This window comes from Telopea speciosissima, chromosome 3 (assembly GCF_018873765.1).
Source record: "Telopea speciosissima isolate NSW1024214 ecotype Mountain lineage chromosome 3, Tspe_v1, whole genome shotgun sequence".
NCBI lineage: Eukaryota > Viridiplantae > Streptophyta > Magnoliopsida > Proteales > Proteaceae > Telopea > Telopea speciosissima.
The window spans coordinates 12968455-13107959 of record NC_057918.1 but is presented as its reverse complement, the minus strand read 5'-3'; the positions used below and the strand labels follow the sequence as shown (position 1 = coordinate 13107959).

General features: G+C 38.2%; 13 protein-coding genes, 2 long non-coding RNA genes and 2 other non-coding genes across 26 annotated transcripts; 14 read left to right on the top strand and 3 right to left on the bottom strand.

Annotated features, from left to right (window-relative positions):
* Positions 1-1453: 1453 nt before the first annotated feature.
* LOC122656266 (chorismate mutase 1, chloroplastic) lies at positions 1454-7080 on the top strand. Its single transcript, XM_043850747.1, has 6 exons — positions 1454-1654; positions 4594-4816; positions 4919-5005; positions 5538-5681; positions 6560-6652; positions 6778-7080. Exons 1-6 carry the CDS (start codon positions 1482-1484, stop codon positions 7018-7020), a joined length of 963 nt encoding a protein of 320 aa, XP_043706682.1. The 5' UTR covers positions 1454-1481; the 3' UTR covers positions 7021-7080.
* A 6627-nt stretch (positions 7081-13707) lies between these two features.
* Positions 13708-20969, top strand: LOC122656267 (uncharacterized protein At5g01610). Its single transcript, XM_043850748.1, has 3 exons — positions 13708-13890; positions 17545-17599; positions 20406-20969. Exons 1-3 carry the CDS (start codon positions 13789-13791, stop codon positions 20783-20785), a joined length of 537 nt encoding a protein of 178 aa, XP_043706683.1. The 5' UTR covers positions 13708-13788; the 3' UTR covers positions 20786-20969.
* LOC122656268 lies at positions 19253-20162 on the top strand. Its single transcript, XR_006332072.1, has 2 exons — positions 19253-19390; positions 19611-20162. It is a non-coding gene; the product is annotated as an uncharacterized LOC122656268 (long non-coding RNA).
* An 896-nt stretch (positions 20970-21865) lies between the features above and the next one.
* On the top strand, positions 21866-39466 carry LOC122654274 (lamin-like protein). Its single transcript, XM_043848284.1, has 4 exons — positions 21866-22060; positions 22194-22555; positions 31496-31502; positions 39456-39466. The coding sequence occupies exons 1-2, from the start codon at positions 21871-21873 to the stop codon at positions 22553-22555; spliced, it is 552 nt and encodes a 183-aa protein (XP_043704219.1). The 5' UTR covers positions 21866-21870; the 3' UTR covers positions 31496-31502; positions 39456-39466.
* On the top strand, positions 23431-23503 carry TRNAA-UGC. The gene has a single exon. It is a non-coding gene; the product is annotated as a tRNA-Ala (tRNA).
* Positions 25751-27865, top strand: LOC122654860 (lamin-like protein). Its single transcript, XM_043849127.1, has 2 exons — positions 25751-25943; positions 27534-27865. The coding sequence occupies exons 1-2, from the start codon at positions 25751-25753 to the stop codon at positions 27863-27865; spliced, it is 525 nt and encodes a 174-aa protein (XP_043705062.1).
* Positions 29971-38188, top strand: LOC122654273 (cell division topological specificity factor homolog, chloroplastic). Of its 2 annotated transcripts, none has more exons than XM_043848283.1 (2): positions 29971-30187; positions 37410-38188. In XM_043848283.1, the coding sequence occupies exons 1-2, from the start codon at positions 30094-30096 to the stop codon at positions 37997-37999; spliced, it is 684 nt and encodes a 227-aa protein (XP_043704218.1). In that variant the 5' UTR covers positions 29971-30093; the 3' UTR covers positions 38000-38188. The 2 variants fall into 2 exon arrangements, with proteins under 2 accessions (XP_043704218.1, XP_043704216.1); XM_043848281.1 differs by having other exon boundaries at positions 29972-30180; positions 37403-38188.
* A 189-nt stretch (positions 39467-39655) lies between the features above and the next one.
* LOC122654272 (mitotic checkpoint protein BUB3.3) lies at positions 39656-49088 on the top strand. Of its 2 annotated transcripts, none has more exons than XM_043848279.1 (9): positions 39656-39788; positions 39872-40002; positions 40545-40627; positions 41720-41971; positions 42576-42648; positions 46047-46127; positions 46228-46309; positions 46806-46906; positions 48939-49088. In XM_043848279.1, exons 1-9 carry the CDS (start codon positions 39675-39677, stop codon positions 49036-49038), a joined length of 1017 nt encoding a protein of 338 aa, XP_043704214.1. In that variant the 5' UTR covers positions 39656-39674; the 3' UTR covers positions 49039-49088. The 2 variants fall into 2 exon arrangements, with proteins under 2 accessions (XP_043704214.1, XP_043704215.1); XM_043848280.1 differs by having other exon boundaries at positions 39662-39788; positions 46815-46906.
* A 1780-nt stretch (positions 49089-50868) lies between these two features.
* On the bottom strand, positions 50869-55449 carry LOC122654276 (eukaryotic translation initiation factor 5A-2-like). The gene is made up of 5 exons (XM_043848286.1): positions 55214-55449; positions 52295-52417; positions 52127-52183; positions 51975-52049; positions 50869-51212 (listed from the first exon to the last, which is right to left on the bottom strand). The coding sequence occupies exons 1-5, from the start codon at positions 55334-55336 to the stop codon at positions 51111-51113; spliced, it is 480 nt and encodes a 159-aa protein (XP_043704221.1). The 5' UTR covers positions 55337-55449; the 3' UTR covers positions 50869-51110.
* Positions 55450-58881: 3432 nt separating this feature from the next.
* On the bottom strand, positions 58882-76450 carry LOC122654270 (isopentenyl phosphate kinase). Of its 2 annotated transcripts, XM_043848277.1 has the most exons (12): positions 76266-76444; positions 75877-76107; positions 75515-75612; positions 69210-69252; positions 66684-66745; positions 66487-66543; positions 61444-61479; positions 61271-61348; positions 60328-60394; positions 60077-60139; positions 59181-59284; positions 58882-59104 (listed from the first exon to the last, which is right to left on the bottom strand). In XM_043848277.1, the coding sequence occupies exons 1-12, from the start codon at positions 76363-76365 to the stop codon at positions 59009-59011; spliced, it is 1035 nt and encodes a 344-aa protein (XP_043704212.1). In that variant the 5' UTR covers positions 76366-76444; the 3' UTR covers positions 58882-59008. The 2 variants fall into 2 exon arrangements, with proteins under 2 accessions (XP_043704212.1, XP_043704213.1); XM_043848278.1 differs by lacking the exons at positions 58882-59104; positions 59181-59284; positions 60077-60139; positions 60328-60394 and adding an exon at positions 60993-61186 and having other exon boundaries at positions 61234-61348; positions 76266-76450.
* Positions 76451-79501: 3051 nt separating this feature from the next.
* On the top strand, positions 79502-84454 carry LOC122654269. The gene is made up of 7 exons (XM_043848276.1): positions 79502-79849; positions 79967-80061; positions 81154-81271; positions 81403-81521; positions 82662-82848; positions 82991-83134; positions 83964-84454. The coding sequence occupies exons 1-7, from the start codon at positions 79595-79597 to the stop codon at positions 84252-84254; spliced, it is 1209 nt and encodes a 402-aa protein (XP_043704211.1). The 5' UTR covers positions 79502-79594; the 3' UTR covers positions 84255-84454.
* Positions 84455-88176: 3722 nt separating this feature from the next.
* Positions 88177-92560, top strand: LOC122654275. Of its 3 annotated transcripts, none has more exons than XR_006331888.1 (4): positions 88177-88435; positions 88693-88815; positions 91160-91573; positions 92151-92271. XR_006331888.1 is itself a non-coding variant. In XM_043848285.1 (3 exons), exons 1-3 carry the CDS (start codon positions 88201-88203, stop codon positions 92303-92305), a joined length of 513 nt encoding a protein of 170 aa, XP_043704220.1. In that variant the 5' UTR covers positions 88177-88200; the 3' UTR covers positions 92306-92560. The 3 variants fall into 3 exon arrangements, 1 of the variants encoding a protein (XP_043704220.1); XR_006331889.1 differs by lacking the exon at positions 92151-92271 and having other exon boundaries at positions 91160-91365; positions 91456-91471; XM_043848285.1 differs by lacking the exon at positions 91160-91573 and having other exon boundaries at positions 92151-92560.
* Positions 92561-100877: 8317 nt separating this feature from the next.
* LOC122654268 (probable WRKY transcription factor 3) lies at positions 100878-108077 on the top strand. The gene is made up of 4 exons (XM_043848275.1): positions 100878-101379; positions 102556-103271; positions 103363-103521; positions 107732-108077. Exons 1-4 carry the CDS (start codon positions 100960-100962, stop codon positions 108009-108011), a joined length of 1575 nt encoding a protein of 524 aa, XP_043704210.1. The 5' UTR covers positions 100878-100959; the 3' UTR covers positions 108012-108077.
* LOC122654277 lies at positions 103536-107668 on the top strand. Its single transcript, XR_006331890.1, has 3 exons — positions 103536-103714; positions 103842-103854; positions 106056-107668. It is a non-coding gene; the product is annotated as an uncharacterized LOC122654277 (long non-coding RNA).
* A 3613-nt stretch (positions 108078-111690) lies between the features above and the next one.
* On the top strand, positions 111691-111763 carry TRNAK-CUU. Its single transcript has one exon. It is a non-coding gene; the product is annotated as a tRNA-Lys (tRNA).
* A 4589-nt stretch (positions 111764-116352) lies between these two features.
* LOC122655586 (protein IMPAIRED IN BABA-INDUCED STERILITY 1-like) lies at positions 116353-124831 on the top strand. 2 transcript variants are annotated; one of them, XM_043849809.1, is made up of 9 exons: positions 116353-117111; positions 118852-119136; positions 119540-119857; positions 120831-121058; positions 121344-121441; positions 122453-122558; positions 122646-123296; positions 123527-123659; positions 124341-124831. In XM_043849809.1, the coding sequence occupies exons 1-9, from the start codon at positions 116752-116754 to the stop codon at positions 124358-124360; spliced, it is 2199 nt and encodes a 732-aa protein (XP_043705744.1). In that variant the 5' UTR covers positions 116353-116751; the 3' UTR covers positions 124361-124831. The 2 variants fall into 2 exon arrangements, with proteins under 2 accessions (XP_043705744.1, XP_043705745.1); XM_043849810.1 differs by having other exon boundaries at positions 116355-117111; positions 123536-123659.
* Positions 124832-129191: 4360 nt separating this feature from the next.
* Positions 129192-136187, bottom strand: LOC122655587. Of its 4 annotated transcripts, none has more exons than XM_043849812.1 (12): positions 136013-136187; positions 135412-135577; positions 134210-134401; positions 133475-133823; positions 132999-133082; positions 131790-132287; positions 131410-131545; positions 131107-131269; positions 130752-130880; positions 130250-130444; positions 129871-129993; positions 129192-129412 (listed from the first exon to the last, which is right to left on the bottom strand). In XM_043849812.1, exons 4-12 carry the CDS (start codon positions 133755-133757, stop codon positions 129299-129301), a joined length of 1725 nt encoding a protein of 574 aa, XP_043705747.1. In that variant the 5' UTR covers positions 133758-133823; positions 134210-134401; positions 135412-135577; positions 136013-136187; the 3' UTR covers positions 129192-129298. The 4 variants fall into 4 exon arrangements, with proteins under 4 accessions (XP_043705747.1, XP_043705749.1, XP_043705746.1 ...); XM_043849814.1 differs by lacking the exon at positions 134210-134401 and having other exon boundaries at positions 133475-133548; positions 133639-133823; positions 136013-136186; XM_043849811.1 differs by lacking the exon at positions 134210-134401.
* Positions 136188-139505: the final 3318 nt, after the last annotated feature.

The window sequence follows — 139505 nt, the reverse complement described above, 5'->3', positions numbered from 1 at the left end:
TTTGGTGGTTTCGCGTATTAATACGTTTTCAACGATGTTTTCATGACCCAATTACCCAAAACATGGCTAGGGTTGCTTTCCATTATTTATACATTAGATTATAAATTTTAAAATTTGTATAGGGGAGGTACACGTCATTTTTCCAGTAGATGACCGGTTACCACTAAAATTCCCTTCTTCATCTTCTATTCGTTCGAATAACGAAGCAATACTCCAAAATGTATACAAAGCTGCTACTTCGGATTCTGGACCAACCATCAGATTCAGGTCAGGGTTCGAGTTGAAAAAACCAAGCTATAACACCCTGGGTGTTCCCTGCTCTCTGGAGACGATCCTAATCCCTTAGAGAAACTTTTTGGCTGATGTTTTATTCTTTGTTTGTCTATTCTTTATTATATTTTTTTCATTCGCATGGCCCCCTACACCTCCTCCCGGACATAGAAGCATGCAAAATTATTATCCCCCCATGAAATAAAAAAAACCATCCATGTTGATGCTCCTGCCTGTGTTCTAATTCCCAATCACACCCCCCACCCAAAAAAAAAAAAAAACACACAACACCGGTGCAGGGCAATGATTTCTTGCCCCAAAAAAAATTAGGAGATGTTGGTCTTTTGCCAACTAAGCTACTCCTTGGACCCACCACAATGGACCCACCACAATTGTATCACTAGCACTTAGGGGTGTAAATGAATAGCCGAAATCCATTTTCGTATCCGTTTAGCACTATCTGAATCTGTCCGAAAGCTAAACAAATGCAGATACAGATAGGCTATACCTATCCGAAAAGCTATATTTACATATAAACGGATAAAATATCCGTATTCGTGTCTGTATCCATTTAGCACTATCCGAATCCGTCCAAAAGCTAATCGGATGCGGATACGGATGTAGCACTATCCGAGCCAAATCCGATCCGTTTACATCCCTACTAGTACTCCACTCTTCGTTATCCGCAGTCCATTGTACGGTTTGGCGTCCATTACTCCGCAACCTCTATATTTTGGTAACTATACAAAAGGACAAACCACACATCAATCCCAAAAGATTAACCAACATTTTGCGAACCACACATCAATCCCAAAAGATTAACCCACATTTTGCGATAACGCCGAATGGTGGATATACACAACGAACATTCGATGTGAGATTAAATCGGCACACGAAACACTCGATGTGAGACTAAATCCACGCAAGAAAATTATCCTCTTAGCGCAAACAGCGGAATGGACTTCTGGCAAGATTGTAGCCGTTCGATCAGTACAACATCTGTGAGGGGCATTGATCGTAATTTTAGAATTTTAGGTGTATGAGGTTGTTATATATAGGATTAACCAATCTCATTTTATTTTGTCTAAACCTCACAAGGCTATTTGCCCCTTCTTTTTTGGAAGTTCGTATTGGTTTTTTTTCCCTCTCCATTTGTCCTCCTCTGTTTTTGGTCTCTGCAACCGGTCTGCTTTCTCTCTCTCAGATCAATAATGGAGTTAAAGCTCTTAAAGTCAGTAACTCCTTCCGTTTCTACGCCCGTTTCTTCTCCCAACACCCTTTTCGTCACCCGGGTTTGGTCGAATTCCAACTTCAGATTTGCCCGATCAAGGTCACCGAGAAAACTTATTCTCTCTGTCCAAGCTTCTGCATCTTCTAATACCAGGTATGCAAAGAAGGAAAAAAGCAATGTTCCTTTTTATTTTGTTAATCCTATTTGATTATTTTGTTTTAGTTTCGTCATTGTTGTTTACCAAATGCTTTCTCTATTTGTCCGCCATTCTTTTTAGTGTTTCATTCTGTTCGTTGAAATGATAAGCTTGTGATGTTGATTTTGTAATAATTTTCGAATTCTCTTTTTTGTAAAGATTTGATACTAGTTGAGTTGGTTGAAATTTTGAAATTGAAAGCCCCCTATAGTGTTGCTGTAAATTATTTGCCTTCTTTGTATTCTGGGTTGCTGCTTTTGGGGGATCGCTATGCTAACTTGTTTCCTTTAAATTTCTTTTTTGTTTTTTCGAATAAAATTAACTGCAAAACAAAGAGTCGATGTTAGCTGCTAAACGCTGAAATAAAATTCAAACACAAAAGTGAATGTTGGTGGGTTGGGCTACCCACCCAATGCTGGGACCCACCAACAAATCTTCACCTCCTGTCATGTGGGTGAATTTTGAACCTCCATAATTCAAATTATGATTTAGTCTGCTCCACAACAGCCCCCTAAAGGAGCTCTTAAATGTTGCAAACATTAGCACAAGGAACATGAGACATGTGCTCCTCAATCATGGCAACAATCCATTAAACAGACCTAAAGCCTATGATAGCCTCCTGATACATGAAATGCTCTTGAACTTCATTGTGAATTCTTAATCTTGTCTTTGCCCATGGACGTAGGCCAAAAAGGCCGAATCACGCAAATCTGTCTTGTTTGTGTGTGTGTGTGTGTGTGTCTCTGTTCGTGTCTTTTACCATCGCTTTATCTTGATCACTTGACTCCACATATCAATCCTAGTGGAATGTATTAAACCTTATTAGTATTTTGTTAGAGTTTTGAAGATGTCAATGAAATACGAAATCAAGAAATTGATGGTATAATTAGTTTCAGTTTATGGCACATTACGATGCAATATGTTCTTACATGATTGATATGTGGAGTTAAGAGATCAAGAGAAAGTGATGGTCCAATATGTCCCCCCTCCCCCAGATGTCAATCTTAGAGATTTACTTTTGCAGTCAAAAAGCACATTTAAGAGCATGGTAATAAAAAATATTTAGAGAGAAGTCAACTAAACAAATGATGCATAATTTTGGGAAAAGAGAACATTGTTTGGAAAGTTTAAAACAGTAGATCCCATCTCTTAGGATTTCCCTTGAGGGGCAGCAGGACAATATACTTATTGCATTACAGATTTTTCCTCTTCTTCCTTTCAATCGAAAACCCAGATAAACAGTTACTAAATCAGAAGATGAAAACTCAAAGTAATATAATAGCTCTAGCAAACTGTCAAATAAACAGATTTCACTCAAAATGATACACAATGGAGAACTTTAATCAAGTGGACACAGACCATAGAAATGGTTCCATAACTAGAAACTCATCCTAATTCATTATAGAGTATAGTGAATCAGTAAGAGAGTTTCATGAAATTTCAAATGGTGGTCTGATGTCTTCATGAAGTACCAACATGTTTAAAAATATATCCTATAGGAATATGTTTCCATAGTTACTTTGTGCTGCTTATTCAAGATTTTATTTCTGCTGACTTGCCATTTTCGAGGCCCAATTTGTGTGCAAAAAGAAAAAGGAGGGCATACTCAAAAAGGATAAATCAATAAAGGAGATATAATTTCACCCTAGAAAGGCTCTTTTTCATATTTCAATAGTCAAAACAGAAATCAGTAAGTGAAGTCAGTAACATGCAAGGAAATTGAAGACATGAATTGACAAGATTCATGGTTAAAAGGCCTAAATTAAAGAACAGTTCTCCATCATGCCTAGCCCAAAAAATATTCTTTGTAATGGTGTTTTAATTGATGATTTTATTCCTTCCAGTAAACACAACAAATCTGAAGTGGATACTCACCAAGTTAAGATACCTTCAACAGAAATCAGAAACCCCATTGATAGTTTCTATACACACAGACAAAGTTACTGGATGACTATGGATTTTCTGCCAAAAAGCTTAGCTATGGCTATCTGATCAAGTTGGTTGCCCCACGTCAAAAGAGATAAACAGAATTATGGGCTAAGTTGTAGAACTTTACTCCCCACACCGCAGAGTCACCGTTCTGCTGTCAACAGCCTCAAACTTCAAACAAGGAGTCATAAATTTAAACAAGAATTAATGTTGGTGGCTAACAAAAGTTCAAGTAAAACGGCTTCACTTTTCTTATTTGTGAATTGCTTTTGACAGCTATTAAATGTAAACAGAGAGTCATTGTCAGCAGTCAAATGGTGCCACAAAATTCAAACACAACAATGAACGTTGGAGGGCATCCCACCCACATAGTGGAACCCACCAGCATTCATATGTAAGTAACATATGGTCATTTACACATGGGGACATCGCTAATAACAGATTTAAAATGTAGTTGAGTAATTGATTATAATGCTTTGCAGCATGTCCACAATGTGAAACTGCTGCATATGCATTGTTTATTTTATAGGCTTCAGCATGATCATGCATACCAACAGAACTTGTTCATGAATCTCCAAGTAGAATTTAAAGTTGTACTAATACATAAATGAAAAAAACAAAAGTAAAAATATATCACCATATTGCCACATTGACCTCAATGTTGCACTAGTAGCTTACCCAAAAGGCCTAAATTAAATCATTAAAGTTTGCAATGGATGCCTGCCCACCTGTTATGTACAGGCTTAAGTACGTAGTTAATTGAAATTACACTTGCATGGATATAGAAACACTAAGAAGATACCAAGAGAAACACATTTATGGACTTCCTTATTTTGGACACCAGCTGTACATTGTTTTACGATAGTATGAATATGCATGTGCCTAAAAATCAAAAGGTTTAAATCAATATTATGCACTCAGAGAGCCTTATTTGACCCCATTTTAATATTATGGTTTCTTTGTATAGATTAGAGAATAAGAACAGAGTGGATGAGAGTGAAAGCTTTACCCTGGACGGTATAAGAAGTTCTTTGATGCGCCAAGAAGATAGCATAATATTTAGCCTGTTGGAGAGGGCTCAGTATTGTTACAACGCTAACACATATGATCAGAATGCATTCTCCAAGAAGGGGTTCCAAGGTTCATTGGTTGAGTTCATGGTCAGGGAAACTGAACAGCTTCATGCATTGGTAAACTGGACCTCGCATAAGAACAAATTTTTTTTTTTAAAAAAAACGAGATTGATGCTGGTGTCAGATTTTGGTTTCATTTGTTTTTCTCATGCAATTTAGGTTGGTAGATACCAGAGCCCAGATGAACATCCTTTCTATCCAGCAGACTTACCAAAGCCAATGTTACCACCTCTGAAATATCCACAGGTAAAAATTATGGTACTGGTGTTTGAGTTTGAACTTGGTCTCTGGCATAGCCAAAAATCTATTAGTGTCTTAGTTGATCTTTTAGGCCTCAGTTATTACACTTCTTTTTTATGTAACTTGGGATTGTTAGAAGTTCTTCTTCTAGCCAAATATTGTGATTTATCCATTGGGAGGCCAAGAGCATATTTGGATTTGATTCTAGCATGCGTATGAATGGATTCTGAATTGACTTGGACAGATGGTAACTTAGAATGGTCAGTCCGGACACTGACAGAATCAGTTGGGATACATACACAGTCTTGAGAGAACTGGTCATTGCATCTTTTGGAAACTCAAAGAAAATTGTCCTTTCAATCCTCACCAAACCTCTAGTTTATAGGCTTTGATGAAAAGATAAATGAAGCATTCTTTTCTTAACAAACTCATTGTTTTCCTTACTAATTATGACCAAATTACTATCAAACAGAAGTGATGTTTTATTGTCTTGGCTAGATGCTTCTGATATGGCGTTAGATTTTTGTTACCCAATCAGGTTTTGCAGCCGATTGCAGATTCCATCAATATAAACAAGAAGATCTGGGATATGTATTTCAATGACCTCCTTCCAAGATTGGTTAACAAAGGTGATGATGGTAATTGTGGATCCTCTGCTGTTTGTGACACCGGTTGTCTCCAGGTAAGCATTTTAGCCCCCTCCCCCTTTTTATCCATTTGGCTTATTTAAATTATTTTTAATGGTAGTGAGGGAAAATTTTCTGTGTAGAGACGCATGCTAACTATGGGTAGGAAGCAGAAACCATAATGTTAAAAATGTTTGGGGGATGGGGTTCAGATCTCCAATACTGCCATCCATCTAACAGAGTGGAACAACCAGAAAAAAAAGAAGTGAAGTTAGAAAGCCAAATGGTATGTGGTAACTATCTTGTACAGTTTGGGGGTTCAATCAGTGGCAGGAGAGTCTTTGGCTCTATTAAACATCCAAGGAATTGGAGGTAGCATTCCACCGATGTAAGTCATGGACCAGATCCTCCAGCCCTTTTTCTGTATTGGTGTTCTATATGACCAACATAAGACTCGACTTTCAAGATATTACGGAGGTTCAATGAGCACCATTCCAGAGGGTAGCAAGAAACAAGCAACTTATCGATCTCCTTCATGAAAAAAAGCCTTAATTAGAGGAAGATCAATTATTAGCCGTATTAAGGTTGAAAACCAGTGAAGACCGCCAAATGTTATTTCTTGAACTAGTGAAGCTAGAATTTTTTTTCTGGAAATATCCAGTCTATCTCATTGACTTACTAGGGGAAAGTTTCTTTCGTCAAAGTTGGTGCTTCTTCTGAAAGAAACAAGTTTTTTTCATGATCCTAATGATGTGACTTTGGCTCTTACTGGTGAAGTTGATTAAATATCGAGAACATTGTTATCTTTCCATGACGCAAATTGGTGGAACTTTTAATTAGTGGTAGCACCAATTTAACCTCCTTGATTGTGAGATTTTTATTCAAAACTATTCCCCTCATAATTGCTTATGTTTTCTTCTAAATATGGTTGTAGCTACTCTCAAAGCGAATCCATTATGGCAAATTTGTAGCGGAGGCAAAGTTTCAAGCCGCCTCTATTGTCTATGAAGATGCCATTAGAGCACAAGTATGCTTCCTTTCCTAGATGTTATGCATTTCATCTTTGTTATTATTTTAAGAATTTTCATGCGCTGCTGAGAGTGGGTTTTAACCTTGTTCTATTCATTCTGGTGATGCTGTTTGGTTTTGCAGGACAGAGACCAATTGTTGGCTTTGCTAACCTATGAGACTGTGGAAGCTGTAGTCAAGGATAGAGTTGAGATGAAAGCTAGAATATATGGGCAGGAGATAAGAGTCAATGGAAAGATAAGAGTCAATGTAGATGATCAATTGTACAAAATCGAGCCAAGTATTGTTGCAGATCTCTATGGAGACTGGATCATGCCGTTGACTAAGGAAGTTCAGGTCGAATACTTATTGAGAAGGTTGGATTGAATTAGACATTATACGTTTCCTGTTGAGATCTACATGAGGTTGGGGAAAGAAAATATTGAATTTAGTCATCTTGCAATGTTGATATTAATTTGTAACATAGTTTTAGTTGAATATAATGAAATTGAAGATATATCCCTTTGTAGTCGCTGATTTGTAAGATAGTTTTAGTTTTAGCTGTCTTCTCTAGGAGAATTTGCATCTGTGAATTATTAGGAAATCCTAAATATCTCTTAAATGGTTCGTTGTTTAATACCCTAAGGAACAAGTTGAAGTTGCGGGATCCTGGGTACAACGAGATCCCAACTACAGAAGGAAGGTTATGGGAATGAGAACACCCTAAGTAGATGTTATGAAGGAGAGCTTGTGGGGATTCTATTCTGTGTTGCTACATGGGGATTAATTTTTAAACCCCTATTCTGCAATATTAGGGTCGAGTTCTGTTGAGGTTAAGAGTTCAATTCATGAGTTTGTGACTGGAGATAGGTCTCACCCTTGGTGAAAGGAGATATATGAGAAGTTGAATGAGCTAGCGATGCAATTGAAGCTTACAGGCTTTGTACCTGAGAGGCTGAGACAAACTCTGTATTGTGCATGCATGTCATAGGGAGAAGCCCATTGCATTTGGGCTCATTAGTGCAGCCCCATAAATGACTTTGAAGGTCGTCAAAAACCTAAGAATATGCAAAAAACATGTCATTTTGCAACTTAACTACTACTAACAAAATGCGAAAAAGATCCTGTCAATCCAGGCAGCTGGGCTGCATGTGCAGCGCCAGAGGTGAGGCGGTGCACATTGACCGCCTTACCCCTGCTCGGGCAAGATGCTCGGGCAGGGGTAAGGCGGTAAATGCACGCCGCCTCACCTCTGGCGCTGCACATGCAGCCCCGCTGCCCGTATTGACAGGAGCCGAGTCCAACAAAATGGCAAGAGATCGAATTCGATTTCAAAATTTGAGGGGTGGAATATGTTCTTGTAAGGATTTTTCGTAACATCACATTGCATATTCCCTAGATGTTCGATAGAGCCCAAGACTCCCTCATTGGTTGGATCCCCCAAGCCATACAAGATAGATAATCATACGGCTTTCTAACTTCACTTTTTTTCTGGTTGTTCTACTCGATCGGGTCAATGGTAGTTCTAGATATCTGTAACCCCCAACATTTTTTATATGACTTCACTTTTTTTCCTAATGTTCATGTTTATATGGATGGAGTTTGCAATCGGATGCAAAACCTGATTAGGAAACAAAAATCTAACACCAAATTAGAAGCATCTAGCTAAGACAATAAAACATCACTTTTGTTTGATAGTAATTTGGTCACTAACAAATCAGTTTGTTAAGAAAACAATGCTGCGGTTTTCTTCTCATCAAAGCCTACAAACTAGAGGTTCGATAAAGATTCAAACTAATAGTTCTCGCCAGACTCTGTGTGTTTCCCAACTGACTGTCAATGTCCTAACTATAACCATTCTAAGCTATATCATCTGTCCAAGTCAATTCAGAATCCATTCATAGGAAAATTTCACTTTGGTGTTATTCTTGAATCAAATCCAAATGTGTTCTTGGCCTACATCAGTTTCAAAACAAAACCCAGTGGATAAATAGCAATAGTTTGCTAGAAGAAGAACTTATAACGATCCCAACTTACATAAAAAAGAAGTTGAATGACTGAAGCCTGAAAGACCAACTAAGGAAGTTCCGGTCGAATACTTACTGAAAATTTGCATCGCTAGTTAGCTTTGAGGAGAGATTTGAAGAAAGGCCTACACAATGGGTTGTAGAGTTCTACTCTGTAATTCTATTTCATGTGGATTTCAGACTTTCATTTCAACCCTCAGTGTGGAAAATGACAAGGAGAACATTCTCATATTCATTTTTATAAGACATTGTTCATTAGGACATGGGGGTGGGCACAATGGCCATCCTACCCCCCTGAGTGGCAGGGTCATGTGTCTGGACGCAGTCTGCACTGCGGCACAGAGAACATTCTCCCAATTATTAAAGATACTATTTTGTATTTTATATTCATCTCCATTTGATGGTATTTTGATAATTTTACTAAAACTTTGAATTAGAGTTTCAACAACTCTCCTTGCTTACTTACATTGGATTAAAATTTGACCATTGAGAATTGAGATGTATGAAGAATCCTCTTATCACATTGACTAACCTATGTACTGCAAGTGATAAATAGTGAAGCATTATACTTTACTAGGCATAGTGACCCTGAGAAAGATCATTCATAAAAATAGAAAAATTACAAGAATACTGAAAATTGAGCTTCAATTTACCAAATTGCCCATCCCATCCTTCCTTTAACCAAATAACTCAAAACAAAATATGAATGATGGGTCATGTATTGAAGCTGACCATAGACAAAGAAGCATTAGTATGAATGACTTTAGACTATGAGCTGGCAGTTTCACGATCTCACCATGTGAGAGTGGTGAGGTCTGAGCTGTAAGTGCAAAATCTGTGTCGGTTAGACTGTCCCAGTCTTTTACCAAAAAAAAACTCTCTCAATATGTCTGTTTTTGGATGTAGAAACTAAAGAGTCTTTCTCTTCCATATATAAATCTATTTGTTTTGGAAGGTCTAGAGACCCATATGCCTAAAAGTATTAATTGTTAAGTAAAAGTTATTTTATCATCAACAGGGTGGTCATTTCGTCATCTCTGTGTCTTGGGTTAGGACGCAGACTCCCCATCGAGAGTCAAATAGTTTATCTGTTACATAACACCAATAGAGCATCTTGGTGCATGAGGCTTTCGTTACTGCAAGGTTTGGGAGGGGGAAATCAGTAAATGTACACACTCTTATCCCCTACTTCACTAGAGAGGTTGTTTTCAAGTTTTGAACCCGCAACCAATAGGTTACAATAGAATACCATTCTTACAAGCTGGTCCCTATGATGGGGATAGCTTTATTCTTTGTTTAGGAATATATCCCTTTTTTTTCCTTCTTAGGATAAAACTTCATGTGCTCAGTCCATCCATGGAATCCGTCATGGACCACCTAAGTGTCATGTGGAAGGGTAATTTGGTAAATCCAACAATTGGATAGGAGTACAGGGTCTGGAATTTATTTTTATTTTTTTGGTGAATTCATTGCAAAATTGAATCATTTACTGTCCATATAGTGGCTTCTTCCTTGCATTTCAGCCATCGATCCTATTGATTCTTAAATTTTATTTTTTTATTTTTTATTGGATCTCCATTCTCCATAGCCTTCTATTGCCAAATGGCTAGTTCTTATCGGTTCAAACTTGATAGTTACAATCTACTTGTTCATAAAATTAAACCTAATTGAACTGCCACATGGTAAATATTAAGTCCAACCACACCACATCTCATGTTCACATCTCTGTTCGGGAGTGTGGTGTATGCCAGTACTCCAATGAATCTATCTCTCTCATGCCCATATAAAAATACACTTATGCCCCCTTATCCTTGTTTTGAGGAGGAGAGAGAGATAGACACATGGGAGTGTTGGCGTAGATCACACTCCTGGACAAAAAACTACTTCCCTTATTTTTTATATAGAAAAGATAAATTATATTTCAAGAAGAAGAACGTGTGTGACGATCTACATCGATTTTCTGACTGAGATTGGGAAGGTTTCTTTTGTGCATGTATTGATCATAGAATTTCGTAGCTAGTGGTCCCAATAGTGATGACTCCCTCATCACGTTAGGCTGTTGAGCATGCATGAAGGTGTTTGGCGCGCACAGTGCGGTATAAGAGTGGTGGTCGGACTTCGAAGGCTTCTCCAAATGAAGTTGAAGCACCTAGTTTACAATCAGATTGAATTCCTCAAAAAAGCCCGCCCTCCGAATGATGGTTTCTAGTTGCAGCTAGGATGTTTAGCCTGCATGGCTATTAGCTTCCATTCAAGAGATAGATCAGCATTGGTTGGATTAGTTGAGGAATCCAGATACGAAAGATCAGATCAGTAAGCTCACTTGCTTATGAGAGCTGGTTTGAGGCCACGATGGTTTGTAATCGACAGGTCCAAGCTCCAGCTTTCCGAAGAGTTTTTGTCTCCCTTTTAGCTTTTATTGAGTGGAAAATCCTTAGTTCTAACATGTGGGGGGGTTGGCCAGGACCAGGATCCTCTGTAGTACCGGCGGGGTGGGGGTGCACATCTGACGGCACAGCAAAGGCCTGGTGGCACACATGGCCTCTGTTGTGCCGCCGGATGTGCATCGCCGCCCCGCCGATACTGCAAAGGATTTTAATACTCCACATCAGTGCCAATGCAAATTCAATTGCTAGATTAAACCAGGGGGTCCAACGTTCCTGCCACATGGCCTCTGCTGTGCCGCCGGATGTGCATCGCCGCCCCGCCGGTACTGCAGAGGATTTTAATACTCCACATCAGTGCCAATGCAAATTCAATTGCGAGATTAAACCAGGGGGTCCAACGAAAGGAACGAAATTAATGCCCAATAATGACTTAGGTCTCCTTCGTCCAAGTCTTCATTGGGGAATTTTTTGTCATTTTGTAGGGGGTCGGGATAGTCATTCCAAGGGGTTGTGTCTAAAGTCTGAACGCAAAGATCACACAACCAGACAACATTCTTTTTCCTTTATATTCTTATCAACCCCCAATCCCGCCCTTAGGTGAAGGGGGAATTTGATCCTCAAGACTTCGCTATAACCAACCAAGGACATTACCAGCACTAGCCGGTGCCTTTGGTCATCACTTATTTTTACTGTATTAAATTCCAAACCAGTTCTACAATACTTTGAATACCCTTTTCTAAAGAGAAAAAAATATGGACCGATTGAACATTGAATAATAGTAGTCACTCAAAGAATTAAAAAAAACTAGCAAGCATACCTTATATATGATGATTATGTTTCTAAGGATCTTGATCTATCAAAATAATCAAAATGCTAAATCATCTTTTCTTATGACAAAAAATAGTTGGTTTAAAGAAAAGGGTTACTACAACAGGCATGTAAGAACCAATTTCCTAAATCTTTAGAACAAATTAATAATTATGTAAAAAATTATAGATTAAATTTATCACTCCATTTGTCACAAATGTTTCAAATTCTATTAATTAAAAAATTAAAATAAAATTACCCAAATGCATGGAAATTTTATTTAAAATAAAATGAGGTCAGGGTGTCAAATTAGAACCATAACGAATATGCTGAATCGAACTGAAATAAATAAAATTTGGTTACAATCCGAATCTAAAATATAAGAATTAAATTCGATTTAGTTTGACTCTAGTTCCAGCATAGGAATCGTCAATTTGAACCAAAATTGAACTGAATTTGGGTACTAATATATTATACATATGAACCAAGTATAGGAACCAAAACAAAACCATATAAGAATCAAAATCGAATCGCACAAGTTCGTTTTGAATATCGTTTTTCAGAATCGATTTTGTTCTTAATTTGATTCCATATCACGTTAACACTCTCTAAGGCCTGATTTGGTATAATTTCTATTTTATTTTGGATTGATTTCTTGAAGTAGTCAACAAATAGGTTTTTGGTCAAAAAATTGAAATTGTTTTGGTTGTATCAATATGAAATATTTCAAGAATAAAAAAAATCCCCTTGATAGTTCAAATTCTGAGAATAGATTCTCTATATTTCTTTGGGAAGGACGGTGGTGGTGGTGGCAGGGTAGTGGTGACGTGGAAGTAGTGGCGATGTTGAAGGGGTAGCGGTGGGGGGGGGGGTGGTGGTTGTGGAAGAAGTAGCGGTGGTTGTGGTGATTGTGGAAGTAGTGACGGTGGTTGTGGTGGTGGTGGTGGCAATGGCAATGGTGGTGGCGGTAGCAGTGGCAACGATAGTGGTGGTGGGGATGGTGATGGCAGGGTAGTGGCGGTAGCAATGGTGGGAGTGGGGAGGTGGTGATGAGACCATTAGGAGAAGGGTGGTGTTTTATTTTTAATATGAAATTACTACTTTGCCCATGAAATTAACCACGTGCTCATTCAAGAGCAAGAATGCTAAATCAAATGAAATAGAAATTCTGAAACAGCTCCTCAGCTATTTCACTGAAATAAAGTGCAAAGGTCAAACCAAACAATTTCAGAAATAGAAATCACCCCCTGAAATTGAAATAGAAATCATACCAACTCAGGCCTAAAACCGAACCGAAAAAAGATGATTTTTTTGGGGGTAAATTTGAGTACATATTATAGTATTTAAACTTCCAAGAAAAAAAGGATGAATTTGAGTACAGATTTTCAGAAGGGGTTTCAATTGTTCACACTAGCACTCTCTTGGATCGAACCAAAATCGAACTGAATACCTGAAACCAAACCGATTTGAAACCCTTTTTCCGCGTCATTCTGGGATCCGTTATTAAAATTTTAAAAAAAAATTCTGAACCGACGGTTCGATCGGGGCAGGAGAGAGAGAGGGGGGTGGGAGCTGAGAGATGCATTTCCCAAAAAATTAAAAGAAGTAAATGCCTGACAATGGGGCCCATATTCGTAACTTCTGTGGGTCCCATCGTAACAGCTGATCTTGACCGAAGAAAACTCGTATTGCATATCAATCGTTTATCTCAAAATAAATTTTGGGCGCCCCCGCTTTTTAGTTAAGGTGTCCTGTTCATCTCAAAAGCAGCGATAAGTCCACTTTATGCTCTGGAGAGAGAGTGGTGAGACTTCAGACTTCAGAGTGACACACAGAGACAAATTGCGTGTTAGAGACCTCCTCTCTCGGTAGGAACCGGTGGGAGAGAGAGAGAGAGAGTGTGTGAGGGAGTGAGGGAACGAGAGCAGACAGTAATGGAGAAAGCTCTGACGAAGGTGGGAAGCTTAAAAGCTGGGAGCTTTTGGATTTCCCGTAAAGCCAAGGAGGAGATCTCCAACATTACTGAAGACATCACTGTAAGTAATGATTCTGTTCTTCTTCATTTCCCTTTCCCACCCCTTCCTCCTCTTTCTGATACTTGCCTGTCTATACTTTGTTGCATTCCCTGTGATTCCTCTCATACCCCTGGATTTATCTCTGCTTTCTCTGACAGTTTTGGCTTTCGTTTCATGCAATACTGTTCGTCCGAAGACTACCCATTTAATGATTATCTCTTTATCTTATTTATTGATTGTCTTGATTTACCTGTGGATTGAGCTTTGATTGATTATTCTCCCTAAGAACAGAGTAAAATGGAAGGTGGAAAAGGATTGTAAGGTCTTCCTTTTGTTCCTGTTATTCACGTCTCTCTGATATCTCTGCGATTATCCCAGTATCTCACATTCTGGTGCTTCTTTGCTCATTCCTCAGTTGTTGAATTTCTGTTAACCTTCTGTCCTAGTCCAGAATCCAGATAGGCTATTGGATCTGTTGAATAAATAGCGTTAACATGAATTTTTCTGCATGCTTTGAATATCCCATTCTTACCTTATCTTTCTAATGTTTTCAAGAACATTTTCTTATACTGGTCCTAGATTTAGCCGAATCTAATTTGTGTAAATAGGTTTGTTAGGTTCTTCTAATTATTGTACAACATCTTCATCTTATTTCATCGTAATTCCTTGTCTTGGCACAACCGTTTTAATAATTTTCATTCAATTGAGTACTTGTTTCAAATCTAGACTTGTGCCTTGCAAGATTCTTCAGATTAATAATAAGCTGGAGGTCAATGTCTCACCTTCATTTGGAGAGTTTTGAGACTGTTGATAGTGTCTAGTGTATGACTATATGTTACTCATTTCATTGTTGGTATTGTTGGGTAACTAATCAGAGTTTCCTAATAGATAATTACTATGGAATAGGATGGGTGACTTGAAAAAAATTAGCTCGTAAATTGGGAAGATTTGCCACCCTAAGGAGAAGGGAGGCCTTTCATTCACATTCTTTCAGAGAGTTGTAAAGTATCATTTAAGTAAATTCATTATGGAAATCCAGGAAGGAGAAGAATCATGTGTGGGAAAAAGAGCATTACAGCCAATGAAAGCAAATCATTGTTGGGAAACCATATTGCCTTTTATATGCTGTTGCATTGGTATATCTAAGGCTGTTGTGGGCATGAACTCCTTTTTCTTCTTATTGTTTTTGCTGTTGGGTTTGTCCACCAATCTTGACTAAGATCCTTTACATGGAAGGCTTGATCCTTAAGCAATTAGGGCCATTCCTGGAAGGTTTATTAATTTTTGTCTATAAAAGAAAAGATCTTAAGGAGGGACATGGTTTACGCTTCATAATTATAGAGAATTTAGTTATGGGTGTAACAAAGCTTTATAGTTTATGGTGATGGCATTTTCTTAAATCACGAGTCAAACTACAATTTTATCCCTTTCATTTCCAATGTAGGAAGGATATTAAAACCCATTTTAACTCTCAAGGCCGAAATTATCATGTTATACTACTGCCCCAATGATATTCAAATCCCAAATTTCCCCATTGACTTTCAACAAGTAGAGTAAACAATAATAACAAGGCAGCTCTTCCTTTCATGTGACTTTCATCCAGCCAGGAGAGTGAATCCCATGAACATTTATAACAACCACCCTAATGCTCTTCATAACCTGAGTAGGGGCAGTGTCAATCTCCATCCTTGAGGAATTGTCCTCTGCTAAATTAAGGGACACCTCTTAATAGTATCACTAGGTGTTTATGGAATTATTGTAGCAGGTAGGTCTAGTAATAAGGGGGCGACCGTTCGGTGCCTATGATGCTAGGACCAATGGATCAAAAATGGGTTTGTGCCACAGGTGTGGGCTTACAGGGCTAAGGCTCGTAAACCCTTTCTTTCATTCTTCAATATGGCTTTGGTCGGTCACTTTTCCTGGCCGGGATCAAGAAGTAGAAGTCATAAAAAAGAGATCTTTCTCTTCGCACCTCTGATCTCATCAACTCCAAAGACCAAACACTTGATTTTGTTGATCCACCCTAACATATGGACTAAAATTTTAACCTCAGAACAGGAAAACTACTTGTTGGCCCACATGTTAGTTAGCATCCAACACAACAAAATTTGAGAGTTTCAATTGTTGCCAATCCCATCAGGGCTTAATCTGTGTAATGAATTAACAATGTTTTTTCATGCTTGTGTTCTTGTTTCATAATGCTCCTTGGTTACATTTCCCTCCTTTTATGTGTTTTTAAAATGTATTCTATCTACTAAAGTGATTGACATGTTCGACATTTAAACTATCTTTGTGTGTGGCGTATGGATATGATATATTTAAAGGTTCTTAGATATGATTTTGATGCTTTTTGCAGAAGTAAGTCATTTGTGTATGGTTAATTTTAGAAAATATGAAATTATCCCTTAATAAAATAAAAAAATAGAACGCCTGCTAAGAGGAATAGGAAATATATAACTGTTGTAATAAAGATATGGATGAAGATCTTAGTCATATTCCACATGTAATCAAAAAGATGCATTGTATGCTCTTGGTGGCAATTTATTCGTAACTTTGTGTACTGTTACCTCAGTAATTTGAGATTTTAAAGGTATGGGTCCACCCACCAATGACAAATTTTAGAACTTCTATTTTACTGAACTTGCAAAAGAGGGGAAAAAGCATGAAGTTTAACATAAGCAAAATAAAGTCTTTTCATATTATAAACAAAATTAGAGGCCCGGCCTTGTCGCAATAATAAGGTTGCTCTATTGCAACCTGGTGGTCATGGGTTTGAACAAGGAAACAGCCTCTCTATAAAGAATTGGGGTTAAGCTGCGTACACATGCCCCTCCCCAGACCCTGCAGTAACAGGATCCTTGTGCACTGGGTATGCCCTTTTTTAAACAAAATTCATTTAATGAACCTGCAAAAGGGGGGAAAGTTTAACATAATCAAAGTAAAGTATTTTCATAATGATATCTTTTTGGATAATGTCTTGTGCACTGGGTTGCTCTTTTATATCTTTTTGGATAACCAGAGCAGTATGGTAATTGAATCCTGATCCTGTACCCTGATACACCATGGAAATGGCATTTTTAAAGTATCTGACACAAAATTTATATTGAACGTAGAAGTATCTTACACAATTATGGCAGCCACGTCGAAGTAACTTGATAAACTTGGACAATAGCATGTTCAATTTGTGGCCGAGTGACTTCATTGGTATTATTCTGTGTTTACGTATGGGATGGCCATGTACCTTATAGCTGCATGGATTTTGTTTGGCCTAGTTGTTAGTTTAAAATCTTATGGTCCATTATCTTATTTGATTTGGGGGGGGTCCTGATTTGTTGGTTTTGTCAACCAATGAGCTAAGAGGATGGATCCCCCACCCTTTTGTTTGGTGTGGTGATAAAGCATGGAGTACATGGACCAGATACATCTTCTATTGGAACAGTGTTATGCGTTGTTGTTACTTCCACATTTTGGTTCTCTGATGCACATTCATCCTAATTTTTTTTCTTGATGCAACTAAACATCTGATTATATGTGATGGAAGTTTATTACTCACTTGGGAGTTAGGACATAATCTTAGATACATTTGGTTGAGCTGGTTTTATTTCTTACTCTTTTATTATTATTATTATTTTTAGTCCTTTCTTCCTATATTGAAATGATGCTTTATTATTGCAGTCTATCTCCAATACTGTTGAAGAGAAGGCTAAATGGATCTTCAACAAACTAAAAGGTTTGGACCAATTTCCTTCAACCCGCTTCCTTTGTTAAAGTGAATTCAAGGCAATGAAGTGCAGTTCATCATTTAGATTAATTGCTTAAAATGCTCTTGTCATGCTTCTATTCTATCTTATTTTATTGCTCCCTCTGTTCCTTATAGACTATCCACTTTGTGCATTTTCGCTGTTCCACAATCTTAGTCTTCAAAAACTTAATGCATAAACTTCGGTTGTTTTCCCATTTTACCCTTCATTACACTAATGCAAAATTGAAACTACTTTGAAAATGAGGACAAACTTGGACAATAATTTAGAGAAAGTAAGTAGTAGAACCATTCAAAATTTCATTAACATATGTGTTTTTTTTTACAATAGACAATCTTTGGGGAACAGGATTAGCATCTACTCTGGACATTTGTGAAGATTTTTTTCTTTAGGTGGCGATCTTGGGTTTTGTATGGGCTTTTGCATGGGTAGACAAACCTAATGAGTTGCAGCAGAGAAGTTTAGATTTAGGCCTTGGAAGCAAGCTGGGCTTGGATAATTTTCTCAACCTGCTTTCATTTATAGATTTTTCTTGAAAAAGTGTTGAAATTGCTTGTTGTTTAAACTAGAACTCCTTTATCAGTAGTGGTTGTATTCTTCGAGGATCCTTTCGTTTGTGTTGATTTTGAGTGATGATAATTGATGGGAATAGTATTAGAATGCATACAATCCATAGGTGGTGTACCCAATAAGGTTAAAATAAATGAAATGAAATTAAAAAAAACTTGATGGAGGTTGAACCGAAGTCTTGGTAAGATATTGGAAGAATAGTGCTGGTCGATCTCTGTCACTCATTTTTTTTTGTGTATATGCATCTGGATTTTGTTTTTTTTTTTTTTAGTGGTTTCTGTCTGAAAATAGCTAGCTTGCATTACCCTTACATGTTAATTGAGGTTTTTTTACATGTGGTGGCTCGTTGCTGAGATGGTGGGACCAAATTTGTTTGTTCTCCACTCCTAGCAGGTTTCAGCAATGAATGTCCTTGAAGGTTCCATCTGGTTGCAAGTAAAGGGAAATGAAGGAGACTGAAATTAATTTGAAATTTTAATCATGATTGTGTGACTAGATTAAAATATTACCAAATGGGGTAAATTTTCCAATTAAAATCCAAAGAATTTGGTTGAAAAGTGAAGTAAATTTTAATTACTAGACTTAGAAAGTATTTGAGTTAGTGGCAAAATCATTGTTGATAATGATTGGAAAAGTTTCCATGTTATTTTTGTTTTAATTTCATTTTCCCTTCCCTCACTTCATTTCCAGCCAGATGGAGCCCAAATGTGAAATAAGAACCTTTTTTACTGCCCTTCATTTATTTATTAATTATTGCTACCATTCACATAATAATAGTAGGGATAAAATGACATAAGGTGTTTTCTGCACTTCTTTCAAGTTCAAACTGCACAAGATTTGTAGAGGTTTAAATTCCTAGCGGTTTGGGGAGTTGGATTGGTGATTAAGCAAGTGATTCTGATGGTGCACAAGTGCAATATACAACAACAACTCCCAGCTACATGGATCCTTGCCCTCCAATGAGCTCTATTCGAGGTCATACTTGATACAAGGCCTAAGCTATGCATGTCTTTCCTCACCACTTCTCCTAAGGCCATTTTAGGTCTTGAAACTCTGAATTCTCAAACCTTAAAACTATGATACCCTAATCTTATACAATTAAACGTAAACCTGAAAACCCCAAGGGACTAGCTCGGTTGGCAAGGGCCAACACCTCACAATTAAGAGGCATGAGTTCAACTCCCCTTGGGGTGTAGTTGTCAAAGTGTCTAGGTGACCTAAAGGCGTTGGAGGGGGCCTAAATGCAAGGCGTCCAAGGCAACCAATGTGCCTGGATGCCTAGGCGACGCCTTGACAACTATGCCTTGGGGCCTTGCCTAAAAAGGGTGTACCCAGTGCACGAGGCTCCCGCCACCACGGGGTCAAGGGAGGGTCATAATGTACGCAGCCTTACCCCTGCTTTACAGATAGGCCTACCTAAAATAATTAAATAAATAAACCTAAATCTGACACCTAGGATGGGTGACCCCTAACATGAATTGGTGCCATGAACCATGAACTGCCACTGTGAAAAGATCACGAGAGTTGTCAAGACCTGAAACAGTGAGGGAGATCCATTGCCGTTGCCGATGCACCCACCTTTGCCGAATTTCTCTGGTGATATTGGCAATTGCTACGCTGCTTGGCTGGTTGTTCGGTGAAGAAGCAAGGAGGACTCATTCAGAGTGAGAGGAAGGGAGGAATATTGAAGAGGAGGGACTCGACTTGAGGTTGAAGGAGGAATGAATCAAGATACAGAATTACCCCCTCTTAATTACAGTACACTAAACTAAAGACGAGGGATAGATCTTGTGTTGTGAGATCTTGGAAAAACACATACTGTTGTGAACCCGCATTTTGCCTTCTTTTTTTAATCAAACATTACCAATCTTTCCAAGTTATCAGAATGTTTCGGTTGATGTAATAGCAGTGCTGCAGAATATCAGTGGATGGTGGAAAATGAAATTTAAATTGTTTTACTTCCCGGTGGGAGATGTTTCAGTGTTCCCTTATATGTATACATCTATTTGTCTCAATGCAATTACTTGTCGGCAGCCAAATCAAGGTGATTTGGCAAACAATTTCTTATACCATACAATGCTCTTCATGTTTACCCATTCATATATGGATGTTTTGAGGCATTTGTTTATGCACATATCTGCAAGCATTGCAAACTTGTAAAGAACCTAAATACTGGAAGCTTACCCATCCATTTCTTTTCTGTAGGCAAGCCTTCAAAGGCCCTACCAGATCTCCTTCGAGAGTACAACCTACCATCAGGCCTCTTTCCCCGGAATATTACTTGTTATGAGTTCGATGAATCAAAGGCTAAGCTGATCGTGTACCTGCCTTCTACCTGTGAGATTAGCTACAAGGACTCCTCTGTTATAAGATACGCTACTCGTGTCAAAGGGGTGCTGACAAGGGGAAAGCTCAGTAGTGTTGAAGGAATGAAGACTAAAGTCCTGGTATGGGTTAAAGTCACTAATGTGACCGTTGAGAGCTCCAAGTCAGACAAGGTTTGGTTCACGGCTGGTGTGAAGAAATCAAGACCAAAGGAAGCATATGAGATTCCTCGTGATGCCATTAAAGTGGAAGAGTTTTAAGGACAGAATATCAGATATCATGCTTGCCCATTTTTCAGTATTATGTGTGTGCATGACCTTATTCATTAGTACATTCATATGTGCACATAAGTTTCAGATATCTGTTCTTTTATGAGGAAGATCAATGGGAAAAATTGTTTTCTTTTCCCAACTCTTTCGGCCAATAATATCTTGAATGCCGCCTCATCACTGTGTTACAATATTCATATTCTACACTCCCTGATCTGCTGTTCTGTTCAGGTCTGGTTGATATTTGGTGTCAACAAACCAACATCGATGGGGCTACTGAATGTGAATGTGAATGTGAATGTGCATCCAGCACTGTAATGCTATCAAGTTACAAACTGCACTATACTGTCTACAGGCATTGAAATTTCTTTTATACTTAATAGTCAGACCCTGATAGATCTCTTGCTAGCCATTCATGTTAAGGTTGAGCTTGTGACATCTTGGAATACTTCAGGGCAGCATGTAGCAGCAGTATCCTCAATTGGATTGTGACCCTGTTGGTGATTTAATTGCACACATGTAGAGTTATCTTTGTAATTTGAAATTATTTATTTAATTTTAGGGAGACATACGCTAGTGCCTCCATGTGTCTATCTCTCTACTCCATCCTATGAAATGACATATCTGACCCTTGTTATGGGAAGAGAGAGAAGCATTGAATTTATTATATTAATTTTAGGGTTCTCTTTCCCATCACTATGAAGAGGGAAGCACTTCACTTCATTATGACTTTTTAACCCCCTACAGATGTTTTTGCTTGGTTGGACTGGATGGATAATCTTGTAAATTCACTGTAAGGAATCATTGTACCAAATTCTTACGAGTCCTCTCCTTCTCCATCGAGTAAAAGACTGGATCGGCACCAAGTGGGGGAGTCTCTTGTGGTCCGGAAAATAATCGTTTTTTGTTTTTTTCTCTCAATATTTTTTTAGCCTTTTTCAGCAAAGAGACGCTAAACCTTAAAATAATCATTTCATTTAAGCATAAAACGAGCATCAAGGATTGAATTCGAGTTTTGTATTGGGAGAGTGAGTAACTTTGAGACTTCAAAGAGAGAGAGAGAGAGAGAGAGAGCAATGGAGGTGGGGAAACAAGGCATTGCGTCGCCGAGGGTGGTGGTGACGGTAACAGTGGCATTGCTGTTTTTGATGATATCAGGTGTGTCCTCCGTCAGATACATAGTTGGAAAGGACCTTGGATGGACCACCAATGTCAACTACACCGTTTGGGCCGAAAACAAACACTTCTACGTTGGCGATTGGCTCTGTAAGATCATCTCTCACTCTGTATTCTTTACTGAGTTACCTAGTTGACTCGGATGATTTCCCAAGGTTCTGTGTCGTGTGTTCAATTGAAGTAGAAATAATTTTTGTGTGTTTGTGTGTTGTTGTTGTTACAGTTTTCGTGTATGATAGGAACATGATGAGCGTGTTGGAAGTAAACAAGACGGCCTATGATCAATGCATAGAAACTGATCCAATCCACAACTGGACCACTGGACATGGAAGGGATGTGGCTCCCCTTAATGAGACCAAGCAATACTACTTCATCAGTGGTAAAGGTTTCTGCTTCGGTGGAATGAAGCTCTCCGTGCTTGTCGAAAACCCCCCGCCGCCTCCGACAGCATCTCCGACGACGATGAACGAAAAGAGCGGATCTGCTCCTTCATCCTTTAGTAGATACAGAGCCCACCACCACATTGTTTTACCAGCTGCGTTCGCCATTGCTGCCCTTTGGGACTCATTCCTTCGTTTCTGGTAGGTTTAAGGACTAACGAGACCTGGAATGGGGATCTAGTTTATGGATCTTAGATTAGATCAGTCAATACGAGATAGATTAAAAGATTTGATTTAATTCGTTCACTCTAGAGTACCTATTATGTTTTTCTATTTGGATGTGTTTCGAAACTTGTTGCAGTAACATTTTTTAAATTGATAAATTTAAATTTTCAAATACCGTTGATTCCGGATCCCATTGTAGGCGTGTGCTTGTTTAGTTGCTACTGTCCTTAGTTGAGACCTCTACCCTCTCTGAAGTAAGGAATAGGAGAGCGGATAGGTTCACGAATTCATGATAATAAATTCAGGGAAAATGCTCTACATGGTGGCGGTGTACATGTAAACACTACTTACTTTCTGTCTCCTCTCTTACAATTTGTAACCTTGTTTGTTGATTAACTTTGATGCTCCCCTTCTCGCGCCCATTGGATGGGTGAGGGGTTTCCATTAAACGCTAATGGCGATTGGCAAGGCTCCCTCGCCCATAAATTTATGAGAAGAGATCATGGTCACATTCATCACATGCAATTATGAATACTTGGTACACATGTACATAGATGATTGATTAGAAAGGATATGATCTAGATTTGTTATGTATTTAATTTTGCGATCTAATTCAATCAAATACTTTCTCATGTATTGACATGCATCTTGTGGGTACATATATGTACCAACACTCTATCCATTAGTGCTCTCGCAACGTTGAACAGAAGCACGTGGATTAGATGGCAAAGAAAAATCAGGAAAATGGGCGGCTTAGATCTGATTTGTGGATACTGAAAATATCACAAACGCTTATAAAATCAATAGAAATCATTTTTTTAATGAATTCCTAACTATCCTCCTAAATTAACATGTGGGGATGTAGCTCAAATGGTAGAGCGCTCGCTTTGCATGCGAGAGGTACAGGGTTCGATCCCCTGCATCTCCATTTAATCTTTTTTCTTTTTGGTTTGGCTCACCCAAGGTAAAGAGAAACACAATAGAGTAGATAAACCGAAAACTAGGTATAAAGCACTCTCTATAATGTAGTGTTGCCAAGACAAAGCCTTCTCAGTATTATATTTAACAACAACCACTTCAGTTCTCAAATCCAGTCAGTGTATATAGATATAGTACCATATGGGTGTGTATTTTGATGTATACAGACGTGTCTATAGAAATACATCTAGACTCTGTACATACAGGTACGTGACTATATGTACCTTTATTTACACATACAAATATGTCTGTACGTGTGCGTCTCTTCGTGTACCTGTACATATTACATATGTATTTCTATTTATTGGTGTACCATAGCACCACTATTTTTTGATAAAATACCCCTTGGGTTGTCCTCATGTCAAATATTATATAGCCCATCTAGATTACATGATCCATTAATCTAACTCTGTTATTAATTGATCATTTAATAATAGAGGGCTGATGTGGCAAATTTGAGCATTAGATATATGGAAAAACTCATTAATCGGTTGCATAGGAAATTTCAAAGCTACATTTAATCACATGTTCCATCATGAATGGAAGAATTCTCTTATATATAATCAATCAATCATCGTCCTGATCTTGTTTGAAATTAACATGTTAATTGCGATATATATGATGTACACATCCTATATATGGGGGAGAGTTGAACATGCGACCTTTCCCTTGACTTAGGTCAGCATTCTATTACAGTGGCAACCATAACCATGTCAAGAGCCACTTAATTCCCTCATAAGGAGAAAGTTTTTCGTGGCTTAGGTTATCATGATGTGACTTTATGATTGGACTATTGTAAAGTAAGTTTTATCATTAAATTCCCATACCCTATATGTAATCGAAAATCGAAACTCTCCTTCTCTAATCTAATCCAATGATAATAAGATGTGGTAGGCTAAGAGCTTCTCCTTGGTTGGATGAAGGGAAACTCAGTCCTGTATATAATATCAGGGGGAATCGTAGGTTTTATTCATCAATTGGGGGGGGGGGGAGTTACTCTCTAATGAGCACATGCTTAATTTGATAGGCAAAACAGTAATATCATGTTCAAAATCTTCAACCACCACCATCACCTCCACTAAAATTTTGGGTATTCAATTGCATTTTTGAAAATTTATAGAAATTTCAAAAAGTATTGCGGATAATAAATTACTTTTTATTTTTTTTCTAGCCCATAAATTCTTAAAAAATTATTTCTCGAATAGAAAGATGATCCAAAGACAAAAGTGTTATCATAGGGGTTTACAAGCAAGTGAAACTGTGGCAAAAGGCAAAAGCGGATTACTGGAAAGTACAGAATGGAATGGGCCCCCATAGTCTAGCCCATATCTACAGTTCCCATTCTTAAAGAGGGCAAGAGGCAAGTAGGGGTACTATTAGGAAAATTATCACCTCCAGTTTGCTGACCGGCCCAGTTCCCTAGTTCCTCTAATAGGGGGATGGTGGACCCCACCCGGGCAGGGTGTTTGGGCATGGGTAGAGAGGTCATTTCAGCCCCCCTTTGTTAAAGGAACTAGGGAACTGGGCCGGTCAGCAAACTGGAGGTGATAAAGATCCGTACTACTATAGAAAATTAGAAATGCCAACTCACGTGGGAGTTGGGACACGGGATATTTGGGGTGTATTCCTTAATCCGGTGCATAGCCACGAGTCCAGGCACAACAGTAAAAAGCAAACCCGACTGGCGCCAGTCTGGCTATTGCTGCTAATATGTACAGTAATGCGCACAATACCAACCTCAGTTTAGGGTTTTTTTACCAAAAATATTCAATTTACGCGCTACAGCGGGAGAAAGAGTTTCTCATTCTTACCCCTTTGGATGATTTTAGTATTTTATTGTTTTGCCTAAATGTCCCTTCCGCAACCCACAAAAAAAGTGGCCAAAAGACCCAAGCCAAGAGAGTACAGTAAGGGTATTTTGGTAAAAGCGTAGGTGCTTTCATCCTATAAATTTACTAAAACACGCTTTCCTAAGTTGCTCTTGCCCTTCCACAGGTGTCAGATGTTGGTGAGCCCATACCATACATCAGTCATATATAATGGGGGCTTTGCAAATGGACGTCTTTATCGTCCGCTCCGTTCGACTCTGTGAATCGTTGGATGATTCCGCAACGTGAGCGGTTTGAATCTCAGAGTAGCGACTGTGCTGTTGGTGAGTAGTGGAGGTGAGAGAGTAATAAGAGAGTTGCAGATCGAAATGGAGGGTTGGAGTAGAAGATCAGGAGGAATTGTAGAGTTGTGGTGCATAATAACCTTCTTGGCACTGACCTTCGCTGTTTCGGTTTATGGGGATCAGAGAATCATGGTTGGAGGAGCGCAAATGTGGAATCCGAATGTTAATTACACGAAATGGTCCGCAAACCAACATTTCTACGTCGGCTACTGGCTCTGTAAGTCTGTAACACACACACACACTCTCTCTCTCTCTCTCACACACACACACATGAAGAAGAAAGGAATTACATCTTCGATCTCAATCTTTTGCTGTTAAAATCTCTTACATATATCTTTTTTTTGTCGGATTTGATCCTTGATTTTCTCAATGTATACTTCCATTTTTGCAACCTCGTTATGAGAATTGAAATATCGAATCGTATATGGTTCGCGAAATAGGCTTGATTCGGCCGATTCTCCCCCTTTCAAATCAAAATAATCGGAAGAAACACGTCCAGGCTCAAAGAATAGGTTTAGACGATCGAATTACTTGTTTTTACAGTAACGAATTTCAAGAGAGAAAGAGAGAGAGATAGGGGTGGGGTCTTGAAGTCCGGCCATTTATTAAACTTGAATTCAAGGTGTTTCACCATTTCACTGCGTATCGCTTTCCTTATCAAACACGATTTTAAACTCCGGAATTAATCACGGGATTGGTTTCCATCGATTTCGACTCAAATTTGTTGGGGGATTGAATTGGAATTGGAGGAAGAAGCAAAACATTTTCACATTGATTTTTATTAAATTTTTTTTTTTGAGGGGGGTGGGGACAAGAGAGAGGGAGGCGTGCGCCTAGGGTGCTGCCATGGGGCATCCAGCGGTTGAGCTGTGCCGCACACATCTCGTTGCACGCCTAGAAATGTGTGTGGCACAGCCCAACGGTTGGCAGCGCCCTGAGTGTCCCTTACTTGGTCGTATGAGACGCGCAAGCATAGGGGTAGGATTTCTGCCTTTTAGGGGTGTGACGGTCATTTCGGGCAATGTATTTAAAGTTTATACTGACACGGGTCAGGTGATGAGAAAGTTACAAGAGAGAGGTGAGTTTCATTAATTTACCACAATTTTACTAATTAAAAGAAGAAGAAAAAAAATGGTAAAAAATGAAGATCAACATTGTTGATTCCAAAATTCGATTTTAGGAATAGACATTAATTGAGATTGGGATTGGCTTTTTCCAATTTGAATTGATTGACTCTGACTAGATCGTTCATTTTTCAAATTATGATATCATGCTTTAATAATAGTTGTTGTTTCTTAATCTCTTCCAGAAAATAATCTGTACTTGGTCAAGGAATATTTTTCATTTTTTATTTTTTTCTTTCTTTTTCCCCTCCCTATGAATCTCGATGATCTTTCCAAAATATCATCAACTCCAGGCCCAACTCAGGAGCCCAGACCACATACATAGAAGACAAGAGACTACAAGTGAATTAAAGAATCTAAAAACATTGGAAGTGATGTTTTTTTATCCTTTCAAGTGTTGGGTGGACGTTTGGATTCTTAAGTGTGGTGCATTCAATTTAAATCCTCTACTATCGAACTATCCAGCAGAACCCTACTGCTGAGACAGAGCAAGGTGGAAAATGACCACCTTACTCCCACTTTGACAAGGAGCTCGGGCAGGGGTAAGGCGGTCATTCCTCACCTTGCTGTGTCTCGGTGCACTCCAACACTGCACTAGAGAGGATAAATTTCCTTATAAGTGTAGCTATTTGATATTTGATAATATTGATTTCTCTTTGCCTTTGTTGTTGTTGTTTCATCAGACTTCGTATATGATAAGAGGTATTACAGCGTTCTGGAGGTGAACAAGACTGGTTACGAGCGTTGCTCAACGGATCACCTAATCGGAAATTTTACGGGTGGAGCAGGGAGGGACGTGGTTCTACTCAACGAGTCTAGGCCTTATTATTTCATCACCGGTGGTGGGTATTGTTGGAACGGCATGAAACTTTCCGTTCTTGTTGAAGAAAATCCGCCGGTACCAGCTCTTGCTCCGACTAATAATGCCTCGCCGCCCTCAAGATCCCTTTGCTGGGTTCTTGTCACTATTGTGGTGGCCTGGACCAGTTCGTTCTTCATATTCTCTGATATATAGGAATTTAGGAATATTGGTGTAGGGATCGTTTTGAGCAAACCTATTCATGTGTATTGTTTGCATCAGATTGGAACCTATTTTAGAAATTCTATACATAAAATAGCCATAATGAGAGTTCATGATAGCATTTGCCCTTCTTAATTTTACAGTATTGTTTTCTGGTCTCGTTCCCCTTCGACTTCAGGTTATCAAAACCACGGGCTTTTTTTATGATATCATTGATCTATCTCTCTTTCCCCCTTTTGAAATGATAAAGGAGTCATTTCAAGAGGGAACCCAGAGCCGCACAAATGACATCCACCATGTGGGTTCCATTGGAACTGGATGCCATCTGTGCGGATCAATCCCATTCTCGTACAAGAATAGAATCAGCCCTCACATTTCAAAGTGGAGAGGAAAAAGAGAGTTATATATATATAGGTGCTAGCTTACGGTATATCGCTAATATATCTATCCATCTCCTAAGTTATTTAATGTAAGAATAAAAAAATATCATCAAAATAATTGGAAGTAAGACAACTGTTAGCATAGTTGGTTGGTGTCGTACTAGTAAAGTGTAGGGCTCTAGGAGCTCAATCAAATTTTAAACTAGAATCAATAAACTGTTTATTAAAAGATTCAAAAGGTTTTGAATCGTCAAACCGATGGTTTCAAATTGTATAAAAATCGTTAAATCGAATATATCTATTTAAAATCAAACCAAACTACTTAATAAACCGCTTATGAGCCTCTTACCTATTATGTCTTCCTTCATTCTTCATCTGGTCTCTTCGAGTTCCAGAGTTACAAAACCACGACCAAAACGGTTTAAGAATTATTAACAATTCGTTTCTAGACCTATTATCTCAAATCGATAATAAAACCGAGGTTGAAATCATTTAAAATTGTGCAATCAAAATCAAGTTACAAATATGGGTACATCGAAACCGTTTAATAAATGGTTTTTGGTTCACATACTACTATAGTTTGAATCAAATCATTTAAATTGAAATCACACCATTTAACACCCTTAGCTGTAATTACAGTCCCATGGGGTAGTTAGATAGATAGACCCAAAAAATATATTTAAGTAACTCATCATTATATTATTAAAATTTGTACAGTTTTTCGTACAGACGACTAGGCATATGAAATGACATGATTTACCCTCATTAGAGAGGGAAAAAAAGATGTATTTTACTTACAAGGGCAAAAAAGTAAAGTTACAAAATAAAAAAATCCTCTGATTGATGCCCTTGCGCACCCTCGACCGGCCAACGTTCTTCTTCCCTAAAACACTAAAACTATAAGTAAAATCAAAGAATAAAAGAAAAACAATGTTAGATCCATGATTTTAGTATATAACATAGGCATTAGTATCAATCACCCCTGATACCGATACCAATGCATATCACCGATATTAGTCCGATATGATATCAAAAGTTTACTTTTTTAAAAACCTAAACTCTAGTGTTTCACTGATATCAATACCATCGTAGTATCATATTAGTCTTTTTTAGAGGCTATTGCATCTATCTATCATTTTCCCCCTTTGAAATGATTTCTTTGCCTTTCTTGAATGATGTCTTGTCTCGCACAAGCAGTGTGCCTATCCATCTCCCTTAAAATAAATATGGGGCGATATTCTCTGCATAGGAGTGCACGAGGACACAGACTGCGCCTAGACACATGGGTCGGGACGCAATTGTTATTACGACCATTCAGAGAGTGAGGCGATCATTTCGCCCCCCCCATGCTGATAACATTTCCCCAATAAATATAGGGTTAGTATGGGGAATGAAAGAAAATTTCCTTTATCATTTTTACCGTAAACAGTCTTTGCTTCTACTAACCTTGAACCTGTGGTGGTCTCAACACTCATGGTTAGATACTTGCACAACAAACCACTGAGCCATTGAGGTTCTAAAGAGGCTGGTACCGTAAACACTCGAATGGACTAAAATCATCCCCTGCTTCAGTGTTAAATTTCTGCCCTACCCTTCACCCCTAAATGCGTACGCACTGATGCTCTGAGAATTGAGGAAAAAAAAAAAAAAAAGTCTGCGTCTGAGCAAGGAACGCATTTCTGCCCTACCCGTCACCCCTAAATGTGCTCGCTTCCTTTTCCATTGTAAGTACTAATGCGCTGAGAAGTGAGAAAAAAATTCTGATTTTGACCCAGGAACGCAACCCATCGATTAAAATCAAGCGAGAGTGAGCGAAATAGTAGCACTAGTAAAAGAAGAAGAATGGCGATTTCTGGAGATTTAAGGTTCAACATGACCTTAGCTTCTTACCCTGCTAACCCACTTCGACGTTCTGTTGCCCCTTCCAAGGTAAGTTTTTCCTCCCATTAAGTATCTGATTCCAAACCCAAAATTGAAATGCATTTCATATTATTCTCCACCAATGACTCAGAGGTTCGACAGGGGAAAACGTACTCATGGTCTGACTGTCTGAGGAAGAGAAATTACCAATTTCCTTCTGGATTTTGTTGGAACTGATCTTTGGTTTGCCCATATCAGTGCTTCTAGTTTATGGGTAGTTCTTCAATTCGAAGATGAGAAATTCCTTGACCAGACCAAATGCTTCCCTTAATTTTCTTTTTGAGATTATACTTCTGTCTATATTCTTCAATTGATCCGAATCAGTGCTATACACTTAGGAGTAGAGACTGAAGGGAAGCTGACCTGTTGAATATCAATTTCCCAGGCCGTTTTTTGATGTGGTATTAACCTATAATTTGGCCAGTAGCGTATTTTAATGTAATGGTAGCTTATTTTGGATCTCTACTCCTTGGGGAATTTTTGACTTTTGATATCGAGGTTTTCTGCTTGAACACATGTAGTTTATGAATTGTTGTTAGCCCAAAACATTTGTTCTGGATAAATGTATATCAAAATTTGATTAGCATACATATTTTACTTGTTATTTTTCTTTAAATGTTGACGGGTTGACGTTCTCCTTATTTGATTATCCATATCTCAGTTCATACTTCTTATGTGCTTGAAACTAATGCACTGAGGCCTCTTCCTCTGTAGACATGGTGTTCAAGAAAGAATACCATCAGTTCCATCTCAAGAATAGGAAAAGAAGAAGACTTGGAATTCAGGAAAGGAAAACATCTGAGGCCCCATAAGGGTTCATTTGCTACTATTTTGAATTTGTCATAATCCTTCTTAATAGGAGAATAGAATTGATACTAGATGTTGCCAGAAATTTTATTTGCTGTGTGGCATTATGTCCTATTTACCTCTGAGTAATCAACCCTCTACTTTCAGATATCATGATTCAGCATCCTTAACTAAATATGATTTCTTAATCTCATTCTTTGGCACTTCTGTCCGTTCTGGTTGCATATCTCTTATACAGCAACGTCAAAGGTACTTTGATGCAGTTACATTCGACATTAATTTCGTATGGGCGCATATGCGCGAGCTTGGAAGGCTCATAAGGTGCTGGTGACAGTTCAATGGGCTGAAATTGATCTTTGGGTAATTATATTATTAATGTAGGGCTAGGTCAACGAAGTCCTAACTCCTAACCTATAGTAGGATCATAGGCACTGACAACAGTAGGTTTTGACACCCAATTCCTTCAAAAGTAAATAGGTAACGGTATTATGTTAAGGTACTGGAGTAGGACTTTTAGTACTGATGTAAACACATGTCTGAGACAAGGATTCAGTCACTGACAGACTTGACCACAGAGGACCAACAGCATGAGAAAGCACTGCTGTCGGCAGAACAGAATATATTTTGAAACTCAGAAAAAAAAAAGATATCCAGAATTAGTAAGTAAACTACTTGGATGGGGAAACCAACACCATCGAAGGTAGCAAGCTTGGTAAGGGTCAACACTTCAGAATCTTAGCCAAAACTGATGGCTGGATGCTGTGATATCTATAGATCTCAGAATTGGAAGGTAAAGTCCAGAATAGCAACTCACAGTTATAGCCCAATCCAGCCAATTGATTCCCTCAGATCACCATCGAAGGGAGATTCTATAGTCTATATAGGATAACAGGCTGTCAAAATATTGGCTCAAGTTGATGGATGGATGTGAAGTTCCTTGTGCTTGAAGATTTCAGCAGCAGCAACAAAATTAGTAACTGGTAGAATCGCTAGAAAGAAGAAGAAGGTAAAAAGAAAGGGAAGGGATATGTCCAAAGCCTCTCACCTATGGCCTTTGTTTGTCTCACAGACCTTGGTATCTCACCATTGGCTTCTCACCAAAGCTGAATTGCTCAAAGCAAGGCTTCGTTTTTTCTTTTTCTTTTTTTCATTACTCAAATATTGGCCTTTGTCCAGCCTCTTCTCTTTATTAAATAGTAAAGCAACTAAAAATATAAACTACTCCTATCCTAAGATCTCTCTTCTAGAAACTTTACAAATTAGAAAGTAGTAATAAAGAGGAAACATATTCTCAGCTATCTATTAAAATCTAGCCTAAAATTTCTTCAAAACAGAAATAGAAACTAACTAAAATCTAACTTACAAGTACAGAATAGAAACTCCAACTTAGCAATGGTCACAAAAATAGAAACTTAGTAAATAACAAGTAAACTAAACTGGCAAATAAATCCTCCTTCTCTTTCTGTCTTCAATGGGGCCCACACCAGGTCTATGTGAACTGTAAATGCGTGAACAGTATTCTTCCTGAATTCTCTTTTGGTCCTTTTCTTCTTCATGCTTTGATCTACATCAATTATCAGTTGGGCCTTTAAATTTCTTGGGTTTCATTGTAATGGGCCTAATTGATAAGCCCATAAAGTGGGAATAAAGTTAGTACACGGTATTAGTAGTTAAGTTGAGTGTTTGAGTTAGATTAGGATACTTAATAGATAGATAAAGTTATGTTTTGAGTTTATTTATTTTAGGGTAAATTACATGTCACCCCCTGGTTTTCAAACGAAACTCAAATCACCCCCTGGTTTTTGAAAATACTCAACCGTCCCCCTCTAAAGTAATGGTGTTAACTTAAATCAAACCCAAAAGTGAAATGACAATTTTAACCTCAACCATAATAAGATAAACAATGACAATTGAGATACCCAATGTTTTTAGAAAATGCACTTTAGGTACCCTCTGCTTCTGCTGCTCTTCTTCTTCTTCCTGTTGCCACCGCCTAAGGGTGTCAATCGGCTCGATTTCAGTCATTTGGTTCGGTTTCGGTTTGGTTCCATGAAGTGAGAGTATGATCCAAAACCGAACCGAGAACCAAGTCAGTTATGGAATTCGATCCAAATCCGAACCTGCTCGGTTCGGTTCGGTTCGGTTACGGTTCCAATTCGGTTATTATGTTCAGGGTGCCTATGATGTCGTTTCTACTGGTGGGAAGTGCTTCCTTTTGAAATGGGTTACTGGTAAGTCTTCCTGCTTTTGATTCATTTATAAGACTTCTTCAGTTTTCATATGCGTTAAGCTTTCTATGGGTTCATCCGAATTGAACTAATTTTTCTGTAAAACTTCATTCTTTCATTTCAAGTAAAGTCCTCTCTCTCTTTCTCTCTGGAAAAGGTCAACATATGGAAACTATTTCAATTTTCAACTAGTGGTTGGGCACTCTTCAGAGATCTGTAAGTTTGAAAACTCCTTCTAAAATCTCAGGTTGATTGGACTTCTTTTGAATGATTCATCTCAATAGGGATGGAGATGGGTTACCGCTGGCTCGATGTTCTTCTTCTATCATGAGGTTGAAGAAAAGTGGTGACAGTGTTTTCTGTCACCATAGCTTCATTCTTTCAAGTATACCCTTCCCTTCTTGCTTTTATTTGTACTTATGTCCTTATTTTGTTAATTTGAAGTCTACCCTTAAGTTATTCGGTCATTTGGTTCGGTTTCGGTTAGAACCGACGGTTCTTACATCGAAACCATATCCGATCCGATCCGATCCAAATTAAAACCTTACTTGCTTGATCCGAAACTGAACCGAATTAATTTGGTTCGATTTGGTTCGGTTAATTCGGCTTGGTTTTGGATTCGGTATTCGGTTCCGGTTACATTTTGACACCCTTACCACCGCCACAGCCAAATGGGAAAGTAACCAAAACAGAAAAAAGAGAGAGAAAAGGGACTGAATCAACTAGAAGCTTAGGATCAGCCATCATGTCGAAACAATCAAAATAGCCAGAGTAATAGAAGCAGTCTTGATGTAAGATTCAGAGAACAGAAATAAAAAATAAGTAGAAACACTGCAGGAGTGACAACACAAAATCAGCAGTGGAAGAACATTCAATTACCTTCAGATTCAAATTACCAAAAATCTGAGGTTGGATAGGTCTGTAATTGCAGTCAAAGAACCCCTTGAGAGAGGGTAAGCAAAGCACCAAAACAGATTTCTGATCTATTGAGAGGATCAGAAGTAATTAAAGAAGAAGAAGATCTGAAATTAGACCTAAAACCAGAGCCCCCGCAGGTAATAAAAAAAAACTACCTTCACCACATGTTCCTCACCAACAATCACGTCATTTTTATTATCTAATCCACTCCACTCTTCACTAATCTTTTCATCTGAGACCCACACCCACCAACTGGGTTCTTCACAATCAAGACCAACCAGAATTTCCACTGTTTGCATATCAGTACCTGTGACTTCTTTGAAAGGAAAATTATTGCTAGCCACATCCAATGATTCTTGGTGGAGTGACTCAAGTTTGCTCAAGAACTTTTTCGAATCCAAAGCAGCTACAAGACGCTTGTACAGATCGGGAGGGCAATCTTTCAATAGAGAAGGAGATTGCGAAATCTCTTGGAGAAGGCTAATGTTCTGTTCAAGTAAGCCTCGGAGGTGTTCATTCTTGGAACAGAGAGAACTTCAACATCATCGGGGGTTTTTTTTTGTTTTTTTTTTTTGGTTTCACCGGCATCTAAGGCCAGGGTTATGGCCATCGGACTTTGACAGTCATTCGCCGTGTTTGAGCTTGGCCGCCGGCCTCTGGTTCGGTCGCCGCAAGAGGCCGTGGTGGTGGTTGTTAAAACCCTAAATGGGTTTACTCCATTCTTGGTTTAGCGATTTGGGGAAGAAGGAGAGGGAATATTCCCTCTGATTCCTTGTTTTAATTTTTTAAAAAAAAGTAAGACCTCACATATACTTTAGGGGTTTTTAGTTACATGGGTAAAATCGTAAATCAACACTGGTCAAGGGTAGTTTAGGGATTTAAATTTATTTAACTGGGTGACATCATCACTTAACAGCATAAAACTAACGTCAGGGACTAATTTGGCATTTTGGGGTCTAAACCAGTCGATTGAAAACCAGGGGGTGATCTGTAATTTACCCTTTATTTTATTGAGTATGTTAGAGTGATTAGAAGTATTAGGAATTTTAGGTGGTCTTTATATATGTTATACCACCCTCATCAATTAGAGATGATTTGAGTAAAAAATAAGAGTTTTGGTGCTATTGAGCAGTGCATATGGAATTCGTACCCCAAATCTAACCGGATTTATTCTGTTCTCCTCTCTTCTTCCTCCCAAGAGAATCGATCTCATCTCTTTTTCTTCACCTTCAATCTATCTGATTTCTTCCCCTAACAACGCAGTTGCTTCCTTTATCTAGATCTGATCACATATTTGATTTTTGGGCTTGCTTACAGCTGAGATCCATATTCTGGATTTTCTAATTGCATCAATTGGTATCTGAGCCGAACCTGAGGCTACATCATGGAGGTTGACGATTCATTCCATTTGATATTTGATGAAATCCGTACCCTAAGATAGTCTTCAAGCGGGACTTCATGATCTCCAAACAGGAGTTGATCTCAAGACAGGCTGTCGAAAGATTGTTGATAATACTGACCGCTTCTGTAATGAAATGTCAAGCATGATAGAAGTTTCAGAGGACATATCAGAGGTGATAGAAAAGATGGACTACGAAAGTGACGATCACAATGAGATAAACGGTCCGATCAAGATTGAAATTGAGGAATTGATTGATGATCCCATTGCAAATGTGAAACCCCAAGATCGAATTCCAATCGGGGAAATATCGTTTACCAATGATCATCAGGAGATTATGAGATGCGCTGTATTATCGCCCCATCAAAACCAATGGTTAACGATACTGATCAAGTAGTGCTGATTCTCTCAAATGAGGGCGAGTTTTTCTCAACAACGGAGGAATTGATGCAGTTGCATTAAACTAGTAACTGTTGCCTCTGGTGTGTTGTTCAATAGAGATAAAGGCTGGAAATCCCTTTCTGGACTCTGTTATGAACCAGTTACTTGTGAGGCGTCTTACAGACCATGTTCTAAAGAAAAGAAGGAGCAGGGAACTAGCATAACTTTCCTCGGCGCATTTATTGAACAAAGAAGACAACTATAGGATCGAATTCGCTTTCCATGAACTGGTCATCCCATACCTTCTGCCTGTCTCATGTGTGTGGAACGAGGTCTTAATCCCATATGGAGGCCTATGCGCAAGATTGGGAAGCTCATAAGGTGCTGGTGGCTGTCCAATGGGTTGAAATTGACCTTTGGGTAGTTGTATAAGTTGGGCCTTTTATTTTCTTGGGTTTCATTGTAATGGGCCTAATTTATAAGCCCATAAAGTGGGAATAAATTTAGTACACAGAATTACAGAACTAGTAGTTAAGTTGAGTGTTTGAGTCAGATTAGAATACTTAATAGCTAGATAGGAGTTTTAGAAGGTCTTTATATATGTAATACCCCCCCCCCCCAATCAATTAGAGATGATTTGAGTAAAGAATGAGTTTTTTTTTTTAAGAGTTTGGAGCTATTGAGCAGTGATTGGTATCTCAAACCTGATTTCTTTTCTTCCCCTCTCTTCTTCCTCCCAAGAAAATCGATCTCATCTCTTTTTCTTACCCTTACATCAATCTGATTTCTTCCCTTAACAACGCAGTTGCTTGTGTCCTTTATTTAAATCTGATCACACATTTGATTATTGGACCTGTTTGCATCTGAGATCCACAATTTGATTTTCAGATTGCATCATACTTGGCCATGAAAATATTGTTGCCTGTGTTTACATCTTACCATTCAATATTTGAGAACTACACAAACCATGTATCATTCAGTGTCATCGGTGAGGTATTGCTAGTCATAATAGTTATGGCGAAAGTAGTGAAGTCTAGATTCTTCAAGCATGCAAAGTGGGTACTTACTCTCAACTGTCTAGTTCCTTGACCTTTGTGGTGGTCGGAGACTAATTGGTAGTAGTTGGGTTCTGTAGGACATAAGGGTTGAGTTAGATGATCCTTTAATTCAAAGTATTCAGTTTTGTTGAAGAATAAAGGAAGGGGAGAGGTGGGGGAATGTTATCTTGGTTCCTTCTTTTTTTTTTTCGTTCTTCTGAGAAGTATATATTTGTCCTTTGATAACCTTTTCCTTCCCTCTTCTGTGAGTGGGTGTGTATGTATGTCATTTCCTTGCAACTTAGGAAGTTAGGAAGCTGAAATTGGAAACCCCTTGGAAGAGTGGAGGTTCAAATCATGAATTAACATTATGATGTCTTTCTTCTTCTTGTTGTTGGTGGTTTGGTTGACTACTATAGGGCTCATCATATGTTTGTTTATTTTTTTATGCCATCTTGCAGGTAGGATTTAGTGGTTTCCTCACTGGAGGATCTGGTATTTCTGAAGTTACTCCTAAGTGGCCACACATTGAACTTGAAGGACGTAATATCCGGTGCCACTATAACCGGCCTTCTGGGATTGGAGGAGAAACTAAGCTCCCAGCCAAAACCTTAAACCAAGAAGCTGAGGGCTTCCTTCTGAATGCCATTCACATGAGCTTCTTTGAGCGTTTAAACTTGGCATGGAAGATATTGTTTCCATCACCAGTGTCGAAAAGGAACTCTAATGCAAATATTGCCAAACAGCGGCTAAAGATGATCCTCTTCTCTGACAGATGTGCAGTTAGCGATGAAGCAAAGCACAAGATTGTGAAGAACATCGTGAGTGCCTTATCTGATTTTGTGGAGATAGATTCACAGGATAAAGTCCAGCTTAGTGTCTCAACTGATCCTGATCTTGGGACTGTGTATTCTGTCACGGTGCCTGTCCGCCGAGTGAAACCTGAATATCAAGAGGAGGATGAATATGGGAAAATAACAAATATTGAGTACAAAGATACAGGGGAAAGTTCTGGCTCTGTTGATGTTAGGTTTGATTTTTTCCTTCCAAGTGAGTAATTTCAGTAGAGTAATGCACCATTGAGGTGTGGGAGATCATAATCTCAGCTATGATGTAAACATGTTCTCTTTGTAGTAGAACTGTAGAAGTTCCCACTGCAGCTGTTTTGGTCCTTTGGATTTTGAAACCTATATAAAACCCTTGAGGTCCTGTATATATTCGAAGTTTGCTAAAAGGTTGGAGATACTTCGGTAATCTCTTTTTTTTTTGGGTAAAAACATCTCTACTTTGTTGGTTTTGGGATAAATTATTGCCTGTAGAGTGAATCACTTTTTGTTCCACTTATGGCAGTGCAGTCAACCATGTTGTTTTTCCCAAACCATATTCCATGTTTCTGCATGCAGCAGTGGTTATGTGGTGCAGGTCATGGAATGCTCCTCCTGATGGAGTCATAAATAAATAAATGTTGATTGGGACTGTTGGTGATAACATTTCAGCCACAGGGATCGTCTTCGGAATTCTTTGGTAGGGAATAGAATGTGAAACCTCCTTGGACAGTGCGTTTATAGCTTCTTCAGTCTCTTGATAATGTGGATGTTTATTTCATTATAGAGATACAAGCAATTGTGCCCATCAGTTAGCTATGTTCAACAAATATTATTGTAATGGATCGAGTTTCTTTCATAAGAGGGAGGACGGACCTCAATGCAACGGTAAGGTTGCTCCATTGTGACCTAATGGTTGTGGGTTTGAGTTGGGAAACCGCCTCTTCGTAAAGCAAGGGTAAAGCTGTGTGTGTACATTATGTATGACCTTCCTCAGACTCCGCAATATCGAGAACGTCATGCATTGGGATCTCAGACTCTACAATGTCGAGGAGCCTCATGCATTGGGATCCATTGTACCACCACTATCACCAATAGTCAGTCTGAAATCAATTAAATGTTGGAAGAACATAAAATTTTCTTTAGTGACAGACCGACTTTTCTTTCACCTATGGTGAAGGAGGAATTCCTTAACTGATGACCATCATTGCGATTGGTTGAGGCAAACAATGAAAGGTAGTTCGTTGACAAGGGTGGCCTACAGACTTTTTTGTTTTTGGGTAGAAGGGTGGTCTATTGATAAGGGATTTAAAAATGGGGATTTGATTGGTCAGATCAGCCTATTCGATTCAGACGGGTCGACCGATCCCATTACAAAATTCAAGATTTAGGGCAATTTTGGGCCAATTATGACCGATATGAGTCCAGATCCAGAATCCGGGTTTTAAAACCCTGATAGATATAAACTTTGAATGTGGACCCCAGGTGTAAGTGTACTCTCTCACGGCCTGTGGGTGTAGGAAAAGTAAAGTACAGCGCAATCAAATCCAAATATTTTCCCATTTTTTAATTTACATTATATTTTCAAATTAAAGATCCAATTTTTGAGCGGGAATTCTTACCGAGTAGAAGTAGAACAATCAACAATCTACTATTCCTCTCCCGCTTTTGGATCTGCACTTCTCCATAGCACTTAACCCTAACAAATGGAAAGTGACTTGGATGTAAATCGATAGAAATTGTTCGCACTCGGAAGCCGACCTCTGTGGTGGGGAAAGAAGAAGGGAAAACCAGGGTTCCTCTTCAGATCAGGATCAATTAACGCGCTTACTCGTTAGCCCACTCCTCTCTCGGATTCCAGCTATAATTCGAAGAGAACCCGAATAGTGGCAATGTAATGTATTTTTGAATGCGGGAAATGAGAGGCACTTGTTTGAAGATCGAAAACCCCATTCAAGATGCTGTCTCCACAATCAGATTCGCTCCTCGTTCCAACAATCTCCTCATCTCGTCATGGGACTCCGTGAGTAGTTAATCTCTTAATTCCTCCTTCAGTTGTTGTTGTTGTTTGAGATTTCCTAATTATTTGCAGTGTTTCGTCTGCAGGTTCTCCGATTATACGACGTTGATAATTCTGTATTGAGGTTCGAAGCTACCACCGAAGCCGCACTTCTTGATTGTTGCTTCCAGAATGAATCTGTAGCCTTCAGCGTGGGTACTGATGGTTGCATTAGGAGGTTTGTTATTGATTGGCCATACACGCGGTTCTTTTCTTCAGTTTCATTCATGTTCTTCTTCTTGCTGGAATTAGTCTTATTATCAGCCTGCAAATTTATTCATGTTCTTCTTCTTGCTGGAAAATTTATTAAGTCAGCCACTCTCTCTCTCCCTCTCTGATGAATTTTGTAACTGTTTCATTTCATTTCTCCTTTTGAGTTTGGTGTCAGACATGCATTTTAGGAACATCCAGGGAGCTGAACTGGTTGACATGGCGAGATGCAATTTTTCTTTTTTCTTTCAAAAAAGATATTCATATGCTAATTAATTTTATCTTAAAGAAGGAACATAACTTGTCAAAGGTGAACAGAGATCATAATCTATATATTATTTCACGCTTTCAGCTGATACTTTTACTGAGCCCTTTGTGTATCTGCAAGGCTAAATCTCAGTCGTCTAGTTTTGTTTATTACTTACATTTATTTGAATTTAATGATGATGATGTGAATTCATGGTGTTCAGGTAATACTTTTTGACTTCTTGTGGTGCAACATGTTGTTAGGTATGAACTTGACTCTGGAGTCACTGAAATAATAGGGAATCATGATGATTTATCGACATGTGTTGACTTTTCCGAGGCAACTCGTAAGTAACCTAATCACCACCTTTCTCAGGTTAGCAACATTCTGGTTTTATTTGCATGTGATAAATTTTAGTCCATATGAACTTTTTTCGCATTTCCATGACCAGGAGAATGTTATCTTTTTGGATCACTTCCTGATAAAAATATGAAGTTCTGTATGAATCATATCATTTGTCATGTGTGGATAAATACCATTTAACGGTTTCTAAGGAATTGTATATTTGTTCTGGTACAGTAGTAATCATGATCAAAGAATCCTCTTCAAACTGAAATTAGTGCCATCCCAACTGCTGTCATTCTTTAGCATTGTTAACATAACACCTATGCAGCAACCCGTTTGCCCAAAACCCTGGGTCTGTAGGGCCTCAATTCTTGATCAAAAGAGAGACAATAAATGAATGGAATGATGAAATTGGATAAATTTTATTGCATTCAACACTGAGCACTAGGTCAGTCACATAAAGGGATGGGGGGAGTATGTATGCCAGTTGCTACATGCATACTTATTTCCTTACAATCTGTTGTATGTACCACTATAAATGTATTGTATTGGTATGTGTAACTAACTTTTGAAGGTTGTGGTGAGTAAGTGTAGGATGCAGAAATATAGATATGGATATTGTTTGAATAATTAGTATACAAACTGTTTATATTCCAAAATGCAAGACTCAAATATATGTGGCTTCCATACCTTCTTTACTTAAATATTCTGTGACTTTATACTAAGCATAAAATGTATACTTTTGCAGTTAGAAATGTTAGTAGATCTCCCTGATTAGAAAGCAAATAGAACCAACTGTAAAAGTTAATGAATATAAGGTGAAGTGTTTCCTGTGGAAGAGCATGGCCCGCGCACGCGGGGGGGGGGGAGCATCAAGTGCGCTGTCATTTCCGCCTTTTCTGCGCCTAGGCGTGGGCTACTCCCCCACAGCAAACATTCTCCTAATATAAATTGTACATTGTCCAACAGTACCCATGCAAATGTGGATCTTGGTATCACTACCATATCGAGCTGATGCATATAAATTAAGCCTCTTGAAGAACTGAGGACATGGTTTCTTGCAAGAGTATACTCATGCTTCTCTTTTTTGCAGGTCAAGTAATCACTGCAGGAATTGACAAGAAAATTATGTCCTGGGATTTGCGCATAAAAAGTGGTGGTGGATACTCAATATCTGTGAGTTCAGAGGTGGACACGATGTCTCTCTGTGGGATTTATTTGTTAGTAGCCATTGGAAGATCAATTAATGTGTATGACTTGCGTAGTCTAGAAGTACCAGTTAAAGAAAATGACTCAAGTATGGACTATCAAATACGATGTGTTAGCTCATTTGCTAGTGGCGAAGGTATTATTAAGTAATGTTTTTGAACCATTGTTGTTCATTTTATTGGTTTTTGGTCAATTCTTCCTCAAGCAATTCCCTTAGGTTTCCTTTGAGCTCTCTGCTCCCCTTCATATAGTGTGCCACTGTCACTTATGAGTAGCTAGCATCAATTTAGTTGTTGCTGAATGGGTCTAGCTTTCATGATACCAGCAATCACTTGCCATTTGGAATTGTCCATTGCTATGCTGTATGCTGATTGTGGGAAACATATCTATGGAGTGCTAGTAGTTTTGTATTCTATATTAAGATAAAAAACTTCTGACATGAACACTTCAAATATAAATTTTCTATTTTAAAGGGAGATAGACCTTTCGATTGATTTTTATTTTTATTTTTTTTAAAAAAAATCTTCGTTACTTTTTCTTTTTCCTGCTATATAGTAAAAAATGCTACTTCTGAACACACTGGCATATTAGGGCTTCAGCATCACAGTGGCATCTTTTTATGTTAAGTATCTACTACATTTTCTAACTATTTGTACAAGAATATCGTCCTCCGATTTCCTGAAAATATCGTGTCTGATTCTGTTTAAATAGATTCATCATCTATTTGTGTGTGAGTGCAGGATATGCAGTTGGATCAATTGATGGACGTGCATCACTAAGGTTTCTTAGTCCATCCGAGGCAAATCAAATGGGGTTAGTTTTGGTTTTCTCCCTCTATCATAATTATATTTCCAGCTTACTTTGTTTGTTTTTAGGAGTGTTTGGTACTCCTTGCCCTTTTGTTCCATTGTATTAGGCTTATCTAAACATATAGATAGAACTGTGGACTGCTTGTCTAAAAGGTGTCCATGGAGTGAGGTTTAAAGTCTAAATATGGTTCCTTCATATATATGATGTTGGGTTAAGGCTAGGTTGTTGTGGGGCCAACGGTTAAGTTGTACTATTGCAACCTGTTGGTTGTGGGTTCAAAACTTGGAAACAGCCTCTCCTCCAAAGCAGGGGTAAGGCTGCATACATTTGAACCCTGCAGCATAGTTGTCAAGGCGCTGCCTAGGCATCCAAGTGGATTCTGTGGGGTCTAGGCGACTGTTGCCTTAGTGGTATCGAGCTAAGTTTGGGTCTTATTTGTGCTAAATATTATTGTAGAAGAATAAAGAATCAACCCTCAGTTCAAGAACAAAAACTGGATTTTTTGCAGTATGTGAAATTTTCAACTTTCTAAAGCTAGGGTTTTTCTAAAATCTCAAAACTCCATAAATCTTAATATGGTAAAATATTACTAAAACCAAAAGAGCGGTAAAATATTCAGTTGTTCTTATTTCTAAAAAAATATTTTATTCAGAGAGATTTTGACAGCATTTGCACACACCAAATAAGGTTTGAGCGGAACATAACTCCTTTAATATAAATAAGATTTAAGCAATCTTGGATTTGTTGGAAAGCCGGTTTTTTGCTCTACGCCTCTACGGCTCTACCTAATACAAAAATTCTCATGTAAAAATAAAATCATTTGACCAGTCAAACTTCTTTGAGAACAAGAATAAATCAAGAGTAGTTTAATTTCTTATAGATTAGATCATATTTTCTAAGAACAGTATATAAATCAAATGCGAGACTAGGTATACTAGGACAATGACCAATTCCAAGAACAGTATAAACCAAATGTATGTTTTGATTATTTCAAACTTCCAATAGCTTGCTTCTTTAGTTCTACTTTCTTTTAGTTCTATGTTAATTTTTTTTGACTTGATATGGCTTAATATTGATTTATGATGACTTGATGTGACGTAATGTTGATTTTTGATGACTTGATGTGGTTTAATGTTGATTTTTGATGATATATGGTATATATTGTGGCATACTAAAAAGTTTTAGAAAAGGAAAAAAAATAAAAAATAACACTTGGGCACCTTGGTCGCAACAGAGAACCAGAAAATCTTGCTTTCGCAGGGAAAAAGAACCCTTAAACCAAGAGAAAACCAAGATCAGATGAAGTAACCATCTGATCATCCTGAAACCCCAGTCAAAGGTAGGCAGTAACCCAATATCAACTAGTCACAAAAATTAAAAGTTAAGAATTCTTGCAAAAATTACAGCATGATCTGGTGTACTGATCACCCAATATCAACTAGTCACAAAAATTAAAAGTTAAGAATTCTTGCAAAAAACAGGGTTCTATGACCATAGAACGGATTAATCTTCTATCTTCAGATGTCTAGTAATCAGATCTTAGCCACAATCTTCATAGCAATATTACAAACAGCAAGTTGCTGCACCCACAGAAAATTTCCTTGGAAGACCCAAGCTCTGATACCATGTAACAATATCAAGCAAACAACTAGCAGTATACAAGAAAAGAAGAAGAAGAAAGAAGAGAAAGCAAGAAAAGCAAGTTGTGAGAGGGAGAGAGAGATGGAAGAAAAGGAAACTGATGATAGGTTTGTGTACCCTATTGAAAACACAAGTTGTATTAAATAATAAACATTAGAGAATAGAAATTACATACCTACCCTTCATTAACAACATAACATAAAACCATAAATAATCAGAAAATAAAGAAAGGAGGAAAGACACTACTATTATTACACCTATGGTATACAAACAATAATAATTTAAAGTTGTCATTGGCTATGGCTTCTCCCAGACTCCCAATGTTATTCTGATCATTTGGTGTTTGTTTGTCATCAAACCTCTAAGGTGGTTGTGCTGGTTGTGTATGTTGATGACATTATTGTTTCGGGTAATGATTGTCTTTTGGATTGAATGGGCCAAATCTTATATTCTTATTCACAGTAGCACTTCTAGATAAAAGAATTGGCAGTTCTCAGGTAATTTCTGGGTATTGGGGTGATTTGTAGTAGGAAAGGTCTTTGTTTGTTTAGAGGAAGTATGTTCTTGATCTTCTGATTGAGACTGGGATGTTAGACTGTAAACCTGTAGATATTCTTATAGATCCGTATGTAAAACTTGGAGCTTCTGATGACAAGGAGTTTGTAGACAAACACCAGTACAAACAGTTAGATGGAAAACTCATTTATCTTATTGTTACCAGGCCTAACATATCTTTTGTCGTTGGTGTGAATAGTCAGTTTATAGAAAAGAATAAGCACGCTCATTGCGAGGCAACATGTCGTATCTGAAAATATTTTAAGGGTGCTTTAGGAAAGGACTTATTTATCGTCATCATGGTCGTACTAATATCATTGGTTACTCTGAGGCAGACTGGGCTGGTGTCGTTGGTGATCAATGATCTGCTGGCTATTGTACCTTTGTTGGTGGAAATCTTGTTACATGGAGGAGTAAGAAAGGGACTATTATAGCTCAATCTAGTGCTGAGGTTGGGTATATGACCTTGGCTCATATTGCTATAGAATTGATGGTTGATTTTGTTTGAAAGGTTGGGTTTAGTTGTTAGACCTATGGATATGTATTATGATAACCAAGTTGCTATCTACAGTGCTAGTAATCTGGTCTTTTATGAACAAACTAAGCATATTGAGGTTGACTGCCACTTTAAGTGAGATTTTGTGATGAGGAACTTAATCTTGATTCCCTTTATCAGCTTTGCTGGTCTTTGGTGACTTGTTTACCAAGCCCTTGTTTCATGGTGCATTTTCTAGTGACCATTCCAAGCTGGGCATGGATGACATATATGCTCCAGCTTGAGGGGAGTTAAGAGTTAAATGTAAGTCTGCTATTTATACTGTACACTGGGGTATTTGTGACATTAGTTTCTCATATTTTGGGTTTATATGTAAGTATCAAATATATAGATGGATGGGTGTCTTTGCAATTTGTTATATTTTATTTCTTATAAATAAAGTTATAGGCCACGGTTAGAGATCTAATCACTCTAACTGTGAGCTATCTCTTCTTCTCTTATCTAGTTGGTTCTAGGGTTTTGATAATGTAACAGATAGCACCCTTTGGTTTTTATTTGGCAATGTGTGAAGTCACGTAAACTATATTGAACTTTGCATATACGAATGGCCATGATGAACTCTCAACATGTAGGGTTTGAAGACTTGCTGGTTGCAACATGCTTTATGCCATTGTTATCATATCTCATATGTGGGTATTTTTCAATACAGATGTGTTTTCCGTTGTCATCCAAAGTCAAAGGATGGAAGGCATCATCTTGTTACGGTGAATGACATCGCATTTCATCCAAAGTATGGTTTTTTTTCTCCTGGGTTTTCATGTCCTTTACTTTTAGCATATTGTGATAGATTGATTGGCTAAAGTTACATTGATATTGTATCCCTGATTCAGCCGCTATGGAGCCTTTGTTACTGGTGATAATGATGGCTATGCTATCATGTGGGATGGCAAAAGTAGGAAGAGACTATTTGAGGTATTTCCTTCTCCTGTCTTTGTAATCTCATAATCAACTTGATGTGCTAGGACTAGTAGCAACTGGCAGAGGCTACAGTAAGTTTTGGTTCTCACTAATGATGCAGCAAATTTTTGTTCCTTAACGCTGCATTGGAGTGGAAATGGATCAACATTTCATACATACATCCAAGTTTGTTCTGAGATACAACAAATTTAAAATTTTCAGATCCGAAAACAACTCCCATCAGATTAAATCAAACTGAGCCATACTTGCATATGCCTATGCATGAAGAAAAAATTAGGTCGAGTTTGAACCCCAAATTTCTAGTTAAAACAAAGCCCTAAACCATCCAATTGGGTGGTATTTGTTCTTTAGAATATCCCCTAAATTTCTTTCATCTTTATGCTAGGTTATAACATGTCCACAAGATGCACCAGCTTCTTGCCCATATCTTATTACTTAAAGATTTTGTCATATTTCAACGAGCATTCTAAACCTTTCCGTTTATCTTTAGTTTCCAAAGTACTCCAGCAGTGTGGCATCCTTAACGTATAACTGTGGGGGAGAAATTCTGGCTGTTGCTTCGAGCTATACATATCAAGAGGCGAATGAAATGTTAGTTATTTCTTTCATTATTCCTATTTCCTTTTAAGTTTGAAGCTAATTTGGTGGGGTGATTGCTATGATATAAATTTCTATATTTCTGTTTATTAAGTGGTCATGCAAACATTCATGGATAAATGAGACGAGATCCTTCCGAATGGGATAATAGAATTCTTACTATTAATATTCTCTTTCTTTCTCTTATTGAAGAAATAATTGGAAAATAAAACAGCATGTACAAAAATGAGGAATAACCCCCCATAGGTCTGGTATGATTTATTTCAACATTTAGGCTTGAACCATTTGTGCTCACTTAGGGCATTGCAAATTGTTTCCTTACACCCTTTCTGAACTGTGAAAGGGTGAAGACTAGTAGAAGTCACTCTTTTGAGGATTAAATATAAATGAAGATCAGAGAAAGGAAGATAAAAGAGCAGAATTCAAGAATATCTGATGCTGTAGATTAATAGGACTTGATACTTAGTGTTTCTGTCTTCCCCTTTGTTTCCTCCCTTTCCAAGTGGAATTTGGCATTTTCTTTTTCAAAAAAAAAATTGCGGGTGGACAGAAATTTAACCAGTGATCTCAAGATTATGAGCCTTGCAAGCTACCAAGCTATTCTATCCTGCTTTGAAGATTGGCTAATGATTGTGAGGCCCCAATTCTTGACAGAAGGGAACACCAAAGGCCTCTGTTCTTCCATCCCTTGGATAGATGGAAAGGGAAGGTATGGTTTTTGTATTTTTTTCCCCCTTTTTTTTCATGTTATGTTGTCAAAGAGGTTTTTTTTTTGGTGTTATCAAGAACAACAATGAAAATATATGGCAAGTGCTTGATTGAGGCATAGCTTGGGGGCTTTATCAAATCACCGCGGTCTAGTATATATCTAAGGTTTTAATTGATTTATAGATCCCAACAAGAGATTCTTGTCAATACAAAATGTTAAGATATGTACTGCAGGGGTATTATTGTCAAACAGCTGCGGTACTATGTTTGTTTGTCATTGACCACCATAGTGGAGTGCCCCTATCGTGGTACTTTTTTTGTAACCCAATAGTGGTATATGCTATTTATTGTCTTTTATTAGTTTCCTTTCGTGTGGTAGACATCTACTCTTAGTATGTTTCCCATTAAGAGTGCGTTAGCTGTTATTACTAGTAAAGGGGTGAACCACAATAGCAATAAACAATCCTATCGTGGTCTTGGTTAGGACTAAGGACTGGTTATTGGTTTCTCTCTTGCTACACAAAATAAATAATGGTAAATTCAAAACAATTGGCTTCACAAATGAATAACTATTCTCAATTAAACATCGGTGTATATTTAATCAATTGCTATTTATGTCATCAAGAGGAAGTTTGTACCATATTGGTTATTCCACATAAATTTGCAAGCCTGTATTGACCAGTCATTGCATTATTCACTTGAACATTAAATTCAAACAGGAAGAATCTTATGGCATTACTTTTAAGCACATAGGGGTGTCAACAGACTGGACTTCATCCAGATCCGATCTATATCATATTCGGTTAGTCTAGATATCTCTATGTTCATTCATATATGATATATATTAGGTTAGTCATGGTAGGGATATCTTTATATTCACTCACATTTGATTATGTAATTTTCAGCATCTATTTGTTTATTTCAAGATGTTATAAAAAATTTACATTTAGAAATTATATTTTTCACTTCTTTTAAAGTATTCTGGATACAAACCATCTTTATCATCTCCATGATTCCTGCTTTTAGTCATATTAGCACTTTACTACTTTGCTCATTTTCATTTCTTCACAAGTACACAGCAGTCGAATGTTTGTTTTTCTTGTGCTTATTTCTTGACCTTTTGGCCTAAAGATATGTGCAATCATCAGTTACTTTCTGTTTATAAGGACCTTTAAACCCCCAACCCAACCCCCACCCCCAGCCCCCCCCAAAAAGAAAAATAAAAGAAAAGAAAGAATAGAATGAAATGAAAAGGAGATAAAAGCTGGCAGGGACCTTGTATGGCTTTATTCTTACACGTACATCTTCCTCGTTGCAGAGAAACGCCTCCTCAAATTTTCATAAACAGAATGGATGAAAATGATGTGATGACAGTTTCTGCTGAAAGATCTAAACAAGGAATTGCTTTGTCACGATAAAGTTGTAAACGAAGGGTGCTGCTGCATTCATCCATTTTTTTGTTCCTATCTACCTCTTCATGTTGGAAGTCACTTTGGAAGACCCATGAAGATTACAGTGTTATATCCCACTGGGACCAAGCCGACCAACCTGATATGTGCACTACATTATCTCAATGCTAAGAAGAGGGTGACTCGAACACCAATATGATTGCAGAACTCATTGTTCAATACAACAAAACCACTCAAATAAATTTCCTTGCCTTGTTTATGTTCCCTTTAAACAAAATCATATATGTTGTAGACCACCAGATCATATCAGAAGGTTTGGACTGGCCAAATGGTGCGACTTGCCAAGGAAACAAGTTTACGTCTAGACTGTGGAAGAAACAGTAGGTTTAAAATGGGTTTGCACACGAGTTGGGAAAGTGATGGAGCCACAGTTTGTGGGACCCTCATGGATGCAGAATCCACAGCATTACAGCCATCCGTCTTGCTGCTCGCTAGCTTCCTCCAGATCATGGTCTCAACTGTAACTGGTTCACACACTGGGGGTGGATGCCGGGTGGGGGTGTTCAACACTTCGAACAACTATAACTACCTAGAGTTTTGCAGACATTTCTTAACACCTCTAATAGGGGCAAATAGTTAATTTTGAAGGAATTTATTATAAATCCATTTGATTCAGTATCTCAATTTCAATTTGAACATTGGTTTGATTCATTCTAAATGTTCAACTGTAGTTGAAGCACTAACCATGCATAGCAATTTCTTGACAACTTCCAATTCCAACCGCAGAACCCGTTGCTGGTAAATATGCTAGTATCTTGAAGATATTTCAAATGACCAGCGCTAGTACTTATTAGGGAAACGGTCTATTCACAGCATTGTTCTAAGACAGACTGTTAGTGTAATGTTGCCGGACTACTTTTACTGCTGAGTCGAACGTAAATTTCTCTATAGGGAGAATCAACACTTGAGATGGTTCATCCCTCAATCGTAGTCACTGATTAAGGGATTGGAACCTGTGATTCTGATCTCATTTTTTTCCACCCTAGCCTTGTCTGGCTCTCTACCTATCCTCTGCTACTCGCCTCCATTCTGTTGCAAACAACAAAAGCTAATCTCCCAGGAAGAGAACCCATTATCCAACGACCTTGTCAATTCCGATTTGTATCAATCAAATCTGATTCCTCAAATACGTGCAAAATAAAAAACTGACAACCCCAAAAAATACGACCACATTGTCTCCGAGTCTACAAGACAATGTCAGTACTTATTACCAAAATGATAAACACGGCCTTCAAAATGAGCCCACAAGGAGGAACAATCTGTATAATCCCTCCTTTCCTCTCCACCCCCCTAACCAAAAACAAAAAATGGCGGGAGAAGCATAAAGGACCGAGTATTCATTCACCTATGGTGAAGAGATTCTCTTAGGCCTGGCTCATGGTTGAACGAGACTCCTCCACCAGTTAAAATGGTATAAAGCATTTTCATTATTTAGGGATAACATAATACTAAAATAGATTTATTGGGTGAAGTGAAGCTGGGTGGTGATACACACTCCAAAAACTCTACTGCCAAACCAGCCACCTCACATTGAGCGTCCTTGGTTATTCCGGACTACCGGTACAATTACCAAAACGAGTTTTCTTTTGGAGAAAGGTAAGAAATAATAATTTAATGACAGAAGAGGGTGTAAGGAACCACCACTTTACAAGCATACAAAAGTAACCATAATAGCAAAACCCCTCACAGAGAAAACTTCACATGCATAGCACGGTCAAAAACATTAGCAACCCTAACACCACCAAAAACAAAAAAAAACCAAAAGCTGGGTCGTAGCGCAAGTTTTCTAGCATAAAGCAGTAAAAATATTGAATAGAAAGCAAGTAGAATGGAAGTAACGACAATTAAATGGATCCCCCACAGAAAACCAATGATTGCTTGAAAAGAAATCCTGGGCTTTAAACCCAAATAAAACTGTCCCAAAAACTACTATAATCTACTCAATCTGAAATGGCACGCCGAAAGAACCCTTAAAAAAATCTTCAGCTAAAATATGTAACAGTCTGAACAAATGAAGAAAGCTACTTTGGGCCAATGTCCTTGAGAGCACAGATCTGCTCTTCCCCCATGGCAGTCATGACAGTCACAACCAGGTCTTTCCCTTCTGCAAACCCATCTTTGATCTGTGTGGTAAATAAAGGACAGAACCATGAGAATCAAGGACCAATCATTTCAAGATAAAAAATCAAATGAAAAATAGTAATTCTATGGAAAAGAGTAAAAATATAACTTCCAGTCACTTCAACAAACAGTTGAGAAAGAAAACCAAACAACTGTGATACAAATACCAGGCAGTAATTGAAACCTAAAAACCCTCCAAGAAAAGCCACTAATTGAAATTTTTAGGAGCATCAAGACTGTTGCTGAGGTAAAACACAAAAACAAATGTCTAGTATATTAAGGCCCTACTGTTTTTTTTTCCTTTTCCTTTCAGACAATCACAATTTATATAAAGGATTGTATTCTTGTAACAATTGTAAGTTAACTCACGTGTGTATCAACCCTACTGGTACACAGCTAGTATGAAATTGTTATAGAAGGCAGCTAGCTTATCACAAGCAAATACAATTTCTCTAAGACAAACCAATCACAGGATAGTTTATCGTAAATAACTACAATTTGTCTAAACACGATCATGGACAGACTCATGCACATTCGCACAGATTATCCAAGTCCAAGCACAAACTTAAAACATAAAACCAGTAACCCATGATAGTCACTTTTGAAGTTGTAAAATGCATCAACACCAACAGCCCCCCACCCCCCCCCCCCCCCAAAAAAAAAAAACCACAGGAAACGAGAGAACATAAAAAAAAATAACACAATTTCATTAATTGAGGCAGTAAAAGATAAACACAAGAGCACAGATAATAACATCAAATCACCTGAGTGAGCAAACTGTCATCAGTTGGGAGCCTCAGGTCATCCTTTGTGTTACCATTTTCAGTCAACAGACTCACCTGTGACATATAAGATGGCATCAGAATAGGAATAGGATTCATAGAATGGTAAATCTTAACGTTACACGAAAACATACAAATCCATCCTCAGAAATGTCAATTAGCTGGTAGTCGGTACGGTTAACATGGGGAACCTACATACGGTAAAATTCATGAGATAATGTTCAGAAATAAATGTAAAGCCAGCAAGATGGAAGAATATTTACTTATTAAAATAAATTGCTATAAAAAACTTTATTCCTTACATCACAGTTATGAGAAGAGGGAACAATATCTTCAAGCTTTTTACCATTGAAGATATCAATTCCAACGAAGTGACACTTAGCATGACCATGCTTGCCAGTCTTGGAAGTTGAAACCTCAACGACCTGCAAAAAAGAAAATACAGCTTCAGCACCTAGCAACAAAGCTATTAAGCAATCCTTCCAATTATATCCACCTCCTTTTGATCAACTCTTTCCTTTGGGGGGGAGGGGAAAGGAGGAACAGTAAAGTCATTAGAACCTCCAGATAGACAAGACATGTGCTAAGTGTTTGGAATGGAGTCCAGCTCAGCTCCTCGTACGAGGAGTCCCTCCTAGTACGTTTTCCAGTGCACACGTGTCCTACATAAAACCGAAAATTGACCTTTAAGGTTTGTGATTTTTATTGTTTTTTAATGAAACAAATGGGACCCACGCCTTTATTCTTCTTTCTTCAACCTTCTTCATCTTATTCTTCGCATAAGGACGAAGAATCAACACCGTCCCAACCCCTCTACTTCCTCCCAATACATCTGCAAACCCCCCTCTACCACCCAACACATGCAACTCTACCCCCAAATCCCACCCTCACCAGATCACCCTCTGTTATGGCCCCTAACCCCACACCCGCCCCCGAATCCCCACTCAGGTAGCTGAACGACGTAAGTTCCTGCTGGTGGTTTGGGTTTCTCGAGCATTGGACAAGTAGCTGCTCACAGGGGTTTCTAATAAAGATGGTGGTCTCAGGTTTGGGTCAGGGTTCCTTCATCAGTGGTCAAGTTTGAGTTTCTCGGGTGAACTCTGTCTGGCATTGTTAGAAATCTGAGATTTCGCCTGTTCAGAAAAGAAAGCCGGAAAAAAAAAAAACCCAGCTCTTGAACAAACTAATCAATAAAGAAATTCAAAAAATGTAAAAACAAGTGTGCAAAGATCAGATCGAGATGGGAACAAAAATCCGAAATTGACTAAATGGAACCCTAGTTTCATATACATCTAAAAAAAACTTGTGTTTCAGAAATGAGTTACCATTGGTTCCTTCTTTTTTAAATTTAATTTTTTATTTTATAAAGACTTGTTCATCATATTGCTTTTCTAATATTTTTCCCAGAACCTCTTGAAGCAGGCTCAGTTACCTACTGGACCGATCTTACAAGGTACCAAGTTTTTTTTTTTAATTTGAGCAGCCAAGTGTTTCTTTGAGCATGTCAATTTCCAACATGATAAATCTCCTACTTTAGAGAGAGGTGGTTGGTTTCTTAGCTTGGATTCGGTTAGGAGGTGGAACAGAGGCTGGGCCGGTGAGATTGGGATTCGGAGGTAGGGGGGTTGCAGGTGTTAGGTGGAAGCAGAAGGTTGGGGCAGTGGTGTTTCTTCATACTCTTATGCGAAGAAGATGACGAAGAAGGTAGAAGAAGAAGAGTGTGGGACCCATTTGTTTTATTAAAAAAAATAAAAATCACAAACTTTAAAGATCAGTCTTCGGTTTTATGTTGGAAACGTGTCCACTGGAAAACGTACAAGTAGGGGCTTCTTGTTCCTGGTACGAGGAGCTGAGCCAGAATCTTTGGAGTAGGCACCATAACATTAGCTCCCATGGAATATTACATTAATCACAAAAAAAAAAATCTCCCAACCTTAATTCCATGAAAAGATTCTCAATAAATTCCTATCACACACTAATGGGTACAGATTGAGAGAAAAAAAGGGTCAAACTTTGAAGGCAACGAAACATAAAAATGTCTTAAGGGCAAAAAGACAATAAACAGAAAGTTTAGGAGTAACTAAAAAGATAGTTAGGAATAATGGATCATCACAAATTGAAAAAATTTTAAATAATTGCATGCCAGAGTAGATATAGTACAACATAATGCATCACATTTTGTTATGACCCAAAGGGATGCCACAGTGGCTGATGACGTGGGGGATATCACGCAAACCACAACTACCTTACGACGGAGCACCAGGCAGAAAACAAGGGCTGTAACTCTAAAGGACTACACAGCATAAGAAATTAGAATGTCAGAGTGTGATCACGAGATCTGATCGTATCAGGAATTAGTTATAACCGAATTGTAACGGAGGGATTATAAAAGGGAAAAGGGGACCATTAATAAGATCATGAAATAAGCATTCTCTCAATTCTTCTTCTTCTTCTTCTTAGGAGATTACTACCCTCGAAGTAGTAAAGCCTTACACATTTTAACAGACCTTGAAAAAAATCCTCCACTTGAACAGGACGTTGTACCATACCGTCAAAGGAATAGAAAAGGACAACATATTCTCATCGAGAGAGCAACGTAAAAAATGACGGGTAAAAAATCTTCCTATAACAAACATTACACAACAGATATGCCGGATGAACCACTGGAAAAGGCTAAACCGAAAAGTCCTGGGATCTCATGAAACGAAAACTAAACTCCATGAGAAACGAGCAAATAATGGTCAAGAGTAGAAAACGATACGATCTAAACGAACAATGATTTTGAATTAAGAACGCAACAAACAGCTCTAAATAAAAATCTTAAACGAACTTCATTAGTTCCAGTCGCAAATATTAACATAGATCAACAGATCGATGTAGCAGAGCTACGAAACTCAAACGAAGCAAAGAAACCCTAGGCAAATGAACCAGAATCATCACGTACGAAATATTAGCTAATAGACATCGATAATGAAGAACCAAAATATAAAAGCCTGCAAATAAAAATAGAAAATAAATACAATCTACAGTCAACGCGAAGACCTTGATAGTGAAGTTCACAAACATGAAACCCTAAAGGAGCAAAACAAATCATAATTTTATGAACAGAGATAGAAATAACACCAGAATATGCTCATGAATCCGAATCGAAAACCAAGAACCGTCAGATCTATAATAATTAGAAGTTAAAAAAAAAAAAAGGAGAGAGATCGATAAACAACCTTGCAAGGCCTTGCTTTGATCACAATGTATCCGTTCTTACGGATCGTTCCAGCCTGCTGAGGGTAGGTCTTGGATGCTCCTGCATCAGCCTTTGACTCGAAGTGATGCTCTTCGTCCGACATGACTGAGCTCTTAAGGTTAGAATTTAGCAAAAAGAGAAAGAAGCAGGTTGCAGGCGAAGAAGAGAGGTAAAGTTGCCAAATAAGCTTTATATAATAGATATGTACGAGACTTACTTGTTTGTCTCTCCCCTCTCTCTCTCTCTCCTCTGAACAAAATTTTGGATTACGGAAGCCTAGGGTTTCATTAAACCCTTCATACAAAACTGTTGCGTCCGTATCACTTACTACCGTTAGATCATATCGTATGTACGGATGGATTTTATGTAATTCTTCTTGCTTCGATGGATGCCCACGAGTCCACGACTAGAAACCGCATTTGGGCTCTGCTGCTAATTGGAGATTTGGTCAGAATTTTCCAGGGGTCGGGTCCCTGGATAAGATCTTGCCGACCCGCTTGGTCCGGTCAAAGTAAATTCCAACTGAATTGACCAAAGGCGGCAAAAGGGTAGGTCTGATATGTTATCCTATTTGAGAGAATGATCTCTGACAGGTTGCGTGGATACTATACCAGCATGAGGGCCCTGAGCATCCAAGGAAGTTGGACTTTGCATTTTAGCAAAGGCTGCCTACTTTTTCCCAAAATGTTGTTTTTCCTATGCCCCTACAAGGGACAGGCCACTAGGTTGGAAATGAATCTAAAAAAATCATGTCCACCACCTTGCTCGGGCTGCATGTATAGCGCTAGACACAGTGAGGCAAAGTCCCATGCCCCTACAATGCACATGCCACAGGGTTGGAAATGAACCTAAAAAGATCTTGTCTAGCACCCTGCTCGGACTGCATATGCAACGTTGGACACAGTGAGACATAAAAAGACCGCCTCACCCCTGCTCGGGCAAGGCGCTCAGGCAGGGGTAAGGCGGTCTTTTCATGCCTCACTGTGTCCAGCGCTACACGTGCAGCCCAGATAGGGTGCTGGACAGGAACCGACTCCCCCACTCCCTATGTTAGATGCTTGAGTGCACGCTCTCATTGGCCCCCATGCTGACGCAAGGGCCATATGATCAATCTACGTTCTCTTTCCTTTATTACAATACTCAAATCGGGTTGATATCTTCTTTTTCTTTTTTTGGGTAAGGAAATCAAGTTGATAAATCAGTACCATAATCGATAGTTGATGAGCTCGATAAATTTTACCATCAAAATAATTGTAATGTGGCAAATATTTAGGTTTCTAATCAAAATTTGCCCAAAAAGATTAAAGTAATTATTTTTTCGGATCAAGTTCCTTGTCCGATCAGGTAGCATATGCTAGGGCCTCCGTGTCTATCTCTCTCCTCCCACAATGGGGGGAATACATGTAGTTTCATAAAAGGGTTGAGAGAGATAGACACAGGGGGTGCTATCGTGTCTTATGTAGTCTGGTAGCGTTCTTTCTCCCCCCACCCCCTTTTTTTAAAGATAAAAAAAGTACAACATTCATTTTGACAGACATAGTATCCTTGTGTTTCTCAACTATGCCTTTATTAGCCAGCCTATGAGCTATTGAAATCCAAGATCTATCATGGTTAAGAATATTAAAGAATTAAAAGGTAAGAAGAATAGAAGATAGTTCTCGTAGCCATTAAAAGATATTGACAATTAATCCTAAATGTATACGATTACGCCTGCCAACAACTTTGCTCCTTGAAATCCTTGTTGTAATCTTCTTGTTTTTTTGCCTGAGGTGGACATCCTATAAATCTAAAATCCATAGTTGTTAACACAAATTCTTTAGCAAAACGATTACATACGCCCACCTAGCCTCACATTAATCTTGGTCAGGCTTCTATCACAAGTAAAAATTGGATTAACAGATATGGACAACTCAAGATAATCCTTAACATTCATCCTAAAAAAAAAAAAGAGATAATCCTTAACAGATAGATTGGGAGGAGAAAGAGACAATATTGAAGGTTGAGCATTACAATTGTATAGAACTATAGATTCATTTTATGAATGTAGTCTTAATGACATATGGGATAGGGATAAATGGTTAAAAACATCCTTGTTACGGGCACTCCAAATGAAATAAAAAGTAATGGAGCTGCATGTAAAGTTTTTGATTTTTTTTTTTGTTGTTTTTTTTTGCTTGCTAACAAATAGAAAAATTTGTGAAGAAAGTAAGAAGAACCCTCAACAGAAGTGTGATCCATTGTAGAGGAAATCCGGGAGATCAGATCCTTCTTTTTAGAGTGCTCATTTAATTATGTTCCTAGGAGTATTAACGTTGTTGCTGATACCCTAGTCCGGAAGGCCCTATCTTTTTTTTTTCTTGATAAGGCAGAAGGCCTTATCGTTAGAGATAGCAATAGTTTAACCTAACTCCATTCCATGGCTAGTCCATCTTTATAATATGGATTCCATGAGTTTTTCTCTTGTTCAATAAACTTCTTTTTACCAACAAAAAAAAAAGAATAAGTAGTCCCAATAGTTTTGCGATCCAAATTCTTTTAGTAAAAGGGCAAAAGAGAAATAATTTTGATTGAAACCCGGGTATCACATAGGAGAAGCACAGGATCATTTCAAATGTTTCTTATCATTTTGTAGGATATCCTAAATTTGACTAGGCAATGACCTGGGATGGGATCGGTTTTGGAATCAGCCAAGAATTAGGCAAAACCAACAAAGTTCAATTGAAACCCTAGAAATTATAATCGGAAAGAATCAAAATTTTCCTAAATTTTCGTTTTTTTTTTCCTGGAACTTTTTTATTCAATAAACTTGGGGATTTTACTACTAGAGGTAAATTTCATTGATTTTATGTTATTCGCTGACCAAAAGAAAGAAAAACAATGGTAAAGAACTAGGATCAAACATTAAAAAATCAGACGATTTCAAAAATAGGATTACAGAAATCTACTAGAATCTAAGATCAGGTGTAGCTAATTTCGATTCAAATCAGACGATTACCCCAATCCAATTCCAATTCCTCAAACCATGGAGTAGATACTATTGCCTGAGTCAATTTCATGAACCCAGGAAAAGGAAGAATTAACCAGAGCCCCAAGAACTCCATTCCATAAAGCATTTGTTGATGTTTAGTGTCAAGTGTTAACCACGACATCTCCCAACTTTTCACTTGAGATCTTAAAGATCACCCAAATAACACATTATCTTTGGCATATATAATAAAACCATGCACTGGAAAAGCTCAAATGATCAAAATCATGCTAATTATAAACTTTCTTTCGCGCAAATGTGTTGCAGTGCACTTTGAGCTGGTGACTTTAGCAATTCCAGTGACTTGGGCTTGCTCAACAATGACTCCCCCTAAGAATATTAACATGTACAGAAATATGTAATCTGTACCAACCTGCATGCATAGAAAGTACAGTCCAAACTTGGCTGATACAACTGACCTAAAAGGCAAGTAACAGCACTGAAATACCAATTGGTGTTACAGATTGAACTTCACGCAGATTATTTGGTTTATCACATCCTATAAGCAATAATAATACAATGCCAAACAGCAGACGAATCACCAATTGAAAATGTTGACAAATCGTGTGCATTTTCTGACCAACCGCATGTTTTGAAATGGTCTTTCTAAAACAAAAAATCTCTCATACAACCAAGCCTTCTACAAATCAAAAGTTTCTCATATTTGTTTTGATAAATCTATTTCAAGAATCAATGCTCATATGATATCCATGGAGCATGCATTCAAAAAATCAAGTTGGAACATTGCTTCTATCTTGAAGATCGGATGACTGTACCAAGCCAATCATCAGGAATGTTGCCTTTCAGTTCTCCTTTTAGAGCCCTTAAAGAGTGGTCCGTTGCAGCCTGTGTCCACCAGAAACCTTAATACCCAACTCTTAGAAAGTAACTCTAGGATATTCCTGAATGTTAAGAATATTACCTTAACAATATAGACATCGATTCCAAGTTTCGCAATCATTGCAGCTTCTGATATCTTGGTTAACATACCTCCAGTCGTATCATGAGCTGCTACAGTAATTTCAACTGTTGATCAAAGTAAGTTGGACGTTAATCAAAACTCTGTTTATTTGGCCGATAAACTTTGTGAATTAGTTCAATAAACTCAAGATTTGCAAGCAGAATACAGAGAATACCTACCCCTACACCCAACCAAAAGATAAATAAACAAATAAAAGGGGGAAGGGAGAAATTTCTACCCTTCTGCCCCCAAAAAGAGAAAACTCTTCATAATTCAATTAGCTTCCAAGTAAAACAAACCGCCAAACCATTTGTATAACACAGTGAACTCCATGTTAAAGTGGCTCAAAAGCCTTCTTCTAAGTATGAGCTAACATGACAAATATATTGCACTGCACTAAGGCAGCATTTATTAATCTCACCACCTTGTCCATCTAAAAATCAAATCTCAACAAGAAGGCTACAACCTTATAGAGGTCAATTCATCTAATCAAAATAAAAAGTGCAACTATGAAGATTAACTGATCACCTAAAACCATTATCCTTAACTTGCTTCATTCACTAAAACTTCAAAATCAGCAGAGGCCAATTCTAAGCTTATAAACAGTCAGCAGTATGGCTAAACCATATAAAAAATCTATCCACATGAATGGTTAGACCATGTCAATACAAATTTATTTTTTTTTTAACAAAATTGGGTACCTTTACAACCCTATCAGGTTAATATTGGTAGGCTAAGAAAGTAAGAATACAAAAAATATCCAGGCATCATAGATTATGGAAATTCTTTCACCCAAGGAAAGTTGTGGCAGATATCACTAGCTTAATCAAATTAAGTTTACACTTTCTCTCACTGACCTTTCTTATTCATGTTTGCAATTTGTGGCTTCACGATGGACCAGCTCCCATCTTCATCCACAGCTGTTATCTTTACAAAGTCAGTTATGCTGGCCCAGGTTTACAGGACATTCCGATGTTTATAAGCATAAATAAAAAAAACTCAAATCAATTTCTTAAGTATTTGCTCTAGAAGAGTAAGAAAAAAATCAGTGAAACAGAACAGAGAAGCAAATATTTACAAAACTTGGGGGCTAAAATCAAGTGCTCACCAATCTCCCTTAGGAGTACTGCATTTGAGTCTGTAGGAGGACGGTCATATACTCCCAAAACGTCTGTCTTCATTCCGAAATATGAAGGAGAAAATATGGAGAAAGTAATTTGTTCATGTAACCCACAGGAATATGGCATGGTAACTCAGTAAGTTCAATTTTAGACCTCCATTATGTAACTCAGTAGCCATACAAGAATGACATATGGAAAATTTCAGTTCCACAAGAGGGGCCATTCAAAAGCAAAAATTGGAATTTGGAAATGGTATTTTGTTCCCATTGATACACCAATTGCCTTAACCCACCCTGGTCTGGCACATATGACATTCACGTGTTGATCTCAGCCACTCATTGATGAAACCATCTAGTCCAAACTTCTAATGTGCATCACAATGAAATTATTGACAAACTAATATTGGGTTACTATCTTAAAGAAATGAAGTCCAGCTATCGGATAATTAGTACTAAAAGTTTCTGATCTCATAAATTGTTCACTAGGAAAGATAGACAAGCAACCAAGATGAAGAGAACTTTGCCAGGAAGGATAGAGGGGACCTTCAATGAATAGGAGGGAGTGTAAAAAATATAGCGTCTCCACTCTCCAATAGGTTAATATTTCAAAAATGGAATCTGTTTAACCATATGCTCAAGAAACTTGGATTCTGTGTGAAAATTCAAAATTGTCATCTTTTTGAGGGTTTGATTTGGCTGTGGTGACAAAAAATCCAGAAAATTCCTCTGTTTTATACCAACTAAATCCAATATAATAAATTATTAATTGATCTTCTAAAGTTAAATGTTAGGATATGTGGTCGTATTAGGTTTGTCAGAATCTTATGAAGGAGACCATTACATAAACTTGTAATTTATACATGCATAAATCATTTTTTTTTTTGGAGGTGAATGATGCATAAAACATTAATCCTGCTGCATAAATGGATACGAGGAAAACAACATATTCAGGTTTTAGTAGCTCAGCAAGATGACGTATGATCACATCACCACTCAATATGGTGCAGCCCTGATCAATGAAGTGAAACAACCATCAGTACTAAATACATTAAATCCTAAGAAAAGGACTAAAGAATTCACCAGCTTTTCTCAGACAAACCGGACCTGCAGATTGTCAAGCACAGCATCTCCATGCAAAACCTACACAAGGAATTGTCCATGATATTTAAACATGTCCAATGAAGTTATTTAAAGTCTGGAGAGTGGTGAATGGATGAAAACAATAAAAAGCACAATCCAACTACCAAAAATCACATTATTCAGTACTATTAAGTTCTACCAATACCCCATTTCTCTTCAGCTTCCACCTATGTACTTTTTGTTTTCTTATTTTATTGGAAAGTCAGAAATTTGAGGGTGAGAAAAAACACTTTATCATTAGTTTTGCAGATAAGTAAATCCTAAAAGTAAATTTGAAGCCATTTTTATTCTGTACCAGCCTATTGGTCAGAGCAAAGAAATCCACACCATCCCATTTATGCAAACAATCTTATTCTCCTTCCAATAGCAGTCAAGCTATGTACATACTTTGCTTAACAGTTCTAACATCCAAGAGTTGATTTGGAAGGCGCTTTCTAAGCTGAGAAAGCCTGCCACACTTTCAAACATTGTCCCTCCACTACACAACAAGATTCAATAATATTAACCACTCAACTGCTTGCCTTTTGGTTAAGGGTGTCAATCGGTTTGGTTCGAGATACAATATGTGCAAACCAAAACCGAATAATTTCCATAACCTCAAAATCAAAACCTAACCGACTCGCTTCAGTTTTATTCGGTTCCTATTTAGTTTCTTCATTCGGTTTCATTTGGTTCATACACGGTCTCGGTAATTCGGTTCAAACTCAGTTTAAGTGGAAAGAACTTGCTGAAACAAATAAAGTTGACAAGGAAATCACAACCTCATGAAGATACAATCCCACAATGTCAAATCCAGTACTTTTCAAACCCTTTTTACACAACTCAACAATCAAACCCATAGTAGATAATTTCATACAACTCAACAAAGACACATGATTGTAGAGTTTAGTATGGTTTAGGTTTGGTTTGGTCGGTTTATACAGAAAGGGCATACCCAGTGCATGAGGCTCCCACCACTGCCAGGTCTGGGGAGGGTCATAATCTACGCAGCCTTACCCCCGTTTTGTGGAGAGGCAGTTTCTCGACTCAAACCCGCGACCACTAGGTCGTAATGAAGCAACCTTACTGTTGCGCCAAGGCCCGCACTCAAAACCAAACCAAACCAAATGAAATTTTCAATTTTAAAAGCCAATAGCGAACCAAAATTTTTGTTCAGTTTTAAACAGCCATTTCAGTTTCGGTTAAGGTTCTAAATTGACTCCCTTACTTTTGGTTGTGGCTACTCATTGGAATTTTGGAAAATAGTTAGATTTCTACATTTGGGGGGTGGGGGAATGGAGGAAGACGTCAGCTCAATAGGATCTCATCTAATTGGGGTGGGTGCAATGATATTGAAGCTATTAGCAATACAGATTGATTGCAGTTTGCATATGTATCCTTTGGACTCCTGTAGGGGCCTGACACACTTGTAACTTGCTCATATAACTACAGATAACAGAAATTAAAATACTAATTATGGAAATAAAAATTAGTGTTCATGTCACAAAGGTCACCAAGATGCTGAATGCTTTTAGTATCACCAGCCCAAAACAGCACCAAATATACCACAGCTTTTGACCCAACTTATAACCATAGTGACAGATGACTTTTTAGTACTCTATGTGTTGTTAAGGTGAATTGAATTCTCATTATGTTCGTCTCCAATAGGAGAGTATATATGCAATGCAAGCCCTAGACAAAGATTACAATATGAACAGGGAAGTGATATCGCATGTGATATACATGCCTAATAGGAATCGAAGTTTACATAAAATGAAAGACTGTATAGGGAAACTGTGTGAGAGGTTTCCTTATTGGGGAAACCTCAATAACGTCCAATACACCCCCTCAACCAGATTCGGTTGACATTGCTGCAGTGGAGGACGGTTAGGCTAGGGGGGGAAAAAATGAGAAGAAGAAAAGCTGGTGGGAGTGTAGGGCTCTTGCAGAAAACCTAGGACCTGTAACCAGTAACACTAGAGAGAAGAAAAGAGAGAAGAGAAGATGGAAGTTGTAAATACTTGAATTAATTAATTGATAGGTAAGCCCCTCTATTATAAATAGAGGGGAAATTACAAAGAGACTAAACTAGGCGATGTGGGACTAAAACCCACATAGCCGACTGTACCTAATAACATAATAAATAAACTAACCCCAAAGGGACCAGAATACCCCCACGGTAGTCTGGATTATATATTCCAACACTCCCCCTCAAGCTGGATTGTACAAAGAAGTAAAGAAAGAAAATCCAGCTTGAACTAAAACGAAAAAATAACTCCATAATAATGCTAACACTCCCCCTCAAGTTGGCGCATACAAGGTATTAATGCCCAACTTGAACAAATTGGGAAAAAATGAAGTTGCAGTAGAACCCAACTTGACATATGAATGCAGCTCCCAAATAAACCTTCAAGAACTTGAAAAAATAGATCTTCAAAACTTGGACAGACATGATCAGCAAACCGGGACTGGAATGTCTTCCAAAAAAGGCAGCTTTCAACGACCTTCAATAGCTATCCAGTGATGAATCTCAGGTTGTCATAATGACATAGAATCTTGAAGGGAAATAACTAGAGCAGCAAGCAGCGAAAAACAAACTGAATCAGGTAGCGGAAAAAATACCGTATCAACCCAACTGAAAATCCTCAAATAGGCAACAACCAAATATCTTCAATACTCTTTAATACTTCAATCTCCCCCTTACGGCAAACTCAACCCAATAACAAAGGATACCCAATAACAATGGTGGAGAAAACTGATCTTCTATGTTTTGCACCAATGTTCCTGCATGTTCTACGTTCTGCAATGTCTGCAGGTGTATTGTACATAATCCCCCCCTCACGTGTGGACATAACAGAGATGATGTAAGAGATAGGGCAAAAATATAATATTCCAGAATTTTCCAAGAGGTGCTAAGGGTAATGAACAAGGAAGAAATGGCAAATTAGAGAATACCATTATCGTCCAAAGTGGTTATGGGTATATGCTAAAGGTATGGGATATGAAGGGAATTAGAATTATTGAAAGGGAACGGTGTTGGAAAAAAAAGGATGGCATGGCTGTAATTTGGTGGAAATCCACTTGTAAATAAAATCCAAGCCCAAGGGCAAATTGGTAATAAACCAGAATTTTCAAGGGTCAATTAGGTAGTCAAATAGGGGAATGGCAGAATTGCAATTAAGTTGAAGTTTATAATTGGATGGCAGAATTGTAATTATCTAGAACTCCCAAACAAAAGTAATGGGTTTGCATCGTACTAGTGGAAAGGGTAAACTAGGAAATAAAAAAAAAAAAAGGAAAAAAGGACAGGAGGGAATAAGGGAGAAAGAGAGGGGTATAAAGGGAAATAAGGGTTAAATAATCAAGAAAACAGAATAGTGATAAGGAACTATCGTCCCTTACCTCTAGTCAACAGAGCCAAGGCGGAACAGGTCTTCAAACTTCTTAATAGAACTCTCTCATCTATGAGTATGTTGTTTTGAAATTTGGAAGGCAACATCCATACCCCAAGGCCTCTCAAAAGCACAAGTAACCAGTTGGAATGACGTGGAGCAGAGGAGGAACCGAAGGGACCTGAAACCAGATCTGGTGGTAAAACAGAACCAAGTCTGAACCAGACTTCAAAAATTTTCAAAGGAGAAGTATCTGGAGCCAAGGTTCAGGGACTAAAATCGCCAGTAGATGGGCTTCCTTCAACCCAGATTTCAGAGCCAATCGACCAAGATTAATAAATCAGCAAGGCTTTCGTTGATGCTGATCTCAGAACTTAGCAAGGAAGATGAATCGAGGGTTGTAGAAGAAGCAGAATAGCAGCAGATTGAGAAGAAGCAAAGGATCCCAAGCAACCAGAAATCAATAACCATACAACCAGCGGTAACCTTCAACAGAGCCGAGAAACAACAATAAGGTTCCCAATCAAAACCAGCAGCAAATCGATACTGTCGTCAGCAAATAGAAAGCAGCAAAACCAAATTTATGGGTTCTTCAGAATCAAATCGAGAGCAACACCTTCAATCGACTCCAGCAAACGACAGCAACAATAGAATGATAGCTCTAAAAGAGAAATCAGAGATCTTCCTCACGACAAGAAAAGAGAAACCGAGCAAAAATAGGGCAAGTCCTGAACTCCAGCCCCTCGATCAACGGCAAATCGAGAAAAAAATTGATTGCACCTTCAACGATTGGTTGGTTGTGGGAGGGCAGCAATTAAATCATTGGTTTAGGTATACCTCATTAGTGCTGCCCTCTTACAAGAAAAAAGAGGCTAAAAACCAGAAGAAGGAGAAACCGAGAGTGAGTGAGAGAGAGAAAATAGGAAGAAATCGATTGAAGAAAAAAGGGGATTTTCTTTCTTTCTAACCTAGATCAGACCTGCTCTGATACCATGTAGGCAGAAATGCAGGTTAGAAAGAGAGAATAGAATAGCTTGTCTCATTGATAGGTAAGCCCCTCTATTATAAGGGGAAATTACAAAGAGACTAAACTAGGCGATGTGGGACTAAAACCCACATAGCCGACTGTACCTAATAACATAATAAATAAACTAACCCCAAAGGGACCAGAATACCCCCACGGTATTCTGGATTATATATTCCAACAGCTCTGGATACCATGTTAAGGTGAATTTAATTCTCATTATGTTCGTCTCCAATAGGAGAGTATATATACAATACAAGCCCTAGCCAAAGATTACAATATGAATAGGAAAGTGATATCACATGTGATATACATGCCTAAAAGGAATAGAAGTTTACATAAAATGAAAGACTGTAGGGGAAACCATGTGAGAGGTTTCCTTACTGGGGAAACCTCAATAACATCCAATATGTGTTAAAATTCTGTCAGTTCGCATAGATTTTTTTTAACAATCTAAAAAATAGACAAGTTATTTATCACACTATCATTTAGTTAACAGCAGATTAATATGGTCATTTCACACTAAAGAGAAGGCTTATGGAAAGAAAGACCAGTATCACATAACCATGAGCCCTACAGAATCCTTTTATAAGCAAAGCGATTCAAACTTACAGGAACAAATCCAGAGTTAATAGCCTTTGCTACCTGAGATATATCAGCAGAAGCAAGCTGTCAAAAATATAACAACACAAGCTTCAATTTTGGGGGTTTTAAGCCAAAGATCAATTCGCAGAAAAGAAAATAATCCAGGTGCAGTTGGTTGTTGCAAATAATCTCAAAAGCCACGGGGTTTCTTGGATGCTGCTAACATTTCTTTCACAAGTAGACCATCCACAAGCAAACGGTGACATTCCAATGGATGGTATTCCCTCTGTAAGAAAACAGTGAATTCCATTAGCCATGACTGATTCAAGAGATTGCCTTACTCCAAAGTAATATGGTTTGGTAGCAAATAACAGCAATGATCATTTGAGAAGCTAGTAGCAGACACTATATAACCATCAAGGGATCTAAAAGATGAACACACTCATCCTATCATATGAAAGAGTTGAAGAACCCTTCTTATGTCAGCTACCAACCCTTCACATACATGTTGCACAAATGTAGGATGGTTGGTACCCAAATATGTGGGGCCTGGGATCTTCTGGTTCAAATAAAATATTGGTCATGTCAGAAATTGTACCATGACCAGATATGTGGGTGGAGCACCCTTCAGCAACAACAACTTGAGATGGGTGACTAGTTTTATTGAAGGAAGAAAACACATACATCAGAATTACCAGTCATATGATTAGAAGCACCAAAATCAAGGATCCAACTAGAGGAAGATAAAAGAGGAAAAAGTGCAGCATTACTTGTATGAGCAAGAGTGGCAATGGATAAGTGGGCGGGTGGAAGACAAGGCATTTCAAAAGCTGATTGTAATCATCTCGAGACACAAAGCCCAATAAAGTAGCTCTAGATGAAGAAGCAAGGTTGGTGTCAGTAGATGATGCCATAACAGAATTTCCAATAGTTACTACTGAATTAGTCATTTGTTGTGCCCACTCAGGTTTACCATATTTTACCCAACATTTGTCAATAGTATGATTGGGTTTGCCATAGTGGATAAAATAACTTAAAGGGTGGTCAAACTGCTGTCCTCCACAACCATCACCACTTCCTCTACCTCCCCCTAAACCATGACCACGTCTACAACCACTTGTACCTAGTGCACGAGGCTCCCGCCACTGCGGGGTCTGGGGAGGGTCATAATGTATGCAGCCTTATCCCTGCTTTCACAGAGAGGCTGTTTCCAGATTCGAACCCGTGACCACTTGGTTACAATGGAGCAACCTTACCGTTGCACCAAGACCCGCCCTCGTCTACAACCACTTGTATTAGTAATAAATGCAGAGCTATCTCTATACGGGGAAGACGATTCAGATTTGGTGAGAGATGGAGAGACAATCCATGAATGCGCAAGAATGCCTCATTCATGGAAGGGACCTTCTCACCAGAAAGAAGCTGGTTTTTTAAATATTGTGGCTCAGAATCCAACCCAGACAGAAAAGGGGGTTAAAATCCAAACAAGGATTAAATATGGATGCTGGTTGATATAAAAAACATGCATATAATCAGCCAAAGGCAATAAAATAAACAATGAAGGAGGCAGCAACAAATCAAAAACAGCAAGTACCACACAGCGCAGGGAAGAAACAAAGGCCAAGTGGAGAAAATCTTATCTCCAAAACAGTAACTCAGATGACCATGAAAAGACTGGTCGAGGAGCCTTAGTATGCAGAAGAACATTCTCTCAAAGTTGGATCAAAATCCAATGGCCAGATTCTAATATATTGATGAGAACAATAAATAGAAACTTTTGTTTCATAAACCTAGGGTACTCCAGAAATCCCAATCAATGTAGCTGATCAAATCCCAAAATTTGATCAAAAACATCTTGCGAGTAGAGGAACAAAATCCCAAAAGGTTGCTGTAATCCAAATGTAGGATGACATATACTTGGAGAGCAAGATTTCAGATCTAAGCCTGAAAACCATGATATTGCAATGCTTAGAAAAGAGGCACCAGTTCACAAACCAGCATGCAAAACTTCATATGAATAGAAATCCCTTGTTATATTGGTCAGAATAACCAAACCCTAGCATTCTAGGGTTAAGGCAAATCGCAGGTTGCAAAAAATCCACCAAGGAGGAATAAATAGGGATCTAAATGTTATCAATCACCGTTGCTCTGCTACCATGTGAAAATATCAGATCAATAACAACCAACTAGAATAAAGGAGAAGAAGAAACAAGAAGCAAATTGAGAAGAGAAGAGAAACTGAGAGAGATAGAAGAGGAGAAAAGGGTCTGTTGATAGGACTGTCATCTGTACCTATTGACAACAGCAACATGTCATTATATATAAAATCACTCAAGGGAGAAATACAACCCATTCCCCTCACTTAACATCATAACATAAAATTATAACATAAACCCATAATAACCAAAAAGGAAGAAGGGAAAGACTATACAAAGACGAAAGAAGTTTGAAAATAAAATCCATAGTCGGCAGAGATCATCTATTTCGGACTCTCTAAACTGATAAAGACCAAACATGAAGTCATGGAACCTGATACAGACCAGGTGACTCAAATGTGAGAACGTGAACTTGTTAAAAGGTGTCAACTAAGGTCAGACCACCAATTGTTTGTCATTTAAAAGTCGATTTGCTTTGTTCCTCAAGTATGGTTTATAATACTGGCTTAGTAAACCCAAGGATACACAAATTGAAGTCTAAGGATAGATTTTTTTCTTCAAAAAAGAGAAAATGCCGAACAGCAGAATCAATACCTCTAGCTAGTGCTCTCACAATTTCAAGATTGAGAGATGTCACCTGAAACAGCAGAATAAAACAAAATGATAAATCTTGAAATTTTATGGTTTAATCCAGGGTAATAATTAACAACTTTGGAGGACATATGAGAATCCTTGAGACTGATTAATAAGGAAGAAAACTTCGTTGAGGTTCGGGTGCAACGGTTAAGTTGTGCTATTGCAACCTGTTGGTTGCAGGTTCAAAACTTGGAAACAGCCTCTCCTGCATAGCAGCAGGGGATGAGGCTGCATCCATTTGCCCCTCCCAGACCCTGCAGTACTGGGAGGCTCGTGCACTGGATTGCTCTTTTTTTTAAAAAGAAGCTAAGTTACGTCGAATAAGATGAAGTCACAAACTGTGTAAAATTTATGTATTTAAAATCAACTTAAATTTGAGAGAAGTTGCTAATCTCTACTGGTGCATATCCATAAACATCTCATAATTTTTTTTTAAAAAATTTAATAAAATAAAATAAACCTGATGTGCAAGGGGTGCAGATTGAAGATGGAAGCACTGCTGACATATGTTACAAGTCTCTAATAAAATGAAAGTATATTAAAACAAGGGAGAGGTTGGGTATGCCACCAGCTTTTGGTAAGCTAGCGGCATACACCAATCACAGGGCTGGACACAAGAGGCAAGGAAGTCTTTTCCAAAGGGGGAGGACAGAGGATGACATATGCTGGGCACCCTGGCGGCGTGCCCAGTCTTTTCCCTTGAAAAAAAATGACATCCAAGTTTCAGCTTCCAGCATGCATTTTTAAACCAAATGAAAGGCATGATATATAGATAGTTTTCAGGATGAAAGAAACACCTGCCATAACCCCCCCCCCCCCACTGAAAAAAGAAAGACTTCTTTCGCTGTCTTTCTATGGCTAGCTTCTAATTAAAGACTGTAGATATCTAATGCAATGCAAAATGGCTATCCACCAAAAGGCTTTTGGTTTGTTTGTGAGGTACGGTCTCTTAAGCTTCAGTAAGCAGAAAAAATGGAACATATAGTTGTAATCCTTATGTAAATACTAAGATTTCCATCTGGGAATAATGACTTTAAAACTTAACTATCAGAATATTTAAACATATATTTGTAATTTTTTGTGGATATACTAAGATTTCTCATATTGCTTTTGTTTGGACATTCACAACTGGTAGATCCATAAAATTATCCAGAGTAACCCATTCGCAACTAAAGTATGTTAGGCTACATGGAACAAAATAATAACAAAAGTTCAGAAGTTTGGGCGTCTGTAGAGCTATATAGGACAGCCTGTAGTCCATCTTCCATAAACACAAAAATGTAGCCATGTTGTGCCACATACTCTTTTACAAGAAGAACCTACCCAGTCCATCAGCGTAACCATTGTGCTTGCTATTTTCAGGGCCACAACACAATGAGCTGCCAAATGGCCAGATTAGTTAGATGAGTACTGATAAGGAATAGCCACGTGTAATAACTGTATTTAGTTATTTCGTTACCCATTGTGTATATATATGTGATTACACTCAATTAATAGAATGAGATACTTTTCATAACATGGTATCAGGTTACTTTTAGACTCTGACGAGTCACTTTTCCTGGGTCCCTCTTTCTCTTTTCTTTCTTGTTCTTGAATAGTTCTTCTCTGCTTCTCATTTGGGGTTTCATGGCGACCTCTCTTCCGTTCACAGCGAACTCTGCTTGTGATGCTTCGTCTCTGGTTACGCTTAATGCTTCGCCTCATCTGCCTTTGAAGTTATCCTCTTCGAATTATATTCTTTGGCGAGCGCAGTTGGTGCCATTACTGAAAGGATATGATCTTCTTGGTTTCGTCGACGGCAGCTATCCTCGTCCGGCGGGCGAATCTACTGATGGATTCTTGCTCTCAAACCTGTGGGATCGCCAAGATCAGCTCATCTTGAGCTGGATCATTTTGTCTCTCTCTGAAGCGGCTGTGCCGCATGTTGTTGGATCTACAACGTCTCGTGATGCCTGGGAGACGTTGGCTAGGGTTTATGCTCCATCATCCCGTACCAGGGTTCTTGATCTGAAAGAACGCCTGTTCCGGTTGCAGAAAGGCTCTGATTCGGTTGGAGCTTATCTTCTTAAGCTGCGCACTGTTGCTGATGCGCTCGCTGCTATTGATCATCCTGTAAGTGATGAAGATCTGGTGTTGAATACTCTCCGTGGTTTAGGATCGGACTACCGAGATTTCGCTACCTCTATTCGTTTACGTGCTGAGCCTGTTTCCTTTGTCGATCTCACTGATCTGCTGCTCAGCCATGAAAGCTTTCTCCAGTCAGTTTCTGATGAGGTGCTCTCCTCTGTTTCCACGGCAAATATGGCGACGGCAGGCCAGAGTGATGCCAAGAATGCCCTATTTCAGAGAAACAAGCGTTATGTTGCCTCCCGTTTTCCTCGTTCTCGGGGCAGTCAACGCTTCAATTCGCGAGGCAACGGTCAATCTGCTGCTCGCTCAGATCAGAATCGTTATCAAGATCAGAATCGTTATCAGGATCAGAATCGTTATCAAGACTTTGGTTCTCGAAGTTCTGATCAGACTCGTCTGCGCACCAATGGTAAATCGGACTTCTCTTCTGGTCAGTCAGCCTTTCCAAACTCTTCTACTCATTCTTGTTGCCAAATCTGTGGAACTGAAGGTCACTCTGCCTCACTCTGCCCTCAACGATATAATCATGCATTTCTTGGTACACATCTTTGCTTTTCTTCTTGTGGTTCATCTACATGGTTATTAGATTCCGGCTCTAATAATCATCCCACTGCAGATGTGAGCAATCTTGCTCTTAGTGCACCTTTCTGTGGCCCAGAACAAATTATAGTAGGAAATGGCCAAGGTTTGTCAATTGAAAGTTCTGGTTCTGTTCATCTTGCTGCTGCTTCTTGTGATTTTTTACTCTCTAATGTTCTATATGTGCCTAATATTCACCGGAACTTGATTTCCATTCAACGTTTTTGCAAAGATAATCATTCATTCTTTGAATTTTCTTCTGATTGTTTTTTGATCAAGGATCAGAGGACAGGTCAGATTCTATACCAAGGCCGGAGTAACAATGGTCTTTATGAACTCACTCTTCCGATCAACATGCCTTCTGTTTCCAACTCAGCTGTTCGTGCTTCACTTGATGGCTGGCACTCCAGACTTGGACATCCCTCTTCTAAGACTGTTAAACATGTTGTTTCTTCATTTTCTTTGCCTGTTACTACTTCATTACTATCTTCTTGTAAGGCCTGTAAGTGCTCTAAGAGCCATAGACTTTCTCTTGGTTCTTCTCCTACTATTAGTACTCGTGCCTTAGAACTGTTGCACTGTGATGTTTGGGGCCCTGCCCCTGTGACTTCCCATGATATGTTTCGGTATTATGTGTTGTCCGTTGATGATTACAGCAAGTATAGCTGGTTGTTTCCTATTGTGAGAAAATCTGATGTGCTGCCTATTTTTCAACGCTTTAAACTTCTTGTTGAAAATCACTTCTCTACCAAGATTAAATGCATACAAACTGATGGAGGAGGGGAATTCCAAAAACTGGATTCTTTTTTAGGTGCTCATGGCATCTCCCGTCGCATCTCATGCCCTCATACTCAAGCTCAAAATGGGGCCGCTGAGCGCAAGCACCGCCATGTGGTTGAGGCGGGTCTTGCTCTTTTGTTTCATGCTAATCTCCCTACGGCATACTGGTCATATGCATTTCTTACAGCCATTTATCTTATAAATAGGCTTCCCACTCCTCTTCTTCAGCTTGACAGTCCATATCATCGCCTATTTGGTATTCAGCCAGATTATCATTTTTTAAAGGCATTTGGCTGTCTTTGCTATCCATGGTTAAGGCCCTACAGTCCTCACAAACTAGCACCTCGCTCAGTTCCTTGCATTTTTTTGGGTTACAGCCTTCAACATAAAGGCTATAAGTGCCTTGACACTGCTACAAATCGGTTATACATCAGTCGACATGTGGAGTTTGTAGAGGATGTTTTTCCATCCCAACCCACCAATCAGTGGTTGCATTCATTTGGCTCTACAGTGGACTCCTGGTGTGATGTTGTTCCTCCAATTTTGTTGCCTTGTTCGGTTGCTGCTCATGGTCCTCAGCCGTCAACATCTCACGGCAATACTGTGCATGCCGGTTCATGCGAACCACGCTTGGGTCTCTCAGACCCATCGTCTCTTGACGTCTTGGCCCACGGCCAGACTCCTCTGCCTGGCTCAGGCCCATTACCCAGTGATCCATCATGTCCAGGACCACAGCATGTTGAGGTTATATCCAACACCGGGCCCGTTGTGCCTGTCGCAGGCCCACCGCCTAGCACTATTTCTGGGCCTCGAGTTGCACGTATTCATCCCATGACCACACGGTCCAGAACTGGTTCTCTCAAACCGCCAAACAGGTTCACGCTAACTGCAACTGCTTTGGCCATTGAGGAGCCAACATGCTACTCACAGGCTGCTCGTTCCCCTGAGTGGCGTAAGGCAATGAATGATGAGTTTGACGCGTTATTACGTAATGGTACTTGGACTTTAGTTCCTCCTGCCCAGCATCAAAATGTTGTGGGCTGCAAGTGGGTTTTTTGTCTCAAGCGTCACTCGGATGGGTCAATTGAACGCCATAAGGTTCGCTTAGTTGCCAAGGGTTTCCATCAGCGGCCTGGCCTCGACTATAATGAGACATTTAGCCCGGTTGTGAAACCGGTCACTGTTCGGCTGGTTCTCTCTCTAGCTGTATCTCAACATTGGCCTGTACGACAATTGGATATTAATAATGCCTTTCTTAATGGCTTTCTTACGGAGGATGTGTATATGGTACAGCCTCCGGGCTTTGTTGATCCAGCCCATCCGGATTATGTTTGTCACCTACATAGGTCACTTTATGGGCTCAAACAAGCACCTAGGGCCTGGTACACCCGTCTTCGAGAATGGCTTGTTGCCTATGGCTTTGTTGCTTCCAAGACAAATACGTCCTTGTTTATCTATCGCCTTGGCTCTACCATCTTATATGGCTTAGTCTACGTGGATGATCTTCTTATTACGGGCACTGATTCATCCAAAATCCAGGCTCTTATTGGCACCTTGTCAGCCACGTTTGCACTTAAGGATCTAGGCGATCTACACTACTTTTTGGGTATAGAGGTCTCTCGGTCATCTATGGGCTGTTATCTTTCCCAACGCAAGTACATCACAGATTTACTTTGCAGTACAGCTATGCTTGAGGCCAAACCCATTTCTACTCCTATGGCCACAGGATCTCCTCTCACATTGCACTCTGGCACTGCGTTGGCTGATGGTTCTGAGTACCATCGGGTGGTTGGCGCATTTCAGTATCTCCTCATGACCCGTGCAGATCTCAGCTTTGTCATTAACAAATTGGCGCAATTTATGCACTGCCCAACTGACTTGCATTGGTCTGCCGTTAAAAGAGTGCTGCATTACCTTAAGCACACGTTGACTGAGGAGTTATTCCTTCAAGGATCTCCTTCTATGTTACTTCAAGCCTATGCAGATGCAGATTGGGCTGGGTGCCCTGATGATCGCAAATCTACCACCGGTTATGCTATATATCTTGGAACCAATCTTATCTCCTGGTCTTCTAAAAAGCAAAAGACAGTGTCGAGATCCTCCACTGAGGCTGAGTATCGTGCCATTGCTGCCGCCGCTACAGAGCTTGTTTGGATTTGTTCTTTACTTCGGGAATTAGGCGTCTTCCTTCCTCAACAACCAATCATCCACTGTCATAATATTGGGGCAACCTATCTCACCGCCAACCCTGTGTTTCATGCTCGGATGAAACACATTGAGATTGATTTTCATTTTGTTCGCGATATGGTTGCCACCAACCACAGATCAGCTTGCTGATGTACTCACTAAGAGTCTATCTTGGCTACGCTTTACATGGCTTAAGGGCAAGCTCACTGTTGGTTCACCACCGTTACGCTTGAGGGAGGGTGATAAGGAATAGCCACGTGTAATAACTATATTTAGTTATTTCATTACCCATTGTGTACATATATGTGATTACACTCAATTAATAGAATGAGATATTTTTCATAACAAGTACAACAATAGCATATTATGGAGCCTAAAAGGGCTGCAACAGTTCAATGTCCTAATGTTGGTAATTATGCCCTTTCATCTAGACTTTCTTTCCAACTTTACAGATATTAAGCATGAAATGGTTGATCAGACTAAGAAGCCTGGATACCAGACTCGACAACCATGAAGCTTCAAAACCTCAGAAATGGGAAGTTTCCGAAACAGGCAATATTTAACAATTGGCTATATCAATGTCTTACAGAAATTCGGGTAGCCACAAAACCAGCCCTGACAAGAGGCAAGTGCAATCCTCCCTTGTGGACTCCAGACCTGCTTGCCTGAAAATGACCAAAAGAACCTACATCCCACAACAATGAACGTTAACCAACACAAAATAAAAACGACAACTCAACTGTAAAATCTCTGAACTTCAATGGTCAATTTCATGCTGCCAAGATTCTTGCTAAGAAACAAACTGGAGCTACACTATAATCATCGATTCACCATCACTTATCCCAGTTATGACTAATCCAACTCAAATAAAATCCAATCCCATGTGGCCATGTATGTAATAAAACTTCTAGACTATAGCAGCACACAAGGAGCAATAACTGAGTTTAACCTGCTCCATGAACGACGATAGAGTTGCTCGAATCCAACAATGGAAAATCCCCAAAATCATCCAAAGATGCAGAAATCTCTGAAACCCCTGATCGCTTGCTCCAATCCATCGCAATAACTTTGTTTGAAGAAGAAGACGAGTTCATTGCTTGTCTCAGGTGTGAAGAAGCTATTTTCAGATTTTCGTCGTTTATCTTCTCTAACTCATTCTTACAAGTAATTGCAGCACCACCTAGGTCACAATAACTAAATGTATTAATAACTACTATAAAATTAACAAAAACAAACTTTAAGCTCTCTTTTTCTCATTTCCGATCTTAGATCAGAGACAGCTTAACAAGGTACCGCCCAAGCATAAATTACAAGGGGATGAAGAGAGAGAGTGCAGACCCAGTTTGACGATGCAACGGAGGGGTTTGTTAAGGCTAATATCGTTGGAGGAGCTGCTCTGCTGCTTCATTTGCTTCTCCTGCTCCATCGTTGGAATCATAAAATCTGAACAAAAACTATCTGGCTTCAAATTGAATTAACCTCACAACAGCTAAAAATTAGTACCCACGAGAGACGTGCTAAATTATTTTTTCGTGCGGCTGATATGGGATTCTCTGCTACAAAGTGTAGGCAGCATCACCGCAGAACACTAACAAGAAGCAGAATCGAGCATTCAAATTGTATTTCCTTTTTCACACATCAAGGGTGATGAATCTATCATTACTCCCCTGGTCGTTGAAGGTTCGAATGCTCTTCGTTGTTCAGCTCCAAGCACATTAATGGTATAAACAAAGAAGAACTCTCTCATTGCGGCCTAGTACCAGGCTACCAGCACTCCCATGAGTCCATGGCTCTCCTCTATATATGAAAAGACACCTCTACCCCTTTGATTTGAGGAGGAGAGATATAGCCACAAGGGAGTGCTAACCCCACAAAAACGAATTTTTATCCTCTCTTGTTACTACACGGTGCAGTACTGCATCATGCGGCGTTGCAGAGACCATGTGGCACAATGGGCCCTACATGGTGCACATGGCCTCTGCAGCTGCCGCACGATGCATTACTGCACCGTGCAGTAGTAATGGGAGAGAATAACGATTCCACAAAAACCTGATTTCCAAAATTTAAATAAAAGTTTTGGGCAAGAGATCTCTACTTGGTGGCATGGTCTCTACACAATCATCTGGGCCAATGGGTGAGCACATTTGGGTATCCGCCTATGGGTCAGAGGCGTCATCTCACGGTGCCCTGAGAGCAGGTATAGGAAACACCACCAAATAGAAATCTTTTTCCCAAAAGTTTTATAGGACAATTAAACAATCACCGGTTATGGTGTATGGTGTAGAATGTTTTTTTTTGTGTGTGCAAGTATGATGCGGAATGTTAGATAGTTAAGAAGCATCATATAAATAATTTTTTTTTATAGAAATATAAATAAACTCAGTGTAGCAAAAATGAATATGTTGAGATAGAGATGTGGCAAAACTATGAAAGATAAGGTAATGAATAGTCATATTAGAGCTGATTTTAGAGTACCTCCGATACATGACAAGTTACAAGTAAGTAGTTTGAAGTAGCATAGCCGTATCATATTCAATGGAGGCCTTTGGTTGCTCCAGTATGGATGACATATTTAATTCAAATTGAATGAACTAAATGAACCAATGGCAGACCTAAGAGAGATGGTGAGGAAAGACACGCATAGCATAGGTCTTGTATCAAATATGACATCTAGTCGTCCACTTTTAATTGAGATAGAGCTGAGTGGTTGTTGTAGTAATGGTTCGAGGAATCAAATTTGGATTTCTGATTCTGCTCATTACAATCGGTCAATCCTTATTCTAATTCTGGCTAATTCAAATCGATCAATTCATATTGAATTTTTAGAATTCAGACCGATTACGGCTAATCTATGAAGGTTAATCCTCGTCGCCGTTTCAACTTATTTGAACCATTATCACAAAGCTTGTTTTTGTTGGTGCGTTGGACATTCCTACATAGGATTTGTCAAAATTTGATTTGAACTAGCACCGTGCCCCCCCCCCCCCCAAAAAAAAGAAAAGAAAAGGAAAAAAGAACATTAATTGGGCGCGTGGTTCCTGTGCAGATATAGGACCGCATGAAATTACCACCCAACTCCCAATGAATTGAAAATTTCCATTCAATCAAATGCTCTGCACATGCTCTTATTGGCCCCCCATGCTAGTGCAAACGCTACACAACTCGATGACAATCTTTAAAAAAAAAAAACCAAAACCTTCACAAAGAACCCATGGATCCTCTCCAATCACTTGATACTACCCCTTAAACAAGGGGTGGTGTGGGGTGTGAGACCTGTTGGACTCTTTAGGTTCCATCTCTGAATTTGTTTCACTCGTACTTTCAAGTGATGGACTGTAGAAGAATAAGGAATAGAAGATGGTAAGGAATAGAGGCATTTGTAGCCATTTTACACGTAAAGGTAAATACATCTTCGGAAATTAATTATTTTCCTCCAAAACATTTATGAGAGTTTACTATGTAAAATTTTAAACTGAGAGCAGATTCTATGGATGTGGAATCTATGGACGACTATCTTGTTCCTGTCCTGTATTTTGTTCCGCCACATGACAGGTAGAATGGAAATGAAATCTTGTTGACTCGTAGATCTCAAGAACCTTTTTCACATGTCAAGTTTCAGCTTGAATTGAGTTTGTTATAGGAAAATTTAGTATTGAAAAATTCAAAACTACACAGACGACATGTAGAGTTGACTACCAAAATGGTGCACAAACATTTTCTCAAAACAAATACCAAAGAAACATGAATAGAGCAAAACAAAGCAAAGATGACATAGAGATTTTACGTGGTTCACACACTAATACGATGTGCTACGTTCACGGGTGAAGCTAAAGATGATTCACTATGTAATGGAAGAAGACATGATCTCTCAAGAACACCCAAAACGGTGGTAAAAACTCTTTTTTCTCAAAACCCTAACACGAAAACCCAAAAAGATTTGACTTGCTTACACAACAAGACACGAAAACAGGGTACTACTAAATGGGTTGATCCATCGGGATGGACTCCGATAAGCCCAAGCCCTAGCCTCCACTACCACTATAGGCCTCAGGAAAAATCCCATTTAGGTCACCACCAAAATTTATCAGAGCAAGCCTATATTCGAAACGCTACAAGATTGGGGCTAACAATCATGTTTGGTCAATCCAAATCATTCCCTAGATATTCAACGGTCAGAACATTAACCTTCGCCAAAATAGGCACATCTAATTATCCATCCATATATATAATATATTCTATGGGCTGAGGTTCTCTATGCTGTAGTGCAGGCTGCGCCCAGACACATGAACCTGCCATTCAAGGGGCAAAATGGTACTTTTTGCCAACTTCCATGTGTCTAGGCGCAGCATGCCCCGGCACAGAAAACATTTGACCATATTCTATAGGAATGAGTCCGCACATAAAACTTTTGTCCTTGCATGGGACAAGTGGTCATTATCGAGCAGACGAGGCGCCTTGCGTGTAGGCGTGGGAGCCACGCAAGGTGCAGGACCGGACAGCGTTCTCTCCCGGCAAAGTAAATTATCTAAAGTAAATTGGCAAGAGAAAGATGAGCAGATGAGCAGATGAGCAGATGAGCAGAGTCGGATACTCGGATAAGGATTTGAGGGTTGGACTAAATTTTTTTTTTTTCCCGCGATTCAGAAGGAGTCCGAAAAACACCATCAATGGCTACAATTTCTTCTATCGCATGGACTAAAGCTCCAAACTCGTTCACAAATCGAGGATTCCCAGTAAAGATTCCTAAGTTAAGGTCCGGTAATGGCCGTGTTTCATTGTTGCGGGAAATTCGAATTCAGGCAGTTAAGTTTTCAGCTTCTGTTTCGGAAAAACGGCAGAACCAAAGCGAAGAATCTATGAGCATTGACGCTCTGCAACGTTTTATCGATCTTAACTTGGGCCACTGGAACGGATCCTTCTATGTAAGTGTGAATCCTCTACTTTTGTCCTTTTATTTTCTCCCGCGCTTCACTAATTCAGGTCTTTATTAATGCGAGGTTTTTTTTTTTTCTTTTCCCGTTGTTCTTCGAGTCTCACAGCAATTTGATTACAAAGGAAATTTGTTGCAAAAAGTGAGTACAAAGCTTGCGGTGAGCTCATATGGTGAAGATGAACTGATCAGTCTAATTCAAACGTAAGCTTTTGGGTTCTTCATAGTGATTGAATCCTTGGAACGAGTATGCACCCTTGTTGAGAAATTCATGATGCATTAATAGTCTTTATCCTCCACTCCCTCCCCCTCAGTTTCAATTTCGTTTTGTCGTTTTCTTACTTCATGATGATTCGAACCCCAATGCTCCTTGTAGATCCTGTGCAGTTGAGCGAATCGGATACAAGTGATGGCAATTGTTTGTTCCTTCCTTTCCTTAGAACGTAGATTTCAGAGCAAATGCCATTTTTGGGTTGATAAAATCTCATTTGTTTAGCGATGATGGTTCATAGGTTTTAGAGTCTACTCTCTACACTGGCCCGTTAAGAATACAAAATTTTGTGTTTGTGATATAATGTACAATCTTCGTTTTTGCTGGGAGGTTTTGCTCATGAATCTATTTTGCATCTTACTTCTTTGTGGTGGTTTTTTCTCCAATACTTAACAGGGCCTCGATAACTAGTCTTCTATTAGCTACATTTGGGAATTTGGGTTATGGTAATTGGAGATAATTATCCAATTTAAATTGAAGGTGTTTGTAATTTTGTTTTATCATTTGATTCAAACATTCTTTAACATTCTTTGTGTTGTTTGAAGGAATTCCTGCCAGAGTTGACGTGCATATACAGATGCCATTCTCATATTCTTTTGTTCACAACTTGACATGTAGCAGTCAGGAATTTTGAAAGATATGGGTTTTATAGCACAATGTGCAGTTGTTAGTCCATAATTAATGGGATAAAACCATTGCAATTTGGTGATGGCTTGGCAACTGATATTCATACTGTATATACTTATATCATCATCATCATCACCATCACCAAAATAGAGCTGAAGCTTGCTATTTCATTAAATTCTATTATTGAAATATAAAAAAAGGAGTTGAGTTTTCTGAAGGCTCAGATTGACTATGTAGCTTGCAGATTACATATGTCACCCTTTGCTTTCATAGTTGACTGTCAGTAGTTAATGATGTCAGCCAAGTACAGTTTATGTGACTTGGTCAGAAACTTTTGATTCATTGCATCTATTGTTTCTTGTTACTCAAAATGTTTATTTTGTGCCTGATCTATGTAGGCTGTACATAAAACAACCTCCATCAAGCACTTCAATTTCAGGATCTGATCCTGAGCCAGAGTGGGCAGAGTACCAAATCAAAGAAACCAACATGTTCACTGTGGAAAAGTATCAGCAGGTGAGACCATTATTTATGCTTTGGGGGTGGGGTGTTGAACTGTTGATCATCCATAATAGTTTCCAAGTCAGAATAGCTCATGAGGTGTTCCTGTTGTTTTCTGTTAACTATCTATCTTGGGTAGTCTGCAGATTGGTTTTTTCCCCAAAGAGAGGGCGTTTTCTCTACGGTACCAGACAGCTGGAATGCTAGAGACTGTATTGAGACAAGGAGTTCTTGGTGAAGATGATATCGGTGAAGAATCACCCAAGTGAGTGCTTCTCATCTGAAACTGTCGGATATCGCAATTTTGAATCTCACGATTCTCAACCATCAATAGGAGTAAAAATACAGTATATGGTATCCCTTGCTTGTTAAGTGGATGGGAACTACATAAAGAATGTATGCTTCAAAGTGACTTAACAGGACTTTGTTTCTACCATAGGGATCAGTACAAATGGGATTTCAATTTTTTACTGCAGATGAGAAACTGTCCCTTGATTGCATATTGGGATTGCTTCATCAAAGGTCTGTTCTCGATCATTCAATATAGAACAATTGATGTTACAATAGCTTAAATGTTACAGTGTTGGGTTTCTACTCATCTAGGGTTGTATTCAGTAATTTGGGTATTGATTGTGGTCTTACCTGGAGAGTGGAGATGAAATGCAATCCTGAAAATTTAAAATTTCCTGAGTTGCTTAAATCGAGACAGAACCTCAAATTCTAAAAAATCTGAAACCTTTGTGTGACAGACAGTGCTGATCAAAACCTTCCAAGTTCAGGCAGCAAGGTTCTTTCCCTGCAAAGAAGTTGTATGCTCTAATTTGCCTTTTTGGAGTTCGTTGTTTTTCATGTGCAAGGTGCTCATTCTGTTGCTTGCTAGGTTAGGTTTTTCCTAAGCTGGATTGATCTGCCAATCCATGTATTTGGTCTAGTTGCATCAACACTATCTCTGCCAAGTCCTTAACAGGGAAGGGCTGATGAGTGAGTGAAGCATTCAATGTTGGAGACAATGTTTCCCCCATAGTTTGTTTAATTGTAGTACTTGGCATTCAGGAAGGAATGGCTCCTCGTTGGGCTCTCAATTGTGAGATATCCTGATGGGAAAATCAACTTAAATTGGACATCTTTAACCCATCTAATGAATTGCATGCTTTCATGCTGTACACAGAAAGAGCAACCAGAAAGGCAAAAAAATCTGTCAAATGATTACTATACCTGGGTGATATTAGCAGTAACAGCCATTAACTGGATGATTCGAGTGGTCCATTTGTTCATCATGCCAACTTGTCAAGTAGTATGGTACTAGGGATCCACTTTCTTTTCAAATATTGCCCCATTACTAGTTAAAAGTATCGAGTAATCATGGTATTTTTGCTTTCTTCACATTTGCGTTACTCTGGTCCAGAAACTTGAAGCTTCCCTCTCGTCGACCTTCTGTTGTATGTGAGAATTGCCTTTACTCACAGGAGAAAGATATCCGAGCAAGAGCCTTCCACATCATGGACCCAAAAGGTTTTCTTGAATTGCTTCTTATCTTTCTCGAAGAAAAAGGCCATGGGCTGACTCTGTTTCCTTTCCTAGAAAATTCTAAGGTAATCTTCATTAACTTTGTAATACAAAATCTTTTGAAGGCATTTGCTGATCAGTGATTGATGTGATCTATTTTGTCTGACCATTTTTTAATTTGAATGAATCATGTCAAATTAAACCTCTGTATCCCTGCTTGATTCACAGGATAGCACAAACAGCATAATGCCATTTCTTGGTAGGTGGGAAGGCCATTCTGTAACTAAACGTAGTGGGGTTTATGGGGCCACAATTGCTGAAGCTGACATAGTTTCTTTACTTGAAATGGATGAGAAAGGTCAACTGATTCAGGTTTGTGGAATTTCAAAAAATTTAGTACTCTTCAGAATATGTGGTAATTTGATTAGGAAGCTTGGTTTTCTCTAGATTGGAGGATTCAAGCCATGAAAACTTTTTGGGGTGTATGAAATAAGTCTTGCAACTTTTTGAAGTGAATACCAGACTACCCCTACTATTAATTTGTTGCTGTTGAACTGATACTCTGATTATACAAAGCTTTTTTTATATGACTTTCTGTCCATTTGTGGGTTCTGAATTGTCATTCAGTGGAACGCATACCACTTATTGGGAATGGAGACTAAACGGTAATTTTACAATGTGCATGATAAGACCACTTAGGTTTTGGATAGGTCAACAATTATGTAGATTATGTGGTTTTATATGCTCGCAAATGATAGTCCGATTGCCTGAGGCTTTATAACCTCTTAATGAGCACTCCTTCAAATTATTATTACAGACAGTTCATTGTTCTAATTTATTAAGCAGTTTGGCTTTGAAGTGTTGACTTAATGGCATGCAAGGTTTAAATTATTGGGTTCTGATTCGTCATATCGGCCTACCCGAATCGGGATCAGCAGGCAATGACTGATACACTGATACAAAAACAATACACTTGAAAATTTGACTGACTTGGTCAGCCTATTCCAATTTACACCTTGGATCAACCAGGATGGAGTGGGATCAGCAGGGTCAGATCCAATACTGGATCCCGAGTTTTAAATCTGGTTTGACTATGCTCTGACATGCCGACATATTCCCTAGTATATTTTGGCTTACCCGTATCAATAGTTCATTTATAATTATGTATTGGATCGATTTCTGACTTGAACCTCATATACAGGACATTACTTCATCCACTAATGGTGGAAATATTACTACTAATGTCCATTGGACGGGCTACATATCTGAGAACTTAGTGACATTTGATGGAGGCTTTCAGATAACCTTGTTGCCTGGAGGTATGTACATGGGATGCCCCTGTGATGTGGCAAAGAGCGTGGCAGAATCAAAGTCTTTTCATCTGGAGTTTTGTTGGCTGGAGTCACCTGGCAAGAGACAGAGACTTGTTCGAACTTATGATGTTGAGGGATTGGCAGTGTCATCAACATATATCTTTGAGACCAAAGTATAAGGGTAGATTTCCTCATGTATATCACTCGGAGTGCACTGCGTGTGCCTTACAACTCACGCACATGCATCTGCCATGCTCCATTTCATGTGCCAAATGTTTCCAAAAGCATCCATGCCATTCTTTCAATGAATCGATGATTTTGAACTTGATTGCTAACTTGATTTATTTATGATGCTCTATAAATTCAGTCATTCCAAACACAATTTTGAACTTGATTGCTAGCTGTGTCAAAGCAGGGATTGTAGCTTCTTGCAATCATAGTTGCTAAATTAGTGTTGAGTATTACACTGAGGTGAGTTGGGCCATTTGCTCCATGGATGCAGGCAAGTTGCCGAACCACGTTAAATCTTGTGTTTATTTATTGGAGTGCTCTTCTGCAGGTTGGGTATGTTATAACGTGTAGACCTGGCCACATTGTAGTGGTTACGAGGTTAGGTGTGCATACTACTGTGTGATTGTGTATGATTGTGGGTAGCCAGTTTGAGTGGTTGTGTGATTGAGCGCCAGAGAAATCATAACTTGAGATTTGTGAGATTGAGGGATCAATTTTTGGGTTCGCTGATCCACCCCGTCTCATTGACCATGTCAGTCCAACACCTTCTGCCCCGTCCTCTGCGAGTGGTCCAAATGTTAGGGAGCTGCCACCTGCTTTTGAGATTTGAGAAATACATTGCAGTATATGGGTCTGCTTGTGGTTGCACAGCATGTTCATCCATTATCTCTTCAGTGACTCAGTCACACTTCTTGTTGTTTTCCTCCATGGGGAACGGGTCCAGGAGATTCATTTTTCTTCAGTTCTTGATATAACCCAAAGCTCTTGAAGTTGCAATTCAGTTGCATTGGAGAAACATTCAACCCCCAGTAAAATATGGAGAAGCAGAAAAAAGAAAGAAAGATTTCTTTGGTTTCTGCTTGTTTTAACTTTCATGGAACTAAGAAGCTGAGTGGAGTCAGCATTAATTAGAAAGAAATTACTCCTTTGTCTTTCAACTGAGCGGATTTGATCTATTGTATTTCAAGTTTGTAGTGATTCTGCTCCTTTTGCAAACACAACTCATGTAAATTTTTTTATTTACATTTTTGGATAAATATCTTTGATGCAGTTTTTTTATTATGTAAAATCTGTATTCATCCTTTGTTTTGGTTGCCACCAATGGTGTTGCATGTCTTGAATTCCCTTTTAATTGGAAGAGTTGCCATGTTCCCAAACTTCAAATCTTGAATTATTGTTCCTGGGTTAAGATGAAACCAGATGAATTTTTGTATGAATATCATTGTGACACATTGGTTTATAGACATCTGCTATTTTCTTCTAGCAAAGGTATGGACTATGGAGACTTAGTTCGGAGAATGTCACTTGGTTCAAGAAAGATGCATGTAGATTTAGGTACACAGCATGTTCTCTTGATTCTGGACCCTTTGAACTGAGCCTACCCTGTCTTCTTTTACTTTTTTCATGTTCTAAGATTTTGTAGAATTTGTTTATTTTCTAAAGAGTTTGGTGGAAGTTTGCAACTTGCTGAATTCATGTCTCCCTGCCTTTTCATTAATACCATTGCCATACTCATGGCCCATTCTCTTCTTGGCCCTTTACCTGTCTTGAAATGGTTTTTTTTTTCCTTAAACAAGCAGCAGGTGAAGGATGCAATCAAAAGAACAGAAGTGAAAGGAATGCCTTGCCCTTCACTTGTCCTAAAAGTGCATGTTACATTTGGCGGGATGTCCCCAAGTTATCTTGCAGAAAGATGACAGTTTTTCCAGATTGTCCCTAACAGAATCTAGCTTATCAAATTCAGCCATGGCAGCAGTCAATTCTTCATGCAAAGAGCTTACCTCATTGCGAAGATTAGCTTTCTCCAAAGTTTCCTGTTTTAATAGATTTGCTTGGTCCATGTTTTCTGCAGTGCATGATGAATATTTGCTTTTGTAGCTTCTGGATTCCACCATCAATCCTTCATATCCCATGATCTTTTGAGTAAGAAGACAATTTTCTTTGGAAATGGTTTCCAATTTTTCTGCTAGAATTTGATTCTGCAAAGCCAAGTCGTTGCATTTGGTGACACAACTAACCTAGTACTCTTTTGAGTTGTGTTTACATCATCCAGTGCAGTTTCCAGCTGAATCATCAATAATTCATTAGATTGAATGTACAAGCTCTCATGCCAATTCATCTATCTTCTCTTTCATAAGCCCGATGCCATCACATGTTTCATGCAATGTTTCTTGCAGAACCTTTGGAAACACATCTAGATGCATGTAGATCACATGCATCTCACTAAGTTCAGCTTCGACCGTCTGAAAATTATCTTCTTAGAAGTGAAGCAATTTCTTCAAGTCCTCGAAAAGAGCCACCTGAAAACTGTTTGTTTGGATTTGAATTCAGGCTCTGAAACAGCAACAGTTTAGCACTTTAGCATTATCAGATTCCAAGAAATCCAGCTTGGACTCGAGGGTAGTCTGCCTGCCAGGAAATTCATCCTTTGGGCAGCCCACAGGGTCTAGATGATCCAAAGTTCTCCATGGATCAGCAATTAAATCTGTGCATGTTGCCAAACTCGTCTTTTCTGTAAGAACTTTCCAAAATTGAATAACTTGGTCAGAACAAGCTGCATTCTCTGTTTTCTCATTTTCATTGACCACTGCTTGATTTCATTGAGAGCGTGTTTTATACTGATTCTTGTAGAATTTGTGCTGTGTTTGGTATGCATTATTGAATGCATTTTAGGTTGATTTTGCATTCTTAGATGACAAACACAACTATTTTTATCGGGAAAAAGAACTCTGATCTCTCTCCTCCCCATATGAAAAGACACCTCTGCTCCTTGTTTTGAGGAGGAGAGAGATAGACATGTGACTGCTGGTGTAGGCCATACTCCCGGACAGAAAAGTGCTGCCCATTTTTATCATCCGAGAATGCGAAATCAACCTAGAATGCATACCAAACACAACCTTAGTTTTATGAAATTAATGAAAACATTATGTGATCAAGATTCTATGATTTATTACACTGTAGAGGTGTATAAGGCGTAGTAATTGATCTATCTTGACCCACACCCAAAACATCATAGCCATTGATTGATAATGTTAAAAACGTATTGCAAATATTAAAAATAACATTTGAATTTTTTGTCCATTTTTTTTTTTGTAAATGAATATTTACCTAGAAAATTTTTTTGCCCCCTTTTTTGATGAATTAGTAAATTAACAAATGACATAATTGAATAATTCTTCGTCCGAATAATCTCCAAATCAAAATTTGCCACCTATGGAAGAGAGAGAAGATTCACAGAAGAAATCCAATGGGAATGACTAAATAGGAATATTTAGTTGATGGGGAAGAGACATTTGAGAGATTTTAGGAATTGAATTGAAGATTGATTATACAAAAAAAAATAATGGGGGAAAGGGAGGAAAGCACCAATAGTCTCCTGCCAAATAAGCAATACTTGTTCATGTGGCAAGGGTGAAGAGAGGAGAGAGATTAAACTTTGTTTGAGACGGGATTGTTGAATAGTAGGAAAAAGGTGATTCGTCATCTCTTCCAATTCGTTGTCTCCTTCAATTCCTCCAATTCCTCACATCGGGGTGGAAAAGACCACCCTACCCCTACCCAAAAACACTGTTTAAGGTGGCGTTCACTCCCCCTATTAGAGGAATTGGAGGTGATAATTATTCGGAAGAGGTTTTCTGAACAGTCGGGGTAGGGTAGGGTAGATTACGACCTTGTGTCTATATCTCTCTTCTTAACATGAAATGACCTCACTGCCCTCTTATGTATGATACCATTTTGTTACAAGTTATTGGTGCAATCCCATGATAGTAATATAGTATTAATTTCCTTAAAAAAATTATAGTTATAACTGTAAACACAAATTTACCAAATTGGGCCAGAGGAGTTCGCGAGTGGGGAAATTAACACACAGTAGTTACATAGAGGAGTAGAGAGATGAGTGCTGTGCCGAAGCATTCTCATTCGGATAGCAGCAATAACAAAGAGGAAAGGCCGCGGTTCTTTGGTACGAAAACGAAGAACTTGTGCTGGGAAAAAGCTGATATCGTCCCCGGACGGCATCCGGAACGCTGGCGCAAAGACGCCGCCGGTAACACCGTCTGCAGGCGCTTCTGCAATTGCTATGGATGTCTCTGTTTTGAGTTTGACCACATCATACCCTACTCTAAAGGTAATCCACCACCTCGATTCCTCGTTTTCCTTCTTGTTTTTCCGTTTACATTTCACTTTATATGCCTCTTCTTATTTCAGTGTAGTGTTTTTAGCTTCTTCTATTTAATTGTGACTCTTTTGGGAACTTCTGCTCTAGCTTGTTCTGGTAATTGAAAGGGTTTCTTACTTTTTGTACCTCGATTGCCATTGATGACCTTATCTGTACATTTAGTTCTAGGGTTGTTGATATTTTTCTTCAAATCGATACTATTGCAGGTGGAGAATCTACGGCTGAGAACTGTCAAATTCTTCAAAGCAGGGTTAACCGATTTAAATCAGATAAGGACCAGGTGGAGAAAACAGATATGCAGGGTTTCTCTTGTGATTTAAAGTTTACCGGTAAGTGCTCTTGATTCCATGAGAATGCTGCATATTCTTCCTCCTCTTTACACCCATCCGGCCAACCCCCCCTCACACACACACACACAACAAAAAAAGAAGGAAAAAGTAAATGGATTAAAGGCTAACTCCACAGATGAATTGACATGATGGACTTTATCTATTTCTGCAGTCCTCGTTGTCATTGGTACTGTGGTTAACTTGTGTTTGGAATAGGGTGCGACTAATTGGAATCAGCACGGGAATTGGTGGTGATCCGAATCGGTTAAAACAATAATATAAAAAACCTAAAAAACTTTTTTCCGGATCGGCCAAAATCTATCCTATCGGCTTATTCTGCCAATCCAAGCTTGATTCCTTGAACCATGGTTGGGAGGAAGTGAAGATGACACCGTAATGACAAATACCGGGTTCTTCTCACAGTAGTTTCCTCAAGTGAGAAATTGGTTGAGGAAATTTTAAAACATTTTTACTTTACCATTAAATAGCCAAGCTATTAGTATTTCATTGACTTGTTTAAGCGATATTCAAGGGATAATTTGCTTTATGTCCAATAACTGAACTTGATTGGGGAATTGAGATGGAGTTGACCAAAAGCAGAAATCTAGGTCTCTCTCTCTCTGGGGTGAGGAACATGTGGAGTGCTAATGCCATTTCAGACAGTTACATAAGCTGGTTAAACCTTCTGAATTGGAGGTTTTCAGATTGACTGGTAACCTAGTTTATAGATTTATTTGTGTCTTTGAGATATTCAGGTTCATATCCTACTTAGAACCATTAGAAGATTGGTTGGACTCAAAAGGGTTTGTCATAGGGGGGGTTGATGCCCCTGTTGACTGAAGAAATTTTTTCAACATGGTGGAGGATCAGTTCTATTGATAAATTGTTCAATATAAAAAAAAAAAATTGATCAGGAAGATGAAGCCCCTCTCCCTCCCCCCCACTCAAAAAACAAAGAAAGAAAGATAGAAGAAGACAAAGAGATGGTTCCAACATCGAATGTTTTATGTTATTTGCATCATTTCTAGGTTTATAGAACTTCTTGTTGATGTTTGATGACTGCTTTTCTTTTTGGGTGTTTCATTCCAAGTAGGTTGTGTGGGTTAGTTTCTCTTCTTACCAATAGTAGAACAAACAAACTCTTGGTATTGGTTGCTGGGTGCTGTTTCACTTGTACGGGGGTGGGTTTTGCTTCACTGTTCATATCGTCAGGTGTGGGTGGGGTAGAGAAGAATAAAAAGAATGGATATAAGCAGGTAATTAAGGATTACTCGTCAAGTAAAGCCTCACTTTTTTCAGTGAAGGCCAGAGGCGATTCAATCAATGCGACTTCGTCCCACTAGTCGAAAAGGAAGAAATATTCTTTGGTGGGGCCGATAAAAGATGAAAGCAAGGCGGACAACAAAGGCCATTCTCGATATCAGCATTATGAACGCACCTCACCTCAGACTCCAGATCCCACATCCCTGATCTTGGGTTTAGCCCATTTTAAAGCATCCCGCAATAATAATTTTTGCCATGAAAAATTTCTTATAATTTAATCAATAACAATTTTCACATTGAACCCACAATGCATGCCTACCTTAGCCTAGAAAAAAGGCTTTCTTCGTCTACTTGATCTGTTATTGATGCCCATTTAAAAGGTTCATGGATTGATTTTGCTATTGCTTGTCAGCCTCTTTGGGCTTTGGAACATTCATTTATTACATTTCATTGTCGACCCTGAGAAATATTTTTGTGTCCAGGTCCAATCAGAGGTTCGGGTTGCTTCCCTCTCCCAACCTTTTTAGCGTTTTGGGGCCCTAAAATATAGATATATACATTTTATAACCCTAAAAACCGACCTCGCATCGGCTGCTTGCTTGAACTTTGACCTTCCCCAACCACCAACCCTGGTTCTAGAACCATTCTACTCCTATGTTGAATTTGGTCCATCTCTTGCCACTTACTCTTCCTGGCCCAACCACCTCCCGACGCTCAAGCCTGGTTGACAATGGGTTCTCAATAAACATTGTCTCTTTTGGAAGGTTGGAAATCATGGGGATTTCTGTCAGCAGGACAAGACAAGATAGTGGAGTGATCATATTTATGCGGAAATGTTACTCAGTCTGCAGTGGGATTTCTTCTTCCCATTTTCATATCCCTTTCTTTCCTGCTGTAAAGCTGTCACTTTCATAGTTCATACCTACATAGGTGTTCAGCTGTAAAGCTCATGATAAGGTTTGCCAGTCTGTTCTGTGCTATAGGGTCCAGCTTGCAGTAACTTTTGATGTAGATGCTATGAGGAATCTAGTGTAACCCAGTTTGAACAAGAGTTGTAATCGTAACTTTCGTTCCTGTGCAGAGGTTTTGAGATATGCAGGATTCATAAGCCAATTGGTTCTGCATGTGGATCTTTCAGGTCGAAATTCAATCCAGTTGGAGTAGTACAATTGTGTTATCTTTTTTCATTCTTTTGGACTGTCCGGAATAGAGCTCTGACTATTATTTGATCTTAATAGTCCTGAAGTTCTAACCTAGTTACTTCTATTGGGTGGGATCTGTTGAATGGTGAGTTACAATTCTGTCTGCAAACATCTACATCCTGTAAGGTCTGTGATAGTTGCGTTCGTAGTCTAATACAATTATTTTCTCTTGTAGAGAATACTAATTGTGCTGGCTTGGGGGCAGGGTAGAAGTTTTTGTCTAGTCTATCCATGCCCGAGTGTACAAGTGAGAGCAGGATTACCTGTCAGCGGGTCGTAGATAGTAGAAGCTGGTGGAATTCCATCAACCGGGTAGTTATTGTGTTGTATACACTTCTTTCTTACATTCTTTTTTTATCATCCTTTTTTTGTGTGTGTTGTTTGGAGGAGGGGGGGGGGTGGACAAGGTGGTCATAAAAATGGATTTTATTATTAGGATCATCAATTTGGTTTGGCTTTTTCTCCATAGAGCCCATCAGTGGCTTCCGCCAGAGAGAGGCGGTGGTCTCCCGTCTCCTTTTGCTCCCATCTCTTTTTGACAAGCAAAAGAAGCAGACAGCAGTACCTCTTCCCAGGTGCTTACTTAAATATCCTCCCTTGTTGTTTATGTGGAAGAAAAGTGCACTTGATATTGTAAAATCTGTTTTTAAGGGTCACCAAGATGGTGACTAGAATGGCAGCAGTCATTTGGTTCAATGACTGCCTGACCTGAATAACCCATACAAAATTCTGTTTCATTTTTCTTTCTTTCCCCTGCCCATTCTGTGGTTGGATCAATTGATAGTGGTCAATAAACCATTTACTACAATTTTGTCAAGTGGTCGATATTGAGTTATTGACTCCATGTTTTCATGATTCTCCATGTTTCAGACAAGGAGCTCGACATTATTGAGATGGCTGTTTATGGAGATGTGATCCGACCAGGTAACCAGTGCCGTTGCAGAACCATGGCTGAAATGCTTGGTCAATTTAAGCCAAAAGACCACATGGCTGCTTGCAAACTGCCATATGATGAGACTTTGTAGCATCCAAGGTGGGGACACCATGCCAGGTTACTTAGAAGAATCTAGACCAGGTTTCTTCATTGTCAGTTATGCTGAACTCTCATTATGGCTTCTCTAGACAATATTGTGGTGTCTTTTTTTATTCGTTTTATTCTTGTGTTAAATTGAATTTGCAATTACATTCTTGTATACTTGATTAAGATGCTTGATCTCAGAACATTGGATCCGTTGCATTGGATTATGATTGTGTTATTTATCTGGTATGTTTATGGGTTAGTTGTTTGATAAGTTGGTATGCCTGTTGAATTCATGGGTGGAAAACTTTCCTCACCCTCTAACCTGCATCCCTATTGTTTTGAGAGATCGGGCAGTTCAATGCTCCTAAAGCCACTGAAAGTTATACAAGGTTCATTAAAGGTTCTCTACTTCAAGTCTTCAATCGTGGGTGACACTTACGATTCCATGGCTTGAATGTTAAGATCCATATTACTCAGAATTATCAATTGATGTTGTGAAATTGCCCCAAGTATGCTGCTAATAATCCAGGTTGCTTCTACCTCGTCACACCCCAAGATTGTCATTTTAGAGTAGGCTTTTCTTCAATCCAATGCCCATGTAGAGGTGTAGGTTGTGATTTATAGTCACATGGAGCCATGGATTTGTGCTCTGTGCCACTTCTTGTCAGTTGTTGCTTCATTATGTCTCATGGAGAAATCATATTGATGATTCCATCCTGTTTGGCTAAGAAGCTTCTTGTCATGGAATTGTTTGAGCACAGCCCTTGGTCGAAGCCTTCAAGTGACAAAATCTCAAAGGAAATGGGGCCAATCTGATGCGTTAAGTGTGAACGAGCTTTGGAGAGGGATAAGATTTAGAGGGTCATATTCAAGTCAGGCTTTATAGGTTGGGTTCTGATATAACGCTTGATGGCCAGATTCTTTGCTACTCAAATTCGTTGACTGAAACTCTCAATTCTCCCATGTGTTATATTAGTACAAATTCATGCTGCATATGAAGTTAGGATTTAGGAAGTATGAAGTATGAAGGTTCTTCTTTCTTTGGATGTCCAAATCAATGCCCAAACATATGAATAAAAAATTGGGAAAGGGTTTCCCACACCAACAATGTGAGGGGAATCTCCGTATCCAACACCGATCATGACACGGGAAATTATTTTTATCTAGTATGGAGCCCACATGGTTAGGGAGGAAAGAGAGTGTCAATGTGAGACTCAAATAGTTAGAATACAACAAAACGTGGAAAAACATTTTTATATTGTCGGTGTGGGGATCTTTTTCCTTTAACAAAATTTAGCATCTTAAAATGGAGAGAAAATTTTCCAACATAAATCGGCCCGGATATCTATCACATGGCACATTGGATGGGGTTCAAATTTTGTGAATAACTAGATCCCTGAGTTCCCTTGTTCACAGATCAAACTTTAGCCCGAACAGAATTGGTGAAGTGTCAAAATAGAGTTTTGCAGAATCAAGATAAGGGGAGAGTGCACAACAGTGATTAGAGTATAATAGACATGCATGGACATACATGAGCGGTAGTTGATTGAATATGAGTCTAAAATTTGGCACATGGCTAATTTCGATCATGCCCTCTCTATCCAACGGTTGAAATAGCCATATCATCTATCCATGTGACATGGAGAAAGAGTTTTTCTATAAAAATTGATAGCTGAAGCTCATAACTATATTTTAAGGGGCTATGGGCTTGGGCTAGATAGACGGTTGTTTGAAGATAGGAGAAGATCTGTTATAAGATCTTTAAGTGATCCAGGGTTTTAAGAATAGGTATCGGATATGGGATCGGTCTTGGCCAATACTAATCTAGATCGCTCCGTATTGATCTAGATCGGATAGATTTATCCATCTTTCATTTAAAATATATATATATATATATATATATATATATATATGTTACATTTTTGCCCTTCATCCGTATGATCCATCAAGATCAGGGATTCTTAAAAGTTCCATTGATGGAAACTTATGACCCAAAGATTAACAAAAAATATAAGGAGAAAGACCGATCCTCGGAGCAAGAGGAGCATTTATACATGGGTATGTTATGAAGTAGGGCTGCAACATGGTCGGGTTGGGTCGGACCTTTCAAAACCCTAGTCCAACCCTGAGTTCCATTAGCTGGGCCCAGGCCCGACCCAGCCCTGACACAGGGCCAGGAAAATTGAACCCTAACCCGCCCTTAGGGTCGGGCCAGGCTGACCTTGATTGGCCCTGATCTGGGGGAAGGGAGATGCAAGGGTTGGAGAATTTGAGAAAGAGAGATGAATGGGCTTGGGAAAGGCCGATGAATAGGCTTGGGAAAGGGGGATGCATGGGCTAGCCAGACTGGGAAGAAGAAGAAGAAGAAGAGGAGAAAGAAGAAAGAAGAAAAAGTAAAAAGTATAGAGAAGAAGACAGGTCGGGTTGGGACAGTACGTGCTCAGCCTGAGGCCTCAACCCGACCCTGACTCGGGGCAAGAAATTCCTGACCCTAAACCGGGCCAAGGTATCTCAACCCAGGCCCTGTTTGGGCTCAGGGTGGGCCAGCGGGGTTCGGGCCATCAGGGTTAAACTTGCACCCCTAGTCAGGAGCATGGTTTCGAAAATCAAGAATCGAATTGGAATCGAATAGACCGACCGATCTTTATTATGATAGATTCAATAAGGCTAATTCATGACAAGGAACTTTAGAATCGTTGAGTTTTCATATCCGAAGGTCTATTCTAGGATTCTTGGGATTGATTCCGGCCAATCTGATTCAACAAGAACCAATTCGATCACTGATTCCGTGTTCTAAAACATGAGGATTAATCAGGATGGGCATATGGGATTAACAAGAAACTAGGAATAATAGTATAGATTGGCACTAAATTCTTTTGCATCGATCGAGTACTATTACACTAAACCTCCTAAAAGATAAACAACAGAAAATGAAAGTGACAAAGTTATACCAAATTAACTCTAAGGCAACAAGGCCCTTTCAAGAAAACGTGGAGAACTTCTCAACTCTCAAATACTTATTCTCTGAAGCGTAGAAGGAAAAAAAAAAGTGATCAAAACAAAAATTGTATCAATCTTTGTCTCAAGACGACACTTAGCAGGTCAATTTCTCTCTCTCTCTCTTCCATGGTGGCAACGTGCCCTGCACGAAATAACAAGTAGTCGTCAACCAACCAACACGGTTACTATAATATTTAAGAGAATGAAGATATACTATTATTATTATTTTTTTAATTTCACAAGGTATTTTTATTTTGCCATGTAGACGGATGATGTGTTCATTCTGATTTCGTATATATTCATATTTGTTTATCAATAATTTAGGGTTGTGTTTGGTATGCATTCTAGGTTAATTTCTCATTCTTGGATGATAAAATAGTTATTTTTATTATTCAAGAATACGAAATCGACATAAAATGCATACCAAACACAGCTCAATATTATTATTATGCACTCTCTTATTGTTGGCCAAGTATTGCTTTGTACGGGATTTCCACCTTTCCATGGGGTAGTGTAGTACTTTTACATGTTTTTGTCTCTAGGTATATGAGACATATGGGCTATATGTCCGGGTAGCATTCTTTTCCCCAAATATTATTATTTAAAAATAAATAATGATTATAAATAAATAATATATAAATAATAAGTTTTGCTTTTCTAATTTATTGAAGTAAAGGAAAAAAAGGAAGATATTATCAGTTATTACGTTAGTGAGTGGGTGAAGAGGATCGGATGAAAACTTGGGTTGGCATTTAGCAAAGCTCATCCACGATATATATAAGAACTATGAAGGCCTCACTGCAACAATCAGTTAACGTTAATGAGCTTTTTTGGTAGAGTGGAAAAGTTTTTTCAAACCTTAATCGTTGGATGATTACAGGCCACGTGTCTTACATCGGATAAGGGAACTATAGGAATCGTTGAATGTCAAAACCATAGAGGATAAAATTCCATGCATGATAGCCGATCGAATCTTTTGGGGTTGTCTCTTGTCACATCCTTTCTTGTACAAACTACAAAGAGGGAGACTTTCATATTTTTCTTGAAGACTGACTGACTCTCAATTAATTAGTGATTTTTTCTTCAAATTAAATCCATCATCATCATCAATAGGCATTTTGAGACAACATCATTGATTGGTATGACTCTCTATAGTCTCATTTGGAGGTGCCGGTCTCATAGGGCAAGTTTCTGCAACCTTAAAATTTTTTTTTGTCCTAATCACTTGTCCTCTATTCTTTCTTTTCTTTTTTCGTAATATTCGAATGATCGAAACAAAAATAATAACTTCACAACCCAATCACATTTCAGAAAAATAAATTTTGGACGCACATGCTTTGTTTGGGAATTTGATTTTCTAAATACCCCCTCCCAAAACAATAAATAAATAGGAATTCTATGAACATGGTTGATGGGTTTGTTTCTTAATGATCCAAACTTTCCTTAAATGTATGTGGAACCATCACTCTCAATCATTGATCAAATACAAATTTCACGGATGAACATTAAGACATCCAATTAGTTAATTTTTTTTATAATTTTTCCACTCCCTATTTAATTGAATTTAGCTCGTCTCCAGGGAGCCCAACACACCCAGGGTACTGCCAGCAGTTGGGCTGTGCCGCACACATCCCTAGACGTGCATCGAGATGTGTGTGGCACAGCTCAACCGTTGGATGCCCCCAGCTGTTAGCACTCTAGGTGCTGAGCTCCCTGGAGACAATCCTAATCCTATTAACCATAGTTGCGATGCCCCAAGACATATTGGTATCAAAGTTGTAATTCTTCCTTGTGAATATTCTTTTGATGCTCAACAAACCCTAATGAGAATTTTGTCAAATTACTTTGAAGGTAAACAAATGATTTCGGTTGTTTACCAAAATAAATAGATAAATAAATATTTTGGCTTAGTTAGATGCTTCTAAGCTTAAAATCATGTCAAGAGAAACATTTGAGATGCTTACTTTGTTCTCCATTCTAGAGCTTGGCTCCTCCATATACTGTTATGATACCCCTTGCTTTGCTCGCCCCCCTGCCTGAGGAAGATGTTATCCGCTTATAGAGCTAGGCCTGCCCTTTCCCAGTTCCTTCTTTCAGCAAGGAACTTAGGGCAGGTTAGCTCAATAGATGGGCTGCCCTTATCTAATTTCGATTAAACTATTTCACTAATGAATCAATAAATCCACCCATCAAATTAATTTGCATATATCATTTTTGGCGCGCTTTCATGTTCTTGCAATTGTTCTTGCATTGCACTTGGGGTGCTTTGGTTTAATAGCATCATGACCCAATTCTTCTTAAATCATTTATTTTATATCTATTTTAGAGTATATGTGGTATTTTCATCTCATTGCTGCTTATAGCATAAATAATAACCCAATAAAACTGGTTTACTTGATATTTAAAAGGAAAAATATTTTTCCCAAAAATAAATGAATGAAAAAAGAAATATAGCATAAGAGAAAGAGGATTGAAGTATCATTAAATCCTTTACCAAATAGAATTATCATTAAATCAACCTTTAACAGAGTTAGAATGAAATTTATGTAGTCAAACTTGGCTCCTTGGACCAACAATAGATTTTCAGCCATAAGATTTGGGATCCTAGTAGTACCATGGTATATTAAAACATAATGTGGCTTACCTAAACCATTGAATTAGTGGTGGGCACAATGATATGTTTCATGAATAATATCTAAAATTTTCATATTTAAGTAATAAACAAAAGTTTTATTTATATTTATATTTTATTTTTTGTGTGCGGAGGTGGGGTCAGATCTTTGTCCTCTCAGGTTTTCTGTCTGGTACAGTTCGTTCGATTCTTCTTATAAGGGGGTGAAAATGACGACCTTACCCCTTGACCAAACATACTGCTCGAATAAGGTCCACCCCGCTTTATAATAGGCATTAGGGAACTGTACCGCACAGAAAACCTGAGAGGATAATTTTTCAAGAGGGATCATAGATATAGAAAATTTGAGTATTATTAAAAAATTATTTACATATATATGGATTTTTGGAAAATTAAAAAAAAATATATTATACATAATTTTCATATATAAAATAAATCACATATTTCATACTTCAGCTGTAATATTCATGAACTCTTACCCTATTATATTCTATTATTCTGATTTGTTGACTTTTTTTATATTCTAAATGTATATATATTTAAATTTTTTATTTATTATTAAATGAGATATATCAAAATATTAATATTTTAAATATATATATATATATAAAATATAATATCAATGTTATTTTCAACTCTTATTCCTATTCTTAATTATGTCCAAATACATTCCATACTATTTACTTTGCATGCCTAAATTTATTCACTATATATGCAGAACATTTACATGATGACACCAAAAAGGTCAACTTTTTATTTTTTGGGTAAAAATAAAAGTCAACCTTGAAGAGTAAAACACAACCTTTAAACGTGTCTCTTTTGGATGCCATAAAATTTTTCTATAAGATCCTAAGGCTCCATTGGTGCAAGGAAATTAAAGGGAAGGGAAGTAAAAATTTTTAACCCAAAAAAAAAACTTTTGTGATCATTACATACATGATTATATCACTAGCTCCAAATCATCGACATTCAATTATCAAATTTCACTCAACTTTGCATTCAAATTCCTTGGATTTGAAGAAAAAAAAAAAAAAAAAGTACAACTAAAAAGTATCATTATTAAATATGATAAGAAATTTAAGTAGTTTATACAATCACCTTAAATAATGATTACAATAGTTTATATTTTGGGTTTGAAAATTTTTACTTCCCTTCCCTTCCCTTTAGTTTCCCTTGCAACCAAATGGATATATATCACGAACATTGTAAATCACATTCAAAATTAAAGAAGACCAACAATAATTATTAGATGGTTTATTTATTTAACAAATGTGCTGTTAAGGACATTGCATGGTTGTCATAAGGTGTTGGAAATGAATCCCCTTTCACTTTGGGGTGTTGTATATAAAATGGACAAAAAGTATTTTTTCTTTCAAAATAACTTATAATTTTTTTTATGAAATTTGCATATTGGATAATGGCGAAAGTCAAACTAAAGCTTTCTATCTTTTAAAAGAATTCTTTAACTTTCCCAAAGTGAACTTCAATAGAAATGTATAATAGGTTTGTTAAAATTGAACCTATAAAATACAGACTAATATCCATTTCTCTCCAATATAATTTTGTCCAATTTCCTATCTTACCCTTTTTTTTTTTCAATAAATAAGTCACATAGCTTACTTTGATTGTTTGTGCTTAACACTGTGAAAGAAATGCTTAGAGATCGAAAAGAACACCAACGGCGAAAGCACTCTGTATGGCCAACATTGACATTGAGTGAAGAAGGGTAGAGGAACATATGGGATTAGATACCCTAGTTTGATATCAACAATTGCTATTACTGCTTGCATGCGGAATTGCTATTTGCCTCGTTCGATGCCTTGTGACACTCTTGGATTAAATTCAATTTCTCATTTATGGTTGAGAATTAGAATCAGTGTTGAGACGTACATGTCTAGCTTCAATTTTAGAGGCCAATTCATAAAATTAGGCTAGAATTGAGAATTGGCTTTCAATCTAATTTTATGCAATTTTAAGGTACACAGGAGGAAAACTTTAGAGATCAGGGTAAGCACTTTTGTTGGCATTCTTATAATTTCACAGTTAAAGAGTATGAAACAAGAATTAAAACTAGAGTTGCTCATATTTGGTAGAATTGAGAATTAAAATTAGGGGAATAGATCATACCCCTTGCATGTGCCCAGACATAGTGGGGGGGAGCAAAACGACGGCCTCATCCCTTGTGAAATGTGAAAATCCAACCCCTATTGATGCTTTTGCACATGATCTCATTGGCCCCGTTCTCGTGCTGGTACAGGGGCCACACAGTGATCCCTCACCCTTAAAATAAAATCTAAATGTAATCTTAGTTAGGTCTTATAATCTTTGGTGGGATCCACTTTTGTGTCTCTTGTGTGAAAGACCTTTGATGACCATCCTCCCTCCAAGGGCTCCAATCTCCATCCAACGACCCCATACGGTTGGACTTTGCGTGGAATGACCTCCAGAGTGGGGCCCACTTGGTTAGACACATACATTTGGACAATCCAACATTAGCTAACTCACCCAATGTGAGTTGCTAATAAGGAACAACACTTATCGTCATTATGATATCATTAACCAATATTAATTAATTAATTAATGTAACAGTTTTTGCAAATCTAAAAGTAGCCGTGAATGATGCTGTGTTAAGTCGTCGGTTTTGTTAATAGAGTCAATGCAGACTTATTAGATCGTGGCACGTCAGCATTTCATTTAAATTTAATTTTTGGATTTAAGAATTAAGATTTGTTGCCAAAAATGAGAAATTAAGAAATATAATTAAAAAAAACTTTAGTTTACGCGCCTTTTAGTGTCGTGGACTTTTTTCTGTCACTTATTTTCAGATCCGCAGAAGAAATATAGTAGAGCAGAGAGGTAAAACTCAGGAAGATTTTCTTTTTTCTCAACTCAAAGTCTTCTAATAGAACAGAAAGAGAGAACGAAAAGAGGGGAAAAAAAAAAGTGCTTCGGTTGATCGATTCAGACGAAAGCCCTATTAATGGCGGTTTAGGAGTTCGGACAAAAACTGAAAATTATTATCGCCAATGGCAGAAAACGAGGGAGTTTCAAGAGCAACTGCTCCTCGTCGTCCCACGATTGCTCTCCCGCCACGTTCATCAGTAGAGAATCTCTTCATCGGTGGAGCTGGGGCCAGCCCAGGTCCCTTGACGCTTGTCTCTAATTTCTTCTCCGATAATGATCCTGAGTCGGATGTTCGGTCGTTTTCGCAGTTACTCGCTGGGGCCATGGCTTCGCCGGCGACGGTTACAGGGTTGAGACCAAGTTATACAACGGAGGTTTCTTCCAAGGAAAGAGATTCGGGTGATGGAGCTGAAAGAGAATCACGACTCAAGCAGAGTCGTCCGTTAAGTTTGCTGATTGCTCCGTCGCCCATGTTTACAGTTCCACCTGGTTTAAGCCCTGCTACTTTGCTTGATTCACCTGGTTATTTCTCTCCTGGTCAGGTAATTAATAAGTGAAGAATTTATGTTTAACCCATTTCGTATCTCTGTTTCTATGTTCTGTGCTTTCATCTTCACTAGTTTAATTCTAGAAGTTGTTTACCTCTTTGTTGTATTGAGTTTGCGGGCCGTGAAAGGAGGCAGAGGTTGAGATTAAAAATGAACTGCAGGTTTGATTTTAGGCTTTTAAAAGTCAGATGCTTATTTCTCTTGTTGTTTTAAGTTTGCAAGCCATGAGAAGACGGAGTTTGAGACAAAGATAACATTTTCGCTGCATAATTAGATTTTTTTTTTTTTTTTTTTGGAGCTTTCATGGCTTTAGTACTGGCTTAGTGAATCAAATTTGGCCCGCTATTTTGCGGATGATATTGTTTGAAATTGTGGATGTATACAATTCAAACTATGGGTCTTATGTGAGAATTTAGAAAGAACACTCATTGATGCTCCACGATGGATTCAGGCTTGAATTATCTGTGAAACCCATATTTTGTTGAATTGTAGTTTTCTACAGGAACATTAGTAAGCTCCATTCATGTGTGTTAGGTGCTTTGTTATTTTCTCGAATTGTATTGGATATTGAGATTCGACCAAATAGTAGAAGTTATTGGCATCTTCGCCAATTGAAATTCTACCTGTTCAATGATTTGACCTGGAAGCTCCAACCTGCTGGTGTGAGAATTAATAATGTTTTGATTCCTAATTTGTAGTCATCCTGACCCACAAGTCTGGTTAAGTTGTCGGAATAATCACAATTTGTTAAAGTAAGCAATTATCTCTGAAATTACTCTGTATTTTATACTGTATAATTTTGGTGTTGTTGCTTCTTGCCTGATGGTTGTGTAATTGGAAGTTATGGCTATATGTTGGTCATTTTGTATGAAATAGTAGGTTTTTGGGCTCCATTGTGATTAATTGTACCTTCATTTCTTAAGCTGTATTTGTGGACCAGTTTATTATCAGTTTGGGCCGATCTGTTAGTATGCCACCTCTTTGATGGGACATGGTTCAAAAAACATATATGTTATCGATTGCTTTGCTCAAATAATTCTAAAATTTACCCAGCTTTTCGTGGGAACCATTTATATTTCCTCGCGTTATTATGCCACATTAATATCTAGAAAGCAATGAGTAGTAAGTGGTATCAGGCATTTATTTTTATGGTCAATGGCATGTCTGTAGGGGGCCTTCGGAATATCCCACCAACTGGCCCTGGCGCATGTCACTGCTCAGGCTGCTCAGTCCCAAGCTCAGATGCACCGGCAAGTTGAATATCCATCTTCTCTATCAGCTCCTCCAGCTTCATTAGCATCACAGCATCCATCCTTTCCTTCCAATGCAACTGCACATGAGCATGCAACGTTATCATCAGATCCCAAAAGCGCTATCAGGGAACCATCAGAAATGTCTCATTCTGATCATAGATCCCAACCTATTACTGCTGATAAACCTGCTGATGATGGCTACAATTGGCGGAAATATGGGCAGAAGCAGGTGAAGGGCAGTGAATATCCTCGGAGCTACTATAAATGTACTCACCTCAATTGTCCCGTCAAGAAAAAGGTTGAGCGTTCTCTTGATGGCCAAGTCACTGAGATTATCTACAAAGGCCAGCACAACCATCAACCACCTCAATCGAACAAGCGTGGGAAAGAAAGTGGAAATCCACATGGAAACTCGCACTATCAGGGGAATCCTGAAGTTGGTTCTCAGTTTCACTTCGGAGACTTAAGCAGATCAAGTGACACTTTACCTGCTTCTTCACTGTCTAGGAGAGATCAGGAATCAAGCCAAGCTACACATGAACACTTATCTGGATCAAGTGATGGTGAAGAAATGGGTGATTCTGAAACAAGAGCAGATGAAGGGGATGACGATGAACCTGATCCTAAGAGACGGTACTTTTGCTTCTGAAGACATGCATCTTTCATGCTTAAAGGTTCTTTAGTTTTATTGTATTTCTAACAATGTCTTTCTCTTATTGGTTAGGCACACAGAGGTGCGGGTTTCAGAGCTGCCTTCTTCACACAAGACAGTGACGGAACCCAGGATTATTGTGCAGACAACCAGTGAAGTAGATCTTTTGGATGATGGCTATCGGTGGCGGAAGTATGGCCAGAAAGTGGTCAAAGGGAATCCTCACCCAAGGTTGTAAATTTGTCTCTTTTCTGGATAGCTGTAGAAAGTAGGAATTTGTCGCTGCTACATTACATGATTTTTTTTTTTTGACAAATCCTATATTTTGTTTTCCTTTCATTTATCAGTGGTAAACTGGTAAAATATCTTTCAAATGGATTGAAGGATTTGTTTCTTATATTTTAAACTTATGCTTCATAAGAATGTTATTGGTGAATCCTTATCTCAATTCTAATCCAGAAAGTACTGTGGTGAATCTTCGGCGGGCTGTTTCGCCTTCAAAACGTGCCAGAAGGGCCAAAAAGTGCATACGATCAGCGCCAATGGATTAGAAATGGAAAAAATGTTACTGATGAAGCATAATACCTGTTCCTTACATGTTAATAAACCACTGCAGATTGTGCTATAGATTTATTTTTTCAAATTGTTCTGTTGTAATAAGGTGATCATTACAGCTGTGTCATTTGAAAAGAAAAGGAAAGGAGAAAGAATGTTTTGGAAGGAAACTGTCCCACTATTAAATATGGTTTCTCATTTCACTGGATTTTTATGGAAAGGATTTTAAAATTTTTCTTGTACGGTCATGGCTTTCTAAACGATTCCTTTATTTTCTATTTTAGCAAGATTTTGATGGAAAACCTCATAAAGCAAGCTAGGCCTAGAATTTAAATAATTTTCGCAATTTATTGTATAAGCAGGTGGAAAGAAAACTTATTGTCCTCTAAACCTAAGACCTGGAAAACCAATCAGGAAGAAAATGTAAATGTTAGTTTAATTATAGTGAAATATAATTTGGCCAAGATGAGTAGCAGTTGAATGGGTATAATGAATGAATAAACTTTTGGGGTTGGGGGGGGGGGGGTTGCACAGAAAGAGCATCTATCCGAGTAATGTTGAAAATGGTGTATATTCTTTGTTGGATCTCCATGCCAGGACTTAGGGTATTGGATTGAATAGCCTGATTTAGCTTGTTATGTAATGACCTGAATCAATGGGCATTCTTATGAGTACATACTGGAAAGTTAGTGCTTCCACTTCAAAATAATCGGTGTAGGGCACCTGATGTTAGGTTTCTACTCAGAGGATAAGAATCTGGAGGATTAATTATCTATAGGTGGCTAAGGAGAATTAGCCCTTGGGTTTCAGCACTGACCAATCTTCTCCTTTTGGGCTATAGTTTTCTCATTTGTTGAATTTTGTAGATTTTATCTGAGGGGCTGCACTCTGGTCCCTTTTTTTATTATTTAATTTTTTAAAGGTGTGTGTACGTAGTTGGTTCTTTTGGTTGAATGTTGGACCTTTTCACTTCTTTTCATTATCGAAAGTGATGGAATGTCTCTCTTGATACCTATGTTTGGAAAATGTCTATTTCTCAGGTTTATAATAGTCATTACTAACTCCGCCAGTGCTTTTGCACTACGGTTCTTCAGCCGAGACAAAGGAGGGTGGTTGTGTCTGCTTGGCAGCCAGCATTCTGAAAAACCTTAGCCAAGCCTTCTAGCATGAATCTTGGAAATTCTGTATTTTGATTGTTGGCACGGCAGAACATGATTATATGGTAAACCCCTAGTTGTTGGGATAAGGCTTACTGAGTTGAGTAGAGTCTCCCTTGTGTACAATAAGTGATGTTGTCTCACTTTTACTCTCTTGATGTTCTTTAATACAGGAGCATGATCACCACCATTGTATGTGGTTTGATCTTTTATTTTGGGCCTGTTTTGATAGTATCTTGTTACGGGCTTTTGTTTTAAGTGTTTCTAATTAGGTAGTTAGTATTAGTAGTGGGGTCCATTAGCTATTAGTTAGGAAGTTATCTTTTCAGATAAAGTTTATCCTATTTGTGGGAATTAGTTAGGAGGAGATAAGATTAGTTTTGAGTGAGCTTAGGACTCTTTCTAAAGAGTCTACATATGGAAGGGGTTCTTTATCTATTTAAGTTATTTCTTTTATTATTTAATTGTTTGAGTCAAGTGGGAAGCTTAGGTTAGTTAGACTTCTATTTTATCTCTTTAATCCGTTTTATAAATACATTGTAAGAGGCAGAACCTCCATACAGTATTGGGATAGAATAGTTAATTTGTTTTTAAAAAGTGAGTTGCATGCTCACTCCTCTCTCTCTCCTCTCTTCTCCTTTCTTCCATTGATTTGCCCACCACAGTAGATTCCGTCTGATCTGCATCATCCTTCCTCTATCAGTGGCTTCTGTACTGATCTTTGGAGCTTGGTGATTTAGTCTTTTTGTAATATTTCCATGTACCGGCTAATTTTAGTTCCTAAATATTCCATATTGGTAGTGGTCACTAAATTATGACAAATCAAATTGAATCTCCTATCAAATTAAATATTTTTGTTTTTGTCATACTTGAGTCTTAAGTCAATTTTGAATTAATTTTGGATTGTCAATTTTAGTTACATTCTTATAAGTTTTTTTTTTAAAAATCTCAGGTATAAATTCACTCCTGATATTATTTCCTTTACCTTTTTAGGCTGATTTTTCTGTGACTAAAATTTGCCTGTTTTACATGATCATTTGAAAAGTTATCGAGTTACCTTCAAGATGAGAAAATTTTCGTGAATCTGAGTTGATATTTAAAACTTATCGAGAAAATTAGTCTGTGATGGGATTCCAATTTTCTGTGGTTGTTTTGTTATCTTTAAAGAGTTGTACTTTGTCTTTTGGTTTCTTGCGGACATTGTTAGTTGTTTTCTTTCCTCATGCTTCATTTGAACTGCTATTCTTTACCATATACACCCTCTAATGAACCAAGTAGAATCAGATGTCCAAATCTCCCTAACTTTTTTTTTCCTTTCTCACCTATAACTACCTTCCTCTTTGAGGTAGCTAATATATCTTTGATTTGCCCAAGACTGAGGTTCATTTTTCCATTACCAGATCCCTGGTGTCAGTTCTGTGATCAGTTTGTTTGTTTGACGTGTGAATAGTGAAATAACACAAATAAAAAAGGATAAGTGTCTATGCATGGCTCAGAAAACTCCTTGAAAAAGGGCTGATTATCAACTGAACTCCATCTTACCTATAAGAGAAAACAGAGGACTATCTTTTCCAGCTTTTGCATATTTCCACTGTTACTAACTTTCTCATGCTGTGTAACAAATCCTAGTATCTCAAACATGTTGCTCCAACTAGCCTTGATAAGGTTTCCTGGATTAGTCAATTCATCCCAAACATGTGGCTCCAGCATTCAGTAATAAAAAATTTGTCCCTCTGCTCTAAACTCTAAACCTAACTAGCCCATCCTTTGATGTGTACTGATATTCCTGAGAATGAGTTGGAAGTTTTATATCTTCTTTCTTATATGAACTATCCATCAAGACTTTTGATTCTATTGTCCAACTCCATGACAATCTGATGACTAGATAAAATGGATTATGTTGTCCACATCCTTATTTATGTTGTGTTACTTGAAAGTCCAGGGAAATTGCTGCCTGCAAAAATTAATGACAGCCATGATATGTCTCTCTAGTCTTTTTCTTATGCTTCCACATTTTTGCTCTAATATGAGTAGCATTCTTTCCCATCCTTTTTCCCACCTTGGTAATATAGACTGCTAGTCTTCTCTTTCTGAAAATGTAACTTTTGTTTCCAAGCATATTGGGCATGGAATTAGGCAAAAGTTCTTGTCAATACAAAAAAGAGAATTTTTCTTTCTTCATTTTCATTTTGAAAAATTGTCGCTTTATGGTAAACTAAACCTAGATGCTAAACTTTATAGATGTTGTCTCTGCGCTCTAAATATGTATTCGTCACTGTCAGGTGGTCTCTGCCCTAAATTTAACCCTTTTTTTGCTTCTTCCTTTTTTAGTGACTTGTACATAATTGTAAGCAAGGCCAGCCTTTGATGATTTAATTTTTTGTTGAATTTTGTTGACACTTCAGTTAAGCATTGCAATTTTCTTTCAGGCATTAGCTGGTTCCGATGACTCCATAGAATTTAGTGAAGGATATTTCGAACTTAGCCCCTTGTTTGTAATCTTAAACAACTGTGAGCTTAGCATACTTGCTTTAGCCATCATGTCAATACTATAACCTCGTAGCTGAAAACAGCATTGTGTGATTATGCATGTTCTTTTGATATGAATTATGTTCTCTATTCATTTTTCTGATCTTTAGGTGTTGTGAGTTTAAAATCATTATGCACGCTAATCCGATATTTCTCAATGCATATTCCTGAATCCTGATATATCTGATTATTCTCTGTAGGAGTTATTATAAATGTACAAATGCTGGATGTAATGTCCGCAAGCATGTTGAGAGGGCTTCTGGTGACCCTAAAGCTGTCATAACGATGTATGAAGGGAAACATAATCATGATGTGCCGGCAGCTAAAAACAGCAGTCATAATACAGCCAACAGTAACATGCCACAGTTCAGACCACAAGCTGTCATGGCTGAGAAGCATCCATTGTTTAGAACAGATCTTGGCAACAATGTTCAACAGCCTATAGCACTTCTACGGTTTAAAGAAGAACAAATTACTTAGTTTTGTGGGTCCTGATGATGAGAACAAATGTTAGAGATCACATCTTGGCAACAATGTTCAACAGCCTATAGCACTTCTACGGTTAAAAGAAGAGCAAATTACTTAAATTTGTGGTTCCTGATGACAATTGACGAGAACAAAGGTTAGAGATCACATCTTGGTAACAATGTTCAACAGCACACTTCTACGGTTAAAAGAAGAGCAAATTACTTAATTTTGTGGGTCCTGATGACGAGAACAAAGGTTAGAGATCACATCTTGGTAACAATGTTCAACAGAACACTTCTATGGTTAAAAGAAGAGCAAATTACTTAGATTTGTGGGTCCTGATGATGAGAACAAAGGTTAGAGATAGCACAAAGTGGACGTGAAAATTTACACCCAAGCAAAGTTCAGGCCACAGGTTCTCATGGTTTCTCTACCAACTAAAGAAGAAGCATACAATCTGAAAAAAGGAGAGAAAGAACCAACTGAAAGCTGGTGAGAAAACACAGATTGAGCATTGATTATTGCTGAATGTAAACTAGTTGTGCATGTTATTGTATCCAATGAGTGATGATCTGATGTGTTTTAGGTGCTGGTTGCAATTCTGTTCTTTTGTACATTCTTTTTGTACATGGGAATTCAGAAATGATGTCTTATATTGTATCATTTGGACATGTCTATTACAGTTATAATTCCCATCTTCCTGGCTTGTCTTAACACTTGACTCTGGTGGTGAGAAGCCTTGGTAGTACAATCTTGAATCCTTGATTAGAGGAAGTTGATAGTTTCATCTCCTACCTGTGGCCTGTGTTGATCTGGGCCAAGTAAATGTATTCATTGAAGAGGTAGTTAATTACATATATAAATCATATGAAGTCTCAGCCATGGTTTACCTTGTACTGGGAAGAATATGCTCGCCAGGAATGGCAGTTCTTGCGTTGAGGATCCTCTGCAATTCATTGAATAGATGCTGCACTTAAAGGTTGCATACTAAGGTTGGTTTTGAAATACCCTCCAAGAAAGTAGATTTTTGGTTTGTTAGGTGTCCTTTTAAGATGTTTAGGGTTTACAGATTTTTTGTTTTGTTTGAATGGATTTCAGATTGTGATCTACGATCCAGGCCTCCCTGATCTTCGATGGTTTTGGGTGACTCAGCCTCCTTAGTGTAGCAGATTATGGTGGGGATTTTATCTAATCCTTACCTGAATCTGAATCTTCATCTTCTCAAAATTCGACCACATGTCCAAATCCCAAGAATCCACTCAAGAAAGTTAAAAAAGCATTATAAAAAAAAAAAAAGTTATAAAAAGCAGGGTACGAAAAGCTTATTAAAAAAAAAAAAAGTCTCAGAGGTTTCCCACAGAAAAACACCTTTTAGGTTGAGCAAAGGTCTGTTGGGATTTGGGACCCTTTATGGGTACAGTTTATTGGAAGAGCATTTTATCACTCGTTGGAAAATAATGTTTTTGCTACTAATGGTTACGGTAAATGGGATGTGAAGGGGTGTTTTAAAAAATACAAAAATCTAGGAGGGTATTTATGAACTCAACGCGGAAGTGAAATATTCATTTATTCTATTTTCTTGGCTGCTAATCCTGTAGTAGGAACATTCCTGCTATAGGCATTGGGCGTAGCAGCAAATTTTTTTCCGTAAATACCCTATATCTTATTTGGGAGAGGGTTTTCTCCGGCTCATGTACTAATTCGGGCAAAGGAGGGAGGGGCCGTATTATTATTTAGGGACACCATTCTTAAATAGAGGTGGAAAGGAGAGAGAGATAGAAATAGAGAAACTGGAATAAGTCTCTCTGGTGGGACCTTGGAGGGTACACTAGCATCCTCTATCTCTCTCATCTTTGTTTGAAATGACCTCTTTGTCTCTTTGTCCTATATGTATGAAACCATTCCATCGCTCCTTGTTGGTACACTTGCTATGCCACCACTTACCCAGAAAAACCCTCTCCTTATTTATTGTTAGGGAGAAGGTTGGGTATGCTGCCAGCTTTCGGTGAACTAGCGGCATGTACCAATGATAGGGTTAGATATAGGAAGGCAAGGGAGCCTTTTCTAAAAGGGGAAGAGAGAGGATGACACATGCTGGACACCTTTACGACGCACCCATCCTTTTCCTCGATTATTATTTCGGGGTTTTAGCAGAGCATGCTAAGAAAGTACAAAGTATTTTCCTCACGCCAACAACAGTGGACGATGACCATCACTATGCTTGGATGGATATTAAGGAACAATGAAAGAACATTTTTAACCTTCAACATATATAGGTAGATTTTGAGTTTAATTCTAAACCATATCAAACTCCTCAATCAGAAACTATAGAAAAACAATGTATTCGTATATGCCAGGTGATGTTCTACCCAGTCCCGTATTGTAGAGGATTTTAATCACTTAAAAGGTTACACCATATGAAATTGGAAAGCCAAGTTACCAAAAATGGAAATGAATTCAAATGAAAACCCAACAACCTATAGATTTGGTGGATAACTTGATTATTTTTAGTAGGGGTGTAAATGAATATCCGAAATCCGTTTTCGTATCCATGTCCGTATCCGTTTAGCACTATCCGAATCCGTCCGAAAACTAAACGGATGCAGACACGGATAGGCTATAGCTATTCGAAAAGCTATATTTACATGTAAATGGATAAAATATCTGATCCGTATAGGTGTCTGTATCCGTTTAGCACTATCTGAATCCATCCGAAAGCTAATTGGATACGAATGCGAATATAGCACTATCCGAGCCGAATCCGATCCGTTTACATCCCAAATTTTTAGAGATAATAATAGATAGAAAAAACATTCATAAGGAGTCCTTCAAACAAAGATGCAGGCACAATAGGATATCTCGAGACTGCATGGGTGATTTCTTGGTTGGGTTCAAGGTTTCAAAACGTGGGATTGGGAATCAAATCGACCGGTGCCAATTCTGATTCAAATTGGGCGGCTTCGACCAAAATTGATTGGAAAGTGATCAGAATCAGAGGAAATCAGATGGATTAATTACGGTAGATTCCCATTTTTTGAAACTGTGGTTAGTAGGGCTGCAACAGGGTCGGGTTGGGCTGGGCTTTATAGAACCCTAGCCCAACCCTAAGTCCCCTTAGCTGGGCCCAAGCCCGACCCGACCCTGACTCAGGGTCAGAAAAATCCAACTTTGACCAGCCCTCAGGGTCGGGCCGGGCCGACCCGAATTGGCCCTGATCATGGGGAGGGGGAAAGAAATGCATGGGTTGGAATGGACTGGGAAGAACTTATTAATTTTACATAAAATAACAATATAATAAATTATATTATAACACTTATTGTCTTCATATATAGTAGATTATATAAAACAATGTGGGTGAAATTTAAAGTTCATAATGTATAATTTATATCAATATATATTTTATAGTATAATTTAAATCAGGGTCGGGCTGGGCTAGGCCAAGCTTAGCTCGAGGCCTCACCCCTAACCCGACCTGACCCTAACTCAGGGCCAGAAGTTTCCAGCCCTGACCCGCCCCGCCCTCAGGGCCAAATATCTCAGCCCAAACCCTGTTCGGGCTCAGGGCGGGTTCGGGCCGGCAGGGCCAAACTTGCACCCCTAGTGGTCAGGTTGCAAGGATGGAAGCGTGAAACTTGAAAGTCCAATATAACTTAGAATATGAAATAATTTGAAGATCTACCTAATCTTGTATGCCCGTCTAGCTCAGTTGGTAGAGCGCAAGGCTCTTAACCTTGTGGTCGTGGGTTCGAGCCCCACGGTGGGCGGTGGTTGGGCGTTTCTTAATCTTGCATATTAACGTTTTTTAATTTTTGGAGGAAGGGAAGGAGAGATATAACATTAAATGATTATACTAGATTTCTATTACACAAACCATATATTATAAAAAACCAACATTGTAATTAGTATAGCAAAAAGTTTTCCCACGCTGCCTTACAGGAAAGAATCTCCTTAACAGGAATATGTAGTTTTACTTACCAAGTGGAAGAGTGATGTGGTAAACCTAACCATCGGATTTCTAAGGAATTTGTCTGAGCATTGCCATGTGTCATATTTTAGCCTAAAATCCAATCATTTACCTTATCATGTAGTATTAGACAACTTTCATGCATGTCCACTAATTCTCTAATCATTTTTCGATCTCTTTTGATGTTTCAATGTTTCGTTTTGTCACTTACCAAATTTTGTTTGAATGAAAACTTCACATGTGAACAGGAGAACTTAAGACATACTTATACCTAGCAACAAAAATTTAGCCTGATCTCACTTGCCATGTGGCAGATGTAAGTACCCTTTATTGAAAATTTCCTTCCATATACAAACATTAATTAGCCAGGTCCATTAATATAAAACAAAACTTTTTATGAAAATTAGTCAGGTCCATTAATGGGGTTGTAAATAAGTATACAAGTAAGATTTAAGAGGAGAGAAATTTTTATAATAAGAACATCTCAGGGAGAATCCTGCTGGTTGGATTAAATGAGTAAAAGTGAAAACCAAGGCAAAGAACAAATTTTAGTAGGTAAAAGGTTCTATGCATGGTCGTGCATCATGTACTGTCAAGCACGAACCATGGAATGGGGATAATAAGGGGTTGAAATAACAACCCCCTATTTAACACATCATAATCCCCCATCCGGCGTGCATGAAAACTGCCCCCATTTCTCTATATGCACATTTATTTTCATTTTTGGTAAAATTATTTTAGAACAACTTTATTGTGTTACCTCCTTATGTTATTCATATGTTGCAGCCTCTAATGCTTTTGGTTCCAAAAACCCTTAAATTGTTTGAATAAAATGTTAACAAATACTTAGTGGATGTTTTAGGCTGATAATCATAGTTATTAGTTTAAGGATGAAGGGTTAGGATTAGCATTTTTGGGTAAGTATAGTAATGTACATAGACAAATATAGGTGAGGCTATCAGTTAAATTATTCTAATTTGACTTTCAAAACCAATCCCTAGCAGATTTGGGTCCTCTCTAACGCGACAAGGTTCGTAGTGTACCATCCAATGGCCCACAGTGCTTGGGCACACAGCCCAACACACAGGCAGGGTGTTGGGCTGTGTGCCCAAGCATTGTGGGCCATTGAATGTGCACTACACTCTTTGTTGCGCTACAGAGGAGCCCAACGCATCCCTAGCACTAACCCACATTCTTTTTAATTAGGTAATTTCACAAGCATCAATAAAAAGACAAGGATATGTAGCTAGCATTAATATTTAAGACCCAGCATTTAAATTCAATTTAATTAAGATTAAAGATCACCTGCATAAGGCCAAGCTTTAACTGTACTGTAGTTAATGCTTTTATTCTATTCATTTGAATTGAAGTTTTTTTTTTTTGTTTTGATAAAATCATTTGAATTGAAGTCACCAGCTTTATAACTTTATAAGTGGGTAAAGTTTTGTTGAATTCTCTTTACCAAAAAAAAGTTTTGTTGAATTCATACCATATTACCATGGATCTTCAAAACCTGCCTCTACCAACTAACAACCAACCCGATCGTTTACCCAAAAAAAAATAAAAATTCAACCAACCATATTGCATGTATACCTGCTTCTCCATTGTTGGTCCATCATGAGATTAAACCTGAACCATTGAGAGTTGAGATTGCTTCTCCGGTAGGGCTGCAAATGGATAATCGAAAATCTGGTTAAGAACATCCGTATTTATTTGGAGATATTCAGAAAAAAAATCTGAATACTTAATAATTCAAAATTAAGTAAATAATACCTTGACTGTTTTTGAAGATTCGATAGGTTCTAAAATATGAAGAAAAGAGAGACTCATGATCTAAGAGATATGGATTGAGAGTGAATTGTATCTGTTAGGGAGAGAAAGGTCCGCGTTACACAAGGCAGAGATGTAAACGGATGGTCGAAAATTCGAATTCGATCCCCATTCGAATCCGTTTAGAGGTATCAGTATTCGGCCAGGGAATATCTGGATCCGATCACATCTGATCCATTTACAGGCCTATTCTCTGGTGCATTTGGGTATTGGGTTTTGATTTTGAGCTCAATTCCATGGTCATGGTGATAGCTCTGATTCATTCAATTTCAAACCAAAACATTAAAAACTCAAAGAGTCCTCTGTGCTCTTATGAATTGTTGTTTTCTCATGCTTTATAAATTTTTAATCAAAAACTTGATTTCCCTCCACAGGTGAATGTAATTAATATTCTGATCTATGGAGGCAATGTCAGAACCAAACCCCTGTAAGGACCATTCAAAGATGTAGACATTATCAGTACATGGACCCTCATCTCCTCACATTTATGTAGCTTCAATTCCATCCACGAGCTTCCCAATTTGAATTTCATACATATATTTTCTTCCCATTTGAGTATCTCATTCTAGTGAAAAGACTCAAGCTGTGTTTGGTATGCATTCTTAGAAAGCATTCTAGGTCGATTTTACATTCTCAAATGATAAAAACACAGCCCCAGTGTATCGTTCGATTTAGATCGGAATCAACCAATGTCGATCTCTGATCAATTCTGAATGAACTGACTTGATTGATTCTCCATTGACTAGACTGTTAGTTATGAATGAATAGTAAGCATAGAAGGTGGGTCTTCAGTTTGTCTTAACAACCAGGAATTGTGCTTTGATTGCTCCTTGAAATCTGAAACAGACCTCTAAAGCCTCCACTAGTACTAAAAAATTCTTCATTCATTTTGATTTGTTTCAGACTTGATAGACAAGTCATCTCGTCTTCTAGCTTCCTTATTTCCTGGTTCAAGCCCAAGAAAAGGGTAACTTCATTGACCAAACCCAAAAATGGAGAACAGTGGGAGAGAAAAGAATGTTCCATGTTTAATCTTTATAAGTTAATTAGACTTTGAAGAACAGGTCAAAACAATAATCTGTCCGTATGCCGCATGGTACCATTAATTAACCACTTCACATTCTCACTAATCCTTAAATTATTGTTTGCTTAAAGACAAAACTTATTCCTCTATAGTTGTAGTAAGTAGCTCAAGTTAGGAAATTAAAGAGCTCCATTCACTGCTGGACTCTGGGCTTTGGAGTAAACTTAATTAACCCTGTCTACAACTCTACACTACACTGCAAAGAGCTTCCTCCCCTTCCTTTCCCTTCCTCTTCTCCACCACTAAAAACCAAAGATTGGTTGTTTGATTGTCATTTTCTCAGCTACAGTCAAATGTGCTCTGTTTCTCCTCTGCACTCAATTGATCAAGTTTTCTTCTTTTATCACTAATTCATAAAAATATCTGCAAACCCATTATAGTGCCTTTTTAGTGTTACTTATATTGAAGTTGTTGGAAGAACAATCATTGCTGCCCACTCCTTTGATTGTGTTGTTGACCCCCTCTCTCTTTTCTCTCTATCTCTCCAACACTATTAATGGAGATATGTTATCATACTTGTAATGTGAATCCATTAGGTGGCATAATTGGGTTTGGTTGAGAAAACAGTAACAATATATTGTGGATTTGTGACAGTAAATTAACCAACCACTAACTTCTTTGACCATTCAAACCCATAGGTAATTGAAAAGGAGAACTTTTCTATATGGGAAATATATATCTTTCTTTAATCCTAAGAATACTAAAATAACATCTATTGACCCTTGTCCTTCAACATAGTTTAATGTTGTATTATGGGTTTGGTTTACTTAAAATACAAATGAAATTAAATATAGGAGATTTTTCATTTCCCCCTAGAGATGTACATGTCTTTCCATAAAGAAGAATCATGGAGAGAAGTAGATATTGAGAGTATACTACATATGAGGAAGATGAATCTAAGTTAGATCTGGAAAACTGTAAATTATTTAGAGAAACCAAGCAAAAAAAGGTAAAGTAAATGGAGAGAGAGGGAGAGAGATATGAATCATCTCATGAATGGGTCCTAGGCTAGGCAAGGCCAGAGAGGCAAAAGGTCATGCGCAACGAAGAGAGAGACAGAGAGAGAGGGGCGTGGAAAGCTGAAGTGCACTTTGATGGCTTTCCTTCCATTTCGATTACTCTGTTCCCACTTTGTCTCTTTGCCAGCTTTCTTTAATAATGCCACCCTTTTCTTTTTTGACTTGTGCTTTCTCTTTCTGTCTCTTCCTCTTTTTTCTGTCATCACTGTTTCTTTGTCGTTCCTTTTCCCATTTTCAGTCTTCGTCATCTCCTTATCTCCCCATACTGTTTTAGTTGATATTTGTTCTCTTCATTGGGAACCAAAAATGAAACCCAATTCTTAATTGTCAACCATACACCATACAACGTCGAAAGATTTTGTTATATAACTTCTCCTTTCTTCTTCTTCTTCTTTGTTGAGAATTAGGATTTATATACAAACAAGAGCATCACTCACAACGGCTACATTATCTTTTCCTTCTCTCCCTCACTGTGTCTTTCTTTAAAATGGTAGAAGGATTTGGACCCCACGACTTCCACTGGCGTTGATTTCGTTCTGTTTGTTATGATCATTAAAATTCTCTCTGTGCTCCAATCCTCCGGGAATTCCGCTAACAAGAAGAGCACAGAAAGAGAAAGAAACAGGAGGAGAAAGTGAAAGAATAGAAAATCGACAGCTTGGCAGTTCTAATCCTACAAAGAAAAAAGAAATTCTTTCTTTTTCCTCTAATACTTGGGGTTTAAGCCCTTTTTCTCTTTTTCCCTGATCTCTTCTTCTGGTTCTGCAACTTTCATTTGGGTTAGTTTGAGCTGAGACCCTCAACCCCTCTTCAAATGACCCATTTCGATCGAATGTTCCCTAGTGTTCCTCATTGATGGGGTGCTTTAACTCGAAGCAGGCGGTCTCGGTGACGCCTGCTTTCGATTTCTCAGGTGGGTTACGGGACAAGGGGTCTGGGATTTTGGGTTCTTCTTTGCGCAAACGAGATGGGGTAGAGTCCGAGAAGAAGAAGGTTGAACCTGGGGATAGTGGCGTCGGCGAGTTGGGTGAGTCGAGGAGAGGAAGCTCCACAGGTGGGGAATCTTCCTTTAGCTTGAGGTTGGGGAATTTGCAGAAGTATGTGGAAGGAGAACAAGTTGCAGCTGGTTGGCCTGCTTGGCTTAGCGCCGTTGCCGGTGAAGCCATTCAGGGATGGGTACCCCTAAGTGCTGATTCTTTCGAGAAGTTGGAGAAGGTAAATTTGAAAAATAATGGAGTTTCCAATTTTCATTACTCTGTTTACACCTAATTAAGGGAATGCAGGTATATGCTTCTGAGGATGTATTGCGTTTTTAGAGATAATGAAAAGATAATGCTTCCTGTGGAAATATTAAGATAAATAATCTTGCAGGTTTTAACGGATCACCCATTTACACTGTATTTGTCTCATTCGTTCATTTTCATAACAATTCCATTTCTGTATCTTAATCTTTCTTGAGAAAGTTCATGAATATGACATTTATAGATCCATATCATACAGAATGAAGTTACCCATGTTTGGTTTCTTTCTTTCTTTGCTTTTTTGGGGCCCCTTCCCTTTCTTTGTACTGCAATGATGAAGTTTTGCTGGTCATTTTGTTCTTGGGAACGAATTTTTAATAGGTATACATGTCCAATTCCTTTCTGTAATACTATCAATTGTCTACTAATGATAGACATGCTTATTATCTGGAAATAAAATTTGAGAGATTAAGCCTTCACGTAGCAGTTACAGGACATTATGGAATTTACAATATTTCAACTGTGTATTCAATAGTGTAACTTACTACTCACCAACCCTTGTTAAAGCTAATGTGACAATACAGCAGCTCAAGAATGGTAATTCCTTCCCACTCTACCAGCTTTTATGTTTGTACTTGGTTTAATTCGAATATTAAATAACGTGCTCTTACTATAAACTTATAACAAAATTTGGACCACTTTTTTGGTTTAGCTGTTCTCTTACCTCTTTCAGTGAATTTCCCAATTTAATGAGGAAACAAGGGGTTGGTAAGCTGTCCTGCAGTAAGAAAATTTAGGATTTGAAGATTATCAGAAGTCGAGAGTAAAATCCTTGCATGTTTGGGAGGTTTTCTTTCTTTGTTAGCTTATTAGTTATCTTATGGAATGAACGATATTGAGCTGTCCTGCAGTAAGAAAATTTAGGATTTGAAGATTATCAGAAGTCGAGAGTAAAATCCTTGCACGTTTGGGAGGTATTCTTTCTTTGTTAGCTTATTAGTTATCTTATGGAATGAACAATATTGACAATCTCATAGTGCTTTATCTTGGGGCTCTGTGCCTTCATCTCCACAAAAATATTATGAGTATAGTATTTCGGTTATGGATTTTACATTAATAAGATTTCAGTAATAAATTGTGTTTTTTTTCCCCTAACAACAGGATGATCAAATTCTCTCTCTCTCTCTCTCTCTATATATATATATATATATATATATATATGGGAAAATCTTTTTGCAACCAAGGTTGGTTACAACAAGAATGTAACCTTACTGTTTTGTCCATTGTCTTATTCTCAAAAGTTATTTTAGTCATGGGTAAAAAAGGGTTTTCTAAACAAGTTGAAAGTGGCTTATCATTATGTCATTTTCAAAAGCTGCCATTGTCCATTTGAAATGACAACATTACCCCTGCATGAAATAACTTTTGAGAACAAGACCAGGGGCAAAAAAGTAAGGTTACAACTTCTTAGTTCACCTTCTTGGTGACAACAAGATGCACCTGTATATATATATTTAATAGCTTCAGCTGCTCACCAAATTATTTTTTACCAGACATGCTGTTACATGAATTTTCCTTATGCTGTTATCATTTTACTTCAGTCTAATATTTCTTTTTGTATTCCTACAGGAGAAAGTAGTTCATTACTTCAATTAACATATAAACAATGCCTTCTACATTCCAAGTAACTATACTGAACATCTTACATGTGTAGATTGGGCAAGGTACATACAGCAGTGTTTTCCGAGCGCGTAACCTAGACACTGGGAAGATAGTTGCTCTGAAGAAGGTGCGATTTGACAATTTTGAGCCTGAGAGTGTAAGGTTTATGGCACGAGAAATATTGATTCTTCGCAGACTGGACCATCCAAACATTGTGAAATTGGAAGGATTGGTTACATCTAGATTATCAAACAGTATATACCTAGTATTTGAGTATATGGAACATGATCTGGCCGGACTTTCATCTTGTTCAGATATCAAGTTCAGCGAGTCTCAGGTTTGTTGGTACTGGTTCTGTGCATTAGCTCTATTCCTATTTATAAATATTGGGTCTTAGAATAGTGAGGTAGCTTAGGAACAGGATATTACAGCTCTTTGGGTTTCTACGGCCCAGTTTTCTTACAAACTCATAGATCTTAACCCTCGAACCAATAGGCCACTGTCAGATGAAGCATCTTGTTAAATCTGTATCCTTCATCATTCGATGAGATTTAATTGTCAACAGTGTTATGGCATTACCCTGAGATTGTACCTTGTTGGACAGTTGTGGGACTGATGAGTATGTGCACTGTGTATAGAATTTGGAAATGGTATTTAATAATATAATGTACATGACATGTCTCATTTAGCTCTACTATGTATTCTTTTGCATTAAAATTTGCTTTGTCTATATTCTGTAGGTGAAGTGTTATATGCATCAGTTATTGTCTGGACTGGAGCACTGCCACTCACGTGGTATAATGCATCGGGATATAAAGGGGTCCAATATTCTCGTTAATAATGAAGGAATTGTGAAGATAGCTGATTTTGGCCTTGCAAATTTCTTTAGCTCAGGGCACAGGCAACCGCTAACCAGCCGGGTTGTGACCCTGTGGTACCGTCCTCCAGAACTTTTGCTTGGATCCACTGATTATGGAGCATCTGTTGATCTGTGGAGTGTTGGTTGTGTGTTTGCAGAACTTCTCTTTGGGAAGCCTATCCTTCAGGGGAGGACTGAGGTGAACATGTTATTATTGTATACCAATTTCCCATGGGAATGTATTTCCTTTTCATGTATAAACTTATATTCAATCATATTATTGCATTTAATCATTTTAAGTGGAAAGAAGAAAGCAATTTGGTATACTTGTAAAAATTTGATCTATTGGCAAATTGGTTCATCCACAGTAAGGCAAATACATGAAAGGAAGAGATGTAACTTAGAACTGAAGATCTAAGGTCCCTGTAAGATGTGCCTGATCAGGTTAATCTTAGATCTTCTAGGTCTGACAGTCCAACCCCACCCCCACCCTAAATATTTGCACCAATTGCACTTCATGGAATCTGTTAGTTGTACTTATGGTCCTTGGATTCCTTCACTATAGAACTCGTTTATTTACTTTGCTTGTCCTGTAAGAACATGAGTCTTCATTTAGTTTAATGGTAACATTTCCAGGTCACATTAAGGTTGTCTAGTGATGTGACATCAGTGTGCAAGTCCTCATAGGTTAAATATCAATCTTTAAGTTTTGCTAGTTGTTATGTCTTGCAAGATCATATAATTTAAGAAGAAAATATGATGAAAAAATAAATTGTTGAATGGGATTCTATGGTTTTTATTTATTAGACCTTTCAGGTTAAGATAAATATATTTATCCTTATATAGAGTGGAATGTTATAACAGGATTGGTGTAGACAAAATACAGTAACTGAGGAAGGCTTAGTTTGAGCAGAGTGGATACTTGTAGAAGTGAAATTGTAATGTGAACATCTTTCTTTCTTTTTAATTTTGAGAAATAATGGATATATGTCTATTTGGAGGAGAGAGGTGACCTTCATCTTCAGATTAGAAGTATATAATGCAATATAATGACATATTCAGATAACTTTTAGTCATCTAAAAACGAAAAAGGATTTTGACATTTTTTAAATCATTTTCAGTTTTTTCCTTGGTTAATTGCAGTTATAACAGAATTCTTTTTTCATCTCCAGGTTGAACAATTGCACAAAATATTCAAGCTCTGTGGTTCTCCACCTGATGAGTATTGGAAAAAGTCTAAACTTCCCCATGCAACTATATTTAAACCCCAACAACCTTATGAAAGCTGTCTCTGGGAGACCCTTAAAGAATTACCCACAACTGCTTTGAATCTGATAGAAACTCTTCTTTCTGTCGAACCATATAAACGGGGTACGGCCCCCTCTGCTCTTGCATCTGAGGTAACAAATACAGAAAGTTGTTATATGTTATTCTTTGGTTTTCTGAGTTGCAGTGTTCCATTGAACCAGTATAGTGATAGAATACTCAATAAGAATTTGTGACATTGATGCATTACATTGCAACATTGTATAAAATATTTTTGTGAATGTAACTTTTGGTGTATGGAATTGTGACCACTCCATCTATCTTCTTTTTAGCCTCCAAAATTTATTTTGGTTTGAAGAAATAGTCTGCCACTTGAAGATTGCTTTTCTGATAAAATGTCTTTTTCTAATCATCCTCAGTATTTCACAACTAAGCCTTATGTGTGCGACCCATCAAGCTTGCCAAAATACCCACCGAACAAAGAGATTGATGCCAAAGGTCGTGAGGAGGCACGAAGGTAAGCTCTTTCTCCATGTTTCAGTTTTCCTATTGTAATGATTTGTATTCTGCTCAATTATGATCCATGTCAAGGTTGGAACACTGTATTAAAAGTCAGTCAAGCTGTACCCTCATCTTGATTGACTTGGTTCTACTTTAAATCAAGATTCATTTTCCTCTGGGTGGACATCAAATGTTAGCATTGTTTACATTTTGTCAAATTCTGTAGCTAAGTATTGTCAATTCTTATAGTGTATTGGACTCATCAAGTCATCTCATTGTCAACCAATTCACCACACCTATCTATGTACTACAAATTTGTTCACCTCAATCAATTCTAGATTCACTGGAGATTAAATTCACAAGCTGAAGTGAATCAAGCAAATCATATCTTAACTTTTTTTGGTAGTCATATCTTAATGTACTAGCCATATAAAGAGCTAGTGCTTCTCTTTATCTTTGTCATGAATAAAATGGACACACTGATTTAATTAGACCCAAGTTATATGTCCCTACCAAGTTAATAAAAATAATAAATTTGCCTTGTGAACAGACTTCACCTTTCAAAATTTACAAATATTGTCGAATTAAATTTAGGTAACTGAAGGCTCTAGCTAATCAGAAAATCATGAAATATAAATCAAGCATGAACTGTGTCGAGTTGTGAACCTGCCATTCCGTGTTGTTGTCTGTTGTACTAGTGGCACCAGGAAACCTCCTCTTTGCTCCTTGAGCTACTGGACTATTTCATTTTTTTCTATCTAGGTACTCTATTAAGCGCTAAATTGTTTTCCAAATCAATGAATGAGATATAGTAGCTTAATCAAGAGTTGAGTTCATGAACATGCTTTCCAGGCGAAATAAATTGGTGAAAACTTAAGTTGGCTCCTATTCAATCCTTTTAATTTTTAAACCTACCATTATCATCAACAGTTTTCTGTGTTGGATTCTCCATCTTCTTCTGTAAATTCTAGTTATCCATTTAAAAAAGAAATCTGCAATATTCATTGAGTTACTACCTTTTTTTCAGGAAAAAGGCTGGTGGAAGAGTACGTGGGTCTGAAGCAACAAGAAGACCAGGAAGAGTATCCAAAGCTTTGCGAGAAACAAATGTAAATAAATTGGCACCTGCACAGGTCTCTCTTTCTCTCATTCTCTCATTCTCTCAGAGGGAAATTATACATCTCTTTCTCATTCATAAGTTTAAATTTCTCTCTTCACAGGAGCTGCAAGAAAATACTGTAGGTGCCCATAAAATTAATGGAGATGTTGCATGTGTTCCTAAGCAAGACAAAGATGCTAGATTTTGTGCAGATCTCTCAAAACTATCAATATGTTCTTTGCAAGAGCCTTCCCACATAAAGAATGCATCTCAAGGGGATGTTCCTTTCTCAGGCCCACTACACAAAGATACTAGATTATGCGTGGACCCATCAAGACCATCAATAAATATGGCACAAGAGCCCGTCCACATAAAGAATGCATCTCAAGGAGATGTTCCTTTCTTGGGCGCACTAAATGTGACTGCATCAAGTGGCTTTGCGTGGGCAAAAAGACGGAAGGAGGATGCAACATCAACAAAATCACACAGTAGGTCTAGTTCAAGAAGTCAAGTTTCGAATGCATTAGAACCATCAAATGGCCTGAAAAATACTCCAGACTCAAGAAGGCAAGAAAATGGGGATGTATTACATGGTGATCACACAGATTCTAAAGACCATGATTCACACGATATGGCCAGGCATGCGTTGCGGAGACAGTGGGGCCAGTTTGAGCGTCCAGATTCTTTTGATGCATCCGATGTCTACTACTCTCAGGAACTATCAGCGGCACTTTATCGAAAGAAAGAAATGTCTAATAAGAAAAAGAATCTGGTAAGCCTAAGGTTGCAACTATGCAAACCAATGATGAATTACTCACTAATTTACTTAAACTTGGCCAGTCAGCTCAGTTAGGTTAGTCAGGTTCTGCAGACAGATAAATTCAATGATTGGTTCTTCCAGGTCGTATAACTATAAATGAAAAGTTTCACATGTTTCAATCAAACTAGGATATTGAAAGACCCCTCATGTTTGATTTTTTTTTTCTCATCTAAAAATTTCAGGGCATTCAGGCTCAAGGTGACAGGATTGAGTTCTCTGGGCCCTTGTTATCTCAATCAAATAGAGTTGAAGAGCTCTTAGAACGGCATGAGCGCCAAATCCGTCAAGCAGTCCGCAGGTCTTGGTTCCAAAGAGGTAAGACAACTTCAATATAAAGTTCTAAATTTTCTGTATGCTGTCACATGCACAAGCCTCAGGCTCTGAAGTCCACCTTGTTCCTTCTGGTCCTTGAGCCCCACAGATTTACTGCCTACATTTATCCTAGACTGAATTGAGTTGCAAACATCAGGTCCTTGATATCAGTTTTGAGTATCATCCACACATGTTTCTCTCGAGCATGCCACTTTAGTGCTAATCCTATGAGCCTGTAGTGTCCGTTTGCTCTAACGATGCCACTTTACAGTAGACCCATTCCACTAAAGAGGTGGGTGGGACCTGTGGGCCATAGGGTGCATAACCCTTAGGCGCATGGGGTTAGCATTACCTTAATCAATATATAGCAATTGATGTAGAGATTTGAGAACCTACCATCCGTGATTTGGTGCTGTTTTTTTCCAGTTTTTGTCTTCCATGGAGCCAAAAAGGCTTAATTTGCAAAACGTATTTTGTTTTGTTTGGAGAGTATTAATGGTTTCTCCAAAAAAGCAATCTTTCTTTTTGATACAGTTCTATAACATCAACCATTCCGAGGGACTTACAGATCCTTAGGTATTCTATTCACTTTGGATGGCACTTATGTGTTGAAGACGCTCAACTTCAAAATTTGTCAGTGCCAAGTTTAGGTGCTTATTCTAACGAGTTTCCAATGAATGGCAGGGAAAAAACATGGAAAATAGCTGTGATGTATTTTTCCAAGCATATTGCGAGAAACCATTGGCTGACGATAAGATAATGTAAAATGAGGAAAAAAGAATGACGTTACCTTGATGCCTCCGATGTAACTGGATTGCTCACCACCAACGGGCTCGATAGAGAACTATCAGTTAGGGAGATCGGATCCAAGGAAACGGGTAAGCAATATAAATTATAGCCACATAAGAGGTTGGTCAAAGGCAGTGGAGGTGGCTGGTAACCATGTTCAAATTCACAGCTTTAAATAGAGGATGAGGCAGTGTAAGAAAGTAACATATCTTGGCCAATGTTAATTTTCTATTTTTGTTTTCTTGAGGGGGAGGTCGAGTTTATACTTGGAATGGGAGGGTTCTTGTTTATGTAAAAAGTGTAAGCCTTGACAAGCAAGCCCCACACATTGTATAATTTTAAGGGTTATTTCAATTCAATCCCATGAATACAATACAATGTTTTGTTATGCCCATGAGGATCATTTGAAAACTCAAAATCTGGTTTTCAAGTTTTGGTCGCCTGTGGAATGTAGGTCTGAAACAATAGTACTTATTCTCAAAAGTTGGAAGAAATCCAATGATTGGATGAGGTTCTGCAGGTACTGCTTCGAAATAGGAACTTAGAATACCCAGATTTATTAACTCTCCAAAACTCTAAATCTGTAAATCAGATCAGAACCCAAACCTGGTTGAAATACTCTCCTAGAAGAGAAGGTAAAATGCTGAAGTGTCAGCCAAATACGATGGGCAGATGTTGCAGACCAATGAGGCTCAAAAGAGTATTTACAAGGAAAACAGGAGTATTGCATGACTGTATACTCTACATCAGAGCAGTCTCAAACCAAGGTCTGCTAAACCCACCTAATCAGTAATAATATGCCTCAAGGAACAACACAACAGTGAATGAGTCCAAACAAAACTGGTATTATACTTGAAATCTCAGGAACATAAAAAGGGAAATGGGGTTCCACTGAATGGTGCGTTGGGTAGCTCAGAGGTGGGAGGTGGACAGAAGGGGATTGGGGCTGGGGTTGCAGAGTAGGGTTTTCAAGAGGGAGAGGGAGAAAGAGAGCGAGAGAGGTCGGATTTGCAGAGATTGGGAGTTAGGGTTCGGAGAGATTGAGGTGTGAGAGAGAGACTGTAGATTTCGTGCGGTATTGGGAAGAAAAAAGCGGGAAGGAGGAAAAGGTTGCGTGCGAACTAAAATGGTTTCTCATTGAGTATTTTGTCGTTGCCCAAAATAATAACTATGAGGTTTAACCCAAAAAAAAAAAAAATAAGGCCACCAAATAAAAACTCCCGTCGTTGTAAATCAAATTCACTCAGGGTAATTTTTTTTATTGTTGCCAAAAACCGTATTTGCCTGCATCGTGTCTGCCTGTTTAAGTATTCTGATTGGGCCTGGTTGGATCCGGTCGGACTTTGAAATATAATTGGGCCTTAGCCGGTGCACAACCAGGTTATGGGTCTATTTAAATATAAACAGATTTTTAGCCGGTGTAATCCATTAAAATCGAATATTTTAATTTTACAAAGAGATACCAGCCAATTCTTTTTTGTCTTTTTCCATTACAAGTGAATGTTCTAACCATTTGAACATGGCCTATTCATTCAAAATAGACTGAAATACTGCATCTCGTGCTGGGCCATGTCCCATGATATAAATTTAAGCTAAAAAATATCATAAAAATATGGGTTAAATACACGTATCCTTTAAAATGCACCCAATATTCCTCGTATCCCCTAAGGTTCTAACAAGTCCACATACCACCCCTAGTTTACCCCCTAAAGCCATTCAAGTCCACACCAGATGTTAAATGCTAAAAAATGATTAAACTACCTTTTCTTCTATTTTGTAAAATTTGAAAAGACCTAATTGCCCTGACCTGTTTGTTAAATTTTGAAAAGACCAAAATGCCATCATCTTCCCCTCCTCCTTTCTTCTTCTTCTTAGTAGCAGGGGAGTGCTTCAGGTAGAGGCTCACGGAGAGGGTTTTGCAATCTCCGCTGCTGCCCCATAAACAACAAGAAGAACAAGGGAGTTGCATCCTCTTCGGCAGTGGGTCTAGTCCTGCAAATATCTGTTGAAACCCTGAGACAAGCAGGTCTCAAACTAGGTCAGGTGCTTCACCTCCTCGTCTTCGTCGACTGATGAAGGAAAGATTGGAGGCTGTGGCCTTGAGATCGTCTGACCTTGTCGATGAGGGATTTGAGGCTAGTGAGGTGTTGGAGAGGTTACAGAGACGAAGAAGTAAGAACACAAAAAGAAAAAAAAATTCCAAGAGTCTGAGATTTGTAAAGATCTTAGTTTGTATTGAAAGGAATATTTACCTGTAACCATTTTACATGTCCATTAATCTATGTTTTCTTTCCTTAATGAATATGACAACGCTTTTCCCAATTTTCTTCACCCCCAAAAAGATCAAAGCAGACACAAGGGGCTTTGATATATGGTTAGATTTAGGTTATATCTAAAAAAGAAAAGGTAAAATTAAGTAAAAACCTAAAAGAATCTCGATGCCGGACTTCCGTATTCTTTGTTCATCATCAGGAAACTGACTCTGCCAATTTTCCGATCCTCTCTATTAGCTCCGGCGACAATTTCTTCAATGGATTCTTCTCCTTTTTGGGTCGAAAATCAAAACCCAGAGTGTTTGTGATCTCCTTAGAGTTCCACCCTGCTTTTCTCAGGGTATCTGAAAACCGGTCTACGATGAGCAGCAAAGCATCCAACACAGCTTGATCTCTCAAATGAGTCCAACCTGATTCCTAGAAGAAAAAATAGCACGGAGATCAGGTGGGAAGACGAAGCCGAACTCTCTAAGACCTTCTGATTTCAAGTTTGATGAGTGAAGTTCAATCTCCTTTCACCTCGACAGTGTTTTTCCGGGCATCGGCACCGGAATTTTGATTGCCAGATTTGTAAGATGCTTTCGTTGGAGATGGGCGAATGTTCACCGGTTTTTTCAGGGTGACATAGGTATGGGCAATCAAATTTTAGAAAAAATAGAAGAAATGATAGTTTGGTCATTTTCTAGCATTTAATTCTTAGTGTGGATTTAAATGGCTTTAAGGGATAAAATAGGTGTGGTACGTGGAATTTTTAGCGTTGGTACATGGATTTGTCAGAACCTTAGGGGATACGAGTAATATTAAGTGCATTTTAGGAATGTACGCGTATTTAACCTTACTCAATACATCAGGCCCAGCCCAACAAATAGTTTTACCAAAAAAAAAACAGCCCAACAAAAAGTTAAATGCCATAAACTGATTTGGGCCAATAAATCAACCAGGGCCCAAGCCCATAGAAAAGTTTACAAGTTAAAGGGTCGGGCTAGGTCAGGCCTGGAATTGATCAGTATAGTTGGACATCAGACGGGATAGGACCATACACCGGGACCACCAGATTAGTAAACAGGCCAGGCCAGGCCTGGAATTGACACCCCTAAATTGGTGACAGTAAAACTAGTATTGTCGCCAAATTATATTTCCTATCGCTATAAATTCTATTCGACAACGGTAATATTATTATTGTCACCATAAATGATTTGACCTTCTCCAGACCCTGCTAAACGCGGGAGCCTTGTGCACTGGGTACGGGCGGCCTTTCACCATAAATGATTTGTAGGGACGAAAATATTTTTTATCGTCGCCAAAATTGCCTTTTGTTGTAGTTTGCTGATACCTCAAAAGGCATGTTATGAAGACCTGGTAATTAAATGGATCAGAAGCTCACATATTTAAACTCATGTAGGCCTTCATCGTCAGCTAAATGCTTAATGTCCTCGGTATATTTCAACTGTTTAGCATCCTCACTAGATGAAGATCCATGTGCTTTCTACTGTGTCGAATTGTGAACTTGGAATTCAGTGTTGTTGCCTGTGAGACTAGTGGCACCAGGAAACCTCCTCTTTGCTCCTTGATCTAGCGTACTATTTCATTTTTTTTTCTCTATCTATGGAAACTCTATTAAGCACTAAATTGTTTTCCAAATCAATGAATGAGAGATATAGTAGTTTATAATAAAGAGTCGAGTTCATTAACATGCTTTCCAGGCAAAAATGGATTGGTGAAAACTTAAGTTGGCTCCTATTCAATCCTATTCATTTTTTAAACCTACCATTATCATCAACAGTTCTTTGTGTTGGATTCTCCATCTTCTTCTGTAAATTATAGTTATCCATTTAAAAAAAAGAAAAAGAAATCTGCAATATTCATTGAGCTACTACCTTCTTTTTTTTTTTCAGGAAAAAGGCTGGTGGAAGAGTACGTGGGTCTGAAGCAACAAAAAGACCAGAAAAAAGTATGCACAGCTTTGCGAGAAACAAATGTAAATAAATTGGCACCTGCACAGCTCTCTCTCTCTCTCTCATTCTCTCACAGGGAAATTATACATGAAACACAATTCCAACGAAAAGCCTCTGTAGAATGTGTGGATGGTTTTTTACCATCTGATTTCAAAGGTAGGGGAGGGGTATAGGCTAGAGAGAGAGAGAGATGACTCACATGATTGTCAAACCACCATCCTCTACCTCATCCCCAGCTCACTCTCTCCACTTTGGTATTCTCCCTCATTAGAATAGGAACATACATAACAGTGGGTTTATTATATATATAGTTGGGAATCACAATCATAGTAATAGCGCAGATAGATGTTAACAATAATCATAACTCCAAGATTATTAAGGAACAACTGATTATTGCATTGCAAGATTATTAAGGAACAACTCATCTCTTCAGTTTATCAATGATTTCTCTTCTTTTTTTTTCCTTTCTCACCCCCCCCCCCCCCCAACTTTTTTTTAATGTCCTCCCAATTCAAGTAGGCTGGAAGTGCAAGTCCAAATGTTTGCAGAGGTGGACTTTCTTCACCCCTCCATCAACACTGCCTCATGACTTCTAATGCGAGCCCTGACATCTCACTCTCCAAAACTAATCATCATCAATTGTCATAATTGTAGGTATCTGGCCGTGATTTAAAAAATCGATTTTGTTCAATCTCACACAGCACAGGGCTTGCTCCGGCAGTTCCTCTGGTTTCTGAGCCTGTCAATGTAATTGGGTTAGCTTTAACCACAGAAAGCCCAATTAAGTGCACAAGGAATTAAGAACATTGCTTGACTTCGATTAAGCTCAAACTAAAAGGAAAACACTGCTTCTTTCAAAAATTGAGATTTACTGAGGTACGGAAATCTTGCTTTATATTTTCTAATGGAAGATATATGAACAGGTTTCACCAAAAAAAAAAGAAGCAATATGAACAGGGGGAAAAAAACTGAAACTAAATCAACAGGAAAAAAATTAGGGGAAAACTCAAAAAAAAAAAACAATTCTTAGATTAACTAACTCATCCAAGCCACCTCATTTTGGCAGACATTGTGTATGAACAGAAAATAGGTATATCAATATCAATTCAGCTTAATTGTGAATCTAACTATGCATGTACTTAAATTCAAGCTCAAGTTGCTCAACAATGAACAAACTTCAAAACGTAGAACCTGTACCTGAATAGTTAAACCCAGGTCAACTACCCCATCTTTCAAACGTTCTCTAAATGCTTCAAGTCCCTTCCTAGATATGTAGCTGAAGCGGTGTATATCCAGGTCTATCTCGAAGTAATTGGAAGCCTGCATCAAAATAGTGTAGGTTCAGGACTAATTTTACTAGTTAACACCACTAAGGACATCAGTGAGAAGATTACAGAATGAGGAAATACTGGCATATTTTATGTGGTAGAGAATGAGGAAGTAAACCGTGTATCTTCCACCCTAATCAAATTATCAACAACACTTTTATTTCTTTTTTTATTTATTTTTCGGTTTGTCTAGTACAATTATCATCTTGATATTAGCATGGGGAAGAAAACAAAGTTTTACTGTTTACCCTGTAGAAATTGTGTTGAGGACGAGACAACACTGGCTTTTCATTGTAAGCATGTAAGAGCTTCCTCTCAGTAGAACTTAAGTTAAGGTCATCTGGGTTAACCAAACCAGCCATGATTTTTAGTCTTTCTCTAAAAGGAACTGTGGATTCCTTTGGAAACCCTTTAACCTTTTCCATTTCATCCTCAACAAATCTCTGTAGCAAAAAAGAATATTATCAATCAAATGGAAACAATAGTAAATAAGATAAAATGAAATTGATTAAAACAAAGCAGTAAGGACATCCAAGAAGGTTAAATAGAAATTCCAGATAGACACAAGTAGTTCAAAACTCCATTCTACTTGAAAGTTGTGATAACAGCTAATTACTCAATTCAAACAAATGATGCAATCTCAGGCAATTTTCCTTTAAACTCAAATTAAGTTTCTTTCTGAGTTAGACAGCTTGATTTGAACAGCAGAAAGTACAATTCCAGTAGAGCAAACTGTAAGGGATGAGTTACCTTGATGCAATCCTGAAAATGAGGTGATATCTCTTTGTCAAAATTCTCAGAAACTTTAAAATATAATACAAGGCTCATCCCTTCCCCATCACTTTCGCCAAGAAACATGGCAGCAGGATAAGTAGGTATCTGTCCAAAAAAGAAAAGGATATATGATAAGAAACAATCAGGATGTAGGACATTCCATGTTGAATCTGCAGTCAGATTGCTACTACCCCCAAACAGATTAGGTACAATAACTGAACAAATTGAATGACAATTAAAAGTTACCCAAAAAAAAAAAACAATTAAAAGATAACTGAATAGTAATGATGATGACAGAGAGTAACTATTGAGTGTGACAATTACAAGATACCTGAATATTAATGATGAGGAGTGACGGTACTTTCTCATGTGCTTTCACCGAGGGGAGCTCAAGGTGCTGGGCAATATGATTTATCTTTCTTGAGCATACAAATAAATCAACACCAATTGGGGTATACGGACTACAGTCAGAAGCTGGGGATTTCCGTTTATCTCTGCATCACATAATGTTAAAGGTTCAGAAGGGTATGTCCTTCTGCAAGTAGGGAATCATAACCAAACAGAACCACCAGTACTTAATTGCAAATGTCTGGATGCTTGAGATGTGGACAAATGAAGCATATAAAAAACATACTTGAAATAGTTTTCTCCGCGAAGCTTAAAGACTGAAGGTGAGACAGAGGACCAACATCCTGGCGTTGGCTTCTCTCCCGTTGAATGTGGAATCAGAAGTCCGGCTCTGGGACGATATAAGATTCTCTTCGAAGAACCTGCGAATACCAAATGCTTTCTAATATTATTTAAAAAATAAAATTAAATATCTAAAACTATTAAAATCAGAGATCAAACTACGACATTAAACTTAAAAATCATAGCAGTTCCAATTACAAAAAGAAATTGGTTTCTCATTTTATTTTCTTATTTTATAGTATGCCTTCGTTCTCATATTTTTATGAACAAAAGAGTAGAAGCCACTCGTTTTTAGGCACTTAATAAGACCTTGATAGCACTTACAAAATTTAGTCATTTCATCTCCATCATAGGATCTCCTCTTAAAAGAAAGCTTGACAACTGCTGACTTCTTCCTTTGCGATTGTGGGCCTGGACTTGATGGAGGGTGATTCTTGTCATTGAAACTGACAGTAGTAACCAACCGAGGTAAACAAGACTTCAAAGTGCTTTCTTGAGTTTTTACTTCAGAATCTTGTTTATCCTCCTTTAGACCATTAAAACTTTCATACGGATCATCTAGTACTTTATTCCTCTTTGTGCAGACACCATTGGCCTTCCCTAAGTAAGAAAGCTCATAACCTTGGGCGCTTACAACTGCAAATCCATCTGCTTCATTGTATTCCTCTTTGTTCACAGATTTACCTGCATCTATTTTCAGGTAACTTTCATAGAATCCCTCATATTTACACCCAGTATCAACATAACATGATGCAGCCTCATACTGAAGCACTTGGGTGTTTGAGATGTTCCCAACTGCATTTCCCACAGAAGGGAAACAGTCTGCAGAGAAAGAAGAACAAAATATATCATTTTTTATTAATCACAAAGAAAGCGCTAGAATTTAGCTTAGTATCAGTAGCATGGTGGATAGCACTGTCACAGGGTTTACCATAAGGGCTGAGCCCATATTCATAGAATACTAGCAGTGAAAGCCTCACAAACAAATGAGATCCGAAACTAGGGATGGCAATACAGTGGATTAAACTGTAGCCCTGCCCAGTCCTGCCCCTTATAGTTGGGTTATGGTATGACCTCATCAGGTTAGATTCAGATATCATTTTTGAAAAATTGTGAAGCCATGCCCTTGTCACCTCATAAAATCAGTAAAACCCTGTTCATGTTTCATGAGGCAGGGCGGGTTAGGACTGAGCAATATTGTAAGAGGGTTGGATATGGTAATTGGCAAAGCCCAGCCATATTGCCAATCCCACCACAGCAGATATATTTACCTTTTGTGAACCAATCAGCATATTTTCTGGAAGTTCACAACATGTGAGGAATATAGTATGTTTAAGACAATAGGATCATCCAATGGAGCTTTTATTAGCTCATTAGGTATTCCCAGGTAGACCATTGAGAGTGCACGAGTCCCTTTTCTACACCACAACAACAGTTTTGCCATAGGTGGATGATCCTTATGGTCTTCTGCGACAGGTATCTAGGATTCTCTTCTGGTAAACTTGATGATGAGAGAGAGAATAATTTGCTTACCTCCATGCACACTAATGAAGTCATCATCAGAGTCTGATTCAAGAATACTGAGAGAATCATACCACGCGTCTTCTTGGCATATAACTGCAACCAGATACTCCTAAAATGAGTCCTAAAGTCATCAAAGGCACCAGTTTGAGCTGGGAGAAGAAGATAACCCCCCCCCCTGACACGTTATAAAACTAGAAGCATTGCCATGAACATTTATCTACATTTAGAATGTGGAAATAAATGGTACAAGCTTTATATTCATTATCAGTAGGCAACAAGGATATAGACATGAACACAAGGAGCAGAGACACAAATCTTCATTTCTTGAGCACAGGATGGTTTGGATAAAGGTTTAAATCTAACACTTTTAAAGCAGCGAAATTCAATCACTCAGAAATAAAAATAGCCCTGGGAACTATGATAGAAAAAGAAAGATTTTTTCAAATCATGGACAAGTACAATTCACCAAAAGATGAGAAAAATACCGTTTCCATCAAATTGACTGTGATGCCACTGCACCTGGGTGTGATGGAATGTCAAATTGGAAACCTCGGATCTCCTGCATTTGGTTGTTGCACCCTTGTCAAAATCCACATGAACAAATTTGCTTACAGAAAAATCTGTCACATGATTTCCTGTATCACTAAGCCTTTTAGTGGGTACATCAGGGACACAAGCAGAAATCTTTCCACGGCATTTGCAGGATCTATGACAGTACTTTCTCCGGGGTCTAATTCTTTTCCTTGGTGCTGATACACAGCCACCCATTATGATTACTTAGTTCCAATAACAAGTGATATTGTCTTCATGAGATGACAACCTCTCTTAAAAGATCTGAAACAGAGCAAATAACATAAGAAAAACAAGGGACCTGCCATGTATTACACAATATAAGAGAATATCAAACTGAACTTTGTAAATGCCAAAATAGAGCAGCATTCAATCTGCCATAATACAAGAAAACCAAAATTCCTTAGGAAGGTAATTGCAGTAATCAAGCTATAAGTTTGTTAATCAAAGAGAGAAAAAAAAAGGACTGGACAATTCAATATTTCTATATATAATGGTAGCCATTGACTCAGTTGTGCTAACATCCATAAACCAAATAGCTGATCAAGTTACAGAAATGAAATACTAAAGGTGCGTTACTTTTTCCCCTGTGGTGCGGGGGGGGGAGGGCTTAGTTCATCACAAAATCCAACTTAAAGCATTTGTCGGACCATATATTAATTCTTAATCAGCCACAAAAATGTGCTGCAGATCAGTGTCTTTGAAATGTCTGTTGGGTAAACTTCCAAGCTAGTTGATGATCAAGGCAGGACCCTCAAGGAATAAGTCCCCATCCCTGTCATTTGCAGCACGTATGTGCTGATGTCCTTTTTACAGGTAATGACAACCATAATTTTCTCAACCTGTGGAGTAGGGAAGGCATCAGATCAGAGTCCTAACCCGATCAGAAGAATTTCTATCAGTTTCCAGAAAGATATCCAATCAACATATTAGAAAGTCAGCAAATTAAAACTAACAAATCTAAGCCATTGGAAAGACCTTCCAAGTCAACAGAAACAGTTTGATCGATAGTAATATATAGGCAGACAATTGAATAGCATTGAATTAACACGATAAATCATTAATCCTCATTGTTAGTTGTTACTGATGCCATAACATTACAGTCATTGCCCATTCTGTATACTGGAAAAGGGGAAAACTTACTTTTTCATCATAGTTTTGAATGAATTTTTGAAACCTTAACATCTGCCCTGAATTGTCAAACCAACAAATATATACAATAAAATTTCTGAAATTCTTGCAATTTGTAGCTATGGCTATTCCTCAACAGTTCAGAATTCCTCATAAGGAAGCCAGTGTATGAAAATATTGGGTGTGTCTACGAGAGAGAGAGAGATTCATGTGTTGGCGAAAGACTGAGGAAGGGGGTCGGAAGGGGCTATGTTTGAGGGTCAGATCCACTAGAATGAGTAGATTATTGATGCAGAGAACAAACCAAGAAAGAAGCAGATTTCAAGAAGGATGATCACCAACTTCTCTTGAAGTTCAACACAAACCACCACACCACACCTCAATTTAAACCAAAAAAAAAAGAAGGGGAAAAAATGCTTTGCTGAAAGCCCAAGACTGGTACCTTAAACGTAACAATAACGAGGGGATCCTTTAAGATCAACATAATTTAACAGTAAAGCAAACATGGGGTGTGATAGCCTGGCCCAATGGGAATTAAAGCGACCCGATCCTTAAATCTAAATGCCGTTCTTTGATAGGTGCCAACATGTGTAGTTGTCTTAGTTAATCAATTAAGCATTGTACAACCAATTTCTGAGTCATAAATATATCTCAAGCTAAGGCCTAACGTTCAGATGAAAGAAAAGAAGATAATTTAAGATTGGAATTTGAAAAATTTTACCGCGGTCAATGGAATTATCTCAGAGAAGACAGTTGGCAATTCAGATTAAATTCCAAGCGTGTGTGACCAAATATTCATTTCTGGAATATAGTTTGAAGAGAACTCTATGATCCTCGAATGAAATATCTGGTGGGGGAAATCCTGAATCGTTGACCCGCATTTCAACCTGCAGGTAAGGAAATAAATAATATAGGTCCAACACGCTTGAACTTGAAACTGTTTAGTAAAATTTTATCGGAAGGAGAAGCAGATAAAAAGAGACAAAGTCCCTGCAAGTGCTTAGAACAAAAAAGGAAACAGAAGGATCTTTAGAAATTTTAAAGAAAATCTAACATTTCTGACTCAAACTGTAACTTAATTCTTGTTGACGAAAAATCGGTAAATCTAATTCATTTTTCAGAGAACGACATAAGAAAGGAAGGAGAGACAATGCACGTTAAAATTTGACAAACGAAGAAAACCTGAAGGTAGCCAATGAGAGAGAGAGAGAGAACAATAGTTAAATCCACGGTTTACTTTAAGAAAGGACATGAAAAAACGAAACAGATAAAAAGCAAGAACGAACTTGACGGATCGAACAGAGAGAGAGAGAGAGAGATACCTGAAACTGAATAGAGAGATGCGCAGAACAGCAGCATTGACGAAAAGAAGAAGCCGGTTGTTGCAGAAGAGATCGGTCGGAAATCGTCGTCTCCGCTCTTCTGCAACAACAGAAACAAAGGTAGAGGAAGCAACAAGCCAACAACGATAAGAACAACCAACCAAGCAAAAGTCGAGACAGATCAGAAGGAACCGTCGACGTCGGACTCACTTTCCATTCTGCCTTTTTAAATACCGACCTTTTCTCTGTGATCTTTTCGTTTCCTTGCTATTTCCCTCCCGATATTTCGCGGGCGTAGATGAGCCTTTCCTCTCCTCTTCCTTCCACGTGTCATTTATATTTTTCATATTGGTTAGACTTTCTTGTTGTCGGACCGGCCATTGATGCCTGCCTCTCTCTCTCTCTCTCTCTCTCTCTCTCTCTCTCTCCCACCATGGACTGTTCACTTGATTGGTCCGTCGTGGAAGAATGATTTGGAAAATCAACATTACAGATAAGGGGTAAAATAATAAAAAAACAAAACTGTTTTTTTTTTCAAATAGTAAAAAACTAAGGGTAAATTAACTTGTCGGATGCAACCAATCTGTGATATGTGTTGATACCGTATCGATAACGTACTAGTTTTAAAGGAGACTGATACTCGATTCAATACCATGCACTACAACCATGGGAGGCATGGAGGAATGCATCAATCCAATGTGCTTAGATTTAGAACCGAACTAACCATTTAAAACCAAATCGAACTACATTAAAACAAATTGATTCCTTTTAATTTCAAAAAATGAAATCTTTTCCGGATTAAGTTTAGTTTCAATTTCAATCATGAAACCGTCGAACCAACCAAATTACCTCGAATCAAATAAATCATATATTTTTAAAATATTTTAATTAATGTGTATGATAAAATTCTATTCCTTTATACTATTTGGGGGAAAATTTAATGGATTATGACTTTAAAAAATAAGGGTTTTTTTTTTTTATTGGTGAAAATATAAAAAATTTATCTACACATCTAAAATATGGTTCAAACCGAATACAAATCAGATCAAAACCGATGGTTAACCGAACCAAGTTGGGTTGGTTTTGAATTTAAAAATAGACTCTTAATTGATTTTGGTTTAAAACATTGTTTCATGAACCGAATCGAACCCAGCACCTACTTGTACACAAAATTTGATCTCTAACAAGTTTTCCATGTGGCATGTGGTAGGTCTGACCACCCAAAATCCAATAATCCAGATAAGGCATATAAGAATCACTTATTTTGGTTAAGCCTGATTTCACTAATCGGTACTTAAAACTAGGACCGATACCAGATAATAATCGGTCGAGGTCGATTGGTTGACCGGATCTTTAATCAGTTTTGGTTAGTAGGTCTTATTCTGTCAATTAAATCATTATTTGACTATATATTGGTGACTAGTATTAAGATAGATTAATTGCTTCTTAATTGATGGTCCTTAATCATTCTTAATTGGTTGGGTTTTAGATAGATTATAAATTCAACCCTAATCAGTTGGTATTGGATTATAATCAGATTAGTTCGAAACCGATCAAGTAACCTCGGTGTTAATTACTTGGTTGGCTGATCTAAAAACATTTCTTTCAAAACTTTAAAAGAAAGTTTTTCTCCATGCATAGATGAAAGTTCACCCAACATCCTAGGGTTAACAAACTTACAAACCTCTATAAGATTTTAACATGTTCCCAAAATACCCTCCCGATGCCCTCTTCCATCTTCTTTCACCCTGCAGTGAATAGAGGAAAACTCGGTCCAAATGCATATGTATCCTTCAATTTTTTGGATTAGACTCGATACAGCCTTGTCAATGGGAGCCTGGAATGCTACCCAACCAATAGTAGAGCATGTTGGGAGATTTGTCATTTAGGTTTTACTTATCAAACAAGTATTTCGGCTAATCATAGCTAATAAATTTTAAGCAAAAGTTAGAGCATGTGACGAGACAAGTCTACCATTTATTATTTTAGGTCAAAACTACCCCTTCCCTTGGGCATCCAATGGCACAGGTAAATTATTAGGATTCACATGTTGCAATTTGTTAAAGCATCAGATCATCGTCATGCTAGTAAGCTAGTTCTGTTGCATCAACTCGATTGCCTTCATTTTTTATCTCACATTAAGTCTCTAATCCTAAAAAAGAAACAAGAATGGATCATCTACACGTACCAACAGGTGAACATACATGTGAGAGCCAACCATCTGTCCTATTTATACCATTTACAAGGGGAAGAGGGGTATTTATAAAAATAAAATTAAAATGTGATTAGCTCTGAGACGTACGTTCACCTGTTGATCCGTACAGATGATCCATTCTCAAAAAAAACAGGTTCGTATTAATTTTTAAGAATAAAAAATTGATTAAATAACATTTACAATGGATACATCAGCAAATCCAACCACCAAGCTTATTAGGTATTCATACTCCAGTCAATGGGTAGTGACAATACGGGAATTAATCATTGTAGCTAAAATCTAATCTGTCATCCAATGTAAACTCCTGGGACTTCCAACCTCATCATCCTTCCAAAGAGAGCCTTAATTACACAAACTGCCGCTAAGCAAGATTAGGTGATCCGGGATTGAGTTTAGGATACCAAATTTGGCATGTGCAGCCGTGGAGGCACCCTATGTCCCTATCTATCCAACAGTTAGAGTTCTAGGAGAAAGAACTATACCTAGATGCATGCCTTTATGCCCAGAGTCCCAGACACAAGGGGATGAAATGACCATCATACCTCCATATGAGCCACACAAGCAAGCAACATTCTCTCTCCCCATTATTTTTTACCATTTGTTTTTTACATTTTTTTCATCTTATTTTGACCGAAAAAAACCCACCCACCCGAGTGATCAAAGAATCTGGCTATCCATGCTGATTTGATATTATGATTGGACTCTTGAAATAAATATCAGTCTCGTCACTAATTTCTACCCCCTACCAACAAATACCCAAAATACTTTTTCTGGGTTCAATCAAATGGTCAAATCCCGTGACTGAAAGCCTGAAACGATTCTGCACGTGTAAAAGAAAACTCGATTGTTTTTTAAATTTTATTTCTTGCCCTTATTGTCATGGTTGAAATGTGAAAAGAATTAATTCAACTTTGCTTCCCACCATATAAATTTTCTCTATCTTTCGTATAAGTTTAATTTAGTTATCTAATCAGTAGAGTACTTGTACTTACCACATAAATAGTCTTCTTCTTCTTCTTCTTCTTCTTCTTCTTCTTCTTACCAAGAAATTATTATTTGTTTTATTTTTTTGTGTAATTTAAACTAAAGGTGGAAACTGGTTTCCCCACAATACATATGTAGTGATGGATTAAGGGCTTAGAAAGTCCCTTACAAAGAAGTTCAATTAATTGCTTGGTCATGGAGGTTACAGAGACACGAAACCCATACCAAACCCACTAGTTTTCCGGCCATTAATATTCTTTTGTAGGTGCACCATTAACATCCGACAGGATTGCT

What these genes read in the sequence shown, in the direction of transcription:
- LOC122654275 (XM_043848285.1), top strand. Translation starts at nt 88,201, where the DNA reads ATGAGTGCTGTGCCGAAGCATTCTCATTCGGATAGCAGCAATAACAAA. An exon ending in CATCATACCCTACTCTAAAG is followed by an intron (nt 88,436 to 88,692) that starts GTAATCCACCAC and finishes ATACTATTGCAG; the next exon opens with GTGGAGAATCTACGGCTGAG. An exon ending in TTGTGATTTAAAGTTTACCG is followed by an intron (nt 88,816 to 92,150) that starts GTAAGTGCTCTT and finishes TCCATGTTTCAG; the next exon opens with ACAAGGAGCTCGACATTATT.
- LOC122654860 (XM_043849127.1), top strand. Translation starts at nt 25,751, where the DNA reads ATGGAGGGTTGGAGTAGAAGATCAGGAGGAATTGTAGAGTTGTGGTGC. An exon ending in CTACGTCGGCTACTGGCTCT is followed by an intron (nt 25,944 to 27,533) that starts GTAAGTCTGTAA and finishes TTGTTTCATCAG; the next exon opens with ACTTCGTATATGATAAGAGG.
- LOC122656266 (XM_043850747.1), top strand. Translation starts at nt 1,482, where the DNA reads ATGGAGTTAAAGCTCTTAAAGTCAGTAACTCCTTCCGTTTCTACGCCC. An exon ending in TCTGCATCTTCTAATACCAG is followed by an intron (nt 1,655 to 4,593) that starts GTATGCAAAGAA and finishes TTCTTTGTATAG; the next exon opens with ATTAGAGAATAAGAACAGAG. An exon ending in CTGAACAGCTTCATGCATTG is followed by an intron (nt 4,817 to 4,918) that starts GTAAACTGGACC and finishes CATGCAATTTAG; the next exon opens with GTTGGTAGATACCAGAGCCC.
- LOC122654269 (XM_043848276.1), top strand. Translation starts at nt 79,595, where the DNA reads ATGGCTACAATTTCTTCTATCGCATGGACTAAAGCTCCAAACTCGTTC. An exon ending in CTGTGGAAAAGTATCAGCAG is followed by an intron (nt 81,272 to 81,402) that starts GTGAGACCATTA and finishes GGTAGTCTGCAG; the next exon opens with ATTGGTTTTTTCCCCAAAGA. An exon ending in CTTTCCTAGAAAATTCTAAG is followed by an intron (nt 82,849 to 82,990) that starts GTAATCTTCATT and finishes CTTGATTCACAG; the next exon opens with GATAGCACAAACAGCATAAT.
- LOC122655587 (XM_043849812.1), bottom strand. Translation starts at nt 133,757, where the DNA reads ATGGGTGGCTGTGTATCAGCACCAAGGAAAAGAATTAGACCCCGGAGA. An exon ending in CTTCATTAGTGTGCATGGAG is followed by an intron (nt 132,288 to 132,998) that starts GTAAGCAAATTA and finishes CTTTCTCTGCAG; the next exon opens with ACTGTTTCCCTTCTGTGGGA. An exon ending in CTCAACACAATTTCTACAGG is followed by an intron (nt 129,994 to 130,249) that starts GTAAACAGTAAA and finishes ATTTTGATGCAG; the next exon opens with GCTTCCAATTACTTCGAGAT.
- LOC122654270 (XM_043848277.1), bottom strand. Translation starts at nt 76,365, where the DNA reads ATGATTCCAACGATGGAGCAGGAGAAGCAAATGAAGCAGCAGAGCAGC. An exon ending in TATCGTCGTTCATGGAGCAG is followed by an intron (nt 75,613 to 75,876) that starts GTTAAACTCAGT and finishes TGTGGGATGTAG; the next exon opens with GTTCTTTTGGTCATTTTCAG. An exon ending in TTAACTCTGGATTTGTTCCT is followed by an intron (nt 61,480 to 66,486) that starts GTAAGTTTGAAT and finishes TTCCTTGTGTAG; the next exon opens with GTTTTGCATGGAGATGCTGT.
- LOC122654268 (XM_043848275.1), top strand. Translation starts at nt 100,960, where the DNA reads ATGGCAGAAAACGAGGGAGTTTCAAGAGCAACTGCTCCTCGTCGTCCC. An exon ending in GTTATTTCTCTCCTGGTCAG is followed by an intron (nt 101,380 to 102,555) that starts GTAATTAATAAG and finishes GCATGTCTGTAG; the next exon opens with GGGGCCTTCGGAATATCCCA. An exon ending in GAACCTGATCCTAAGAGACG is followed by an intron (nt 103,272 to 103,362) that starts GTACTTTTGCTT and finishes CTTATTGGTTAG; the next exon opens with GCACACAGAGGTGCGGGTTT.
- LOC122654274 (XM_043848284.1), top strand. Translation starts at nt 21,871, where the DNA reads ATGGAGGTGGGGAAACAAGGCATTGCGTCGCCGAGGGTGGTGGTGACG. An exon ending in CTACGTTGGCGATTGGCTCT is followed by an intron (nt 22,061 to 22,193) that starts GTAAGATCATCT and finishes TTGTTGTTACAG; the next exon opens with TTTTCGTGTATGATAGGAAC.
- LOC122656267 (XM_043850748.1), top strand. Translation starts at nt 13,789, where the DNA reads ATGGAGAAAGCTCTGACGAAGGTGGGAAGCTTAAAAGCTGGGAGCTTT. An exon ending in ACATTACTGAAGACATCACT is followed by an intron (nt 13,891 to 17,544) that starts GTAAGTAATGAT and finishes TTATTATTGCAG; the next exon opens with TCTATCTCCAATACTGTTGA. An exon ending in GATCTTCAACAAACTAAAAG is followed by an intron (nt 17,600 to 20,405) that starts GTTTGGACCAAT and finishes TCTTTTCTGTAG; the next exon opens with GCAAGCCTTCAAAGGCCCTA.
- LOC122654276 (XM_043848286.1), bottom strand. Translation starts at nt 55,336, where the DNA reads ATGTCGGACGAAGAGCATCACTTCGAGTCAAAGGCTGATGCAGGAGCA. An exon ending in TCAAAGCAAGGCCTTGCAAG is followed by an intron (nt 52,418 to 55,213) that starts GTTGTTTATCGA and finishes TCTTTTTTGCAG; the next exon opens with GTCGTTGAGGTTTCAACTTC. An exon ending in ACATTTCTGAGGATGGATTT is followed by an intron (nt 52,050 to 52,126) that starts GTATGTTTTCGT and finishes TATATGTCACAG; the next exon opens with GTGAGTCTGTTGACTGAAAA.
- LOC122654273 (XM_043848283.1), top strand. Translation starts at nt 30,094, where the DNA reads ATGGCGATTTCTGGAGATTTAAGGTTCAACATGACCTTAGCTTCTTAC. An exon ending in TGCCCCTTCCAAGGTAAGTT is followed by an intron (nt 30,188 to 37,409) that starts TTTCCTCCCATT and finishes TGCAGGTAGGAT; the next exon opens with TTAGTGGTTTCCTCACTGGA.
- LOC122655586 (XM_043849809.1), top strand. Translation starts at nt 116,752, where the DNA reads ATGGGGTGCTTTAACTCGAAGCAGGCGGTCTCGGTGACGCCTGCTTTC. An exon ending in CCTCTGCTCTTGCATCTGAG is followed by an intron (nt 121,059 to 121,343) that starts GTAACAAATACA and finishes AATCATCCTCAG; the next exon opens with TATTTCACAACTAAGCCTTA. An exon ending in CTAATAAGAAAAAGAATCTG is followed by an intron (nt 123,297 to 123,526) that starts GTAAGCCTAAGG and finishes TAAAAATTTCAG; the next exon opens with GGCATTCAGGCTCAAGGTGA.
- LOC122654272 (XM_043848279.1), top strand. Translation starts at nt 39,675, where the DNA reads ATGCGGGAAATGAGAGGCACTTGTTTGAAGATCGAAAACCCCATTCAA. An exon ending in CTCATTTGCTAGTGGCGAAG is followed by an intron (nt 41,972 to 42,575) that starts GTATTATTAAGT and finishes GTGTGAGTGCAG; the next exon opens with GATATGCAGTTGGATCAATT. An exon ending in GACATCGCATTTCATCCAAA is followed by an intron (nt 46,128 to 46,227) that starts GTATGGTTTTTT and finishes TCCCTGATTCAG; the next exon opens with CCGCTATGGAGCCTTTGTTA.